General features: G+C 42.0%; 1 protein-coding gene across 1 annotated transcript; it reads right to left on the bottom strand.

Moving 5' to 3' along the window:
• Positions 1-14,271: 14,271 nt before the first annotated feature.
• On the bottom strand, positions 14,272-114,315 carry SH3RF3 (SH3 domain containing ring finger 3). Its single transcript, XM_033146392.1, has 10 exons — positions 114,262-114,315; positions 77,306-77,581; positions 69,793-69,888; positions 53,807-54,160; positions 44,173-44,273; positions 38,926-39,096; positions 36,361-36,608; positions 33,651-33,985; positions 19,107-19,444; positions 14,272-14,826 (listed from the first exon to the last, which is right to left on the bottom strand). The coding sequence occupies exons 1-10, from the start codon at positions 114,313-114,315 to the stop codon at positions 14,658-14,660; spliced, it is 2,142 nt and encodes a 713-aa protein (XP_033002283.1). The 3' UTR covers positions 14,272-14,657.
• Between the last annotated feature and the right edge of the window lie 11,096 nt (positions 114,316-125,411).

Below are 125,411 nucleotides of genomic sequence, written 5' to 3'. Positions count from 1 at the left end.
TTTAAACAGGTGAAATAAGCCAAAATATCCATAATTTTCTAAAGGCAGCTGTCTTGAGGGGTTCATTTATCAAATGGAGGAGATTATAAAATATATGTGGTTTTTGCATATTCATTAAAGCCTCTGCTTTAGAAAGCCTGATAAGACTAATGGCAAAATAAATCACTTTGTATCCATTTAGTGATGGCACTTTATGACTAATGAACAATTGGGGAGTGGGGTGAGGGGGGGATGACCTTTGCTGAGATGTTGTAGGCTTTGCTGTAGCAATGGTTCGCAAACACCACGGTTGTGCCTGAGTACATCATAATGGAAGGAAATCCATGACAGGATGCCAATTATGAAATATACATCCCCTCAATTTACACCCACCCCCAGAGGAATGCATGTGAATGGACAACTAGATCCTTCTGTTATTTTGTGCAAAAGAGCCAACTATATGTTGCGACTCAACATTCTGTACTAGGTAATGTTTTTCTCCGTGGAGGAAAATGCCCAGATTGCTTACTGTGCAGATACTGATCATGTGCGCCACAATCTGGCTGCAATCTCGTATGGCCTCTCTCTGAAGGCAAAGATTGTTGTGATATTATTACAAGCCGAGCTGCAAAAGCCTCAGCAGCGAGGTTCACATGACTGTGTCTGTTTTTATCCTGTGGGAAAGCTACCAGTCCTACCAGCTTTCTCACACATGTGATGTTTTTGTACTGTACTGTTGTACTTTACTTTCAGTTCTGGTTCAAGAGATGCTGGACGTATTATGCTCAGCTCTGACTATCTGAGCTGGCACGCAGAGAGAAACTCTGCACTTTATCTACAATAAAGTAGCTTTTAGCCTTAACGGCTTGTGTGTGTTGTTCTTCACGCTGGAGAGCAATCGCATATTATCAATGTGCCCCTGGACTCGAGTAGCCAGGAGGGCACGCAGGCTTCATCCCTACCTGGGGGTCAGTCTCACAACTTGCCCCCGTGGGACGCATCACAACGTTGGTAGCAGAGGATTGTTTCCAGAGATGTCGGACCTCTGCCTGATTCTGTCTGCCGGCAAGAAAGCAGCCTAAAACAGCGTTCCTGAGTTCTCTGCCCAATCCAGTTGCCTGCCATGCTCGCCCAGCGCAAAAAAGGTTTCGAATTCCTTTGCCAGTTAAAACTGGTTATAAGTGAGCTGTTACATAAATAAAAAGGAGCTTTTCGTGTTAACTGTAAACTCAAAAGAACAACGGGTTGGCGGGCTCACCTTAGCAGAAGCGCTGTTCCATATTATCTGTGGGCAAGTGTGTTGGAGAGTGGCACCTTTGTTTACGCGGTTATTTTTAGATGTTCTTGCTGCTGCCTTGAAAAAAAAGAATGTAATAAATACTATAGGGCTTTCCCCATGGAGGCAGTATTATTTATTTATTTATTTATTTATTTATTTATTTATTTATTTATTTATTTATTTATTTATTTAAAAAAACCCTGCCAGAGTGATAGCCCAGGAGTCAGTATTTGTAATAGACACAGACAACCCTGCACCAACGTTAATTTGGAAATAAATAAAAATAAATAAAATTTGTCCAGTAGCAAAAATTGTCCAGTAGCACTACCGGTAATTTTGTTCTGGGTATAAGCTTTCGTGTGCATGCACACTTCTTCAAATACACTGAAACAGAAGTGACCAGACTCTTATATATAAGTGAGAGGGTGGGATGGGGTTTTTACTTAGGAGGGTAGTAGGAGATGGGTGATTGACTCAATGGGTACGGTAAACCTGTTAATTTGGGAAGGGTGGGTCGTTTTCTCTGCCTGCCTACCATTTCACGACACCTTGAGCATTCACTTACTTGTTTCTGCTGAACCAAAAGAAAAAAAAGGAGGGACAGTTTGTAGCCACTATAATTTTTAGAAATGTCCGTGTTTGTTATTTACAATCTCTGCACCACTCTGTAAAGGTGAATGGGGTGAGAGGAAGGATGAAATTGTTTCCTTGGAGATTTCTTATGGGTTCGCTCAGGGCAAAACAAGAGTCTGTGCTGACTGGGATTTCAAATTGCGTTGTCTGTCTGGGTTCATGGTTCAGTAATGAGGCGAAGAAACTCATGACATGCACCTGTCCTTAACTTCCAGAGGGAGGAACACCCTCTCTTTTGCACCGCAGCAAAATTTTGGTTGTAGGTTTACATAGAGGTGCAGAGCTGTCTCCTTGCTAATTCAGTTTTTTTTTTTTTAAAAAAAAATCACCTGATTTGGGGCTCATTCAGACTTGTGCTTGTCTCATGCATAGAATGCATGGGTCCAAGCAGTTTTCCTCTTGTCCCAGGCTTCCCGGGAATGGATCTGAGTAGTTTTGCCCTTTCTTTGCCACTTTCCGCAGGGAAAACTTGCTCTTCGGTGCTAAATTGGAGCAAGCGTCAGTCTGGATAAAATCCGATTGACGTTTGCTCTGATTCAGTGGTGAAGAGCAGGTTTTTCCTGGGGGAAAGGGTAAGTCTTGTTGAGCCCTTAAAGAACAACCGCTAGCCCTGGGATCAGGAAGTATGTGCAAATAGGAAATGCTCAAACAGCAGTAGAGGCCAATGAGGACAAACCAAACATAAAGGAAACAGACAGATGACCAATGGTTAAAAGACTCCCAAAGAAAAGAAGGATAGACAGAAAGCAATGCACATTTTATCAAAATACTTGGTGAGTCCTAGGCTTCATCCTAGGCTTCTGATGGCATGCTATTTTATCAAAATACTTGGTGAGTCCTAGGCTTCATCCTAGGCTTCTGATGGCATGCTTTACTTTTTAAAAATTGTTTTTATTCGAGATTTTCATGGATTACAAAAGTACATACATTATCTCTGTTTTCAGACTATAAAGTCCTTTCTACAGATCAGTTATATTTGATGTGAGACATTGTTGCCAGCATAAGGTTAGGAGAGAAGAGAGGTGGACTTTCATTCTTTTACAGAGTGCAGGTGCAAGGTTTTTGCGTCAGTGTCACGTGGGTAGGTTCTCTTTCTATTCACTTATTTGTTTTCATTGGCGGTGAGAGAGATTGGGGGGCCCAGGGGCCTGGCTGGTTGCCTTCAGTTGACTGCAGTGAATTTTGTTTGCGTGTGAGAGAGGGGGGAGAGGTTGTTGGGTCATGTTAGCCATATTGATTTGTATGCTGTTGGTGGGTTCCTGTTGTTGTCTTGTTGGGCTGTTGTGTAATAAAGGGGAGCCACACCAGGGTGAAGGCGTCCTCTTTTATTTGTTCCTGTGCCAGTTTCAGTTTGTTGGTTAGCTTTTCTAGTAAGGCCGTTTCCCATACAGTTTGGTACTAGTGGTCCATGTTCACTGCTGAAAGATCCCTCCAGCATCTAGCTAGGGTGCTCTTGGCTGCTGAGAATAGGTGTCTTATGAGCTCTTTGTAGTGTGAGGGCACATGGCAATGGCATGTTTTAAAGGTAAAGGGACCCCTGACCATTAGGTCCAGTCGTGTCCGCTCATCTCATGTTACTGGCCGAGGGAGCCGGCGTACAGCTTCCAGGTCATGTGGCCAGCATGTCAAATCTGCTTCTGGCGAACCAGAGCGGTGCACAGAAACGCTATTTACCTTCCCGCCGGAGCGGTACCTATTTATCTACTTGCACTTTGACGTGCTTTCGAACTGCTAGGTTGGCAGGAGCTGGGACCGAGCATCGTGGGGATTCAAACCGCCGACCTTCTGATCAGCAAGCCCTAGGCTCTGTGGTTTAACCCACAGCACCACCTGCTTTACTTAGGGCCAAATTCCAGTATTTTGGGGTGTGTGTGTGTGTGTGTGTTTTAATAAAGAAATACAAACAGCAGTGAAAGAGGGGCGATGCTAGAGTTTGGTATCACAGCAGGTAGGGATTATGAATATAAACAGAGCCTTTTTATAAAAAATATATATTTATTCATTTAATAAGATAAACAGAGTCTTCTTGCTGTGGTCGTGATGAAGAAGACTCCACTGTACCTGCCATTTGCATTTAGAAGAAAGCAAACTTATTTGCTTGTATACTAGGGATGCACACATGTGCCTAAATCCATTCTGACATTCGTTCTCATCAGGTATTTTCCCTTCTGCCACACGTTTTGTTGTCCAGTGATGTGGAAGTACACTTTTTTTTTACATAGCTCACAATGGGTGTGTGTATCTCTGCCATCAACAAATGTTTACAAATGAATTACCCCCCCCCCCCATAGTTAATGTGTTAACAGAGGGGTAGCCCTGTTAGTCTTTTTCAGCAAAAGGAATAGAGAGTCCTATGACACCTTAAAGATGAAGTTAACACGAAAAAAGTGTAGAAAATAACTCTGTTCTTATTCTATGTGTGATGGGGTGAGATCCTACCTTAGGACTGATACTAAGCTGGTAGCTGCAAGTGACCCTGTTATCGCTATAGAGGCAAGTCAAAATGTGTTTCTGCAAATTGATTTGACCGTGTCTATGAAAATACACACCTGCTAATCTGAGAAGCCGAGTATGTCATAAGCACAGGATTTCTCTGTGCTCCTTGTGTACAGAAAGCAGATATGACAGACCAGGATTTAGAAATAACAGGATTAAAGAGATGGGTACATTGTAATTTCCCAGGATTACCTTTCAAGTATGCATATTGTTGGAATATGGGTAAAATTCCTCAACGCTGGGCCTTGTTTTGCTTCTTAAATGATGTGTAATAGAAAATGAAAGCGGAATAATTTAGTTCGGTTCGTTTAAAATAATACAGAAAGGCTGACCTCTGTCATTGAACTGCTATGCACATTGATGATTTTTATGAACTGGAAGCCAATTCCACGTTCCCACATTATCAAATAACCTCATCAAAAGTTAAAATACCCTCCTCCCAACCCCACCTAAATTTGCATTTAGATTGTTTGGTGCCAACATTCTCAATAAGATACTTTTCAGCTCTGTCAAACAAAACCTGATTGTCATTTAGCACAGTGGCAGTCAATTTACATTTCCATTAACGTAGATCCCAGACAATTATCGGAGGAAATAAAAAAAAAGAAAAAGAAACTTATAAAAACCAGCTTTCTGCCTGCAGTTTTTATGGAGCCCGGGAGTCGATAAAGGGTCGCTCTTATCACCGTCGGCCCCAGGAATGGCCGTCACAAAGACGAGGCCCCTCTGAATGAAAGGAGTTTGTAGAGGAGACACTGGGGATGATGCACAGCAAGGAGAGCTGAGCTGGATGTCAGTCTGCAGGAGAACTGGGTAGGCAAACAGGGACAGGCTGAGAGAGGTTGTTGTTGTTGTTGTTCAGTCGTTCAGTCGTGTCCGACTCTTTGTGACCCCATGGACCAGAGCACGCCAGGCCCGTCTATCCTTCACTGCCTCTCTCAGTTTTGTCAGACTCATGTTAGTAGCTTCGAGAACACTGTCCAACCATCTCATCCTCTGTCGTCCCCTTCTCCTTGTGCCCTCCATCTTTCCCAACATCAGGGTCTTTTCCAGGGAGTCTTCTCTTCTCATGAGGTGGCCAAAGTACTGGAGCCTCAACTTCAGGATCTGTCCTTCTAGTGAGCACTCAGGGCTGATTTCTTTGAGAATGGATAGGTTTGATCTTCTTGCAGTCCATGGGACTCTCAAGAGTCTCCTCCAGCACCATAATTCAAAAGCATCAATTCTTCGGCGATCAGCCTTCTTGATGGTCCAGCTCTCACTTCCGTACATTACTACTGGGAAAACCATAGCTTTAACTATACGGACCTTTGTCGGCAAGGTGATGTCTTTGCTTTTTAAGATGCTGTCTAGGTTTGTCATTGCTTTTCTCCCAAGAAGCAGGCGTCTTCTAATTTCGTGACTGCTGTCACCATCTGCAGTGATCATGGAGCCCAAGAGAAGTTAGTCTAGGTCAAAGGGTGAGAAGAGACTCAGATTCAAGACTGGGTTCACAGTGAGCAGGAGGCAAGGGTGATAAGACCTTATACCGTATTGGCCCGAATAAAAGCCGCACCCGAATATAAGCCACACCTTTAAAATTCAAGGGGGAAACAAGAAAAAAAGACAATACCCGAATATAAGCCGCTCCCTTAAAATTCCACAGGCACTCACACCTGTTCTGTTTTACCGTATATCTGTTTCAGCAGCGATACCGTAAAAGCCAATTTTTGTAAGGTCGTGGATTTAAGCTACAGTTTTAACTTCTCACGGTCGGAATTTGTGGGGGGGAGGAGTGAGGCTTATATTCAGGCCAATACGGAAAGTGTCATGAACACACATTTTCTGCCCTGGGAAATTATTTATTGATTTAATTGCCTGCCCTTCACCAGCTGGCCTCAGGGTGGGATACCACAATTTAACATTCAGAATTAAAAAAGCAAACAAAACCCACACAGTTAAAACATATTGCGTTTGCGACAATAAGGTAGGTCTTGAAAACACACCATGGAATAAATACCATGGAATGCACTGGTGTATGTGTTCAAATCACCTCCCTCACACTTCAGATGGTTTGTTTCCCCCCAGGCAGGATCTGCAAATTGACCTGTAAATATTCTGAAAATAATTTAAGGATCTAGATAGATGTCTGCAATGTGAGGAATGGGGGTTTCCCCTCAAAGTGTTATCATGCAGTGGCTTTCTTGCTAGTGTACAGATCATATATTTGACTTGGCACGGAGTAACCCAGCATTACCTCTGCCAGTTTTGCCATGTTGTAAAGAGCTGCTGAGGTCAGGAAGGGCTCATGGAACTGTGAAAAAACCACAAATGCTGGATCTTTTTTCCAGGAAAGTTTAGAAATAGGCATAGAGTACTTTTTGAAAACAAACTGGAATGTTCCGAGAAAAAAAGAAAAAGAAGACATCAAGGCTCTCCAGTCCCTGGAAGCAAAGCTCTGCAAAATAACTGCACCCAGCTTCAGTTTTCTTGTTGCGGTCTGTGTGTGTAGTCTCTACACCATAGAGCCTCTTACTTTTCATATTGCTGTGTGACCTAGTTTCTCTCTCCAATCCATAGCATTCCCAAGACATTTTCTAGAATAGACCCCCTAGGTCCAGACATGTGAAATTGCTGGTGTCTTGTAGCGAATCCTATGAAGTTGACAGTATCCCTTCACAGAGGCTGCTCCCGCAAATCGCACCAAGGAGAATTTTCCCGGTGTAAACGCCTTCCCGAGCTTTCCTATGGATGCTAAATGGAGCATTGATGGTGGCCCCGGGATGTCAGTCTAATCCTCGGGAACAATTTTAACAGGCTGATACTGACGGGGCTCAGGCCAGATGTGCAGAGAAATGATTAGAATTTAAAAGGTAGGCATTCATAAATATGCCTTCTGTGCACCATTCAAATAAATCTGGAAAGAAATTGGGGAGGAAAGAGAGCTCGGCGGTAGAGCCACATGATTTACATGCAGAAGGTACTAGGTTCAGTCCCTAGCATCTCCAGTTCCAAGGATCAGGCAGCAGGTGATGGTTGCATTTGTGTAGATTAAGAGCTGGACTGATCAATGCCATGATTTGAACAAGTAAACTTCAAGAGCAACGAATCCCAAGTATTACAAAATGCAACCCTTTGCAAGAAAATTTGGATTATTTTTTTTTTGCAGCTTACCTTTGGACTAACTGGATCAAGTTCACATATAACACCAAGCCATGATTTGGTGCTACAAGGACAAGTTCATGCCTCCTCTCATTACCGTACATCTTCAAAGGCTGTCTGGACTGGTAGTTGAATCTTACTTCAACACTGTAACAGGGCAGCATGTCACTGCATCTGAGGGCAGCTGGCTAGCTTAAGAAGCACAGGGCAGACCAGGCAGCACACTCGGCTTGTCTCCTCCTCTCTCGTTAGCCTCTATCACCTGAGGTGGTGGCTTCATTCTGCCTAATGGTAGAGCTGGTCCTGAAACTATGACTTGGGTTTACCCTGAAAACAAAGATCAAACCAGGTTTTGATTTGGATTTACAACCTTGGTTTGATTATGCAAACCACAATTTGCTGGTTCTGATGTAAGGGCAAACAATGGTTTGCCACAAATCAGGAATGCAACCGAGGAGCATGTGAGCAAAAATCCTGGCCCCGTATCATTATACTGTAAAATGATTTGGTGTTTCATGCACAACAGGCTGACCTACCGTATTGGGCCTTTGACTCTTATTTTTTCAATCTATTGCTCTCCATTCAATTAAAAAAAGAACCACACATATTCATTTGGGTTACAATAATGGTTATTTTATTTAAAGGATGAGAAACACAGTAATTGCAGTTCATTTGTACTCATAATAACCATTGATGGTTTTTTTTTTTAAATTATATGTTAACATCCATGTGTAACAAAAACCTTTTTTTCCCCAGAACTGTGCAAAGTACAAAGGGTTTGTTCAGTTAGCAGAAACCTTCTCCAGTACAACAAACCTGGCATTTTACAAAACAAGGCTGCCAGGACAATTCTGTTCATTTTCTGTCTTAGGAAACACACACATGTGTGTGCAAACACTCCCCCCTCCCTCCCCATGCTTCCTGTCCTTTGAATGCCGTTTATCAACATGGACCACTGGAAGAGCTAATACTTTCCACACAGAGGTCACTATCCAGAATCCCTGCCTTGTCTTTTGCATTCTGTGTTTGTGCTACATACGTGAAACTGATCCACTACTACAGGAGACTTCTCCAAGCTACCATGATAGATGAGAACTAAGATCTGTTGTTCAAATGTTGTTGGAGCTTCAAACAGTCAAAGAAACTCTTAATCCTCAGATGAAATGCGAGTGATGGGTTTTTAAGCCTCAAATGCTTAGGTCATGGTGAATGTGGTGGCACCAGTGGCAGAGCTTCATGCTCTGGCACCGGGGGGGCGGAGAACAGGCATGGGTGTGGCTGCTGTGCATCCTGGGAACGTGGCACATGTCCTGGGGGCATGGCACCCAGTGCGGGTGGGAGGGCAGCTGCGATGTCACCCCACTGGGATCGCGCTGCTTGGGGTGGTGTGCTCCCCCCGCCCCCTCTTCCTCCGTCAGTGGGTGGCACAACCTTTAAAAATACTGAATTCAGAAAAGATGTGTTTGCAAATTGTTGCGTTTTTGTCCTAGTGGAGTTTCTGGATTATGGATTAACACCTTCATACAGAGATGTGCAAAAGCTTTTTGGCAAAACAACAGTGCCTATAATATCCCTGCCAAAGGGTGATGATCCCTTGGTGCTACTGTTGCGTGAATGGCTGGCTGAATGCACTATGCAAGAGATCTTTCACTGCTCTATATTCTGAGCACAGCAAAGAAACCAATTCTAGATAAGGAGTGGCCTTGTTTATCAAAGAACAAGCAACTTTAGGTGCATGCATGGACATCTGTGTGCCTAGGAAGATTTGCGCCTTTTTTCTTTGAACAGCAACCTTACCCCAATAAATTGCTTTTGATGCTCCCCTCGGTTTCAAAAGTGGTTTACCAGACAGCACTGGGCAGGGGGTTTGTTCAGGAAACATCTCTGAAGCTTCCTTAGATGCGTGGAACTAGTTGTGTGGTTATTTGAATCCTGGCCTCCCGTCTACAACTGAAGTAGACAATGCTCACATCTGACTTACTCATGCAAAACTCTTTTGACCCTATGTAAGAGAGGCTGTCACAACTTAGCAAACAGCCACCATTTTTGGTCCACTGTAGAGAGCCTTCAGTATTAAGCATATAATTATGTGCACTGTCCTGAACTGTTTGAGATTTAATTTATTATTATTATTTTTAAAAAGTATCATAGGAAGTGGGAGAATGCACTGTCTTTAATCTCTGTTTACTTGTGAGAGGATTGTTTCCTTGCTTAAACTACAGAAGCACCAACATGGATTTGGTCCAAACAATTGGTCGCAATAATTCCAAAGCAAATCAGATTGGAAACCATCTTCCTCTGCCCATTCCCTTCCATCTTTTCTCAGTTCTGAATACAGATGCTGGTGAAGAAAAGACTCCATCATCTCAGGTTTCCAGCTGGAGGAAGTTCTGAATTTCCACCACCCTTTTACCTCCCCCAGGGGGAAAATGACACTTTATATTGCCAGCCATAGATATTCTCACACTTGAAGTCACAATTGACCAGGGCATGCTACATCTATATTTAAGGGTAGCAGACACATTACACGCTAACACATGTAAAAGTACTGTAGTTCATTTTTTTAAAAAACCAGCAAAGCCACTTCTGAGATGTGGGGATTTCGAGCAATGAAGTGGCAGAGAAGGGAGCACCCATCCCATCTTTATGCTTTCCACTGTATTCCCTCTCCAAATCACATTCCCAAGCAGCTCTTCCCTGAATGTGTCAAAGATGCATGCAAAAACATGGTTGGAATCCTGTATTGGGTAGGGAGCCTTTGGGAACAAAACTATACAGGGGAACTATACAGGCAGGGGAAGGGTTAAGTTGCCCACCCCACCTATTTCCTCCCTCTAACTGCCCCTCCTGAAACAGCTAGTTTTGCCTTTTCATTTTTTTAAAAATAAACAAATGGCACCATGGCACTCTTACATGTTTTAGTGTGCAATACGCAGTTTGCCCCCCACTGAGTATTTAGAAGTTTAACATGGAACTTAAGCACGTACCCAAACATCTTCTAAGGAAAACAAAATTTAAAAGTGTTAAGCTTTGCCTTGATTGTGTCATTTGTTTTTTTAAATGCTGAGAAGAGGTAGATGGGAAGGAGGGAGCATCACTCTGTGCCCAGAATGGGCTGGCCAAAGTGTGCGCTTCAGGACAATTTATGAGAAGGCTGACTCTGGCCAGACCAGTGCCTAAATCACTCCCCTCCACAGGAGAAGACAGTAAGGGCAGATACTGGTGTGTGTGTGTGTGTGTGTGTGTGTGTGTGTGTGTGTGTGTGTGTTGGGGTAATAATCGAAACAGGCTTGAGAGACATGAGTGATAGCTGGAAATAAGGGCATGCCAATATCCTCGGGTAAACTCCCCTTTGGGGAAGGCACAGGTGAGCCTTAGCCTCCTGTAGAACTGGGGTGGGTAATGCCCAGTCTGGGGCCTCACCTGGCCCACCCTCAAGCCCCTCCAAGTTTGGTAGCAGTGGCAAAAGAAACAACCATAAAAGTTGACACAGCCCTGGGCAGGGTTGGAGAGATTTAGTAAGGCATGTGGCCCAGCGAATCTGACAGGGACGCAAATTGGCTCCCTGTCCAGTCATCAGAAGGATGATTTGATGAGCAGGAAGGTGGTAATATATCCCTCGTCAGCTGATCTATAGAGATCTGCTGTGGGAGGGGGCAGTGTGCCTGTGTGAGAGTGTGGGGTGGCCACACCACTGACCTGTGGGTGCCACAGGGCTGGCTGAGGGCGATTACAATCTTTGAGCCAAATAGGTTTAGGCATGTCTGCTGTAGGATAGTGCTAGCTAAAGCTAGATGTTTTACCTAGAGGATCCCACAGAAGATGGAAAGTAACCTGAGTAACAGCTGAAATGTTTTTGAACTCACTTTTACTACTTCCACATATCCTCTTTTTATTCTTTGTATGCCGCAGACTCCCTGGCGAATGAAATACATGTTGTTTGTATTGTTGTACCAGCTTTTCTATATATAAGAGATTATCTGAATATTTCCATCACTGAATATGGCTTCCTAGAATATAGCTAGCACCCCATAATTATTTGTACATGAGTATCTACCTCCAGAGCTGGTGTCATCAGAAATGGGTCTCATCTATCCAAGTACCTGATGATTGTTTCAGCAAGTTTTAGGATCGGGCTGTTAGTCTGGCATGTTAAAATTGAGAGTAAAAAACATTACCCTACATTTTGAAGGAGCGATGGGCTATGTCTCTTGATTTCTGCCCGTATCTTAGAATGAGAAGAGCGTAGCTTATGCAGGACAAAGTAATACATTACAACAATGGGAAGATTTTGGGTGGTGTTTCCAGTATACACTGCCTGAATTAAACCGAGCAAAAGACATTGCTAAAAATATCCTTCTGTCTCTTTCACATTTTTTTTTAAACAGTTGTCACCAGCTGACTTAAGACAGGTTTACTTTCTTGCTTCCTATTTATTGCACCTTTAAGTTCTTGGTTGCTGGAAGCTTCTATTGCCTGAATATTTTATTATTATTATTGTTATGTAGCTTGACCCAGGTTAGAAAACCAAACACTGTTCAGAACTATACATTTCTACAGAAACAAATCACATTTTGATAGTGGTAATTACAGCCATCTTCTCTCTGATGTTAAGAGACAGAGAGAAATGAAAATTCCAACGTTCTGTGCTTGCGGGAACCTGCAGTGTTCTTTTTATTGCCATGTAGAAGTCAATTAAGCCGAATCCTCCTGGAAAAGCTCCCAAATCTCCAGTAATTATCGCTGTCTAGACAGCGTACTATGCTTTGAAGAGGCTTCCGACACAATGTATTTGTGTGTAAGGAACAGGCCACTGTATATTTAGTGATTCTTAAGATTCCGACTCCCCCCTTCCCCTTTGGTTGCATGGAGCAAGCAATAGGAAGGTTTTGATCTTTAGGAGCCTGACATTAGCGACAATAAAGGATACAAAAATACACACAGTAGTATCTTCTAATACAACAGATGATAAATGAATGTGTAAGGTATCTGAGCTAACCAATGGAATTTCATTCGGTAAATGAATAATGGGTTGAATCCAAAGGTGCCCTTCTGCGTGTGGAGGGGGGGGCTGCTTCCTCTTATGCAGTAGCCTTGCATAAATCCACAGATGTTCTCCTGCAGTTGAAAGCATGAGTACTGCTGTGGAGCATACCTATTATAGCACTGTGTGATCTCTTTCGTAAGGGTTTGCTGAATGCCACTAGCAAGCTGTTTTCCTTCCACTCATGCGTCTTTGGATCGAATTCAATCGCTTTGCCTATTTGCCATCTCTTTACTTTTTTTTGTCACACACTATAGCAGTTGCTGACCAGAACCCAGAGGTTTGCCTTCCACAAGCAGATCAAGGTAATATTCCTTGTGAAACCAGCTCACACAAGGTGCATTCAGAGAACACCTTCCCCACGTGGAAGCGTGTTTCACGAAGCTACTTGTACGCGTAGCTTGTGCAAGGCCTTGCACATACAGCAGGGGTTCCCAAATGTCCCCCCATGGACCAGCTGAAATTGCTGAGGGCCACTTGACGATTTCTCTGCCTGTTGTAGCAATTGCAGTGTGTTGTATTAGATGCTGTATGGTTTTTAATTGCATTGTTATTGCTTCTTTTATTTTGTATTACAATTTGAGTTCCATAGAATTTAAGACATAAAAGCAATAAAATACAATTAAAAATAAATATGTCTATTTAATGCAATGGATATGGGATCTCCCATCTTCATCCATAGACATGTGCTGGACCAACTGAATGAAACTCATGGACCACTGGTAGTATACAGACCAGTTTGGGAACTCCTGATGCAGAGAGTTTCACAAGGATTTCTCCTGCTTGTGGTCCTATCTGTATCCTGGCCCCAGTTGCTTCAATGTCCATAGCAAGTGTGGCAACTGTAAGATCTTTTGCACACTTGAGAGCAATATTTTTTTAAATCCGATATGCCAAATCAAGTATTTCTTAATTGGGTTTTTAAATGAAAAGTAGCGCCGTATGTATGCGAAGTAGGACTTTCCTTATCTATATGGAGTTTGCAATGTATAACATTTCTTGCATTAGAAAAGTATATTGTATAAAAGCTCTCTTATCTGAAATACATTAAAGCAACAATCAAAATTAAAATGCTGCAAAGAAAAGAAAAGAAAAAGTAATGGCTAACCAAAACGTCATGTAGTTGATGATAGTCAGTCCAGCATATCAGATTGTTGGCTCTTCATATGAAATCTTTGATGCGCTATTAAGCTAACTACTGGAGATGCCGTGACAAGAGAAAAAGTCTCAATGTGGTGTCCACATTGCTCGACGTGACTTGGTCATGCAGTCCGTTGTCACACATAGGATTTGGCTTTCAGAATGGGTTGTGGGAAAATGCACTTTTCCAGTGTTGACTCGCCTGACACTGGGAACACTACTCTCAATATTTTTCTCGGGGTGCACGGTGTATGAAAAGGCCCTGACTAGTATTCTTAAGCAGAATATTTTGAGGTATCTATTAGAAAGGAATGCTGGAAATGTTTTGGACTCCCAAATTCCGCCTAGCCCGAACAATGTGCAGATTTCAGTGGGTTCCGTTTCATCCATGAGCTTCCTTTACCCCCCACCTGGGAAAACAGACAAGTTCAAGAGTCCCCTTGCACTCCTCTTGAAACTCAGTCCCTCTTGCATAGGCCAGTAATAAGAACACTGCAGCTCAGACAAATAAATTACAGCAATATAACAAGTTTCTTAATTTTTTTCTTTTTCTTTTTTTAAAACATACTTTATCATTTACACAAGGTGTGGCGGCTGGATTTTAGCTTAAGATACAACCCGAATGTGTGTCCTCTCAGTCTTCGATTCTGAGTGGAAGGCACGACTACAGCAATACTGCTTGTATGTACCGTACGTGGGTTTGAAAGCACAGCAAGAGACCTCATCTCCTGGGCTGAATATCAAAGAGCCTGCGGAGTCTTTGGAAATAATAATTACAGTTCTTATTATGGCAGTGGATATTAGGAAAGTTTCCCTTCGCTCTTTCTTTCTTTCTTTCTTTCTTTCTTTCTTTCTTTCTTTCTTTCTTTCTTTCTCTCTTTCTTTTGTGCTATGGAATTTCCTGTGAAAGGTCCTTCGAGTCCAAAAAGTGTGGAGCTCAAGCCCTCAGAAGCTCTCCACAAAGCTCCCAGGGAAGAGGCCTGACCTGCCGTTCCTCTGCAATGTCCCTTTGTACCAGCCGTCCTCCCTTTTCTTGTGGACAAACACGATGTCGCCTTCTTTCAGTTCAATCTCGGCTTCGCTTTGTGGGGGATAGGGGACCACAACACGATACCTTTAAGAGACAGAAGGGTAGACCTTATTTCAGAAGGTGGTTCATATGCTCTACTTATACTCCCTGGAAGGGTCAGAGATCTACATCTGGAACCAGCAACCGCACAGGTTGGTTGGGAATGATGATGTGGGAAGTTCCCACGCCAGAAACTCTTACACAATGCATATATTTATGTCAGTTTTATCAATAAGCCGTCAAAAGTTACTAGGCTGCAGAATGCTTCACCAGCCTCTGGGGTGGTAGCAGAAAAGGGACAGGGAGGCATGTCCCTCCTTCAGCAGCCTGTTGCATCTTACTTATTTAGCATTTACATTTATTATTGCCCCATAACATAGTTATCTGGATGCAGCTGAGAGACCATCTTCTCTCCAGCAGCCTGCTTGGTTTCTTGCTCACAAGCCTGCATAGAATTCCTGGTCATCTGTAGCTGCCAGGCAATTACGCAGGCTGATTTATTGAGAGAGAGAGTATCTCTGCACCTTGCTTTTCAGCTAAGAGGATATATTTAAAAAGTCACTGGCTTCTTTTGTTTATTATACTTGTATTTCGCTGGATCAGATGCAAAACACTTCACTAACAGTGTAACATCATTGGTTAAGCATAGGATGGGTCACTATAACACTGTTGAGCATCATATTGTATCTGAAATGCCTGGAGGAAAGCTGTGTATTTTGACATGATTGCACAGCTGTGTAGAATATAGCGCTCATGAGTCGGGATATAAGGAGGCAGTTGTCTTGTATTTGTTGCAAGCAGCCCTGTTTCTGTTCTGCTGCAGTTCACTTTCTGCTGAAAATGTTATTTGTCATGCTGTCCGCTGTGGTGAAATTATGTAATTTGTGCAATTAATGAAACAAATTACATTGTCATTAAATTATTCTACCCCATTCATTTCATTGTGAAGGAAACTATGCAAATGGGGAATACACACCCTCCCACCCACACAATTACATATAATTTGCAGATAACAACAGTGAATACCAGTTGTATTCACTGGATTGATTTCTGTTCTGGACATGGGAGAAATAAGCAAACACTGGCAACTGCTGCTCCCGTTTCCATTTTTGAAAGAATTCTCCAACATTCCTGCTCATGAGGGATCCAAAATAAGCTGGTCATCTTTCGCCCTCACCAGTAAATCAGGCTGTCACTTCTTCCCAGTATGCCAATGCAAGTAATAGGGTTTGAAATGTGGATTACTGGCTAGCTATGGAGAAAGTCTATCATACTGCCATGGGCAGATCTGCTACACTTTGCAAAGCATTGCCAATCTCAGCCATTATGCAAATGAATGCTCACATTATTTTAGACATGCTGCTTCAGTGCTGACTAATTACATTATTCAATTAGAGTAATTTTAGCTAAAATGATCCCAGGTTTCAAATCTTGCAACTGTGTATGGATGTTCATAATGGAATATGCAAAATAGGGTAGAGTTTATTGGACCCCATCTTCCTGGTGAATGGAAATGCAACCTTTTATTTTACTTTGAACTGTTCAAATTTACCGGTAGGTACCTTGTAGTGGCAGAAGCATTCCACATTGCTCAAACTGTCCAATTGCAATTCAAAGCAGATGTGGAAAACCAGAGCTCATAACACAATAAATTGGTGTCTCCCTCACCCCGATTTACAAATGGCAAAACTCTAATGTGTACATAGGCACATAGGGATTTGCTATCTGCCCAAACGTTTTCACGTATTTGAATTTTTTGCAAAATATAACACGAATGGTGGGTCTTAGGTCTCCTGCTCCATTGATCAGCCAGGCCAGGCAAATTCAGCGTTATAAGGACCAGGAATATTAAGCACATAACAGCACTTCCTAGGCATTTCCTGACAGCTCTCGCAGTGATGAAACTGGATTATCTCAGTTGTGCTGATTACAGCGGTTATATGTTTAGGCAAATACCACTGGAAGGAAGCAGGTGTTAAGAAAACAGAACGGGAATAAATGCAGGCTAGAATGCGCTACAAGGAAGGAAAATCCGAGCCCCCCCCCCCCCCCCCGGATTCATTATCCGATTAGTTTCATACACAATACCTTACAAAATGCACAGTCAACTCTGAATTTCACTCCAAGCTGAAAACAATTAATCAGTGTGATTAATTCCTCTACCTTTTATTGCAATTAAAATTTAGCCCATTAATAGGTAGGAATGACAACAAGCAACGACCCCCAAGGGTTGGGAAGCCCCACAAAATGCACTGCAGTAATTAACAATTGTTTTCCTTCTTGCAATGAGTATTAGGTAGCTTCTTGCAATGGCTAGGTCATGCATAGAGAAACTTGGCCATCCAGATGGTTTGAGACTACAGCTCCCATCATCCCTGACCACTGGTCCTGTTAGCTATGGATGATGGGAGTTGTAGTCCCAAAACATCTGGAGGGCTGAGTTTGCCTATGCCTAGGCTAGGTGGTGGGGGGTACTCAGATGGAAGGGTACAAAATCCGGGGCTCAGGGTACAAAACAAGTTTTAAAAAATTAGCATCAGTTTGGAGGGGATTCCAATTTTGGAGGTTTGCATTTAATAAAGCTGTGCCTGCTGTGTGTTATTAGAGTTGCCTAACTCTCCTGTATTTTATATATTTGTGGGTGTCAAGCCACAAGTGCTGCATAAAATACGAATCTGTTCATCTGATCCCACCCATGCACTTTACTTCATCTATAGAATTGAACAAATTATGTATACAGTAAAATACAAACAAGCAAACATGTTGAGTGTGGAGATGAAAAAGTCACTGTGCTGCCAGATGTGGAATGCAGCTTCACACATGTATTTTATTTTTAAAATTGTACTACTGAGCACTTGGGTGACTTAATGAGCACAAATGGATGTGGAATGAACTTCTAGACAAGTGTTTAATATAGCTGCTCAAATGATCCAGAGCTAGGCATTATCCTGCCTAGTGTGCAAAGGTAATTAATATTCCTCATTTATAGGCATAAAGAACCATATGATCAGTTAAGGGGTGCAGATAAACCAGTGATATGGAAGTTAATTCATAAATCAATTAGAAAACCTTGCCTGCTGAGTATAATTAAGCTTATTTCAATTAGAGGTTATTCTCGGATTTAAGACTCTGGGAATCAAAATGCCTGAAAATCAGGATCTGAATTCTCAGCTACTACAAAGTGCAATTAGCACTATCTGTAATGTTTTAAGAGGCCCATCTGTATAACTCCATTTGCAGCTTATTGTGCAAACAATGAGAACACAGGCTGGCCTTCTGGCTCTGCATTTTCCATTCCACAGCTTCACAATCCTGCCCTTCCTTAACTTCCATTCTTGGGGCTAAGAACGTAGCAGTATTTTTATCATGCCTGGTTAGAAGAAAAAATGTAAATTAATAGTAAGGCTAAATTTTCTGGGTTTTGGTGGAAATACAACAGTTGGCGTCACGGAGCAGCCTTCAATGCTTTCAAGTCTGGGAATGTTCCTATTGACTTGTCCTAACAGTAGCCAAATAAAGCAGTCTTGCTACTAAATGGGCTAGCCCTCGTGCTGTGAATTGTGACACAGAAAGAACCATTTTTTGTAATATGGAAACAGTTCTTATTTCCCACATATGCTTGGTTATTCAGAAGTCTGCTATAGGGTGGGTCGGTGGGTCCCCCCCCCCCCATGATTTTTGAGGGTTAAAAACTGAGTCTTGGCATTTTTAAAAACCATGCACATTATTAAGTGCAAATAGCAGCCTTGGGAGTGGGGAGGGGCTGATTTGAATCACAGCAGGCAGGGAGTTAATGAAGTTAAAACAAGGGGCTGTGCCCCTGCTCTCTTCACTTGCTGACTCTGCCTGCCCGCAACCCATCCCTCACCAAAGTCACCCCACTTTGAAACGCCACCTGTCAGCAGCCATGTGAACTGCAGCCTGATGACATTATTCCATTTTTATTTTATATATGAGAACATAATCAAAGTGGGGGAGAAATCCAGTCATTGGTGCTGCTCAAATGTACTGGAAAACAAAAAAAATATATTTGCCTGGCCCCAAAACAATGATGAAAGTTGGTGCTAGGTAGACCTCAACGGGGAGAGCATTCCATTAGGGGTTTTTAAGCAGAGGCTGGATAGCCAACTCAGGGATGCTGTTGCAGCAGGGGTCCTGTGTTGAAAGGTGGTTTGAGGTCTCTGCCAACTCCATGATATAGTTAGCTGATCTTCCCAGTTAATAGGAACGTTGCAATGAAATGAAAATGTTTCTGTACAAAATACTCTGCATAGGATGGCAGCTAACCCAAAATACAAGTAAATACACTGAATTGGATGACATACCTTTCTCGAGACAATGGCTTAGGTTCTGGACGGATGGCTGCCATTGAAGGCGGAAGCTGCCTTATGGGAGAAGGAATAGGAAAATTCAAATCCAAAGAGCCTGTCTTTCTGTGCAGAGGCTCCATCTCCATTGCTCCTTGCATTTCACTCTCAATTGGGCATGAGCCTGCCCTGCCATGGCTAGAGAGAGAGCATAGTTCAGGTCCCATAGCACCCTGCAGCATCCCTTCCATCACTGCCAGAGGGTCATGTGTTGGGGACATTGACGGAGGAGAGCGGGACTTCTTCTTTGTGGATGCTCCTGCTAGAAGCTTCAGCAGCCCACTTTTCTTTTCTTTCTGCATAGAAATCAAACAGAACATTACAAGTGAGATGTTTCAATTACAGGTTTTTAGATGAATGCCAACCATTTCGTACGCACAGGGAAGTGAGCGTTGTTTACAACTTACCTTTACTAAGAGAAGTTTTGTGTTGTAAAAGGTGAGGCACAGTGGAAGTTATATTAAACTTCTATTGTGGCAAACATGATTACTCATCCAGTAAGGGAAAAGTCAACCTCTAAACAGCTGGAATTTGAAAAGGCAGTGTTATCTGATTCTACTCCTGGAGGAAACAGAGCAGTGTTTTGTCATTTCACGCTGGCATATAAATCCTCGAGGACCTCAGTATAACAATAAATTGCTTCCTTCCTTTTGGCTGATTTGATTAAATCCCAGTGTTGGAGACCTTTGTGTTATCAGGACAAGAAATCGACATGGGCTGCGCACATGCCTTTACATTTAAAGCACGAGACTTTCACCAAAGAGTTCTGGGAACTGCGGTTTGTTAAAGGTGCCAGACTTGATGCTCTCTGAGGAATGACCTGCAGTTCCCAGGATTCTTTGGAGGAAGTCATGTTCTTTAATGTATGGTGTGCACATAGTCATGTTCTTGTAAGGCATAATGCTCTCTCGTCAGATTCTCCAAGCTGCAGCTAGGCTGAATTTTACATAGATGTTTATTTCATGTCTTCTCGCCCTTCCTCCAAGAGTTCAGGCTGTGCATATTCTTCTTCCACTCCCCTCTGTTTTATCCTCAAATCAACCATATGAGGTCCTTCAGGTGTACCCATGCCCTTATGTTAGATTGCAGAGTCATGAGGACAGCTCTGCCCTATCCCATGTACTGCTACTGTCCCAAACCTTTCGGTCAGGGCAGCCATTCAGTCTCTGAATGGCCTTTCTTTCATTTGCCATAACTAAAACCAGCGGCACCAGCGGCCACTTGTGGTTTTGCAACTAAAGCTTTTCTGTAGGATCAATATTTCTGCAAGCAGAATGTTGCTGCATGTGCAAAGTCGTTAGGCACTGAGCAGGTTAATGATATAAATAGATAAATGAATGAATGTAACTTTCGCTGGGGAGGAGGGGGAAATACAGCAGCATCTTAATACTCCGACAAAAGCAGCTGCCACGTAACTGAACAGAGTTGTTGGGTTTTTTTTGGGGGGGGGGGATCCATTCAAATGGTAAATTGCTCCCCTTGGGGTTTGGTGCACAACAGCGTTTGGAAAAAGAACACTGTTTGTACAATGCTTGTAATACCATTTTTGATGTGCATGTCTAAATCCATGCTCTTGGTTGATCACAGGAAAACGATAACATAGAGTTGACCTTTATTCTTTCATTAATCGCATTTAGGTTTTAAAGCAAATTTTACAGGCATACGTGAAGGAATAGGTGTCGTATTAGTACATACAGGTAATGCCCATTCCTCCCATCCTAACTCAGATTACCATTTAAATCAGGCTTCCTCAAACTCAGCCCTCCAATTCCCATCACCCCTGACCACTGGTCCTGCTAGCTAGGGATCATGGGAGTTGTAGGCCAAAAACATCTGGAGGGCCTGATTTAAATCAACCCCAAAAAGGGAAAAGAAAGGTGAAAAAGAGAGAGAGGTGGGGCAGTTAAGGGCAATTCTGGGGACAGAGGAAGAGAAGTGATGGGAAGAAACATAGGAGACCATCTAGCTTAGCATTGTCTGCATTGGTGTTCTTCAGCCTTGGGGACTTCAGACACTGTTGGACTGCAACGCCCATCATCCCTGACAATTGGCTAAGCTGGCTGTAGATAATGGGAGCTGTAGTCCCATAGCATCTGGGGACTGCATGTTGATGAACACTGGTCTGCATTAACTGGCAGCTGCTCTCCAGAGTTTCAGAGATGAGTAATTGAACCTGGGATATTTTGCAACCATAGCATCTGCTGCTGAGCACGGCACTTCAGCTCCACCCCCCCCCCAAATTGGGGTCCCTTAGAGCCTAATCTGCAATGATGCAATGCCATGCTGCTGGCTGCTGACAAAATATCCCCTCTCCCAGCACAAACACCATTACTTGAGGCCAAGAAAGCACCTGGCTTTGCTGAAGTGTTCTGGAAATGTTGCAATAGGTGTACAAGCTGATCCAGCAGTTCCCAGCTAGAATCTGAAGTACCATGTATTGAACAGTCAGGGGACCACCATATCCACAACCTCTCACCACTGGGTGATTTTGAACTTCTCCAGGGGTCAAAATATCCTTACAAATATGCTCCCACATGCCATGGAGCACTTCCAGATTACTATTTTTGGGTGGGATAAATGCAGATCCTTGCAAATTCAGGCTGTGCAATGTATGGTAATTTGGAACTCTTGTGAAACAAACCCGTTGAACCAAAATATTGGACTTTTGGTGATGGGGGAAATGCACTAGAAACTGTGGGATAACATTGGCTTGATTTAGCATCCTCTAATAACCGCACAGACAAATCAGAATGAATGCTCATGAAATGTTTGATGTGATCTAATCTCTCCGCAAGCAAGTCAGGATGAATGCCCATTAAACAGGTTGCCTGGAAGTGACCCAAGTTTATATTAGGAACAAGGATAAAGAACCTACTCTTTCCATTACTATCACACCTAAGGCATGTTCTCAATGAATGCTTACTATAGAACAGGGGTCAGCAAACTTTTTCAGCAGGGGGCCAGTGCACTGCCTCAGACCTTGTGGCGAGCCGGACTATATTTTGAAGGGGAAAAATGAACGAATTCCTATGCCCCACAAATAACCCAGAGATGCATTTTAAATAAAAGCACACCTTCTACTCATGTAAAAACACCAGACAGGCCCCACAAATAACCCAGAGATGCATTTTAAATAGAAGGACACATTCTACTCATGTAAAAACACGCTGATTCTCAGCCCATCCGCAGGCCGGATTTAGAAGGTGATTGGGCTGGATCCGGCCCCCTGGGCCTTAGGTTGCCTACCCATGTTATAGAAGAATAACAAGGCAGCATGCCAACCTGGTGATTTCCCCCTTTCATAAATGATTTTGCGACGCCATCTTGAGAAAATGGTGTGGCCCATATGCACTTCCACTTTATAAATGCCATCAGAACATTTGCAGTAAAAAAGGGCATTGCTGAAGTTGTGAAGATGTTGAAAGAGATTTTTTAAACAGAAAGATGATGCAGATAAATTTAGTGTGATAAGGCTTCCAGCCTTTTAAAAGTACACCCCTACAGATAGCTTTCATCCCACGCATGGTTTTCATTCAAGCAGGCACAAGGACGTGTTTTCAAAGGAGTTCGCGCAACCATGTAATCAATTTTTACATTAATTAGGAAGTCTGTGTGAAACGCTGCCACCGTTTTTAAAGGCTGGGTGATATATTCAACACTGAAGACATTCTGAGGTGTTTCCAGGCTAACTTGAAATTTCTTGAGAAACTAATGAAACTTTAGAAGGCAGTCAATAAAACAGGGAAAGAAAGAATGTGTTTTAAGCAAGCAGGAAAATACTATCACAAGTGGGCTACAACCCTGCTTCAGTAAATAAGGTTTTCTAGCTAACTTGTATGAAATGAACACCAGGTTAGAATATTGACTAGTACTCTCAAGTTCTCATGTTTTCTTTATGGAGGAAAACAGCCGCTGGGATTTAAACACCCACACACACAGAAAGGAATTTATTTTATTTTTTTGCTAATGTGCTGCATATTCTGGAAATCTAATGAAATATTAAATGACAAAATGAAGCTTGCAGCTTGATAATACTTTTAGTTTACACTTACATTACCTCAACTTCCTGGCTTTTACCAGAGGCAGATTTTCTTTTTTTAAAAAACAAAACAGATAAACCCACGCAGCTTTACATTCTTTAATCTCCTTAAGTGACAGAAACTTGATACGTGTAATTCTATAGAAAAAAAAGAAACACCTGAGATCTAGATTTTTGTAGGTGGTCTTCATTTTATTTTATTTCGCTTGGCTAATGCAACAGCAGCAAGTATTTTCTCCCCCTCAAGCTCCTCACATAACCAACTCTCACAAATTCACAAGGCAGGCTACACTCTTCTTGGATAGTCAGCACCAAAATTCCCTTTAACCATCACCCTCAACTATATTATAGTGAGCATGGAGCGTGTCTGGCTTTGCTGAAAAAATAAATGCAACAAGGTTTTCTGAGCTACTCCAGAGAGATTTATAAGTAAGCTAACTGCTCGAAGATCACCGAAAAGCCAGACAATTTGTCACTAGTGCCACCATTTTTCAAACCAGTATATAACAGAAATATTTGAGCTATTCTTTCCGTTGCACAACAAAAGCGGGCTCTGTCCACTCGAGAGGGCGCTTCAACCAATCCTGGCTCTCAGATGAAAATACACATCTTTTCAAACCCATTTGTCACGTTGCTTTTCAGTGTAATGTGTGAATGCAATCGGGAGTAAACAGAGAACTGTGAGCCCTACCACAATTTCGACTTAGAGTTTTCAAATTAATGCATCTTGCTAGATCCGCTAGCTGGGTGAGAAAGGATGAGCTCCTATGCTACTTGGCACATGCCAAGATCTGCCTCTCCAGATTTGTCTTTTCTCATTGAGCTCTGATTCATTGTTTTTGGTTTTTTTTAATGGATGAACCAGACTTTATTTGAACACTTGAAAAAATTATGAACAATACAAAAGGCGTATCAAAACATACCCATGTCTGAAGAGGCACAACTTTCTGCAGTAGAAAAAGAGGCTCTGATTCATTTGTGAAACAGAGGCCTTCTCCAGCCCAGTCCCTGTTTCTTGATAGGAATACAACAACATGACTACCTTTGAATGTGACTTGGAAACTATAATAAATCCAGAACACAGCTACTAAACAGGTGACTGGGAGTGGCCTCCAGGACCACATAACATTGGTTCAAAAAGATCGACATTGGCTCCTGAGCACAATTCAAAGTGCTGGTGTTGACCCTTAAAGCCATTGGCCCTGTGTACCTGAAGGAGCGTCTCTGCCACCATTGTTCAGCCCAGGCACTGATTCCCGGCTCCAATTCTGGCAGTTCCCTCACTGTGAGAAGTGAAATTACAGGGAACCAGACAGAAGGCATTTTCGGCAGTCGTCCTGCAGAATGCCTTCCCAGCAGATGTCAAAGAGTTAAACAGCTGTATATTTTTTTTGTAGACACCTGAAGGCAGCTTTTGTTTCGAGAAACTTTTAATGTTTGATGCTGTATTTGTGCTGGAAACCGCCCAGAGTGGCTGAGGTAATCCAATCAGATGGGCGGGGGTATAAGAAATAAATTATTATTATTATTATTATTATTATTATTATTATTATTATTATTTATTATTATTATTATATTTATTATGGTGATAATACTATGGGGCTCTCATTTTGATATCAAGGTGCTGAGTGGTGTGGCAAATGACCTGGGGCTTAAATGCTTGATGGGAGCACCTCTCTCACAGTCTGCACAGGCCCTATGATCTGCAGAAGGAGCCTCATTATGTGGTGGGTTGGAACAGGGTCTTCTTTGTGGTAGTTGCAGAGTTGTTACGAGGATAAAATGTAAAGTGGGGAACCATGTAGGCCACCTTGAGTCTCCTGGAGGAAAGGTGAGCTATAAATGTAATAATAAATTAAAAAGAGAAAAATGATGTTTGTCTTACAGCAAGGCCAACAGGCTTGATAAAATAATTAATACCCGTATGTGTTATACATAAATTTCAGGGATCAGCACTCCTTGCTCTAACCCAGGAGGCAAGTCTGTGATCTAAGTTCATCACTAATCTAGACCACATTTCTGTACTGATGTTGATGATGTTGATGGTAAGTATTCAGTTCTTTAATTAGAAATTTGAACACATTTTGGAGAATATTTGGCTAAGTTGTAAAATGAAGTTGCATTCACCTTTGAAAAAGCTAATGTGATCATTGCATATATACATGTGCTTTGATACATGTGCTAGGAAGCAGCAGCAACAGAGAAGAAGAAGAAGAGTTTGGATTTGATATCCCGCTTTATCACTACCCGAAGGAGTCTGAAAGCGGCTAACATTCTCCTTTCCCTTCCTCTCCCGCAACAAACACTCTGTGAGGTGAATGGGGCTGAGAGACTTCAAAGAAGTGTGACTAGCCCAAGGTCACCCAGCAGCTGCATGTGGAGGAGTGGAGACCCGAACCCAGTTCTCCAGATTACGAGTCTACCACTCTTAACCACTACACCACGCTGGCTCATCTTTTGGCTCGTGTGTACAACAGCCACAATGGAAGGTTAATTTAAGTTCACTGAAATCAATAGGCTTAGTCCCTAGTTACTGTTGTTGCAGTGATATCCCATCTTTCCTGCAAGGGGCTTGAAGTGGCATACATCGTCACAACGACCCTGTGAGGGTTAGGCTAAGAGACAGTGACTGGCCCAACCAATGAGTTTTGAAGCTAAGTGGGGATTTGAACCCTGGTCTCCCTACTTCTAACCCAACACTCTATAACCACTGTATCAGACCGGCTCACACCGATTTAAGCATGCCCATACAGACTGTGGCCCAAATGTACATGCAGTGAAATAGATGTGTGTACATAATTGTTACACAGAATAATCTATATTCAGATCACATGCTTCTTCTGACCTAGAAGTGCTTTCTACGTAGGAATTATGTAACAGCAAACTCAACCCCCAAATATTTTTGCTTCACATTTTGTAAGCTTCGTTTTTTTAATGTGCTGGACTACTTTGGGTGGAAACTGGGAAAATTTCAGTGTGATCACTTAGGAGGAACCTTCTGAACATTTACTTTCTGAGAGTTGCTTGGCAGTTGATTCAAAGTGGCATGTGGCTTCCCAGTCTTTAAAAACACCGCTGAACAACATAAATGTTCAAGAGAAGTCCTTTTTTTTTTAAACAATGCCATATTGCATTTCTAAAAGAGCTGAAACCAACAAAGGGAAGAAATCTGCTTTATTATAGAATCTGAAGCAAACTATGCTTTGACAGCTGGGGTTAATGCATTTGGCTGGGTTAATTGCCAGCCTGAGAAATATTCATTAGCTGAGTGCCAGCTTTCTGTCCTTATGCTCTAATGCAGAATAAGGAAAGGGTGGGGAAGATGCTAAATATGAGTTTCCTACTCTAAGTGTTTTATTATCAGATACCTCCATGAGGGACACGGATGGCGCTGTGGGTTAAACCACAGAGCCTAGGGCTTGTTGATCAGAAGGTTGGTGGTTCGAATCCCTGCGACAGGGTGAGCTCCCATTGCTCAGTCCCAGCTCCTGCCCACCTAGCAGTTCGAAAGCATGTCAAAGTGCAAGTAGATAAATAGGTACTGCTCTGGCGGGAAGGTAAACGCCGTTTCTGTGTGCTGCTCTGGTTCGCCAGAAGTGGCTTTGTCATGCTGGCCACATGACCCGGAAGCTGTACGTCGCCTCCCTTGGCCAGTAACGCAAGATGAGTGCCGCAACCCCAGAGTCGGTCACGACTGGACCTAATGGTCAGGGGTCCCTTTACCTTTAAGGCTTCATACAATGTTCACTTCCCCATTTATTGGGAAAAGATGTACTTTCAGGAAGCCTTGGCTGTCTTTTCAACAAAGGCCGATCCAGAAGAACATAATCAGATAAATATATATATAGTGGGGTGCAATCAAACATGGCTTGATATTGCTAACAGGTTCTCTTTTACTTATCAGATTTCCCACAGAAACTGTAAATCTGGATTAAATGAGGAAATTAGGAACTCTGCTAAAAACTTGCATGCATGAGAAGCATTGGTCAACAACTCTTTGGAAGTATCTTTGGGAACCAAAGAGCAAATAAAAGAAAGAGAGAGGATTTTCCAGATACCTGCCAGGCTTATGGCAGACCACATGATCATTTCACAGCCGAGATGGAGTGGGGGAGGCTGTGGATCAGACAACATCCTATGTGTTCGGAAAGGAAATCGAACTTTAGCAGTACGTAAGTTATACTTGAGCCTTTACCATTGCAATTCAAAACTTGGCAGCGTTGCATTTCTATAGTTAGAACAAATTAGAAATGAGAAGAGCCAGTGAGTGCAGCTGCATACTGTTTTGTTGTGCTTATTTTAAAATCTTTTGGATTTAAAATCCATATTGTGACTTCCTACATGTACTAGTTCCAAAAAAGGGAAGAATTTTAATCAATGTGCTATCCAGCTTGAAACAATTCAAGGTTGTGCATGCTATGTACTCATTTTTGTTTTAACCCCTACCAATGTTTACTGAATGACAGCTCAATAGGAAGTTTGCAGTGTACTACTGAAGGTACTTGTAGTATGCTTACAATTCACAATTAATGTGCTTTTCTGTTTAATATGCTGTATGGGAGTGGGAATTTGAACATACTCTAATCACGTTACATAAAAGAGTTAGCCATTGCCAAATATTTCAGAAATAGAAATTTCTCCCTCCCTAGCAGTTATGTAGAGATAAAAGCACTTCCCTTCTTTCTGAACAAGCTTAGACAAGAGATAGTTGAAAAACAGATGTTAACACTTAATCAACTGTGTCTTCAGAATGATTTGATCTTCTAATGCACAGACTATGGGTTACTCCATGATCATAGAAGTCTGTTGATTGAGTGAGCAATTCACATGACTTTAAAATAAAATGTTTTGTGATGAAAGAAATAGTTCAAAATAATTCACCTTTTGCTTCGGCATAAAGGTTCAAGACAAGTGTCTAATCAAATTGTATGTTTCCACTGATTTCATTGTAGCGAATGAAAATAATGCAAAACTGGTTGAGCATACTACTGCTTATTATGAAATAACTTTCTATAGACAACCCTGTTACAGCTTTGAGCATTGAGTAAGGAATACTCAGATAGCTGACAACATTCCATTTCATACTGGAACAGGACAGCTAAATTTAAATGTATGGCAGCAGGCACTGCCATATGACTTTTATGCTCTCTGGGGCTGCAGTTTATTTTCTGTATGATTTTTTGAAGCCTTGTAAATAAGTCCAGAAAAATGACTAGACCACAAGTTGGTTGGGTTTTGTTTTTTTTACCAGCTTGCAAATAAGCTAGTAGCCTGTGTTTTCCATGCTTGCTTCAGCAGAGGGGAAGCTTCCTCCTCCAGAGCCAGCGTAGAAATGAAGGATGCTTTCATTTTAGCAGTCCTGCCCCCACTCTGTATAATTGTCTTCTATCTAGTAGGCTGGAGAAGTGGAGCAGCCAGTGCAGAAACAAAGCGGGGTGTCAGAGGGGGAGTGGAGAGATCCATCTATCAGCCCACTCACTTGCCTGCATGGTTGCTCTCTGGGTGAATCTGCATGTTTAAGTTTCTTTCCATTTCTCAGTTTCCCACATCAGTTTGTTACTTAAAAAAAAAAATCATCATCAGAATTTTAGTGCAAATTTCTACAAATATAGATATCTTTATTTAACATACCACACCCCCTTAAAATAATGCATTTTGGGATATTCTCATCAACATATGTACTCTCTTGTTCGAAAGCACGTCAAAGTACAAGTAGATAAATAGGTACCGCTCCGGCGGGAAGGTAAACGGCATTTCCGTGCACTGCTCTGGTTCACCAGAAGCGGCTTTGTCATGCTGGCCACATGACCCGGAAGCTGTACGCCGGCTCCCTCGGCCAGTAACGCGAGATGAGCGCCGCAACCCCAGAGTCGGACACGACTGGACCTAATGGTCAGGGGTCCCTTTACCTTTATACTACTTCACAGTACAGTTGCATTACGAAATTCAGAGAAGTGTGCATTTTAAAGGCTGCCTGTTTTCTGGTTCACAGATTTTTTTTCGGGAAGTGCAAATTAAGTAAGTTCAAATGGAATTAAGTAAATGCAAACTGAACTGAATTCCCTCCCAGTCCCTACCTATGACTCCTAGGCTAAAAGTTAAAGCTTTATATGGCTCAGGAACTCAATACCTAAGGACTGCCTCTCCCATATGAACTGACCCAGACCCTGTTGTTGTCATCCAAGACCTTTATGTCCTGCCTCCCCAATAACTTTATTTTATAGCTATACAAATGAATAAATATTGTATGGGTGGTGCGAGTTGAACTCCTTCCCTGAATCCTGGGGAAAACAACAACCAGTGCACCCATTCTCAAAACATTCTTGTCATCTATACCTTCTTTTCCACACACCGGGCAAAAGTGGTTCAACATGTATTTAATATGATCCACTGGAATAGGGAAATCTTCCCTTCAGCAACTAAACATGTGACATGCATTTCAGGTCATTTTTAGGGGGTTACACAATATAGGCCCCTGTACTTCTCCTAGCCAGTAACAAGGAGGGTCACTACAGAAGTTATGACCCTGGCCGAGAGACAGAAAAGCTTGCATCAGAAGAGTGACCGAGAGCCAGACGCAGCCTCAGCCTCACATGAATCAATACATCTTTAAGCCCATATGGTAATTTGGCTCTACGTTAAACTTTTTGGACAGATTTCACTGTTAATGTAGAACAAATGATAGTTTCAGATAGTTGGTTTTCAAATAGTTTGGGATACATTCCAGGCATCAAAAAGCAATAAAGATGCACCGTGGCTGATGATAAATTAACAAACTGTTCCCAGAAGCAACAACTTATCTATCATTTTAGGAGCCACTGTGTTTCGAGAAGTTTAATCAAAATTCTCATCACAAACCAAATGAGGGGGATCTTCAGAAAGAACAACCACCCAGTGTGATTTACTTCATCAGATTAAGCGACTGAGGCCACATCAGTTCATTCATGTAAGTAGTTTTATATGAGATGGCAAAAAGTAACCAAATTATTTACAAGGGAAAGTGGCATAAGAGTAATCAACTCATAAGAAATCAGAGTATTTTGTAATTATCTTATCAGGCAATATTTAAGCGAGCTGGAAGAGGAAATTCTATCCAGAGGCTTTTAACAAATAATACATGTTGGCTCAGATTGAGTTTATATGTCATGGGCTGCAGTTCCATAGACATACAGTACTAAACTCTACTAAAGCAAGCCTTTCCCAACTTGACACCTGCCAGATGTTTCAGGCTGTAATTTGGATGGATGGAGGGTTAATCCATTAACATCTGGAGGGCCGCAGGTTTCTCACCCCATGAGCTAGATAAGAAGAGCATTACAGTACCTGAAATCAAAGATTTGACAATAAATGAGAAGTTTCAAGAGGGAGCAATGAGACATGAAGAAACTGGGGAGAATTTGGAGGAAACAATGGCAGAAAAGAATAAATATAGGGATGGCTTAGGAATGGATAAAAGCATGCAACAAGGGCATTTTAGAATGAAAATTGCACCCACCTCCCTCCCAGTGCAGCCTTCCCCAACTGGGTGCCATCTTGATCCTTTGAACTACAACTCCCATCATCCCTGACGGCTGGGGCTGATGGGAGTTGGAGTCCAACATTACCAGGAGGGTCATTCGCAACTCCTTTCTTCTGTCTTTGAGGGTATTCCTTTACTGGTTTACAAAACCCAACCCACCTCTAGCTTGGCCAGGCCCAGTTTCCCAGGTAGCAATGGTGCAGAGTCTCGGAATTGGGAGGGTCAGAAAGAAATTTAGGAAAGCTGAGGCAATATACCAGTAGTGGGGAGGACAAGAGGCAAAAGTGGCTGGAGCAATGAATGTACACTTCACCAATGCTCACACACACATCTTCCATCCAGGGAAACAAGAGGCATTATCAGAGTTCAAGGACATATTCCACTGAGGCACACACATTCAAGGAGAGTGCAAAACAGGGCAATCAGGTTTTGTACTAGAGGCTTAGAGGGCCACATTTTAGCCCGGCCTCAGGCTAAATTTTATTTGCAAGCTGGTTCTTCACTCCTGGTATATGGCAAAGAATATTTGCTTAGTGCAACTCCTACTAAAAAACCCCACAAAACACCGGATAGTGATAGTGAAGCCAAATCCTGTTCATAGGTCATATAACTCAAAGGCATACTATGTGCATGTGAGCAGTGAAACTTTAGCCAACTTGGAGAAACTCTCCACTTAAAATCAGGCTAGGGCTACATTATGGTCAAGATCTTTTAAAAATGAGTGAAATGAAGAAAGTTATTTTTCTTTTCAAAGGCAAAGTCTGATGTTTCAAGTAGCATGTTGGTGTACCCCGCTACAAGCAAGGTAAATCAAAACTTTCTTCTGTTATAGGCCTTTTGGGCTATCGTGCTGTCACAGCTAATCGAAAAATGGAACAGACGAACAGATTTTTAGAAACGCATGGCAGAATTATATACATATATCGGTCTCATGGAATTAGCAGGACATCATTGCTGCGTCTCTTTAACTATTGAGCGTGATGTATCTGAAATATGGTCTGAAGCTCAACATCAAAAAAGGCTAAGGTCATGACCACTGGTCCCATCACCTCCTGGCAAATAGAAGGGGAAGAAATGGAGGCAGTGAGATATTTTACTTTCTTGGGATCCATGATCACTGCAGGTGCTGACAGCAGTCACGAAATTAAAAGATGCCTAGACAGCATCTTAAAAAGCAGAAACATCACCTTGCCAACAAAGGTCCGTATAGTTAAAGCTATGGTTTTCCCATTAGTGATGTATGGATGTGAGAGCTAGACCATAAAGAAGGCTCATTGCCGAAGAATTGATGCTTTTGAATTATGGAGACTCTTGAGAGTCCTGTGGACTGCAAGAAGATCAAACCTATCCATTCTGAAGGAAATCAGGCCTGAGTGCTCACTAGAAGGACAGATCCTGAAGCTGAGGCTCCAATACTTTGGCCACCTCATGAGAAGAGAAAACTCCCCGGAAAAGACTCTGTTGGGAAAGATGGAGGGCACAAGGAGAAGGGGACGACAGAGAACAAGATGGTTGGACAGTGTTCTCGAAGCTACCAAAGCGAAGGGCTTTTAAGTGTTCAGTTCTCAAGTTCAGTTACCAAGGACTTTCTCAACATCTCATTTGACTATACGCAGCCCTGTTCAGGGAGCAAATTTGCCCAGGTTGTGTGTTGCATGGAAAGGCCACAGAAGTTCAAGACATGAGAAAAAAGCGTGCAGTCTTTAGCTTTAGCAACCAACTATGGAACTCACCAATCAATAGGTGTCTTTCAGCACACTCAACACACACACCAATAAGATCCACAAATCAGGAGAAGAGGCTAGGTCTCATCCTCTTGGTCTGTAAAAGATCTGTAGTAGGTGGTATACTTCTAGGTAGAGTGTAATCAGTTGGCTCTGCAACTGGCTTCGAGTGGGCAGACTTCATCACTGATATTTGAGTATTATTAGCAATGCATAAATTCTGAATGAAAGCAAAACTCTGCATTTGTTAAGGGCTTAACAGGCTGAGCCTGTTTAAAGCGGCTTGGCACTAGCTTTCATTAGCAACACATTTAAATGTGTTGACATGGGACGATTGCTCCCAGGGCTGAATCCTAAAAACCTGCACCTACAATGTATCAGTCGCAGATTGCACCTAGTCATATTTAATCCCATCCCCTCTCCTGGCTTCACTGAAGCATGGCAAGGCAATTTTCTGAAAGAAATGGAGATGTTTACAGTGTGGTTAAAAAACAGCCTCAGCCATTTACAAGTCAGTGTTTTATTGTGCCTCTGACTCCAAGCCCCCAAGGCCTGAACCTTCATATATAAACATCTTCTATGTAACTAGGCAAGCAGTTTCCTGAAAACTTGGCCATACGGTGATGGAACCTGTGGCACTTCTCTGGTCTCTTTCTGTGCTGTTTCAGATGTGGAGGATTTAGACAAAAGAGCATGCCAACTGCCAGAAGAAATGCAGCAGATGGGGACCTCACACGCAGCTGGGCACTTAATCCACCGCCAGCTCCGAAAGTGAATCAATGAAACAAGTGTGCTATAGGTGCTTAGCATTAAGAACTGCTTATACTTATTCAAACATGACCCTGCAGACTGGAAGGGCTCTCCCTTTTCAACCACTGAAAAAAGGTCAAGAAGACTTTTGGGTGGGCTGCCATTTTCTCCACAGAGATGCTGGCAAGGGAAGCTTATTACCCTGAAATAGTCTGAAAGTTAACAGAAGAAAGATAATACAATCCTATGTGTAAGGAAAGGTACCATTTTGACAAGCGTGACAAAGGACAAGAGGATAGATTTAATTGATGATAGCTCCCTCGCTACTGACATCTTATTTTTAGATTGGTGTCCCATCCTGGTTATCAATCATATCTATAAGCATAAGCAAATCTGGATCATACGGTGGGCCCTGTGTTTACAATTGTTAAGAAGGGCATCTACCCTGCAACACCAGAGCTGTCTGTTACCTTTTCGTTTTTCCTTTCTTCTGCTTTGCAGGCTGCGTTGGTTGGGCTGCAAGTTGCCAGGCTACTGATGGGCCCGTTTCCTGCTTCTCCATTCAGGTTGACTGCAGTGACGTTGGGAGGAGTAATCGCTGCCGCCGCCGACGTGAGGGGAATCATGGGCCTGGCACACTGTGCTCCGGGGATGATGTGCACAGGGGAGTGGTGGATGTGTTGCGGAGAAACCACAGAGTGTGGCCTGACCACAGTGCTTGGGAGGCGGGATGGGGAGTTCTGGGTTCTTAGTGGTGAGACTGTAGCAGTGGGCCGGTCCTGTGCCTGCACAGAAGGGTGAACAACTGGAAAGAAAAAGAGAGAAGGGAACAGTAAGGAAATAACTTGAATGGCACTAAACAAGGTCAAAAATAGGAAGGGCCATATAGTACAGTCATACCTTGGAAGTCCGTTCAACTTCCAAAACATTCGCAAACCAAAGCACGCCTTCTGATTGGCTGCAGGAAGCTCTTGCAGCCAATCAGAAGCCGCGGAAGCCCCGTCGGATGTTCGGGTTCCAGAGAACGTTCGCAACACTCACTTCCAGGTTTGTGGCGTTCGGGAGCCAAAGTATGACTGTAGTCACTTTTAAAGGTTGTAAAGTGGTCTGGATCATGCCAACATTCTAGACCTGTCCAGTGTGTGGATTGACACGTATTAAAGCACTGGAAGAAATTGTACTGAAAATAATTCCTAATGTGGTGCATATATTATTTTTTTAAAAACTGTTGCAAGGCCACCGACTCATCTCAGAAATACATTTTATTCCGGACAAATACTTTTAGGATCAGGTTGGCATTAGTTTCAACAAGACTTGCCTACTACAAAAGCAAAAAAAGAAGAAGGATATCACATTTAAAATCATGCAGATTTACTTGCATTTGAACATAGGAAGCTACCTAATTATTAAGGTCAGATTATTCATCCACCTACCTGTGTATTTTCTGCACTTATTGGCCACAGGTCTCCGAGTCTTTCCATTACTTGCTATTATATTATTATACTATACTATAATCTGAACCTTTTAACTGGAGATGCCAGGGATTGAACTTGGGAAATTCTGCATGAAAAACAGCTGCTCTTCCACTGAGCTGTGGTCCCTAGCATTATATCTTTGCCATTATACATATTATTGGGCAGAGGAGGCTTTTAGGGTAGCGCGAATGGTTCTAATCGCACCAGGCTCCGGCCCTACAGGGGGCGACAAAGCAATGCAAGAAGGGGGCGTCTAGAGTCTCACAAGGCACTGCTGAAATTTGAGGGGCCAAAGTCTGCCACTGTATTGGTTTTAAAAACCATACTGAAGATTCTTCTCCCAGTAACTTAACTTCATACAAACAGAACAAGTTGTTTATCGCAAGGGAGTAACAAGCTATCTCAGAATAACAAGGATAAAGGGGTTATATACCCAGTTGAGGAATCAACATCAAACTCCTATATTCAAGCTCAAACGCTGTCCAAGCAATACCGCTTCTTATATTCAACAGTGCAATCATATGTTTGTGTAGCTACTCAGAAACAAGCCCCACTATGTTCCATGGTTGCTCAGGTAACTGTGCATAACCAGGAAGCCACTATGGTGCCCTCCAGATGTTATGGACTCCAACTCCCAAAGGTCAATGATAATGAGAATGTCTGGAAGGCGCTACATTAGCTATCCCTTGTGCAGAAGATGGGAACCAAACAGCAACATCAAAATATGATGTGGCACCTTGTCCTTACTTTTCTAGGCAATTAAGTTATTTTCTCACTATTCTGCTTTTCTGAGAAATAGCACAGATTATATAAATTTTTTATTTGTTCTGCTCAGAACAAGATCTCTGTAGTCTACTAATTTCCCTGAAAATTCAGAGATAGCACAAGCTGCTCGACCTGGCATTAAGGCGGTCATTTAACCTCCCAAATCTACACTGTGGCACCATTGCCAGGTGTTGAGTGTTGCTGTTTTTTAATAAAAAAATTCTCGGGACAAATTAGATAGCTCTGCAGGATGAGAAAGCAATCTGTCAGCCTCAGGAAGTATTTCTGAAATGGCTCTGAATTGCCACAGGGATACATAATTAACTTTTTTTTAAAAATAATTTACTATGCATTATAGTCAATGTTTAAAAAAAGCAGAATGAATCTGTACGCAGGTAATTATTATTTGAATCAAGAAAGCCATCTGGGAAAAGGTGCATTGCAGAATGCATGTATTCTGTTTACATTTTATTTTCAATAAAAGGTAGCTGTATTCCAAGACCTCAGATTTATCGCTCGTGTTTGCCTTGCATAATAAAGACATTTCATCTTTCAGAGCCTAATAAAATGTTTTTAAAATGTTAAGTCATGCACTGCTTGTCAAGTGGATTTAGAAGCATTAACCTTCTCAGCATGCAGCGTGTTTTATGCTCCAAAATGTATTTGTGTAAATATTTGTAAGCACCGTAATTGATTTCAGCTGTGGCAAGTGGACAACCTGATAAACAAAATGCAGTTCCCAGCAATCAATAAATACTACCCTAAACACTACAGGGCACATAAAAACCTTTCCTTATTGCATGCTGGGCTTCAAATAGAGCGAAATATTTTCAGAGGAAACCTACAGAGACAAAAGGCTTCCAGGGGCTTGTGCATCTGAGACAGAATATCAGATTTGGGGAATATGGATTGTTCGGACACATGAAGGACCCATACGTACCCATTTGTACAGAACTGCGGGGCTGGATGCCTGTCTGCTGAGAGGAATACCTTGAGCAATTATTCATCTGCGGAGATGCTGTTGGCAGCTGGGGCTGAGTGGGCGGAGCAGTGATTGGAACAGCTGGCCTCACAACGGCAGCGGTGTTTGTAAGAGCTGGGCTACCTGGGTGGACAGCTCCAGGAGAGCCTTTGGCTGTGGGAGACCCTCCTGCCAAATTCCTCGGCTGACCAGCTCCGGCAGGAACCCTAGAGAGAGAAAGAGAGATAGATAGAGAGAGGAAAGCAAATGCTCTGTACAGGCACCCAAGAAGACATCAAAGGCACATTCTTACCATGGTTTCCTGAGAGATAGCCTTGTTAGCCTGCTTTGCAGCAAAGGCACTCAGTTGCCTCTCAATAGGTTTCCCTGGCACATTGCTAGGTTTATCTGGTGAAATCAGAGTTCATGCACCTATGCAAAGTCTGCAGGTTGTTGCAGATTAATAATAATAATAATAATAATAATAATAATAATAATAATAATGTGATGCAGCCGCAAAACACAACAATGTAATGGAATAATAATAATAATAATAATAATAATAATAATGTGATGCAAGATTGATGCAAGAATATTTGGAGAGACAAGAGTTAACTTCAGGCCATTTGGTCTACGGAATTTTTCATCCCAGAAGCTAAAGCAGTATTTGGATCATTAATTTTAATTGACTAGCCAGTCACCTGAGTACCTCTGGGTAGGGCATGCCTCTTTGCTTGACTACGTTTGTCACCAAGGACCGCAAAGAAGTCTGAATGACTGCATGCTACAGAAATCATGATGGAATGAAGGTCGTTGGGTCTCTAAATTTTACAGGGTAAGCGCACTGAGAGACTGCAGCTTCGGGAGCAAAATGTAATGCAAAATGCACAACATGTGAAAAACCACCAGCAGCTAACAAATTGAATCCAATGAGTGTTAAGGCACACCTAACTCTGCACTGCATTGCAACCTTATAGTCTTCCAGTAATTTATCTTGCTTAGGGTCTTTATAGATGCAACAGAAAGATCCAAACAGAAATCCTTAATCTCAAAATTGCTCCCTTAAGCAGAAATAATTTTTGCAGTGCGAAAGGAATGCTGTCTTTATGACCATCGGTCTTAGATTATTCTCCTGGGTAACATAAGGTCCCTGCTTAATTGCAAATAGATACATTTTAATTGTTATAACAACTAATATGCATGCTTTGTAAATATATGAATTAGAAAGTTGGAAACTTAGGCCAGAGATTTAATTCAATCCCCTTTTTTTGGTAGCTTAATTTATCATGATTTAAATATCAGAATCTTCTTTACCTGGCTGCTCAAAACCAGCCAGGTGAGGAAGAAAAAGGGGGAGAAAAAATTAACTCCAGCACCTTAGCTTAAACAGTATCATGGAGATAAATATTACAAAGATATATTACACTGCCTTGTTGAGATATAATTGTTTGCAATTCTGGTTTCTAGAGAGTGCTTAAAGTATAAGTTTCCAGTTCAGATGTCACTGGAAACTGATTTAACTAAGCAGGAAGTATCTCTGAAGATACACCTGGCTTGCCAGTAGTACATGTGAAAAGGACCTAGGGGTCTTAGTAGGCCACAAGTTTAACATGAGTCAACAGTGTGATGAAGCAGCAAAAGAAGCTAATGCTATTCTAGGCTACATCAACAGAAGTATAGTGTCCACGTCAAGGGAAGTAATAGTACCACTCTACTGTGCCTTGGTCAAACCACACATGGAATCCTGTGGCGAGTTCTGGGTGCCACAATTTAAGGAGGACATTGGCAAGCTGGATTGTGTGCAGAGGAGGGCAACCAAGATGATCAAGGGTCTGGAAACTAAGCCTTATGGGGAATGGTTGAGGGAGTTGGGTATGTTTAGCCTGGGAAAGAGGAGACTGTTAAGAGATATGAGAGCCATCTTCAAATATCTAAAGGGCTGTCACATGGAAGATGGAGCAAGCTTGTTTTCTCTTACCCCGGGGGGGGGGGGGATATCCAAGTTACAAGAAAGGAGATTCTGACTAAACATCGGGAAGAACTCTCAGGGACTTAAGAGCTGTTAGACAGTGGAACAGACTCCCTTGGCAGGTGATGAACTCCCATGGAAGTTTTTAAGCAGAGTTGGATGGCCATCTGCCATGGATGCTTTAGTTGAGATTCTTGCACCCTCAGGCTCCTTTCCAACTCTACAGTTCTAGAATTCTATGGGCAGAGATACAGAAAAGGAAGCACCTGAGCTCATTCCCACTTGAATAAAGCATACCTTATTAGACCAGGAATGTTACCTCTAAACTGGGTCACTGAGTAAGACCAATAAACCCTTTAGTCAAGTGCTATCTATCCTGAGTGTAGCCAACAATCTAGAGTCTCTGACACATAAAGTATGACCGATAGCAGAGTGATATACTTCTCTCTCTCTCTCTCTCTCTCTCTCTCTATTTTAGGGAAACCCAGTGCAACCTGAAAAGAAATATATTCGTATGCTAACATTGCTCAGGATATGTATGATTGCTCAGTGCCGATCTTTCCACTGTTCCTCACCTCGAAACAGGAGTTACGTAGTTGCCTGGAAAGACTCCAGACATGCCGTTTCTCAAAGACGTCCCTTTGAACCAGCCATCCTGACACTTCTCAATAACGCGATACATTTCACCCTTGCGTAGTTCCAGTTCATCCGTCTTCTGGGGCTTGTATGCATATAATGCCAAGTAGCTGCAAGAAAGGAATGACATAAAAAGGGAAGGTATGGAGTTGAAACACACACACGTGACCTGATTCAGGCTGCATCTCAGTTCTCCCCAATCAGAAAGCTCTGTTTGTCATAGACGTTGCTTCCTAAATACATAGGTAAGAGGGAGTTATTGAAAGTGTAAAGAATGGCAAATTATTCCAACTAAAAAGCAAGAGTACTAAATGGCTCCATCCTGGTAAAGTTAGGCCTCACTAATAATAATTGGACTTAACATCAGATGTAAATAACTTCCTCCACTGGTGTCAAAAGGACAGTCTCAATCTTAGCTGGATGTGACAGACTGAGATGAAAAGGAACAATGAATCTGAATTCATTGCAGGGGGCTGGACTAGATGACCATTGGGTCCCTATGATTAAAATGATGCAATAATCCAGAAATGCTACAAAACAATTACCATAAATAATTAATAAAGAAAACAATTCCCAATTCCCCCTGTTTATAAGCTATGAAAATGCTCCTTAAAATGTTCTGAACATTTGTTGCATTGCACAAAACTGCCCTTTTCTACTAAAACCCGTGTGGATTTTTCTAGCAATAGGAGTAACAGGAGTAGGAGGAGTTCAGTCCCAGAACAGATGAAAAAAGAAAACACTGAACTACTTGTGACTATAGACTGCAGCCAATAAATATGATGCATGGCTTTTAAAACTTCTGTTTTCCAGGAAATGTAATTTGAAAAATAAATCCTGCTTTCTTTCTTTATCCTTTTCCTTTACGGTGCCACGAATTCTTTTGCACTGTTTTGCAGTCAGGAAATAAAAATGGCAGTAATTATTAGGACACTTACATTTTTCTAACAAGTCATCTAGGTGCACTTTGGGGCTCAATTTACCATGTGCTTGCAGTATGGAATGTTCTTTTATGTGTTTATTTGATGGTAAACATGCGAAAGCACTGCAGCCGTCCTCACTAGCCATACATGTGCAATGGACCACTCTAACATGGGCCATGCTGTTTGCCACTCCTGGGCGACATGCACACACCAGACACAGATATTAACACTATCTGCAACTGACCAGTGGCACTAGAAAGGGGCAAACTGGGAATTTGCCTTAACCTTTACGCAGGCAAACCAGCAGTTGCAGCTACTAAGTCGACACTGAGGGAAAGACCAAATGTGACACAGGAAGGCTGTTTAAAGGGCTTCTTTGAGCAGGTCGAGAGGTTGGAAGAAGGTACAGAAGGGGTACCAAGCTGCCCAATGGAACTTGCACTGAAACCAGAAGAGCAAATGTACAATCCCTAGCCATGGTCCTAGCACCATGCTGTGGTGGTTAGGCACTATGATATTATCTCTGCACTATAGAAGAACCAAGTGGCTTTAGTCTTCCACAGGATGACAATTTAACTGTTTTTGCCTGAGCAAAGACTTGCAATGCCATATATAATAAACCTTGAATTAGATGAGGCTGCAAGTTAACCTGATAAATGTTGCTGATTGACCAGTTTCAACTGCTTTTCTTTCAGCACCTTCAATAAGACTTGCTATTGGGTTCATATCTGTACCCAGTCTTGTCTGTCTATTGAGCATCAGTGTGACTGACACTTTTAATCATCGGTAGGGAAACTGTGGCTGCCCAGATGTTGCAAGGCACTAACTCCCATCAGCCCTAGTCACCATGGCCTATGATATTATGGGATTGTGGGATTTGTCGTCTAACAATATCTGGAAGGTTGCAGGTCCCCCATCCCTGTTTTTAGCAAAGATGGCTGTATGCCAACATTTCTAAAAACCACCTTTGCAAAAGTTGACCCAACTCTTATGCGTGGATATGTTTGCTGGATGGAGGTGGAAGGGAGCCCTGCTTGACACCTGTTGTGAAAAAGCATGGGAAAGCCATTCTTGTGCAGAAATGACCTAGATAAGGGGGGAAAATGTATTTATATTTCCTTGGAGCGTGCTCTTGGCATGGTATTGAGATTAACAGCATTATCCAGCTACGAAGTCTCTGGACATGACTGTTTTTCATCACCCACTAGTATACACTTTGAGGCTGAGATAAACTATAAAAAAGAGAGAGAGAGAGAAGAGAGAGGGGAAAATCACCCTAGCACCTTCAAAGCGGCAATAAGATGACATTTCACAGTACGATGGGCTGGATCTAGTTAACTGACACAGTTTTAATCTACAATATTCAGCACTAAAAGTTGCCTGCCAGAATTTCCAGATTTAACTTTGGGCCTGAGGGACTCAACTGTGACTGAATTTATAATGTTGAATTCATGGTGCTATGGTTAATGTCATCTCTGTAGGTCTATTATCAGTTTGAGACACAATTGCTTTGAAGTGAAGCCTGGCTCCCGGCCACAAAGAGCACGAAGGTGCTTATTTTTCTTTCCCCTCTCTATATAAAATATTCTATAACTTGGTCAAGTGAAACACCGTAGGCAACTGGCTGCTAAAATGAAGAGAGGACCTGCCATATATATATATATATATATATATATATATATATATATATATATATATATATTAGCGATAAAGGATGGGGAATTAACTGCTTATCCTGCAAACTGAAACACACCTACAATTCTATGATTTGTACAATTTTACTGTTACCTGTACAACTGTTACTATCCAATTATCTTATCTGGCGTGATGTTTCCTTGCCCATCGATGCAGTTTCACCACCACAGCGAATTACTAAGAAAGCTGAAGTGCTAGAACATCTGCTTTGCAGGCAAAAGGTCCCAGGTTCAATCCTTGGTCGTGGGTGGATCCCTCATCTGAAACCCTGGTAAGCCACTGCCAGTCCGTGCGGGCAATAGGATGAACCAATTGCCTGACTATAAGGCAGATTTCTATGTTTCAGCAGATAGACGTAGTTCTCTTCTTATACAAATATGTTCAGGCTGCATTGAGAAGTCATGCTAAAACACAGCTTTGTGCAATATTCATCATGAGCCATGGTTTTATCAAACAGCCTTTGTAAGGTCCGTAGGGTGGCTGCTCGCGAGTAACCAGGCAAGATTCCAAACTGTCTTAAGGGTTTATTGTGCATGCTATTTACAGTGCAGAGCTACAAGTTCATGTCTGTATCAGTCACTCGCAGAATCCAGGAGTGGCCCCTTCTGGCTGTGACCCCAATGTAAGAGTTTCAGTATCCGAAATCCCTGCCTCCCTTCCTTGCGTTTCACCCCTCTGCGCACTTGGGGCGCTGGAAATGGAGTGTCTCTCTCCTCACCCACTCAGCAAGGGGAGTGCAGGGTCTCTCCAACATCCCCAGAGCCTCTGCTCTCAAGACCCGGGGCTGCCTGCCCCTCCCCACTGGAGACCTCACTGCTTCCTCCGCTGGAAGAGGAGGTGCTGCTGGTCAGGTGGGGCCGGGGCTCTCTGTAGCATTGCGAGAGCCCTTCCACCCCCCTGCACTGAGCCAGGGACAGTTCCCTGACAGCCTTGTTTCAAACAAACCAGTTAGTTTATCATAGTTTGCTGGCTCAGATGAAATGATCTAACCTCTGCTAAGCCAAACTGGGTGCAAAAGCAATTGCATGGGAGGAGGAGAGCAGAGTGCACTAATCAAAGGTTCATTGCAACTCATTCACAGTGGGATAAGCAATAACAGTTAAATGTGACACCTGAAGATGGCCTATGTCTGAATGCATCTCCAGGTAGGGCTGGAGGACAGAGACCCCTGTTTGAAATTCTTACGCTGCCGGTCAGTGTGGATCAGTGTTCCCCAAACATGGATCTCCAGCTGTTTTTGGATGACAATTCCCATCATCCCTGACCACTGGTCTTGCTAGCTGGAGATGATGGGAGTTGTTGTCTAAACACAGCTGGAGACCCAAGTTTGGGAAACACTGGTGTAGCACAATTCAAAGTGTAGGTGCTGACCTTTAAAGCCCTAAATGGCATCGGCCCAGTACACCTGAAGGAGCATCTCCACCTCCATCGTTCAGCCTGGACACTGAGGTCCAGCTCCGAGGGCTTTCTGGCGGTTCACTCACTGCGAGAAGTGAGGTTACAGGGAACCAGGCAGAGGGCCTTCTCAGTAGTGGTGCCCGTCCTGTGGAACGCGCTCCCATCAGATGTCAAGGAAATAAACAACTATCTGACTTTTAGAAGACACCTGAAGGCAGTCCTGTTTAGGAAAGTTTTTAATGTTTGACGTTTTATCGTGTTTTTAATATTCTATTGGGAACCACCCAGAGTGGCTGGGGAAACCCAGCCAGATGGGCAAGAAATAAACAAAACAAAACAAAACAAAACAAAACAAAACAAAAAACAACGCTCAGCTAGATGGGCCAATGGCTTGGCTCAGCATAAGACAGCTTCCTATGTTCCTGATTATGGACATTCTAAAGACGTTGTGCCCTCATTGAAAAGGGAAGTTAAAAGCAGGGTAATTTAGTTTCCTGAATTTCTCCTTTGGGCAAAGCAGATTATTAAATTCAGATTTATTTTTGGAAATATACATCAGGCCCACACTTGGGTTTCTGTTTCAGCAGTATAACTTATGTGAAATACACACAAATTTAAAACACATCCATTATGAGATTTATTTAAAGACTTTAAAGTCTTATCCCTGTTAAAGTCAACCTCTTCTTCTTCTAAGTAATAGTTAATCAACCTGAATCATCTTTTGCCTAAGCTGAAGTTTTTTGCACATATGATGTTAGTGCTATGTCTTCGTTTTTCTTTTTCTACAGTGCACAACTGGGTGGTTTTTTCCCCTTGTAAACTGTGCGTCCTAACAAAGATGGTCTCAGGTGTTCAATTGTACAGGAATGTAATGGTTTAATTTGCAGGAGCAGATTTCTGCAGCTGATAGCCACTCGGCCTGCTATGCAATGATTCATATATCTGTAATAAATATCTTGGAAGCTAAAAATGGGCTATATAAAGAAGGTGACCTGGCCTTTCACTGTTCATTTCTCAGCTCTGGCAGAAGGCTGGGTTATGTTCAAGACAATGATAACTACATGAGAAGTGTTCCCCGTCGCAGAGCTATTATTTCAGACGGCAAACAATGAGAGACAAAATGTGTTGCGTATCTTTTAAAACAATGTTCAGTGCAAAATGGAGGCTTACATGTTGAGGGGCAGTTGGACCTTTGATGGTGTTCCCTGATCTCCAATGATTGCACTTGTTCTGGGTCCAGTCATGGTTGCAGTTCCAGCGAAAGTAGAATCCTAGAAACGAAAGAAAAATAGAAAGAAATGAAAACAAATAATTTCACTACATACTTAAGATTTGTTTGGGAGTTAGAGTTGCGTTCTCTCTCTCTCTCTCTCTCTCTCTCCCCCAAATCCCAAAGACTTTCATTGGCATGGCTGCCCTAACCATTGACATCCTTGCAATGTTAGCTTAATGTTATGGGCCAATATCAATAAAGAGCTCTTTATACAAGGCTTCCAGATAAATAGATTTCAGATTATTCGTGCTTCGAATCACTCACAGACTGGTGACTCACATACTAAATGTTTGACTTGAAAGGCAGAGCTACTATTGTTCCAAAGGCAGTGAAAGTACCTCCAATCCTATTACAATTAAGTACTTTTTTAAGGCCTCTCTGGTTGATCCCTGCCATTCCTGTTCCTAGCGACCCCTTGGCACTTGTGTACCAAGCTTCTGGTAGCTGTTTTCTTAGTGGCTTGTGGAGAGTAACAATGATCTGCTCACCTAGGGCTCTGGGGGAGCGGCCATGGCTGGTCCAAGGAGGCCGCCATCTTCCTGCATGGCTGGGGGAGGGGAGGATCACCTGGCACCACCCTCCTCTGGCCGTGTTGGACCTACATTCAGGATGACATCCCTGCTGACAGTTGCAGGATTTACTACCAACCCAGTCTGTTAGGTGTCTGCTCAGTGTAGAAGCGGGCAAGTTGGCATATGGACCTTGCCATGGTTTACTCAGTCGCCATATCTGGAATTTTCTCCTGCAAGCAAATTGGCCAGCTTGCAAGCTTTCACCTACCTCATAGCAACCGTCACAACTTTGACGGATAAGACATTGGGATCCTTAAGGAGGGGTGACTCTGTCCAGGAGTCCACATGGGGACCGATGGGCCAAAACACCTCTCCCAATGGCACCCTGTGTGGGGTCGTGGCACGTGGTCCACATCGTGGGCAACTCCCCAACACAGGGTCGACCCAACTGGGTTTCTCTCAGACACGATGCAGGTTGCCTGATGTTGGATACATGCCCAGTGCCTTAGCCAAACCTACTCTTACCTGTAATCAATAAAATTGTGGCCTAATTCAACCCAGTACCAATCTGTGTTTATTTCCTCGGTCTTCCCTGCACCGGCTGTGGACATCATGAGTCTGTGGTGGCAAAGGAGTGCTCATGGAACCCCTGTGAACATGCAACAGCCAAGGGACCTCCTAAACATTGATGTGCTGGTGCATCTTGCCTTGTGGCTGATGTATATTCAACTCAACAATACTGTACATATTTTGCTTTACAGGAACTTTTTTTAAAAAAAAAAATTACCTTAAGGCATGTTTGTTTAGCTTTACACATTCTAAGAATATATTTCTGGCACAAGGAACACTTGATTGTTCACAACAACGATTATAGCTCAGCTGCAACGTGCCCAGCAATCTTGGCAGACTTGGAACTTGGAAATCAAATCTTTGTGTCTGCTTTAAAGGACTTGCTCAATATCTCTATCACAGGAGCCGCATTTAATTTGAGAAGTGGCATCGTTTTCCTGCTAAATCGTTTTCTTATTAGCTCTGTGTGATAATAATATTTTACATGTTTGTTGAAAAATAGATTATTGTCATTTACTCTGGTGTGGCTTTGTTCTGAGTATTACTTTTTTTTTAATAACTGTGACTGCTCATCTCTTTAGTGAAAAGGGATGAAACACAGAGCAATGAAAAAATAATTATGGTCATTATAATACAGTTTGTATTGAAGTTTGTATTGCTTTCCATTCCAATCATATAAAGCATTTTCATAAGAGAAACCAGATAGAATTTACAACTGGGTACAAATATATAGTTTTCTATGGATTCCAGTGGTATGAGGCTACCCAAAGGGCACAGGGTAATTTTTGTTGTTATTGCAACAAGAAAGGAGGTCTGACTATAGCAGAAGGAAAAAATTTGGAAGTACTTAAAACCCTGGAAGTACTTAAAAGTAAACCCTGTGCTCCATTCATCAGAATTCAATCTATCATCTGAGGTTGAATTTGGCCCTATGGTATTAAAAGTTTCCAAGGTCTTGTATCTACTTGAAAGTGGCGGGTTCACTTATTCAGCTATTAAAGAGACCTTGGATGGAATATATTTATAAATCTTCCCTGTTCTTTATGAAGTCTTGTGGGATTTTTCAAATCCACGAGTTGGAGGCGCATTTCATAAGCTGTGAAGTGTGACAAACTTTTAATGCTTCTTTCCAGCTCACCGTCTAATAATCTTAAAACTCCTATCAGTCATTTACTTAGCTGGTGCCAGCACCAGGAACTGGCGCAAGGGCAACGATGCAGAAGCATCTCTTTGATGCTGAGCCTCGGACTTCTCATTCCGTATGCATTGTTCTCCTAAGATCAGAGGCACGTGGGCATTGCATAAGAGCAGAGAACTGTGCAGAGAGGATTCAGGAGGGAGGGATACACTGGGCCTAAGGGGCAACCTTATCCTAAAAAACAAGCAAGCAAACAAAAACCATAAAAAGGTAACCTGAAACAGCAACAGTCTTCATGCGCTGGAGGCAGGTGTGTGCTCTTCACCTACCCTTATATGTAATGTAAAGTGAGACATGTTTGCTTCATGCATAAGCCTACATGCATCACCGTGGAACTGTTCCCTCTGGGGAGGGGGGAAGTGGAGAAAGATTGTACCAATCAGACTTTCCCATGTGTGGATCTTTGTGGTGTTCCCACAACAGGAAGGCAAATATGTTCTGCCCTTCAACACACGGAAGACAACAGCCTGCACAAGTGCCTGAACTGAGCCTATGTCAAGGGAACCTTGGGTGCCCCTAACAGGATGCTTGTGCCACAGAATAAAAAACCTTGAGAGCACGGGCCATTTCAGTGGCAAATGCAGTGTGCTTGATTTACAGGCTGGAGGTGCTACCTGACCTGCTTGCCATTTATTCACACTTCTCTTCCTACCTGATGCCAAGCGCTCAAGGTGAGTCACGTTAGCCTTGTTTGCATGTAATACTAAGGCAAACCATGGCTTTGGCATGAAGAAGAAAACATGCAAGTTTCTGGACTTAAGATTGCAGCTGCAGTGTTGGGCTGCTTGGGGCTAAGACATATTTTGGCTTAGTGTTTTGTCTGAGCCAGAGCTCAGACACATTTTACTTCCAGCCTGAATTTTGCTTTTTTGAATTGTCTTCTGCAGTTTGGGGGAGCGGGAATCGCTAAAAAAGCAAGTTTTTTTGTTGACACATGGGAGCTGAGCACAGTAAGAAAAATACCAGTATAGGTCAATGTTTTTGCAAGTGGGAGGGGGAGGGGGGAAATGCTATTGTTGGTGCTATTAGTGAAGATACCATCCAAGGAGAAGGGGACGACAGAGGATGAGATGGTTGGACAGTGTTCTCGAAGCGACTTGCATGAGTTTGGCCAAACTGTGGGAGGCAGTGGAGGATAGGGGTGCCTGGCGTGCTCTGGTCCATGGGGTCATGAAAAGTCAGACACAACCGAATGACTGAACAACAACAACAACAACAACAACAACAACAACAACAACAACAACCCAACAACTCCTATTCTGATTTCAAAACAAATTCAACAGAATTTCACAGCAAGGAACTCCTCATATTCGTTAATGAAAGTGTCTTTCAATGTATGGATTGTACAGTTATATCTTATCTTTAAGAAGAGAGAGAGAGAGATGCACTCTGATACACACATACAGGTTAATAATATGCCATCATCTGGGAATAGCTGAACTAGAAAACAGGCTAATGGTCCTTGAGATTCATGCTACTCATTTCTGTCAAATCCATTGACTATAAAACAATGGGTCATGCAATCACTCCAGGCCTTAATGTTCTTGGAAATAACGTGAAAGCTCTTAATTCATAGTTGTGTTACCAAGTATTGGCAAGAAAGAACTACAGTCAAGATCAAGTATTCTCATCAAATGTTAATTACCAAAGTGGGAGGTAAAACATCCAACAGCTCCAGAATACAGCTTTCCATTTAATGGTGCCATATATTTTAAAAACACCCCTATACATACAGATAAACATAATTACAGCTGCAGATGGGCACACACCATCTACTTGTCTGCTGCGGAAGGTGATGAACATCAATCTCTCCTATGGATTTATTTAGCCTATAAATTATTGAGCCATCTGTGGCACTTCTAACCCTCCCCTGCACCAGCAGGCAGCACAAGAGGTTGGAGAATAAGCTGCATTTTCTTGTAGCTGGACAGGAACATCACAGTGGCTCAGCAATACCCAGGAACACTAGTTCCATGAAATAAGAGTCCCACATGGCTACAGGGCCTCGCAAAGGACTGAAGCAATTGCTACCGTCCATGTAAGTTTCCACCTTCTTGTAAATTCCTCCCTTTAATTTGGATGTTTCCTACTTTCCTGGTTGTATGCTACGCTGCCCGGATAGGAAATCATTAGGCTGTCATTTCAGTGATCCATTGAAAGTAGCGATGGTTCTATGCTCCTATGAGCGATTTCCATTGTGCCCACCTTCTGTATAAAGAATGCCACTACATCCTTCAATTTAATTTGCTTGGCAGAGGGCTGTACGACTATTTGACGGATTTATTTGTTCACTTCCAGATTGGTGCCTCAAGTTATCATGTTGACAATTGGCAACATTAGGGCTGATTCAGACATTAAAAAAAAAAAAAAAATCATCCCTGTGACACTCCCGCCCCCATCTGTCCTAAGGGATGCATTCATAAGAAGAACGAACGTGTGACCTGGCCAATCCAAGTACTCAGAACTAATTCTTATGAATGTGGCAGTTGGAACATGTGCTGAAACAACAGTGGAAACTATGAACTGCAGCTGTTTCCTTGGCTGGCTGGCCGGCAGGCAATACGGTACATTCTCCATGTGAATGTCTACCTGGGGGGCAGCATGGATGCATTGCATGCTCCCAACAATGGCATATCCAAGTTATTTTAATACCATGGTTGTCCTAAAAAACTGTACTCCATACTGGTGATGTGAAACTTGGTGGACTAATGCAATAGGTAAGGTGATAATATGACAAGCTAAACACCAACCCTCACATTAGACTGTCCCCACCCCCCAACTCAGATATGAATTTAAGGTGTTTAAAATTCCTAAAATTCCAATTTGACATCTTTTGTGGGTTACACTCGCAATGCAGAGCAAATTCAGATTAAAAGCCCAGTTCAAGTAAGACTTGGGACTCGGCTACATTAGTTAAGAAACAGTGTTTTGAATGCGTGATAAACATGACACACCAGATGGCGCCAGAGAGCAAAAGAAAATTCTAAGCGATGTTCCATAGCTTTTTTTTTTTTTAATAAATGATTTAATTTCTGACTTATAGCATTCCCCCCCCCCCCGTGTGTAAATCCACCCCAAGTAGTTGGATTCAAGAAGGCATGCAGAATAATTCTAAAAGCATTTACTTGGAAGTAAATCACATTATTTAAAATGTAACCGAAGCCTGATTTAGTCGGTATCCTGTACATGCCAATAATGTTTTTATTCTGGTGTCTTCCTCACTAAACATATAGGCCAATGTTGGGAAATCTGCATTTTTTTTCAACTAGTTCTTTTCACTGGAATGTGTTTTAACCAAAATGAGCAGAACCGACCCTACTTTACTTGCACAACATGCCTTGGGTAAGGGGGCAGAAAGACGTTAACACAGCTTAGGCATATTACATGTGAATCCACCCCCTATTTTCTAATAAATGTGCTTGTAATCCTAGTGTTTTGTCTCCAGGAAGCTACAACAGCTCAAACTAAAGTATTGGGCCAAGGAATAAGCCTGATTTTATGCAAAAAAATAAAAAATAGAAATAGAAATCAAATCAAACTCATGAGCTAATGTGATATGTTTTGAGTACAACTATCATTATCCATAAAAGTAATATTTCTTTGGAGCAAAACAAAGAATGGTTCGTGCGCAGGGTATAAACTCTGTCCAAATCCGAAACCAGAAGGGATTTGATTTGTTTCCTTCCCAGTCTCCCATGCACAGATGTAGAGTTAAACCTTTTCCCATTGGCTCCTCTCCATTTTAAATATAACCCGTCTGCTTCTTATCTCAAGCCTCCCAATGCGATACTATAGTTTGAAACTTTATATTTCTTCCACTCTTCTCTTGACTGCAAATCAGACCTCCCTGCCCCATTTCCCTTTATATTAGGAAAACCACTCTGCTGAGCTCAGTTTGCTTGTGTTGCTATCTTAATGGAACAGATGACCCTGCATACAGGGTGTTTGTTGTCCTATTCAAAACGCGTGTGCCCTTCAGCTGGGAATCATGTGCCGGTTCTTATTGTGCACCGGTTGACTCTCTATTCAAGACTCGGATTTGTTTGCAAGCAAAGCTTTTGCCTTCTTTCTTCTCTGCTTGGATTGTTACACTGGGGGTGCAGCCAGCCATACTTCATTATTTATGAGATGTATCTCTGGTCAGAAAAACCAGGGGATTTGGAGCAGGGTGACCTGTGACCTCTCTAAATAGCAAGGAAGAATAATTCATAAGGGGTGCAAATGGAGGGAAGATGAGCCATCTGAGGCCTAGACAAGATTAGTGAGCCAAGTGGGACCAACTCAGCTGCACAGGGCACTTTGCTTGTGGACAGCACCCCTGCTAACCTAACAACTAACCTCACTCCTGCTTAGTTTTATCATTGGCTCGCAGCTGTACTACATTCTCTCAGTGCCAATCAACTTAACTAGCCTGTAAGAACCCTCTGTGTGACAGACACAATAATTTAGGAGGCCATTATTTATGTTTAATGTGTTGCACTCAACGTGCCAGCATCAAATATGCTAGATGCATAGTCTATTGAAAGGGAACACAATAGCGATGGAGTCAATACTTGCTTAGACTCTCTCCCCTCCCCCAACCTTTTGCTTCCCAGCCTTCACTATTCCTCTGAAAGTTATGAGTGTGATAGATTTTTCTGGTTGTTTTGGTCAGAACCCAATGCTTTATTTATTACTTCCAAGCTTTAAAAACAATGAAAACTTCTTTTTCTTTTTAAGACGACCACTTATTTTCAAATGCATTCAAAGCGTTGTAAGACTTCTACATGCTTATCGTTAATGAGCAGGAAACAGCTAAGGTGGTACCATTTGCAAAAAAAAGAATAGAATGGCAAAATAAATCTTGGATCATTAGCACAACAGTATCTTCAATTTAAGTTTCTGTGGGGGATTTTATGCTATACTGTGGTGATTTGATTTCATTGCTGAACATATTCTATAAGTTCATTTTATAGGAGTGTATTGGTTTGAATGTGGGGCGAAGGAATTTTTAAGTATGCAGCAAGTAACCTTAACGCTATGGATTAATTTTTTTATTTTAATGTGCAGTAATGTTTATGACCTGATGAAAACATCTTTTACAGAATAATATTTATTTAAATGGCTTTGCAATGCTGTCGTCAAATGTGCCGTGCCTTAATTAATAAATATGAATTTCTTGGGATTTTGTATACACATAAGAAGACAAGGATACTGATGAGACACATAGTTTAGTAACTGATAGATTATTGTACAGATAGAGATGACTGTATGCATTTTAGCACAGACAAAACTCCTGCATTTTTCTTTACAGATTGAGAAAATGAAGAAACTATTTTCGGATGAAGAGTCTGAGGGTAAGAGATATATAACTGATACAGCTTTGTGTATTAGAGAAAAAGTGATTTTCTCTACTTGGAACATATTCATTCTATCACTGAATACAATTTCCCACTGTTTTGATATTTTTACATAGTGGTCTGGTTTGCACATAACACGAAACCAAGCCATGGCTAAACGTGAACAAGGAAGTATATGGGTACTCACCAGGAAAAACAATGGCTGCCTTCACACCTCCCCAAGTCCAGTTGCTGCTGCTCTACCTAGAGCTAAGTCATCGTTTGGCTTAGCACTACATCTGAACCCAGATTCATGGTTTGCCCTAAGAGATGTAGCCAAGGTTTGCTCTTGGCTGACTGCCTTCAACAAGTCACTCAAGTCCTACTGACTCCCATCACTGTAAGTTCACTCACTATTCCTCCCACATATGCTCTTAGTAATTAAGACTGCTTTCATGTACCGTATTTTTCGCTCCATAGGGTACACCGGACCATAGGGCGCACCTCGTTTTTAGAGGAGGAAACAAGAAAAAAAATTTTTTTTCTGGTTTTCCTTCTCTAAAAGCCCTGTTTTTTGAGGATCAGCTAAAAGTTTTGCAGCTTTTTTTGCAAAGGGAAAAGCCCTGGTTTTTTGAGGACCAGTTAAAAGTTTTGCAGCTTTTTTTTGCAAAGGGAAAAACCCTGTTTTTTTAGGATCAGCTAAAAGTTTTGCAGTTTTTTTGCAAAAGGGGAAAAGCAAAGCTCCTTTTGCAAAGGGGGAAAAGCAAAGAGGAAAAGCTCTGTTTTTATGGGGTTCAACTCACATTTCTGTAGCTTCTAAAGGAAAGGGAGCCTTTTCTACAGTTTTCAGACTGATAATCTAATCAGCCAGTCACATGTAGCTGGGGAAACAAACAACCTCCCTCTGCAGCACATTCAACAAAGGAGGGCGGGGCTGAAAGGGAGCCGGGGACTCTTATCTTTCCCAATCTCTTGCTGATCAGCTGCTGAGCAGGGTCCTTTCAACACCCCCTTTTCTCTTTGTAAAATAAAAAGCATGATCCTCTTTTGGCCCCTGGGCAATTCAGCTCCAGGGACCACCATTCGCTCCATAAGACGCACAGATATTTCCACTTACTTTATCCACCTATTTATCTACTTGCAATGGTGTGCTTTTGAACTGCTACGTTGGCAGAAGCTGGGCAGAGCAACTGGAGCTCAACCCGCTGCGTGGATTTGAACCGCCAACCTTCCAATTGGCAAGCCCAAGGGGCTCAGTGGTTTAGACTTACTGTAAAATGTAATATCATATGGTGCACCATGACTCTGAACTGAAGATCTCACCACACACGTATGTACATGTTTTTTCACCTACCAAACATATATACCACCCTGCACTCAAAGGTCCCATGGGGTAAATACACAAAACTTAAAAGCAATAATATAAAAAACAGAACAATATAAATTTCATACAAATAAAATAGCAGCAGCAACAAAAACCCAACCCAATGTACCGGTACCTCTCTTCCTTACCCAAAAGTCTGAGCAAAGAGGTGCACCTTCACAATGCAATGGCAATGATGTTATGGTGAGATGCACGCCAGAGGGAAGGTTATTCCACAGGCATGGGGCCACTACTAAGAAGGCCTGGCCACAAGTCCCATTGGGGTGTGGCACCAAAAACAGGGCTTCCCCACAAATTATCACACATGGGCAGGAAAATGTGAGAGGGATGTGGTTCTTTCAGATATTCATTTATTTACCATTAATTTGCATGAGGGTGAGCACCCATCGACAGAATTTTGCCTCCTTGGCTCCATCTGATGGATGCTTAGGCAGCGACTATCTCTTGGGAACTTGTTTCGCAACCCACCATTTGGCTAGAAGGCCAAATCAAAGGAAGGTGCTAAGGGGATCTGGCTGAGCATTGTGGTTTAATTCATCCATAGTTTACCTGGACTGGAGCGCTGGATGAGAGATGAGTCACATCTCCAATTCTGGCAGCAGCACGGGGGTCACTTGAGCTGATGAGGACAGGGGCACTAATTTCCATGGAATGCCTGTTATTCATGGCCTGAGAAGATTTGTGTGTCATACTGAGAGCAGTGAAGGAGTGGCGCTTCTTGGCATTCTTCTTGCCATCAATGTGCCTCTGAATGGCACTGACTGCTCCGGCACTGTTCAATGTACAGCACTGGACCGTGTTTACTGCCAGGTTAGTGTCAGCTGGCAAAGGGACATCACTGCCAGATGCGGAAGTTAGATTGGTCTTGTCCATCTCAATAAGGTGTTTAGCTGAGTCGTTGAGCTAAAAATGAAGAAATGAAGGGGAAAAAAGAAGGGAAAAAGTGGGCATTACAGAACTGCTTTGCCTGTATAGTTCCAGAGTTCAAATTCTGCACTCAAGATGACGGTTGTTCCATTCTTCGCTTTTACAAGCCCCCAAAATAAACAGAACCACATGCTAAGTAGGCATTCAGTGAAATCCAGTGCAGCCATCCTGCTTGTGGAGTGGATTATGATCCAGTGGAGATGCCTGCTAGTGTGAGATGGGGAGGCAATGTTCTCTGGTTTCACCTTTGCCCTGCACCCCCTCCCTACTTCACACAACTTTCCACACTGTTCTTATATTAGCAGATGCTTCTATGGACTCAAAAGCCGCTCCACAAATGGAATGTCAACATTGCATTTCACCTTCTTTTTAAAATAAGCAGGCGAAAACACAGGAGTGGGCAGTAGTGGTATAACAGAATGAAATGCCTTTTTTTTTCTTTTACAGATACAGCTGCAACAAGTCCCTCCCATGGGCAAACTACACGAGAACAATGCATGAAGCTAGTCTACTGATGGCTCTGTGAAATGCAAGAGTGTGGGATCCCAATGACAATTCAGAGATCTGCTGAGGAGCCAAGTCACATGCATTATTTATTCGTTCATAGAAGGGCATTACAACATTGTAACCTTGTACATTTCAGATTCTACGTTTTGCAAATTATATCTTCTTTAATAACAAACAGTAGAAGACTACCTTTACTTTAAAATAAAATAAAAAAGACTCCAGTAGACTGCAACACTGGCAGGGTCTGTCAATGCATTACCCATAGGTGACAGCGCACCCACCAGTGCCTCCTATGGCACCTACAAAAGGTACCAGTAAATATTCCCTCAAAAATCCACAATGCACAATGCTCTTCTTGCCCAGTTCCTGCTTGTGGTGGCCTGGCATCTACTACATGGAACACATTGCTTAAACATGCCCACATTTCACTGAATGCCAGGACTAGACACCTAGATGATCTTCCATTCAGAATGGAGGAGAGGTACAAAGAGTTTCTCGGTGTGAGTGAGCATAGCAGTGGTTGATTTAAGTGCCTTTCCCCCCTATTGTCAAGGGCAGGGGCAGGGCATGCCTACACTATTCTGTGGTCCTGCCTCTGTTCTAATTTGCAGATATGGCAGCCATTTTGTGACTGGTGCCCACGGCACTTACTGAAAATTCCAGATGTGCCCACTGGTCCATAAAAGTTGGCAACCTCAGTACTTCTGAATTAAACTGGGAGAGTGATATTTGGCAGACACAGGGCGAGCTTATCAAGTGACTTCCATGCGTGAATGTGTGCCACCAGCTCACTGGATGCTCTCTTGAATGGTGCAAGGGTGAGGAACCTGCTGGAGTAACATAACTCCAGCGTGTATTATTTATTCTCCGAAGGCTGCATGTTGACTCGGGGTGACACACAAATCTGCGTTCTTCCAAGCCTAAGAATGTGTATAGAAATGCTGAGCACTTCACTGTTTCCTCATTCCCTGCTGTGGTGCGAGACTGACAGGTGAAAATGAACTGAACTCTCTTGGTTTCCAGATGTGGCCATGGGGGCACCCTTAGGAAAAACATACCTGCATCTCTTGGAGGGTATTTCACACCTTCTTGGAAATGTGCTATAGCATAACAGTTATGGGCAGCGCTCTTTTTTCAGAGGGTGCTCAAGTGTATGCAGTATGGGCACCTCTTTTTGTTGTTGTTAAAAAGTGCGGCACTTACTGTAACAACTTCATGGTGAGTACTGGCACCTATTTTTCTAGGGGGGGGGGAGCACTGGGCACGGAGCACTGCAAGGTGCTTTCAGGCTATGCTGTATGGTTGTGTGTGCCCTAGTACAAATGTCAAATCAGATGTAAGGTCCTGCACAGCCCGAGCTGTGAATAGGCTGCACGACAGATGCATACATTGACCTGTGCTGTGTACTCTGCAAATGGGTGCAGTGTGGCGTCACATTACTGCAAAAGGTAAATGAGCACAGCACCATAGATATTCCTCTATGAAATGTTAGTTTTTTGTTTTCGGAGATCTGTTAGGTGGCAATACACTCAAAGGGTTTTTCAACCTACCTGCAGTGTAACCCCTTTCTGCCACTTAAACTTTTCATGTTGGTGACATACTTTTTAGACATGCATCACTTCGTGACACAGTAATTCAGTGTTACTAGCAAAAGGTAAAGGTAAAGGTAAAGGGACCCCTGACCATTAGGTCCAGTCGCGGACAACTCTGGGGTTGTGGCGCTCATCTCGCTTTACTGGCTGGCGTACAGCTTCCGGGACATGTGGCCAGCATGACTAAGCCGCTTCTGGCGAACCAGAGCAGCACACGGAAACGCCATTGACCTTCCCGCTGGAGCAGTACCTATTTATCTACTTACACTTTGATGTGCTTTCGAACTGCTAGGTTGGCAGGAGCAGGGACCGAACAATGGGAGCTCACCCTGTCGTAGGGATTCGAACTGCTGACCTTCTGATTGGCAAGCTCTAGGCTCTGTGGTTTAGACCACAGTGCCACCCGCGTCCCTTGTTACTAGCAAACCGGAGGTTAAACCAGCCTCTTTCCAGCCCCCGGAGAAGCGTGACACACGTAGACACTGAAGCCGACACTGAATTTTTTGAAAAATTCCTTCCAGTAGCACCTTAGAGACCAACCAAGTTTGTTGTTGGTATGAGCTTTTGTGTGCATGCACACTTCTTTTTTAAATCTTTGTACTTCTTTCCAGCTGTCCCCAAGGTTGCTACCCCAACTAAACTACTTCTCCTTCCTCATAGAAGCTGGGCTTCAAACTGTTTTTGTTCCCTAAGAAACTAAACACTCGGCGCGATCAGATCTGCTCTACCAATGAGTAGCAGAGGCTTTATTTTGATAGGCACAATACAGTAACAATATAGAAGCTGTTTATATAACTATAGAACAGATTTGTACAATTTGTAACTCACCAAGCTAAACACAGCCCACGTCTGCCAGACAACCCTTCTGTTTTTTGTAAAAACCTCGTGGGCCACTACACAGTTCTGAGAACAGGCATCCTCTGAAAATAATTTCATATTTCCCCTCTCCCTTACAAGTGTATTAAAAGTGCAGGATGGGTTCTGTATAAGGATACTCGAACAACCGTCTCTAAGGCTGAAATCCTAAAGCAATGCTTACTTAGGAGTAAGCTCCATTGAACTAAATGTGAATTGCTACTTACAGAACATGCATAGAATTGCAGGGTATACTACAGTAGAAAACTGAATCTATTATGTGGCTGCTGTCCAATAGAAAAGGCAAAAGTATCTAGGGAGAGAGTAGGTTCTGCTTTAGGCTGAGGTTCATACTTGCATGAGCCCTACATCTCATCTGCAAATACTTTCAAGGGGCTCACAATTGGCCCCCCCCACTTGCCACTTTCTTCTGCTTGCTGCTGCTATCTTTCCTTCTGCAGATAACATAATGGGTAGGAGCAGCTCCCAAATCAATACTCTTCTCCTTGAAGCCCCTATTTCCTCTCTCTCCTGGTGCAATCCCATTAGAGTTCTAAGAAAGTTATTTTCCTGGACCAAAAACAATCAATGATGCCAGAACAGAGAGGAGACAGTAGGAGGAGTCGCTGAAGAGAAGCCCTGCTCTCTTTCCATTTGCATGGAGCCCCACAAGTTCTGTGCCTGTCTTTAGCTGGAGCTCTGTCTTTTGTTCCTTACCCTCCCACACAAAAGTAGTGAGGAGAGGAGAAGAGCTTGTAGGCGTAGCTTCTCTGAAGCCACGGAGTGGCTTTGAATGGGAACCAGTTCTCATTTTTCCCAGCGAATGCTTGTGTATTCTTATAGAAGCCTGTCTTCGACTTTGGGTACTTTTGAGATTATCTTTTTTTAAAAATAAAAAATAAAATAAAACATTAGAGAAGCAGATAAGCACACTGCAGCCAAGTTCCTACTACACCCAGCTTCATAGGTTTTAAATACATGAAGCCCACTCGATGCAACTGATGAAACCCCATTGCCAATCGGAAGGAAAAAAAGATAAGCAACTCAAAACCAAGCAGGGAAAATGTCTACATCTGCAGTTCTGAAGTACAATAAGTGTTTTGCTTTTTTTTAAACCAATAAAATACACAGCATGTTTAGGTATCTATGATGCTGTTTGCCAGTGATGGGTAGTCTGTAGCCTAAGGCCCTCTCCCTAATTTCATGTGGATGGGGGGGAGGTGGTAGAGAAGGGGAGAGAGTTGGGGAAAACATGTATGTGGGGGAAGGGGGCAGAGAAGCTGGAAGGAGAGGGGTAAAGTCCTCTGCAACTGATCCGCACGCAGACCACTTAAGAGTGCACTTGAACATCAGCATGGCTTCAGAGGATTGGCAGGTGAATGCCCTGGACCACCTGTCAAAGTGGCTCTGAGGGACAGGGAAGTTTTTTTAGTTAGTTTCAGTGCAATCCTATACATGTCTACTCAAAGGCAAATCCCATCGAGTTCAGTGGCGATTGCTGTCAGGGAAGAGGATATAGGGTTGCCGTCTTAATGATTCTGCTGGGAAGTGTTGCTAATCTTTCTTTGACAATAGGGGGGTTACCACATTCACCAAAACCTTTTTACTTCGAGGTGTGACCAAGCTTGGGGGTGGAGTCTGGTTCGAGGAGGAAATGGAAATGACAAGCATCCACACTGCTAAGGGGCCTGCTGAAACCAGAGGTCAGACATGGAAGTGAGACTTTACTTCATAGCAGGAGGAAGAAATGGGGAGCCCAGTGGTGGTAGCATCTCCTGCTACATAAACTGTGTTGAAGGCATTTTATTTATTTTTTTAATGTGAGGTATTTTTCTTTTAGATCTTAATCTAGGTTAAGCTTGGTAAAGATGTTTAAGATGTATGCTGGTTTAGTCTGAATTTCTGTAGAGTTCACTCCTCAGCTTACAAATCAACACATATTTGAATAAAGACTATTATGAAATTGATGGAAAGTTATGCAAGATCATCAAGAAAACAGTCTTTGTGTTTCATGTTATTTTTGCCGTTTCTGTAGCAACAGCAGCAAATGATGGAAATGTAAGAGACGGTCATAATTAATTTGATGTAGGCATAAAACAAAATATGTTTCTTTAAGGCCTCTTAAGGATAGGGATGAGGAAGAATAGCAATTAATGAAAATTAATCTGGGGGGGGGGGAGAGCAAGCAACACTGTATTTGAACATTTCGGTGTCTGTACGTCCAAGAGTTCAAAACAGTACTGAAGCAGCTAAGAATAAAGAGGTTTTCCTAATGCCCCTATGAGAGAAATAATAATATCTGCAAACAATTTGGAAACTGGAATGTAAAGCTGCCCACAATGTTCTGTCCTCTGTGTTTTTAAGTAAAACTGTAATGCTCATGACTAAGTTTATAACAGTAATAATTTCTTTGGTACATTTCTATCACTTTCTTCCTCCAAGCAACTCAGCACAGTCTACAAAGGATTTGATCATCACAACAACCCTGTGACTACGTCCAGATGAATAAGCAACCTTCGTAGCTAGAGATTTGAACCAGAGCCTCTCTACCCAAGTCCTACACCCTAACACAAAAACAATTAGCGATATATAGTGCTTCTTAGATTCTACCCTGTTGATTGTTCTCAGACATAACAAGTTCTACTCAGTAGGGATCATATATTCATACTTCAACAATGCAATTGGACTCTGAAAGCAGACAATATTGTTTGTGTACCCACTGACATATGGGGCGTGGGTGGCGCTGTGGGTTAAACCACTGAGCCTAGGGCTTGCTGATCAGAAGGTCGGCGGTTCGAATCCCCGCGATGGGGTGGGCTCCCGTTGCTCGGTCCCAGCTCCTGCCCACCTAGCAGTTCGAAAGCATGCCAGTGCAAGTAGATAAATAGGTACCACTCCGGCAGGAAGGTAAACGGCGTTTCCGTGCACTGCTCTGGTTCGCCTGAAGTGGCTTTGTCATGCTGGCCACATGACCTGGAAGCTGTATGCCAGCTCCCGCGGCCAGTAACACGAGATGAGCACCGCAACCCCAGAGTTGGACATGACTGGACCTAATGGTCAGGGGTCCCTTTACTTTTACCTTTACCCACTGACATATTGTTACAGATGCTGGGAGAAACACTTTGTTAGGCTGAAGGTTTGCTACCTCCAGGGTTTTTGCACTTCGGTAAGTAAGCGCATGGGTAGATTTGCTACCTGCCACAGAAGTGTTTGTTTACTCCAACAAGCTCTAAATGTTACAAAGACACCACAAGTCTCCACTGTACCGTATCATCCAAAGGAAATGAAATGCAGAAATGCTATCCTTCAATTCCCCCCCCCCCCGCTCGCACAAGTGGGAGGTGTGTAACATTTCACAGTCCTTTTTTACACCTCCATAATCAACTTTTACTAACAACCAATTAGGAAAACATTACCCCAAGTTGAGTATTTCTTTCACCTCACTATTTATGAGCGTGACAAGATGCATACTGAAAAGGCAGAAGTCCATATAGCTAGTCATAGGAATCCTAAATAAATATAATAAGTAAATAAAAATAAGAAACCAGAAATATTTTTCAAAGAAGTGTAGGGCAAAAGAACATGAAACTAGGCTTACTTCCAAACTAAAGCATTTTAGTGCTGTTGAGGCTCTGCTTTTCTGCAAATAAGTGAAAACAGAGATTCTACACAGCACTAATTAAAGTGTTTTGTTATCCAGCACTGCTCTACCTAATGGCTACACTCCTATGTTTACACATTTGTTCGGCAAAGATCCCCTGCAATGTGAAGTAGAAGCATCCTGTTTATAGGTTCTACCTGATTTATTGCTTCCTGTTCAACACAACAGAGGGATCATTGATGAATGGTCTATTAGTAAGCCAGCTTTGGCTCCCCAGAGAGGTTGGGGGTAAGACTTTAATTATTGCTTTCCATGAACTGGTTTTCCTTTCCTTTCCATTATAGCAAAACAGGGCTATTTCACTGTAAAAGAAAGAAAATACGAACACATTCGTGGTTTAAAACTCAAGGAAGTTGCGTTCCAAGTCTCATGGGCACATTGCTGAACACACCAGAGAGGGAGTAGCCATATATTCACTTGATACACGTTGCCTGTTTGGTTCTGCCATACCAACAACCCCCAGCTCCTATTCATGTCGCCTACGTTATCACCTGTGCACATGCAGTGTCTGTTTCTTTTGCATGCATCTCAGCTTAACTGTGGTGTGAATGTGCCTTATGTTTTCAAATGAGAAGGAAGCTGGTTTGAGGGAAACACATCAAACAACAGTCTTTCTCAAGCAACTACCCAATAGAGATGGATTGTGGCCAATGTCATGGGTATATAGCTTCAAAGACCAGCGGTGAGAGCACAGTCGAGCCAGAGTAAACAGCAATGTGTACATAGCCTGCTGTGCATAGATATAGATATAGATATAGATATAGATATAGATATAGATAGGAGAATATCTAGTTTGGGGCAAGTACTCTGGTGAGATTTAAAACCACAAAATAATGCATGGGAAATACAGGCTGTTACACCTTTAAAATATGCCCTTGTGAGTTCCAAATCTCCCCTCTTCCCCCAGCATAGGAAAAGACCACATGTTTGTAAGTAAACCGTTTTTTAAAACTTACCAAACTCTTCAAAGGTCAGTTTCATGTGATCATATGATTTTCCATATATCAGTCAGAAAAGCTGCACAGGCAGCAAAACTTGACTTAGTTACAGTGGTAGAAGTTCCTAAATTATTGGTATAGGAACTCAAGAGTGGCTTGTTGGACCCATGCAGCTAAGCTGAGGCAACCAGCTTAGCCTCTTCACACACTGAGCTTCTCAGGTAGACTGGGGGAACAAAAGCTTAAGCATGTGGATTATATAAGGCTGATTAACTCACACAGCCAAGGCTAACACTTTAAGTCCCAACATTTGTTTTGTTCTATAGAGCCCAATCACACTCCTTTAGTGAAACTGATGAGGCAAGAGGAAGTATAGTGGTTGTGGAAGTGGGGAAATCTTTATTACGGTATTATTATTATTATTATTATTATTATTAAAGTTGCTGGTAGAAAATGAAAGATCCTAGCTATTAGAAACAGCACTTGCGTGCTTTAACAGATAATGCACAGAGCTAATGCAATTTTGAAAAAGTACGACTCTTGTATGTGTAAGATTAAAACAAAAAAGATTTTGTAAACAGATACAGTGTATGAATTGTGCTTATTCTCCTTTATAAACTATTTCATAGATGAAGCATTCTTTTTGTACAAGAAACCCTGCATCTCGTGTGCCAACAGCTTAAATGCTTTTTATTAAATCTATAAATTATTCTGGACTTGTCCAGTGATTTTTTTTTAAGAAGTAATGTCCACTGGAGCACTGATGCATACACAAGAGCTCTCCCAGCAGCAACAGCCTCCCTAATAATTTCAATAGAGGAAGAAAATGCAATCCACATTCCTTCACAAATATGGTTCTGCTCCCTTAATGAAACGAGAAGCCAAGCTATGCTGATCTCTGCATCGGGAAGAATATTTAGAATGTATCCCCACTACCAGGTGACTGATTAAACAAAACTCCAGATTCACTGTGTATCCACTTCACAGTATCCCTAAGAGACTACTGCATCTGTTTTATTTGCATATATATAATCCTGAACTTTTTTTTTTTAAAAAAAATGGCCTCTCCTCTTCTTGCCAGGTATTTGGACAAATGAGACTCCCATGGAGGTTCTACGAACAGCAAAAAAAAAAATTGTTCTGAAATATTAAGTGCTACACAATAGCTCTCAACATTGATCACTGTATTGTTGTGCAGTTGCTAATTTATGTCTGGGCAGGGACCGGCAAACGCAGAACATATTTTTCTAGAAATGGTTCATCCACCTTCATCTCCCACACTCCCTGCTGTGATTTCAAAGAAGACTCACCCTATGTAGACTTCTAAGTAGTGGCTGTTCACACAAGCATAGAGGTTGCATTCAGCATAGAGTCAAGTGTAAATCAATGGGCTTAAGTGTGCCTTAATTTCTTGCAGCAACAGATTAAAACAGACTTCTTTTTTTGCTAACCCGAAGCATGAATGTTTAGGCCTATCCACTCCATACTTAAGGTGCATATTTTCCCTTCTGCTATAACAGCATGCTAAAATATACCAAAGCTCATAAAGAGGGAGATAAGTTTGTAAATATGTAACAATTCAGATGTTAGGGGGCAGTCCTTTAGCAAGTTTAGGATGCAGTAGATCTCTGGCTGAGCCAGCATTACGTCTCCAATTCCGGCTCAGCTGAAGACGTAACTTACTTATCATGGCTTAGCCAAAGATACACCAGTGTAATTTGCTCATGCTGGCTAAGCTGGGGCTCAGTTAACTGTGCTGAGGATGGCGTAAGTACCCCCCCCCAAAAAAGGGGTGTTCTGGGGAGGTGGCAGGGGTGGGATTGGTCAAGTGGACTTAAGCTGGATCCTAACTCTGTTCAGCCAAAAAAAAAAAAGGGTGTTCTGGGGAGGTGGCAGGGGTGGGATTGGTCAAGTGGATTTAAGCTGGATCCTAACTCTGTTCAGCCAAAAAAAGGGTGTTCTGGGGGGGTGGCAGGGGTGGGATTGGTCAAGTGGACTTAAGCTGGATCCTAACTCTGTTCAGCTCAGTCATGTGACCTGGAAAAAACCCAGTGTAAGTCCAGCTCTATTATAAACCCATGTTTTCCCTTTGCTCCTGAATGGGGTTTGGATCTGGCATAACTTTACGCTTGCCTTCCACCAATTTCTTGTGTAGAGGATTGCTCCCTAAGTCTTCTTGCACTCCATCACAACCCTTCTCCGTCTTGACAGTGATTAATGCACCCTTGAATATTTGTAGAGATTCTAACTGAACCATTATTCCCCCCTTTCCAGTATTTCTTCTTCTATTTTCTTGCAACATTCAAGGAACACTTATTTACCAGCAGAGTTTAAACAGTATCTTTATTACTCGCCAGCAAGCGTTATTTGTTTCCAATATTTGCGAAGGTTAAAAGGAATGCTGTGTATTAGAATAGGGTGTGCTTAGAACAGCATGTCATCGTGAGCTTGCAAAATGAAAACAAATGATGCATGCAGTAACAATAAGTATTAATCTCTGGCTAGTGGATTGGGAATTCTTCTCTCCCCAGCAACTAGAGTATTTGGATATAAAATGTTAACACTTGTATTGTATCTGAGCCAAAAAATCCTTGCGGGTGGGAGGGAATCTTCCATGTTCATAACCGTTATCAGGAATGCTACATGCTCTGAATGCAGAGTATTAAAAAGACACATTTAATTCCAAATTTGACAGTTTGGAGTCATGGTAGGGCTGGAATCTTTGCGTAGACGTTTTAATCCCTTCACCTCATAACTCCACATCAAACCACATCCTGTCTCTTCCTCGGCTGTGAGTTGCTGACAAGGAACACAATCTAGTTCTGTTAAAGGCTCCCTAACAGAGCCCAATGATACATGTTCTACTTTTTTATTTATAGAGTTATTCTGTCAGAATTTCAGTTGTGGGTTCCAAGCTCTACAGCAGTCAGAATGCCATTCGCCCCATTTATTGGGAGGCAAATTTGCCACATCCCTCCTCCCCTGGAAGAAGAGGGGAGGTGGTATCTCCCTAGGGAAAGACATTATGACCTGAGGGTGATTTCACCCAATGGGAAGAGATGGTTACAGACTATTTAAACTTGTTCCGCCCCCACATGCTTTCCTCTTCTTTATTTAGCACCCACCCTTTCGTAGTGTGGGCCTACAGGCTAGTTGTCTGTTTTCCAGGAGCTGAGTGGGATTTTTTTTTTTGGGGGGGAGACCCTAACTGGCTCCAGGTCTTCTCTTTTTTGCCTACTCCACACTGTTGGGCAATGTTTGTTGGAGTGCTGTTACTCTAATTTGGCTAGCTGGTATGTAGTCTGGGCAGGTGGGAAGATTTCAGAAAGAAGGGAATGCTTTTACCTGAGGGTTGTGGGCACCCCCTAGTCATTGTTGTCAGGCATGGCCTGCGGGTGCTGGGAGGTGCCATTTGGCCTGGCAGACACATTGGGGTGAACGCTGGCCAATGGGGCCACAGTGTGCCTGTTGGGGTCTTACACCCAAGGTCCATGCAGCAGGGATGGAGGAATCTTAGGAAACTTTGCTGTGTGCACAATGTGTGGTTGTTAACCTGCCCAGGTGATGGGGGTAGAAATTACCCCCCCATCTATTAATGAACACCTGCCCAGACTTTATCTGATTTGGTTACAAATCTGACTAATTTGTTTTGCATATCCTCAAGTTGTTAAATTTAATAACCATACAACCTACTTATCCACATTTGGTTGTCTTCTTCCTGGTATGCTGGCAATTGACAATCTAGGAATTTTAACTTTGAGTCTGCATTTCCTTAGTTGCATGGTGGTTGTGATCACAATGGAGCTAAAGGGAAGGAGAAGCAGCAGCAGCAGCAGTGGTGGGGAAAAGCAGGAGTGACTTTCATTAGTTCTGCCGCCAGCATAGGGAAAATGTGGGAGCCAACTGTTGCTTTCTGAGGTGTGATGAGTTACTGCCCATTAATTAATGCCAGCCATGACAGAACAAATCATAATACAAGCACACACTGAAGAAGATGGAAAAGCAGAAGCGACTGGGCCAATTGGGAATCCTAGCTCTGTAAATCACTGTGGTGAGCAGGTACCTGCACCAATTTAGATAATGAGATTAATGTAACAGCACACCACATTGCAAGGCAGGTGGGTAGAGGGAGGATTTGAAACTGACTAATGGAGAATTGGCAGTCTTGTGAAGTCCCATTCCCTTGCAGCCCTATTGAATGTCAGGTGTGACAAAACGCTGTTTCTTCCCACAGGTAATTGGATAAATATTCTTGTCCATTTGCAAACTTTGGGTTTGTGGACTCTGCCTACTCAGGAGCTAATCTGCATGAAAACAGATTCAAAGCTTAGTTTCAGTGAGATCATTCTTCCCAGAGTACCTCTTCAAATGCAAACACATTGGCCGTTATCCTTCCAAAGGCTACCTGACTACTCATGTCTAGGAAGCCCTTACAAAGGATTGCTTTTGGTTGAGGATCACAGGTTCCGCACCCCTACATTAATGCCCCATATTTCTTGTTGTTCTACCTTGTTACAAAGTCCAGAAGAGCTCAGCTATACCTCACCTGTTGGAGAGGTGCAACATTAATATTTTGAATGTTGGGGACATTCAAAATATTAAGTTATAGATTTCAGTGATGCAGAGAAGTAGGAAATCTAAGATATTCCTTTTTTCCCTTCTCCTTCCTCATTGTATGACATCCAAATCTTTCAGTAGGTGTTAGGACACAGAACAAATTGGTTATTGCCACAAAAACGGGGGTTAGAGAGCAACTACGTGGTGAGGAGCCTCTTGGACTTGCAGGTGTTCCCTGCACAGTTCAGAAACTAAAAATAAAAATAAAAGTGCAGAGCCTTCATGTGTGGAAAATTATCCCTCTCTAACTCCTGGAGCTGTTCTCTAACTCCTGGAGAACAATGAGGAAAGCAATGAAGAGGAAGAATTAGGGCTTATATAGACTTACCTTTTGCCCTGCTCTTTCCAGGCACAGACCCGTACTTAAAAGCTCTGCGCCTGAGTGGTTTGGGGCTCCCTTTTGCCCTGCAAAAAACTGCTCTTTAATGCTCAATCAGAGCAAACATCAATCCAGGTTTTCCATGGATTGTCCCTGTCCGTGTGGGTCCCCTCATGAGATCACAGCATGCAGATTAAGAACCAGGAGCAGCTGGCATAGTGAGATGGCACTGCACTTAACAGGGCATTGTGGGAGTGGGTGGTGGCAAAGGTGCAAGCACAGGAAATTTGATGCTCCTCTGCAGCCCTGATCTCGCTGCTGCCTGCAGTGGTACAATGGGTGTGTGTGTGGCTCTGTGCCCCCGACCAGCAGTTCCTACTGCTCCTTTTAAGGGTGCTTTACTGTCTTAGATCTGTGTCTCCCTGATTCACACTTGTCTGCCCTACAACCCTGTGGATAAGTACAGCGTGAGACTCTTAGTCTCAGGGCTGTGGGTTCAAGTCCCACAATTAGGTAAAAGATTCCTGCATTGCAGGGGGTTGGACTAGATAATCCTTGTGGTCCCTTCCAACTCTACAATTCTATAAGAAAGTGTCAAACTTACCATTATCTTTTCTTCTTTGTCTCGGGATTATCTCTTCAGAAGAGAGAGACTGGCAGTACAGGAGGACTGAAGGTAAGCGTCTGGAGAAAAATGCGCCCTGAAAAAAAATCTCTCTATTTCCCAGATGTGAGTTTGTACACATCTTGCTTCGAAATGTGAAAAGTACCACTAAAGACAGAGGCCTTATGATCATGATTGCATTAGTCAGTGTCAAAATGAGTTAAGATGGGTAGCAGACCTCATGCCTTCAGTTCCCAGAATGTTTTTGACTGCAAATTCCTCTCAAGATTGCTTTACACTAGTAATAAGTTTAGTCCTGGTGCACTGACTGAATATAAATGCAGCAGCTAAGGGAATCCCACTGTGTATCATTTAATCAGATAATCTGCCTGCATCTAACATCATGAGACGAGAACATCACCAGCCATTTAGCTTCCGTAAGCAGTCCATGTTTCAACAACAGTTACTAAATCCTTATTTTAAAATTATACCTCTTGTCAGTTGAGGAATTTATATCCGCAGTGCTTTATTTAAGATTGGCTACTCCTGCAGTTAATAATCATACAGCTGGTAAACTACTTTTTTTCTCTCCTTCCTGGCTTTTTGGAGAGGGCTGTGACACTGGAAAAGCCTTATTTCTGAGGTTACTGTCAGGTTACTTTGGCTCATTATGGATGGACACGACCCTCATTTTGGTACAACCAGCATAAATCAGAAATGGTAGTAGTGGTTCAAGTCAGAAACATGCCCATAACAGAGTGGTCATAGAATCTTTCTGTACTGAAATGTGCTTTTTCATAGAATTGTAGAGTTGGAAGGTATTCCAAGGGTCGACTAGTCCAAACTCCTGCAATGCAGTAATCTTTCACCCAACATGGGGATTGAAGCCACGGCCCTGAGATTAAGAGTCTCATGCTCTACTGACTGAGCTATGTTGCAGCTTCAGCTCCCGTCAGCCCCAGCCAGGCCAAGGGTCAAGGATGATGGGATATGTAGTCCATCGACATCTGGAGGCCCACACGCTCCTTACCGATGCTTTGAACGGACGTGTGCGCTCATGCATACTTCCTCCAGGAAAGCTGTATAAACAAGCTGTCCATACCACTGGTTTTACACTTAATATTTCACAAAATGAATTCCCTTGCATCCTTGTTTTGGGGGGTGGGTGGGAGCCACCACAGAAAACTGAAAGATGCGAGGCATTAAACATTCCGCACTGAAATACCATTAAGCTATAATAATTTCTGCACTGTTGCAAGCCTACAGTGAAGGGTTGAAGAGTAAAGGCAGAGAGCTGCAAGGAGCCTCAAAGGTCATCAATCCAAGTCCCTGTAGAATTTACTTGATTAAAGCCACACCCACCAGATGCTCATTTAGGCTCCATGCCTGCGTGATCTTGGCAACATCAAGCATCCAATCCATATGGTCAGGACTGCATGCTACAGCAGTAATGTCTGCAAGCTAGAATAACATGGTTTGGATGAATTGTGTGGATAGTTCCCATAACCAACACTGCATTTCAATTATTTCATTGTAATATATACTATAGATAACACCTCCAGTTATTTTATGAGACTGATAATACGTAATATGGATGCATGCAGGATGTTTGGTTTTTTTTTGTAGCATCCATATGATGTGTTGACATTCCTACTCTCTCTTAATATGGAATTACCATTCAGAAAAAAAGGAAAAATCTGGCAAGTTAAAGAAAATTGTTGCCAATGACTTGTTTGCAATATCATATTACCGGTATAATATGAAACCCCCATCTAGAAGCCTAATTTGTTATAGTCAATATTCTTTACACATTATAGGAATGCATCCTTCTGGGAATCAATCACTTAACTTGGCCAAACCATGTCATCACTACTTGCATACATCACCAATGCAGGAAGAAGCCCCTGTTGTGTGCCTTGGGTCACCACAGGCTACTGCACCATCCAGAAACTGCAACTGGGCCATGCCTTCCACTTGTGTTCCTGGCTATGTAAGCAAACAGATCCTAGGTAACAGCATTTCTAACCCATAAAATTAGAGGACTAGCTTGGCTAGCAAGAATTCCGGTATTACACAGAAGCCACCAGTTGGGTCAGGAGATGATCAAACAGTATGTGAGAGACTTGTGCAAATGGAATACAATGGGGATTTTTTTTTGGGGGGGGGGCAACATGCATTTCCATTCTACAGTGGCTGCAAATCAAACGAAGTTTTTGCTGTGATTGTAGTCTCCCATTTCCCACATGTATCAACTGAGATTAAGCTATAAATACTATAAACAGAAAAGCCTCTGACAATTTTCATGAGCATACTGGCTGCATGGATTTCAGTTACACTGAGCAATATTTTCTTTTTTCAGCAGAGGATCGATATCAGAGCTTCATTATAATTCTATGCTTCCTCCCCCCCCAAAAAAAACCCCATCCAAAGGGCTTTGCATCTCACTTTTCCCCCTTTTTATTACAGTAAACAGCTTTGTTTCTCAGTAACCAACCACATGACAATCTGATCTTACCTCTACATAGAGGATAGGAAATATTCCAATCTTATCTCCCAGCATTCCTTCCGCCCAATTATCATCTACTCTCCTGATGACAGTCAAAATTTCATCCTAAAAAAAAAGACAGAGATCAATCACATCATAATATACAAATAGGCAGATTTTCACACTTTGTTTCCATGGGGGGGGGGATGTGCCCTATAAATCACCCACAAAGCAAAACAAAAGAAAGCTCTCCAAGTAGCAACCAGGTCTTCCATAAAGGGAAGACACGGTTAGTTATACTTTTCAACCTACTTTTCCAACTGTTAATCCAATGGGAAGACCATAGACTAATTATTAGCATTATTTAGCCATTGTAAAATAGGAACAGGAATTTCTGTAAGATACACAATATTAGTCACCTTAACGTTTGTTTTTTTAACACAATTTATATACCACTCAAAGAGGTTTGCAACAATGTATTTGTAGTGTTTTCTAGCAGAGATAGAGATACCTCCGGGTATAGGGCGGTATATAAATTCAATCAATCAATCAAATTACCAAACACCATGAACATCAGCCAATATGGCCATTAGCCAAGGATAATGGGAGGGTGTGGTCCAACTGCAACTGGAGGGTCATAGGTTCTCCCTCCTTGCCATTTATTTTATTGAATGTTGGTGATGTGTCTCACTTGATAGAAAAAGAATGGATCACCCATGTACACCAACCAAGGGGTTAATGTAGTGGTGGGGAACCTGTGACTCTCTAGACCAGGGGTGTCAAACTCAAATTCATTGGGGGCCGCATCAGCAGTTTGGTCACCCTCAAAGGGCCGGTTGTATCTGTAGGACTATGTGTCCACTCTTTATTATCATAAATTATTGTCACTGCATTCAATTATTACTCTTTTTTGTAATAATGTAAGTAATAATGTCGCGCGTGTGCACTCCGTCGCTGGGCTCCCGCTGCTGCTGCCGCTTCCGCAGCGACTTTGTGAGCCCTCTGAGTGAAAATGCGGCTTGGGGGCAGCTGCCGATCGCACGCGGCAGCCCCCCCCAAGCCGCTTTTTCATTCAGAGGGCTCGCAACACGGGCCACATGACGAGGTCTGGCGGGCCGGATTCGGCCCGCGGACCTTGTGTTTGACACCCGTGCTCTAGACATTCATTCATTCATTCACTGCCCTTCATTTGAGGCTCATAGGACGCTTTACAATATAAAAACACAAAAAATGCATAACATAGTAACAAACAAACACCACAGTTTAAAAGGCCATGTATTGTTTAAACAAAATAAAAAATTCTTTCCAGTAGCACCTTAGAGACCAACTAAGTTTGTTCTTGGTATGAGCTTTCGTACCAAGAACAAACTTATGAGCTCATACCAAGAACAAACTTAGTTGGTCTCTAAGGTGCTACTGGAAAGAATTTTTTATTTTGTTTTGACTATGGCAGACCAACACGGCTATCCACCTGTAACTGGATGTATTGTTTAATTAGCCAAAGGCCTGGGAGAAGAGGAATGCTTTTTCCTGGCACCTAAAGATGTATAATGAAGGTGCCAGGCGAGCCTCCCTGGGGAGAGCATTCCACAAACGGGGAGTCATTGCAGAAAAGGGAGGGAAGGAGGGAGGAAAGCACAAACTTGCAGAAATTATTGGCCCCCCCCAAAGGGACCAGGGCCCCATAGAGTTGGCACCTATGAAAGGAACCATGTGCCAGGTTATATATGAAGCAAGCGCACTGTAACTTGATCCTGCACCAATACTACAATTTCTAGTATGAACAAAGACTTTCCATTGACTTGAAAGTGTAAAAGAATTACATTGTATAAGTAATCTATATCTAAATATCCCTATTATTACTTGTTTCCCAAGATAAAAATGAATTTCTGGTTGCATACACTCCACACATTTAAATAACATAGCTCCCCCCGCCAAGAATCCTGGGAACTGTAGTTTAGCCCTCATAAAGCTATGATTTCCATCACCCTTAACAGACTGGATCACAGGATTCCTTGCGGGAAAGTCATGTGCTTTAAACGCATCATGTGTATGCAGCCTGCAGCTCAGGAAATAGAAAATCTATAAGAATATATTGGTTCAAAGTGTTGACCCAAAATCTCTTTCCACTTGTTACATTTGTTTAGTTCATGCAGTCTTTCAGAAGACTGTACTCCGATAACTGAATATATTGGAAAAGGGAGACGCATTTCCCGGTTTATTCCCCCCCGCCCCTTCAAAGGCCACCGACTAAGCTGTACCTGCCCAAATCCTACTTGCACTGCAGCTGCAGAATTTGCATATATGCCTGGAGAGAAGTCAGTGGGATGACACTCACTGGAGAAAAGCACAGCTGTTGCCAGGGTTGTAAGACTGATTTGAGCATCACATTGAAAAATTCTATGGATCACTCCATGTCCTTTTCTGACTGAGAGCAGATTTGAATGTCACATTATATGTGCAAACAGCAGATGTGAGAACATTTGTCTCTGTACTTCCCCACTAATAACGTAACATGCAAATTATTGATTTATGGGTCTTGGAGCTATGTGCAATTCACACTAACAGAAACTAAAAATCTGCATCTGTCAATCCATATTTGATACTGTGGAGCATTCCAAAGAAAAGCACAGGTTTTTACCAAACTCCTTCCTGGAAAATTCTGCACAATCCTGACCCCTCCCCACCCCTTTAATTTTGCAACATTCCCTTCTTTTGCAAATGTGATGATTTGGCACAATCTGTTCTGGTTCTGCTACTCATGGACAGGGACATGGAGCACTGAATGTAGGGCAGTGAAGTACCACCCAAACCACTGGGAATCTTTCTCAGCCTTCTGTCTAGCTTCTGAGATCACAGCAGGGGTTGCCCACAAAATTTCAAGCACATATTTACAGCTGTTCCAAGTGCTAGAAACGTCAAACTAACAAAGAAAGATGAAGATTCTTGGGAAGCCAGAATGCTTGCCCAATGCCACATTTTGTGTTTGTTGTGGAATTACAGCACACACCCAGCCCATCCCTGACTGTGATCAATTTCCACAGGTTCCCAGAGTTTATCTCAAGCCATGGGTTGATTTCTGTGCATCCTGACTGGCTCTTTATGTTCATTTTTTTAAAAAAAGATTAGACAAATTCATGAAGAATATGTCTATTTGTTAGCATGCGTCCTCGGTCACATATACACACAAAAAAGTATAGATGTGTATCCAATCAACGCACCTTATAATATCTTCAGCTCAGAGTCATGGCACACCGGAGGAAGAGTTACACTGATATGAGACGGAATTACAATCAGGTGACAAACAAAAGTTTGCATGAAAACAACAAATTACCACAAAATATGGAAGCCTAACAATGATGCACGGTCAGTAGAAGGAAATATCAGTACTGTGCAAGCAGAGGGTAGCTTGGACCAATAGCTGTTTTAGTAGTTATACAGAGAGGGAGAGAGACAAGGGAATTACTGTAAGAAGTAAGAAGAGAGAAGGGCACTGGGGATCTGGCAAGCTGCATGACAGACCTCGATGTAACAGGGTGAACTTGTGCTGAGATATAGGTGACATGGGATTTGGGCAATGTGAGTGGCAGGATAGAGAGTTCGGAGAGGCTACTAGGGAAGTTACAGAGGAAGACTGAAGCACATATCTTTACCAGTTTCAGAGAGAAGGGAACCTGTGGGAGCTGCGCCTCAGTGGGTGGCTTCCATTCCCATGCAACAGTGAGGAAGCAATGCGGGCAAGTCTTTTAGGATCTCTTGAATCCTAGATGGTGCAGGCTCCAAAGAAACACAAACTTGCCTTCTCCCCGAACCCTGCTAATTGGTGAACAAAAGAGATGTCTTGAAGGAAAAGCACAGGTTCCCAACTAAACCGAGAAACAAAACAACGAAGGGTTGGGAACACTGGGGGAGAAAGAGAGTCCCTATTTGCATGTAGTCTGCCTAGTGGAGTGAGTATGAGATACAACCCACCCAAGGACCTCATCCACCCACTACAGGAAAATCCACATGTTTACCTGTGTTTAGTCTACAGACCTAACGAAGTGCAACTCCACCTATTCTTCACTACTTGCTAACCCACACAGCATATTGATTTCCATACAGCAAAAGATGGGAAACTTGTTATTTCAAATGCACCTTCCATTGTTTTGCAGGGAAACTTTATGTTCTTTCTTCTGTTTATTGCAGCCAAAAGGCTTCAGAATTAGTCACTGCCTGACAGTCTCCTCCCAAAGGTATTGTTAAGATGAGCAATTCCGTTTTATAACTACTGCCAGAAGCTATGCTGAAGATCCATAATTTCAATTAAGATTGATTTACAAAAGAAAAGGTGGGATCAGCTCTTTGTTGCGGGGGGGGGGGGGGATACATGAAATTATGTCTCAAACCCAGATATACCACATGACATGGCATGAAATAAGGTCACTTTATGGAAATATTTGAATTATGGCAGAATGGCATCATAGCATGCAGTGTTCTGCTGTCACTATTGTCAATATTTGCCAGCTGGTAATAAATGCTTGCGCCCATTTATAGCCATACAGAAAGAAAACACTCTTTTCAGGATAGATTGCTAAGGATATGATGCTGGTATTCTCGTCGTGCACAGTTATTACCAATAGAAAAATAATTCTAGCTTGATAAAGTGGGGGTGCAGGGTGGCATTCAGCATAATTACAGTTGAATACTATGCACGGTCATTCCCTCCCCCCCTTTCTGTCAGCTCTAAAATTGATCACTTGCAGAACAGGCCTATATTATATTATATTATATTATATTATATTATATTATATTATATTATATGAGTTAGTTCTAGCTTTAATTGTTGAGTAATGCTCTGAACTGTGAATGAGAAATCAGTGTTAGGAGTGCATGCCTGGCCATGCCATTTGTTACCAGCCAAAAGCTCAGAAAGGCCTGGGAAGTATCTCTTTATGGGAATCAATGTATAGGAAAGGAACGGGGTACCCGTGGCATTCCAGATATCGTATGACAGCCCTAGGCAGCAGAGTCAACAGCTAGGGATGGTCAGACAACATATGGAGAGTCACGTGAGAGGTGCATTTTGCATGGTGCTTAATTCTTGTTTTTACAATATTTCCCCAATTGCTGCTATACAGACAAACCAGCTATGCCACAGAAGAATACAAGCTCCTGCTCTTCAGTTGAGTAATTGCCTGCTATCATGTCCAGGACTATGGAAGGTGATATGATCTGAAGGTGCAGGATTTTTGAAAACAAAAGCTGATAACGAGAGCTAGGAAGCATTTTTTTAATTCAAAGGGCAACAGATTTCTATTTGCTTAATTACTGGAAGAAGAATGTGGGGGGGGGGACAACATAGAAACATGGCAAATGGGGATGGGAAAGGAAATCTGGAGCTGCCTGATCAGGAATGCGGTGGCTAGGAGGCGGATTCTGAGTTTCTGGATTGAAAGGGCTGGCCTGTATCCTACTGTAAAAGAAATAGTTGCAACGACACACCGCATTATTTTATAGTAATATGTTTCGCTAGTGAATTTGAAAGATTGGATCCTGGAATGCGTTCATTAATGTAGTCACTTCCAAATATCCCACATAACGCTTTAAGTGAATCAGATTGTGATTTAACAGAAGGCCAAACACTTCTCATACTGTTCTTATCTATGCAGGGTTTGACACATGCAACTCTACAGACTTCACTGCAGAGTCATTAATGGAAATGAGATTGAAATCCAGCCCAGGGTCTCCAGGATGCATATAAGGCCCCCTCTCTTTCCCAGCCACATCAAAATGAAAATGTGAAGCCTAAAATTCCTCTGACTGACAGAACCATATCAGTAACAACACAGAGCTTGTGCCATTCATGGTGGAGCTGAGCTAACTCACTGACTCCAGCAGTGTGTGGGATCTGGAATCCATCTAAACAGGAAGAGCTTCATCAGCAAGGTGACAGCTACAATTAGCATAGAAAAGCCTGATGAAATAAAGACAGAGTGAAGTCCCGAGATGAGAAATAGATTATCCGGCTGTCAGAGAAGACAGGAGACAAAAACACAGTTACTAGGGTGACAGGGTGCATAGTAGGAAAGAAGCTGTAGGAATAATAATAAAAGAAATGCTGTGGAGAAGCAATCAAAGTCCCCGAGGCAAAACAAAGCAGCAACTGGTAAAGGAGGATGGCAAACACGACCAAAGATGGATGAGGAAGCAGTTACAAATGCTTACTTGGAGGGGGAAAACCTTGTATTTGAAAATGACACCACATATACACAAAGGAGTAGGACAGCTGTAACGCACTGGTGGAAACAGCAGCAAGTCGTTCGTCAACTAATGTCAAAAAGTTACTCCAGGAAAGTAAAATGCAGGAATGTGTTTATGAAAATACGCCATCTCCATTATGGCTACCATAGAGAAGCAACAATATGCATAAGTGATTGGTTATTATTTAGAGAGCTGCAGCCTCCAGATACAGTGAAGCTACTGCCACCCCTCTAAATAGTTGTAGCACAGAGGGATTAGGATTAAAAGTGCCAAGGTTCCTTTAGTCACAGTGATATTCACAGACCTTTGATGAATCCTACAAATGCATCATCATATGATTATATCAGTATTTAACCATATCATGAGGAAATGTTAATTTCCCAGTGCTTTCCTCTCATGAGGGCTCTGTTCACCCAACCCCAAACTTCAGCTGTGTCATATAGCATTAAGAGTGCTGAAGTAAAGAGCTAGGCGAACATGAATCCATTCATACAGTTCCTAACAGCAGCGCTATTTTTCTAGAAAAAAAGGTGCCGGAACGCACAATGAATGCCCCTTCATTCTCTTAGAGAGGTGCCAGAACCCACCTGAGAGGTGCCAGAACTGAGTTCTGGTGAGTTCTGGCTGAGAAAAAGCCCTGCCTAACACACCTCTAACTTGCTGTTCTTACATACAGTAACTAAGATGGTGTCAGTTGTTTCCATAACTATGTTTTCTAGGCTTTGCCCTGTGGACAGTAAGGGCTAATGCAACAGCCACTCTTATTACCAATCCATTTTCAGTTTCATGAAGTAACCTATATTCAATAAAAGCTGAAGGTTAAGCTCTGAATTGAGAAGGAATTTCCTGTTTGCTGGTGAAGAACCTTTTTTCCCAGTGCACATCCTCCGTGGCCTGGATGCAGAAGTTGCTCTCTGAGGGGCTACAGACTGACAGAGCTGCCTTATAGCCAGGAGTTCAGCTTGATGGGCCTTTACTCCCTCTTCTGGGATTCTAAATTAATCCCATCCTGTCTTACGAACATAGAGTTTAAGCACCTTAACTCTCATGCATGAGAATCTGACAGGCCTAAAACCAGCTTGGACATGTCACAGAATTTCAGAGGATCCAACAATAATAATAATAATATAATATAGGAAGTATTTTTCCTTCTTCACCGTAAACACTGAGATGTACTGCTATAATAAATGAAACAAGCATGGCTGAAGGTTTTGACTCTTTTCCCGTGGTTTCCTTTGGAACAAACACATTCTGAGTCACAGAGATACTCATTAAGAGGGGAAGCAACATTTCACACTACCTTGGTGAAGGTCAAACAGTCCTTGTCTTGATCCTTGTCCTTTATTTCAAAGTCATAAAGTGCTTTGCCCTGAGGTGGAGCTGGTGGGAGGGGCTTGACACACTGGATATAGCTTGCTGGGAAAAAGCCATGATTTCCATTCAGTTCCCCGTGATACCAATTCTCGTCTACTTTTCGTCGCAGTATAATAATGTCTCCTTTGTTAAACTTGAGGTCACCAGGTTCTTTGCCTTCATAAGCGTAGAGAGCTTTTCCGTAGGGAAGCTGAGAGGAGTTCTGCAGCAACAACAAAAGGAGGATATGATGCAATGTGATTAAATCAATTATAATACTAGCATATACCCTTTTACGTTTTTATTATTATAACTTGATTTATACACTAAGCATATTTCAGCATTATTAGTTTCAAGTTTTGCTTCTTTTGGGTGGTCATACATGGCTGATCTGCTCACTGCCAGACCCAAAGCACATAGGGTTGTATTCAACTAACTTTCACTCAGGAAAGACTTATTGAAATGAATGAACCTAACTGAATCATGACCACTAATTTCAGTGGGTGTACTCTGAGTATAAGTTAGTTGACCCATGGGAAGAAAAAACTCTCACAAAAGAAGACTGACCTTTCCATCAGCAGTAGTTACTTTTATTGGCTGCTTAGTGTTACTAAAATATTTAAACATAATGCTATTTAGTTTACAATTCTATCTCCTAGTTTTTTTAACTTTTGATCTCCAAGTACACGCTTTCCCTTTCTCTTCATAATATTGCTCAATAAATGATTTACTCATGTAAATGGCACACAAACGTTCCCAAATGTTGTTACTACCCTGACTCATCCTCATGTCACAGGTTAATATACACTTCTCATGTGAAATAACATATTGGCCGCCTTGCAGATTTCTGAGGGTGGGGAATCATGCTATAGAGACACAACATAGGTACCTGGACTTCGTTTAAACTAATCCTCATTGATTAAAAAGTCAACAGTTAACAATGTTTTGCTTTGGTCTGCATGACTTTTCAGCTTGCACCCCTTTTCAATCACAGAATTAGCCTAATAAAAATTATCATCTTTAGCTCACTCGTTTTTCTATGACTAACAGAGATACAGAATTGTTTTTTTAAAACAATATGAAGGATTTCAGTTAGGACCACTACCTATATAGCAAGTTCACAATCTGGAAAATGACTGCATGGATAGTTTCAGTGACAACCAAAGAAATGCAGACACTTGTTTCATATCCTTTTATTTTCCTCCCTAATCTGTTCCTGATTTGTTTCATCCAACAAGCGTTCAGATAATGAAGACCAGATAAGCTGGCCTTGGGACTTTGGAATAGTTTATTGGTTTCAACATGAGCCTTGAAAGATTTTTATTCGGTTTGTCCTGGTACAAATAATTTTATTAAATCTTTTTTTCATGAAACAGACCACAACTGCACATCACAGTAAACCATAAACCATGGCTTACAGCCCACCTTGCTCCCACTCCTCGCTGGGAGGAAAGAAAATATAATAACTGTCTTAGAATTACGTTCAAACCTGGGGCTGTGGATTACTTCATTTCAAAAAAGCCATGAAATGAAGCCAGGGTTTGCTCTTGGTGTACCAGTCATGGTTTGTTTGAGCAAACACTGGTTCCGATGTAACTCTAAGCCAGGGGTGGTGTTTATTTCCTCCATGAACTAGTGGGAAGGAAAAATGTGGGTAAGATTTCCTTGTGGGAAATGGTCTATGGTTTAGTATAATGTGCAAATGAGTGTCATAACCAGGACTTGTATAAAGTCAATTATTAAAGTCTGTTTCAGCACACCGAAATTCTCTGTGTACCGTATTCAATATTAATTTATCAATTATCCATAAAGTGCATTCATCGCTTTTCTGCCTAGAAAGCGATCCAAGGCAATGTAAAATTCATTACAGATAAAATTAAAAACAACAACACTGAAAACTTGTAACGATAAAACAAGATGCAATAATGTTCACATGGATTGTCCCTAAGAGTCAGAGGAATACTCACTAAAAAGCAAGCAAAACCAAAACATAAAACACCCCCCTTTCAGCCAAATCCAGCTCCACTTTTATGTTGTAGCCAGTCTCTTTATCTACCGTAATTCTTACATTTCCTCAACAATGGAATACATCAACAAAAGGGGAACTATTCATTGCAGGATTGATGTGCTGGAATAGAAATGCTTGCCAGGATAGTGAAAAGAGACAAATAATCTTTGCTCATAGCTGATGTCCATTTCACATGTTACATTTTAGGTGCACATCTTAAACGTATACCTACGAATGTGTATGTATGTACATGTAATGAACAGGTGTTCGCAATCGGGCAGGTACTCTTGTCTGCATCTCAAGTGTAAACCGTGGCAAACTCTGGTATATGATGTAGAATCACAGAATCATAGAATTGTAGAGTTGGAAAGGACCCCAAGAGTCATCTAGTCCAACCCCCTGCAATGCAGGAATCTCAGCTAAAGCATCCATGACAGATGGCCATCCAACCTCTGCTTAAAAACCTCCAAGGAAGGAGAGTCCAATGTGTGAAAGGATCCTGAATAGAGGAAGCAGCAGAATCCCTACACTTCCATTACTAAACTAGCATCATGGCAGCTCATGTCACCACTGCCTCTCTCAGATGAGCAGAGCCTCTTCTCATTTATTTCCTGTAGCTGCCCTGATTTTTTTTAAAGTTTTCCAGAAAATGTAGCTTCACAATAAAGCAACTCCTCTACCCAGAAAGGGGGGGGGGAGAGTACAAGGGGAATTGATTAGTCATATTGATTCCCCCATGCATTTCTTACATTAACAAGAAATAAAACAAGAATGCCCATCTGCTATGGATTTAAGTCTGTCACAAAAATGGCAAGAGTTGGAGGGCAAGGGAGCACAGAAAAGTCACTACTCCATGTATGTCAATGTTTTCCAGCACAGTGCTGGATTCTGCAAAAGGTTTCTTTACTGTTTCAATCAATCAGTGCTGACAATAAAGCCCGAAGCATTAATAGAGAAAGAGAAAGAGAGAAGTATTTTAGCGAGGTCCTAATGATATGCTGGAAACTCAATCATTCTGCATTTATGTTTCAGCCAAATCAAACAGTAGCACTTAAGAAACTACCTGCTGGCAAATTGACAAACAACAATCACAAGGCAATTAAATGGTAACCAGAAGCCTGCAACCAGTGAATTGGGTGGTTAGTTTAAATCAATATATGAAATTTCACTCTCCACTATCTGCTGTCCTCTGCTTCTTTGGCAGCCTAGTCCACACTGGTCAGACCTCAAAAACTCTCTTGCTTATCCATCTTCTATTGTGCAACAGTGCCCAATTCCTCTTGCTCCTGACCTGATGTCAGTGCTACTTTCTCCTTGGCTTCTCTTTCTCCCACAACTCCATGTCTCCATTACCTAAAGTTACTTCTTCTGCCAGCCTCCCCTTTTGTCCCAATTCCTTTGGCCCTGTTGTTTTGGCCACCATCCTGAAGCATTCCTGTTTCTATTTTTGATTCAGTATACAGCAACTTCTGCCTTTAAATGCTAACCTGGTTTGCATGCCAGGTTTAGCACAACTGCACAAGCTGGTATTATGGGCTTCAGACAAGGAGATTGCAGCTGCTTTGCTCTGCTGCACTAAGCGATGGGTTGGTTTGGCTAACTGTCTGGGCTTGCATGCACCAGACCAACCATGAACTATAACCACGGCTTGTTCTATGGTTTATTATGGCTTGCAGTTTGCCCAGGAGAGCTAAACCACAAGTCTGTGTTTGAATACTAAGACTTAACTCAGCAAAACACAGCAGCAGAAGACCAAAACAATCTTTGCTATGGTTTATGCTAAGCCACAGTCTACTGTGAGGCAGGTGCATTGGCTCCTGGGGGCTGAGACCTTTTGGGGGGGCCCAAGGGCTACAGTCCGCTGCCCCCCATGTCCATAAAGCACAGATGCTTCTGCTGTATAGGGGAAGGAGGATCAAAGCAGCCTCCCGACTGTGGCGGCACCAAGAGGAGGCAAAGGACGAGCCACCAGCCATTGAGCCATACGGCTGCCACATTCAGCTCTGCCCCCAGCTCCTCCCAACATCCTGACACCGTGTGTGAGATGTCAGCCCCCCAATGGCCCTCACAAGCTCTGCTGCAAGATTTTGTATTGACTTTTTCTTGACTCTGTTCTAAGTTTCTTCAGCATTCATCTTTCTTTTCTTTCACTCAACCTTCCCTCTTCCTGTTAACAGTCCATTACATATGCTGCAGCTTTTCTTTAGTCAACCACCTGGTCTCTGAGCTCCTGGCTTCTTAGCTTCTCTACATTCCGGTACCTCTTTCCAGTCCTCAACCTTCATTTTTTAGCAACTGCATGAGCTTCCTTTCCTTTCACAGAAACTCCACTGCAAACCACTTTCTTTCCTGAGTAGTTGGAATGATCACGAACCAAGCAGAACCAGAGGCTTCACTTTACCAATACATATAGATACTGCAGGATCTTTCCTTGCAGAGATTAGAGAACAATACAAGGGGAAAGTTGTCAATACAGTGGTACCTTGGTTCTCAAATTTAATCTGTTCCAGGAGTCTGTTCAACTCCCAAAAGCGTTCAAAAACCAAGGAGTAGCTTCTGATTGGCTGCAGGAGCTTCCTGCATTCATTTGGAAGCTGCAGAAGCCGCGTCAGATGTTCAGCTTCCGAAAAACGTTCGCAAACCAGAACACTTACTTTCGGGTTTGCGGCGTTTGGGAGCCGATTTGTTCGACAACTAAGCTGTTCAGGAACCAAGGTCCCACTGTAATTATCCTACAGGAAGATTTTGTCCTATAATTACCATACTTTAAAATGAATATTTTCTTGAGTACTAGTATAAAGTTATTTTGTGAATTAGCTTCAAAGTTGAAATAGTGAAAGGATGTCAAAGGTTACCTTAGCTCCAGCAAGCAATGAAGATGATCTCTACCGAAAACCCCCCCAAGATCTATTCAGCACATTTCTTAATATTTCAATGCAAGTGCTTACAAAAGGTGACCTTATTGCCTTAAAAAATCAACACCAGTCAGGAATTTGAAGCAAATATTTTACGACACAGTGCAAACAATTAAGGCCGAGACACAAAGGACCATGCAAACAGTTCTAGCCACCCAAGGGGAGGCTGGGTGTGTGTGTTTGGACATTGACAGTTCCCCACCCCACATCACATGGCAAACCGCTTTGAAACTGAAGGGACTTTTGAAAGAAAAGAATCTATTCAAAGGGGATGCAGAGAGGTCATCAAACAAAATACTGAGCATGAACCATACTCTAGGGGCATACTTAACTTTTCTCTTTGAATTCTAGCCTTAGGAAATGTCAGCATTACAAATGTACACAGGTTCAAAGTATCTCCCTAACCCAGAACACTGGGAATTGTGGTTTTGAAAGGAAAGGAAGGATTCTGAACAGAGTGTCCTCACAGAACTAAGATTCCAGGAGTTCTTTCCAGTAATAAAGAGGTTTAAGCCTGAGTTAGAGCATTTACAGACACATACCACTTTTTGCTTTGACAGCTTCTGTAAAGTCATTAAAAACTTACATTGGCTGGATTCTAGTTGCTAGAAAGTGCATTAGATTTTCTTTCTTTTTTTAAGTCTCTTTCTCCTTTGGATCCAATATTAACAACCTTCACACATGACTTGAATAGTACAAAAGCAGGGCAAACACTCTTTTTACTGCAGCTTTGCATTTAACAAGGAATTCTATGCAGGTTGGTGAATAAAGGACTGATCTTCCTGTCTACTTTCTGCCCATCTGCTTGGTGTCTATGCTAGGTTGGAGGGAAGCCAATCTGTCAGATCCATCACTTCTCACTAATCTATTTGGCAGAAGGTGCCTCTCCTCCTCTTTTTTTTTGCTAGGCTACTAAAAGGCTAGTATTCTGAGTTTCCATTAGGGATGCCTCCTTCAGTATACCTGAAGGAGCATCTCCACCTGTATCATTCTGCCCGGACACTGAGGTCCAGCTCCGAAAGCCTTCTGGGAGTTCCCTCACTGCGAGAAGTGAGGTTACAGGGGACCAGGCAGAGGGCCTTCTCAGTAGTGGCGCCCTACCTGTGGAATGCCCTCCCATCAGTTGTCAAGGAAATAAACAACTATCTGACTTTTAGAAGACATCTGAAGGCAGCCCTTTTTAGGGAAGTTTTTTTTTTAAGGTTTGATGTTTTATTCTATTTTTAATCTGTTGGGAGCTGCCCAGAGTGGCTGGGGAAACCCAGCCAGATGGGCGGGGTATAAATAATAAATTATTATTATAAATTATTAATAGGAGGGTACTTCTCCTCCTCCATGGCTGGCACCGAAATGCCAAATACTAGCCTCTTGGCAGGCTAGGCCTTAAACAGTCTTATTTACAAGATCACTATTTTAAGTGCGCACATCTGCACCATTCGCAGCTCTGGAAAGGAACAAGAGGGAAGAAGAGTATTTCAAACTACTCTAGCAGAGCCAAACCACACTTCATGGGAAAGACAAAAATTAATCTACAGTGCTCCTAAACATCTCCACTGTTACTTTCTTACACAATTATGTTCTGGTATGCAAGATTGTTGTGGACAGTACTTGTGTTTCTTGGGACACATCACAGGCAGTTCTTTTGCTGTTACTTTCTACGACACCCCTGGACAATAGCAGGCATTGTTTATAGTTGTGAAATGTGAGCTTTCTCACAAGTCCCTTCTTGCAAGCTACATCCAGGAAATCAGTCCACTATTTTTCCATCCTGTGTGGTGGGACAGAGCCACCCTCCCTGCCACCAGCATCCAATGCAGACTGGTCCATTAGGGAACCTCAGTCAGCCCCCCGCCCTGCCATTGGTCAACTGGCAGGCAGGCTGCAATCCACTTCCCAGGCCTGCGTGAAGCGGGAGATGGTTCATGCAGCCCTGGAAAGACCTCTCGCCTCCAGCATGCTTGCCAGATCCTGGGCTGGCGCTGTCCCACAAAGGTGTCATTCTCTATGAGCTCAGAATCAAATTTTATTATCTTACAAGTTCCAGACCTTTTATTTTATGCATTTATTTTCACCCTGCTGTCCTCAAGGAAGACCAGGGCAGCATAGTTAAACACACTGTGCTTCTCCCTCCATTATTATCCTCACAACAACTACACTGAGAAGGAGGGAACAGGTTCTGGAGCTAACATACCACAGGTTCTGCGGCCCAGAATTAAGCTCCATTGAAACAACCACCAGCAGCCAGTTTAGAAAAATATAGAGGTGAGACAAAAAAGAAGGAAGGATGGGAAAAAGAAACCCACACGAGGGCCATCCGGCATTGAAACAACAAATGGCCAGTACAAGACATTAATAACAATTAAAACCCATAATGCTAATTTTGCGGCTCATTACTCTGAGAGCATCGCACCGATTTCTCACTCTGTGCAAGACGTGTGGCAGAACTCAGAGGAGCTTCCCCAAGTGCTGATGGATGCTCCACGCAGGCAGCCAGGACAAGGATTCAGCATATGGTTTCTGTCACGCATAACAGCTTATGGGAAATCGCATCAGCTGTATCCAGAAGGGAGAGGAGCTTTCTCACTGAAATATATATATTAAAATAATTCCAACAGGCGGAAGTCGGGGTGGGGTGGAGAGGGAAGCAGCAGGGAAGAGAAACTTGATGAATTGGAGCATTCACACCATGATATGTAGCCTTTCACGCCCGGAGCAATGATTTGAAGCAGTTCGACTGTAACTAAAAGGCACAATCATGTGATAACTGTTCAGTTACTTATGAGAAGAAGAAAAAGATGAAGAAACCGCACTAGGAATTCCAAAAGATGGAAGGAACTGATAAACGCCTCCACAGATGAAGCAGATCTCAATCGACAAATTAAGTTACATGCCCACTTGTTCAGCAGAACAATGTGCAACTTTGTTCGGCAACTTGATGGAAAGGTCAAGAAATAATGCGGTGTAGTGATTTGGTATAGATGTTGGCACTCTTGTGCCAGAACTTGCTTTGGTTCAGCTCCGTTAAGAGAAACATGGGAAGCCTGTGGTTTGACCAGTAGGATTTAAGATTCTGGGGGTTTCAGTTAAAAAGGGATCTAAATAAATACTGGAAATGCTATGTCAAATCCTATGAACTGTCAGAGCACATTTACAAAAGAATCACGTTGGTGCTCCGGTGTCTACAGTATAGAATATCTAACATGGGTATATACTGGAAAATGTTCAATGTCATGTTTTCTTGATCCTTTTTACACCACTGTATAGCCCCCGCCCCCACCCAAACATACTCTGTACCCATTTACCTACCTGCCAACTGCAGTGATCACTTCCTGAACTTGCCAAACTGGCATACAGAAGTCGATTTCACAGTAACATTCATACATCACAATTCCTTGCATGTCTATTCATTGAGTAAAATGAGGGGATTAGGGCAATGCACGTGTGTGTAGAATTGCAACCTTAGTTCTTAAAGTGCCACAGAACATTACTGTTTGTGTAACACAATGCACATTTCTTTCATGAAATTTTAATTTTGGTTCCTTTCAGCGGCATCAAAACATCTTAAAACTTTGTGCAACTTAATATCCTTTCAACATACCTATTGGCATTTATACATTCAAGGCTACTCCTGAGCCAATGTTGCATTTTTTCAGGCTCAAATGTTCTCAAATGTTATATGCATGTTATTTAAAAACACGTGCTTCCTTTCTCCTTCAGTTTTGGCTACTTTTCTAACCATGAATTTACAAGGATCTCTTCCCATAGAAAATATGTAATACAATACACCTGGTTAAACAGAGGGGTGGGCACATAGGATAAATATAACTCTCCCTGTCCCCCACCCCACCAAACTACTTTGTTGGAGTCCACAAGCTTTTATAAACTGAAAATGTCCATTACAGATACAACAGAAGAAAAATAAATTTCCTAGGTGTGGTGGCTAGAGAAATAACTTTGAGATACCCTAAAGAACTAGTGTCAAGCAATCCATACAGCTCAAAAAATATGAAAGGCGTATGACACTTCCACTTATGGCTGATTTCTCACATGCCCTTAATGGATGAAGAAATCACCATGTTCTAGACCAGAGTTTCCCAAACTTGGGTCTCCAGCTGTTTTTGGACTACAATTCCCACCATCCCTGACCACTGGTCCTGCTAGCTAGGGACGATGGGAGTTGTAGTCCAGATACAGCTGGATACCCAAGTTTGAGAAACACTGCTCTAGACTGACTCAAGGCAGAGAATTGCTGTCTTCCATCTTCAACTGCCCATCTTCCATCTGTTTAATATGTGATATAAACGCTGTGGACATTTGGAGTCAAATGAGCTTTTTGGTTTTTCAGAAACTATTGAGCATTATCTTCAGAACAACTGCATATTTGTGCAGTGATATAGCTGGAGCTTGGCTCTGTGTTTCCCGCTGGGAGATAGCTGACACTCTTAACCCAGTGCTATTACTGTTTTTTTACGCTAACAGTTCCAAGAAAAGAATGGGATGGATAAAGACTGCTATCAAAGCAGTTAACTTATTTATTAAACCGGGGAACTGTGCTGCAATGATTCTAGTGTTAGTTCAGAGGAAAATGGTGGCAGAATTGACGAGGACCACCTTTATCCATACAACTTGCAATGCACAAAGATGCAAAAATCGGGGTGGGGTGGTGTTGCCAACAACCTGGCCCATAACAAATAGCTGGTGTGCTGCACTTGTCTCCATGGACCACATGTTGTGTAGGACTACATCATCTTGCTAAAAACAGAGCTGCTTTTTATTTTATTTTAATGTTCTCTGAAACACCCTATAGTGAAGAGAAGCAGCTTTCCCGCACGTTTGGATGAACAGCTCCAGCTTGATTAGGTGGATTCTGAATGTTTACCAAGGGAGAAGTGATTGCAGAAGGCATCAAATCCACTCAAAGCTGCTTCATGTTTGGCTGATATTGCAGATATGTGAAAGTACTACAGGTCCACCCTGCCATATGTGTGCAAACAGATATTCTGCAGTACCAACACAAGTACCCTTAGGGCTCCATAAAACTGCAACAAACAACAGAATTAAACTCTGTTATGGAGGTGCTCAAGTAGCAAAATGTTTAGAGTTGCTGTGTGTTTTGCTCTCAAAGTGGAGTATTAATTCCTTCAACACACATAAAATCTCTCATTAATAATTCCTCAAATGGCAGTATTCCACCCAGATCTACAAATGTTGCACTTTTGGGGGTTCATTTCATTTTCATCTGGCGAGCATTAGCAGCACAGCTAAATAAAATGAAAACTCCCCCCTCCCCCGATTTATTTTTGACAGTGTTTTCCCTCCCTAGACTATTTCATGGCAATATTATAGACTCGGGATTTTATGCATCATATTATGCTGCAGGGCAAAACAAAACAGAGTATCTTGGGAAGCTCTTTTTTAATTCCAAAAATGGCCCATAAGTTTTCGCTTTGTTATCAAAACTACTTATGTAACAGCAAAATGTTTTGCACATTGTTATGGAACCTGAGGAAGAACTGGATTTCCTCCCTTTAGCCCAAGTCTTTTGCTTTTGTACATGTGCTATGAATGTGCATAGCACTTTTATTTCTACTACTTCCTGAATCATCCCCTAATATGTTTTCAGAAAGTGGAGGTGATGATGGCTGGATCACTGACAGAGCATTATGTGCTACACATACATAATGAATGGCATTATTTAACTACGTGCTTCTGCTTGTCCTACATAATCAAGGGTCAGAGATGGTTGAAGTTAGTCCTCTTTAGAAAGGGGAATGGATATGTAATTTAGGTATATATAACTGTGATTTTCAGGGTTGGAGCTTTATGTAAAGGTTATTGGATGGTGAATTAACATTCAAGGCCAAAAGTGAACTGATAGTTCTGCTCATCTGATAATGTTCAATTGACAATTGTCAAGAAAGTTTGTGTTAAGAGATGCTAGACATTATATATTCATGTTTGAACAGTGATAAAAGGTAAAGACTTGAACAAATAAATATATCTAGAACTTACTGATTGTGACTCCTTGCTTGTGTCCAAACTCTTATTAAATTGTTTTTTTAAAATAAAAACAACACACAATTTAGTAAGAACAAGTGTCTCCCTTGGGAGGTTGTGGACTCTCCTTCCTTGGATGTTTTTAAGTAGAGGTTGGATGGCCATCTGTCATGGATGCATTAGACCAGATGAACCTTAGGTCTCTTCCAGTTCTAAGATCTATGAGCATAGAAAAAGCCCTGCTGAATCTGCCCAGTGGTCCTTCTCCTTTACATCTAGTCTTCTTGTCAAGGGAATTTTACTCTGTGATGACATTCAGTCACATGAGTGTCATCTACAACCTGAATTTATCAGTCCTGATACAAGTTTACCATCTCAGTAAGTAGTACGCCGCAGACGCATTGCCATTTGAACAAGTTTCTGTTACATATCAAGTGCAAAGGCTATACCAATATAATGGCCCCCACCATAATCCAAAAGCATCCTAGTTATTATAAAAATCAAGTATTGTGAGTCCTGATTCCATATAACCATTTCCATACCTCTTCTTCAGCCAGGTGGCAGCACTCAACAGTGCGGTTGCCAAGGACAATTGTCTACTCTGACATCATATTTACTGCCATGATGTCACAGGATACATTGCACTAGTAGTGCTCTATTCACCATGCCCCATCTAAATACAAAACTGCCAGAGTGGAAGCAGAAAAAGGATCAGGGTATTTGCACTTCCCCACAATCACCTGTCATGCAGCATTACAAAATAATAGACTGTAGGGCAAAATACGAAGCATTATAGAGTTCAGTCAGTCAGGCTGGTAAGCCAAGTGTTCAAATTCTGTAATTTGGCACACTGTGGGATTCTTGTGATTTTATTAGAGTGTTTTATCTCGTGCTTTGAAATAAATTATTATGGTTCCCAGGAGGTGACTTTTTTATTACCTTCACAGCTCATGATCAGGAAACAAATCCAGCTTCGCACTCATATGCACCATTGTCTTCTTGCCCAGAAATTCATGAGGCACCTTCCTAAAGTACCCTCTGGGCATTCTATAAAGCAGTATTAATGGTTTCCTTGAGATCAGATTAGCAAAAAAGAGCACTAGCTAAAGCTGCCAGAATGTCTGATAGCCTCAGTGAAGAGGCTGGTTTCTATTGTAGAGCCAATTTTTTTATTTACTTCGGGGTTTTGTTACAAAGCTCCACTAAGGGTATAAATTCCTGTGCCACTGAGTTAATATTTACAACTGGGTTGAACTTAGCAGTCAAAGGAATAGTCTACTCAAATTCAGAATGGGGAAGGGGGGGAGCAACACCTCTCTTTTTACAGGACTAACCATTAATGTCTTCTAATGCAATTCTGGCTCTCCAGTAAAAGGATTCTTGGCTCGGTCAATGAGACAATACTTTATTCATTCACATCACAGAAAATGTAATGGTGTGGAACATAAGGATTCCTTTGCTTGATCGGAGAAAGCCCTATCTAGCCTAGCAGTCTGTTTACAGTGGGGGCAAGCCAGATGCCTAGAAGCTCACCAACAGGGCAAGGAGTTGGTAATCTCCACCTGCTGTTGTCCATTCCCAGTGAAGAAAGCAGAAGGAGGAGAAAAATGTGCCTTACTTCAGCACGAAGGGGACAGTTTATATCTCACCCAAGGCCTTTCTGTCCCTGAGAGCCACCTGTCCCACAATGTCAGGTGACTTTGCTGATTTCCTTACTAACCATCCTGCCATGGCTTCTGCCACTTGCACAAGGAATGCACCCAACCTCAGGTGGAAATCTGTAGTCTGGACCTCTTGACCAAGCTGGTCCTTCACTAACTCTGCTCTCTTGCTGGTCTCCACTCTCCACCAACCAGCTGGTTAGCCTTATCTTCTCACTCCTTCCTTCCATCAAATGGTACCCACCTACAGTTTCTGAGCTGAAGATTTTCCATTTAGTAACTATGATGACTAGATGTTGACAGATCAGCATGCTTATTGTACAAAGTGGGACTTGATTCTGATTAAACCTGATTTGAGTTAAAAGATGCTCCTTTTAAAGGTGCAGCAAAAACATTTCTTGCATTATTTGCCAAAATCTAAAAAGAAAAGGGCATTACAAATTCAGCACAGCATCTATATTTCTTAGCTGGCACAAATGCTCTTTTTATTATTAAAATGTTTCTAGTCATAACAATTCAAATGCTAAATATATAAGGGCCAAGTCCAATGGACTTTAATGATGTTTAAATTACAGGATCAACAATATTTCCTTACAAGCGGCATATCACTTTTATGTTCTGGATGTGTCTGGATTGGGCCCCTCACCCTCCCTGAAGTGGCATTTCCAGCGCTTCAGAGTTTTTATCCTTTCACCCAGATCCATTGCATGTAGCGACTCATTAAACGCAATTCATTGGCACACACTCTTCATAAAGACGATTAAGAGCCTCTTGAAAGTCTAAATCCTGCTGACAGTACAGATTGGCACATTCTCATACACCCACGGTAGTCTGCCTGCTGCCAGAGGGTCTTTAATCAGCTCAGCCTTTGATAAGTGTTGAGTAGGTCGAGGAGACAGCTTGCTACAACATTGACCTATGCCTTCAACAAGCTCTGAATACTGAAAAAGTCAAGCACTCTCACATTTGAAATTGTCTTCTTCTTTAAAAGATGAGAGCTCTTTGCAGATAAAGGCTCCCATTAACATCTATTCTGCTTTCTTGATACTTCAGTGAGAATAAACCCCACCATCATTATATTTTCTGATCGTATAAAGCAACAGTACTTAAGAGTACCGGCTGGTAAAAAGCACTAGGGAGATGCATACACTCAGAATGCAAACGAGCCTTTCATGTCACTCGGCAGCATCTCTTTACGACAGATAAAAGTTGATTATCTATAATTTGTGGCTCAAAGCTATACCTTAAACTCATCTGTTTAATTCCAGCTAACATATTCCAGGGGCCTTTGCTGCAAATTACAGTGTGATCATGCCACCTATCTGCAAGAGCAATAATATAAAACACCTTACATGTTATTAACCAATTCTTTATCATGAGATGGTGTCTGCTACCTCAGTGCGAACAATTTTAACAATTTTAAGGAAAAACTGAAAGTGACTTCTGTCTCAGAAGGATATAAAGGTAAAGGGACCCCTGACCATTAGGTCCAGTCGCGGACGACTCTGAGGTCGCGGTGCTCATTTCGCTTTATTGACCGATGGAGCAGGCGTACAGCTTCTGGGTCATGACTAAGCCGCTTCTGGCAAACCAGAGCAGCACATGGAAACCATTTACCTTCCCGCTGGAGCAGTACCGCTTACCTTCCCGCTGGAGCGGTACCTACTTGCACTTTGACGCGCTTTCGAACTGCTAGGTTGGCAGGAGCAGCGGCCTAGCAACAGGAGCTCAGCCTGTCGTGGGGATTCGAACCGCCAACCTTCTGATCAGCAAGCCCTAGGTTTAACCCACAGCACCACCCGTGTCCCTCAGAAGCATATAGCTCAGAGTAAAAATGGCTAACAATCTTTTGCTTTGTTATACACTTTGATTATTATTTATATACCCAATTCAACTGGTTTCTGATCATGACTGGTGCCTTTTATAGAATCAAAGAATCATAGCATTGGAAGGGACCTTGGGGTTCATCTAGCACAACCCCCTGCAATGCAGGAATCTAAACCAGATCATATATGACAGATGGCCATCAAACCTCTGCTTGAAAACCGCCAAGGAAGAAGAGCTCACCATCTCCTAAGGGAGTCTGTTCCGCTGTCAGACAGCTCTTACCATCAAAAAGTTCTTCCTGATGTTTAATTGGAACCTCTTTTCTTATAACTTGATTCCACTGGTTCGGGTCCTAGCCTCCAGAGCAGGAGAAAACAAGCTTGCTCTATCATCCATGTGACAGCTCTTTAGATATTTGAAGATGGCTATCATATCTCCTCACAGTCTCCTCTTTACTAGGCTAAACATACCCAACTCGTTCCTCATAAGACATGGTTTCTAGACCGTTTATCATCTTGGTTGTTCTCCTCTGCACACATTCAAGCTTGTCAATACCCCCACAGTTTAAAAGACCGTAGATTGGCTAATTACCCAAAGGCCTGGAAGAAGAGGAATATTTCGCCTGGCACCTAAATATATTAAATAAAGGCGTAAGGTGAGCCTCCTTGGAGAGAGCATTTCACAAGTGGGGAGCCACCACAGAAAAGGCCCGTTCTTGCGTTGCCATCCTCTGGATCTCTCTTGGAGGGGGCACACGAAGAAGGGCTTAAGATGACGATTGCAGGGTGTGGGTCAGTTCATATGGGGAGAGGCAGTCCTTGAGGTATTGAACTACAACATACTGCCTATCAAAACACACCAAACTGCTTAATGCTTTAGGCATCTCTTCTAAGTCTCAACCTGCTCAATCAGAATATGTGAAGTAAGCTGTGAAACACCTAATTATCAGAGTTCCTAGTGTGCCAGGAATGGAAGCGAAGACAGCTCTGGGCCTGAAAAGAAACCTAGTTTGATGTGGCATCAGCTGACAGATTTATGAAACTTGGCTCCATGCACTACAGAGATTTGTGCTGCTAAGGTGCTGAATCATAAAGGGAGGGCAAAAAAGAGAATGTAATCACCACATCACACTAGTTTTTTCTTTCCAGTTTCACTATCTTGCTTTGACACATAATAATAAAAGAAAACTGAAAAACAGCATTTAAGGTGCATATAAAGCAGTGGGGGGGAAACCCTCACATTATAGAAAAATGTAGCTTCATGGCTTTGGAAGTAGTAAGTCCCACTAAGAGGACTTCGGCTGTAATAAGGCCAACTATCCATCTGTTCTAGCATTCTGTTTCCCACAGAGGCCAATCAGATGCCTCCAGGAAGTCCACCAGAAGGGCATTTGAAGACAATAGTCCTCTCTTGTTATTGCTCCCTGGAAACTGGTATTCAATGGCAAACTGGCTCTGAATAACAATTCCATTTAGTTATCATATCTAATAACCATTGATATACTTATTATCCATGAATTTGTTTAATGTAGGAAGTCACCTAAGGTTAGTGGCCATCACTAGTGCATGGTGGAACTTAACATTGGGTATTATGGTTTGGCAATAGCTCAAGAGCAGGAACGGATGAATCTGTCCATTTGAATTTCTCATTTTTTTCATTGTTAAGTTCAGTTCTCCACATTTCTCCTTCAGTTGATTTTTGCAATTTTCAGTGCACACAAAAATTAACCAGCATTTTTAGTGCAAATGTGTGGGTGGGTGTGTAAGCAATTTCCCCTAAAATAATGCATTTTGGTGTTTTATTTCCACTAATTTATACACTAATTTATGAACACTTTCTCCCAATACTGTATACACATTTTGGGGCAACCGTTCCACAAAATTCAGAGAAGGGTGTATTTGGAAAGATAGCTCTTTTGGTTCATGTATTTTTTTTTTCGGAAACTGTGAATTAGTTAGTTTCATATTAAAACACAAACCCAAAAAAAATTCTCCCCCAGCCATACTCAAGAGCAGTAAAGGTAAAAAGGTAAAGGACCCATCGACAGTTAAGTCCAGTCCAAGGGGTGTGGTGGTCATCTCGCTTCAGGCCTCGGGAGCTGGCGTTTGTCCACAACATTATAAGCGTGTCCAAAAATATCAAAGTACCGCAGATTGAGTATGAACAAACTCAGAATAAGCTATTAGGCAGGGCTTTTTTTCAGCCGGAACATGCCGGAACAGTGTTCTGGAACCTCTCAAGTGGGCCCTGGAAGTGGAGGGAGAGACCTGACCAGCCTCAGCAAACCCTTCTACACCTTTGGCTCATGAGGAGACCCTCCTCAAAGCCTAAAGGGTACATCCTCTATGGGCTCCGGAGAGGGTCTCCTTGCGAACTGGAGGTACAGCAGGGCTTTGCTGAGGCTGTTCAGCCTCCTAGCCAACAGCTGATGCATGGGGAAAGCCATGCTTCAGCTAAGCAAGCCCAAACACCGGAGAGGCATGGAGGGAGGGCTCATTAAGCTGCTCAGCTGAGGTGAGGAAGGCTCCCCTTGCCTCAGCTGAGCAGCCTCAACAAGTCTTTGGCTGGTGAGGAGACACCCCCCCAAGTCCAAATAGATCTTCTTTGGGCTCTGGGGTGGGTCTGCTGAGGGAAGTGTGTTCCAGTATCTTTTTATCAAGGATAAAAAGCACTGCTATTAGGTAACCCAGTCCCCAAACCTGTACACAGTACACAAAACAATGCATTGCTATCATTCTAGTTATAATCAAAGCAACTGTAGCATATAAACTGGATTTATATTGTATGACATTACTAGGTTAGACACCACAGTACGCAAATATAAACCACAGAAAAACAAGGCACCAGAGGCTGCAAATGTGATAGTTTTTGGGGGGCATCAGCAGTGGCTTGTGGAAACGCAGCAGGGCATTTTAATCTCCCCCCCCATTCCACCAAGGAGCGCCATTCATCACAAGTCACATTTAATACCTGCTCTCCAAGTCTCAAACACAGCTTATCAAATAGTGCCAGAAGCTGCTGCCAAGGGAATAAACGGGGTAGGAAGAGATTAAGAAGCCCCACTGCATTTGTGGAGCTTGCTATTTCCTTGTCTGGATCACAGCCAGAGAGTTTGCAAAGATTCAGAATTCATTTCAATTAAACCTGAGATGTGCTGACTACAAAGGAATGTTCGTGTGGACTGCTCAGAAAACAATTGAGTTTAATGATGTCCAGAGGAAATGGAACAATGCTGCTTAAAAAGAGATCAAACAAAGTTATTTTTGAAGATTTGCTACATGAAAAAGCTATAGCAGGGGGATATTCTATTCATTTTGCCAGGAACAGACATTTAACAGAAGCTGGATTGGGGCTGGGGTCATGCTATCATGCTAACAGCTCCTTTTCTGTTAGCTATAGATTCAGTTCTATTCAACATAATAATGGATTATAACATGACCTATTAACAAACGTCCACTTTGTACATTAAAAGTTACTTCTCTTTGTAGTAATCAGCAGTTTTGGAGGTTACACTAGGACAATCTCAAAGATAGCTTAAAGGAAAGGAAACATTTATATCTTTTACGTATGCTAATTATGTTGACAATAAACCAGCTTAATTGCACATTTATCTTAGGAAAGTGGAAGAAAGCAACACAGAACCACAAAATGGCATGGAACCTTTTCCTGTAGCAGAGATGCCACACCTGTTGGGTCCTTCAAAGGGTGTATCCCAGAAAACACAAGCTTCTTAGAATATCGTCACCAAACAATTTTCCAGATCAGATCAATATCTGTGCAAAATAAGAGGCCCTGGTCTCCCTTTCATCAGTCTCCAAAGCACCCACCTCATCCTTCTCCTTACATACAGTTGGGCGGTGGAGATAACAGAAAGAAGGAAGTTTACTTCTTCTATCTCCTCTCTCATTGTCATCCTGACAAAAGAGCAGTTGGTTTTAAGAGTTGGACTTTTCCCAATGGTTACTGCAACTGCACCTTTAAGGGGAAGCTTTACTTTTACTGGGTACCATTTAAAAAGCACTCTCTATGGGGCTACCTTTGAAGGTGACTTGGAAACTGCAACTAATCCAGAATATGACTGCCAGATTGGTGACTGGGAGCGGACACGAGAACAATATAACACCGGTCCTAATATATCAACATTGGGTTCCAGTATGTTTCTGAGCCTCCTTCATGGATCACTGCCTTGTCGTGGCGAAGGGGCTTGAATAACTCAGGGGAGCTATGAGCTATGCCACGCAGGGCCACACAAGATGGACAGGTCATAGTAGAGAGTTTAGACTAAATGTGATCCACCTGAAGAAGGAACTGGCAAGCCACTCCAGTATCCCTGCCAAGAAAACTCCATGGAAAAAGACATGGAGAAGAATTGATGCTTTTGAATTATGGTGCAGGAGGAGACTCTTGAGAGTCCCATGGACTGCAAAAAGATCAAACGTATCCATCCTTAAAGAAATCAGCCCTGAGTGCTCACTGGAAGGACAGATCCTGAAGTTGAGGCTCCAGTACTTTGGCCACCTCATGAGAAGAGAAGACTCCCTGGAAAAGACCCTGATGTTGGGAAAGATGGAGGGCACAAGGAGAAGGGGACGACAGAGGATGAGATGGTTGGACAGTGTTCTCGAAGCTACTAACATGAGTTTGGCCAAACTGCGGGAGGCAGTGGAGGATAGGGGTGCCTGGCGTGCTCTGATCCATGGGGTCACAAAGAGTCGGACACGACTGAACGACTGAACAACAACAACATTTCTGAGCACAATTCAAAGTGTTAGTGCTGACCTTCAAAACCCTAAATGGCTTTGGCCCTGTATACTTGAAGGAGTGTCTCCACACCCATCGTTCTGCCTGGACACTGAGGTCCAGCTCTGAGGGCCTTCTGGTGGTTCTGTCCCTGCAAAAAGTAAGGTTACAGGGAACCAGGCAGAGGACCTTCTTGGTAGTCACGCCCGCCCCGTGGAATGCCCTTCCATTAGATGTCAAGGACATAAAGAACTATATGACTTTTAGAAGACATCTGAAGGCAGCCCTGTATAGGGACATTTTTAATATTTGATGTTTTATTGTGTTTTTATATGGTATGTTGGAAGCCACCCAGAGTGGCTGGGGCAACCCAGTCAGATGGGCGGCAGGGTGCAAATAATAAAGTTGTTGTTGTTTTCAGATAGTTGTTATTCTGCCTCAGATCCCAGCATCTCACCTCTTCTTCGCTCTTAAAAAGCACAGCCACAATTTTCAGCTAAGAAACTATCATTCTTATGGAGCAGTCATTTCCAAACTGTTTGTCAGCACATTAGCGTGACTTGAGAGAATCACTAGGGGTGTGTGAGGAATGAATGAGATAATTAAAGACTCCTGTGAGGCTCCTTCCAAGCAGCCTCTTTCTAGGGCAGATAATTCTGCTCTGTCTGCCTTGGTGTAATCAAGCCTTCTGCAACATCATGTCCTGGCTGGGGTTGATAGGAATTGCAGTCCAAAACATCTGGAGGGCAAGCTGGTGTAATCAAATGTTCCAATCACACCCACTGCATAAAACTAACTTTCCTCAGGCAAATGCCTTTTGGGACACAAGAGTGAAGCATGCCTTGAAATACAGCATTAGCTTTCAGAAATTTCAGACACATTGCCTCAGACCCAAATCTGGATGCTGGCTTTTGCTCACATAGGTCAGCCCTGCAGGACTGTGGTCCAAGTATCCAGGTTTTGGCCAGGACTACAGACCATGGAGAAATGCAATTCAGTTCACATATAGAGCCAAATTCTCACTTTCTAAAACAATATGAGAACCAAACCATAGCCATCGTTTAAAATCCACACTTATATGAATTTTACAGTGCGGTTTTACGCACAACCAGTGCTTGCAAAAACGCGTACAGCAGTTAACAGTGTGCATCAAAATGAATATATTGGCGAAAATAACATACTAAAATGCTTTCTATTGGAAGAAATGGTTTGCATTCGTCTGTGTAGTCAAAACCGCATACGAAAATGTGTTTCTTAGGAGGAAAATGGCACTAAAATGCAGCTTTAAAAAATAAATAAATTTACAAATTGCTTCAGAAGTGTGCAGAAGAGAACCAAAACTGACAGCTCCTTCCATCCCTAGCATGGCCTGAAATCTATAGTCTGGTAACAGCTAACTTGGATGCTAGAAGCCAAAGCTGAACAGAAGCAAAAGCACCTATTCTGTGCCCACTTGACTGTGAAGACTACACTGATTGTGTCTTGGGGCAAATAATTTCTCTGCTAACTGCGGCTTCCCAACCATTTCTCCTCAGCCACTAAATATGCAAATGAGCAGGTTTTTCACAAAGATTGCAGATTCCTGTGGCCTTTCCTCTTTCAAAATACTGGGTTTGAGGAGAGCTGTGTGACATTCTGTTCCATGGAGGAGGAGGAGAAAGCAGCAGAAAAATAATGTCGTAAGCAAAACACACCACGCACTGTTACGTGTGCAGTCCCCTATTTTCCACAAAGGGGACCCAAATATCTCGAGGAAAACTCACAAATCTCCTGGACTGACGTGCAATTTCAAAGAAAATGAGCAAGATGGAAATAAAGGCTTATAAATTGACCACAAAGATCAAAAGCAGCAGTTCTCTTCTCTCAGAGGGAAGGAAATCAATAAAAATGAAAGACCCCAATTACAAAGCAACCACAATAGCTTAGCGTAAACTCTTATTTATTTTTTAAAAAAAACATACTAAAAAATCCCCTTTTTATTTTCATGCTTATTCTCACCAAAAGCTTAGTTTAATATTACCGAGTGCAATCAACTTTCTATAATAGCAATGATTTTCTAACAGTTCACTTGCCATAATTCAGCTGGTATGTGGTATATGTGATTGTGCCCTTTTTGACTACAGCAGCATAAAGTATAAATTTAATGCAACGGCCATTTATTACTGGATATCTGGAGTAAGTTCCTGGGTATATAACAAGAGATAATGAACCTGGCGCTTCAAACTCCAGGGGATCTGACTAACAGGCACATATTTGGGCCAGATAATGTGCTATGTGCTAGAAGGAAAGTCCATATCCTGTTGTGCATCATGCTAATTCAAAGTGTTCATGCATGTATCCCTACAATATTTAAAATATGTAAAAGGATCAACTTGGTTTCTTTTATGTTGCGTTAGTAAGAAAGAAAAGTAAGCAAACTACTTTCAAATACTCTTAGGTGGCCTGTTTCCAGCAGATAAATTTGAAAACATTAACTTAAAGTACAGACACATTTGTTTTAATAGAGTTACTGTGCCACTTACAAGCTCCCAGTGAAAACCAAACACAGTATTATTGGTCCATGCTAAATTCCCACAAGTTAAGCGAGGTTAACAAAACTAGTGCAATTCCATCTGTGCGCACACAACTGTCCCCAGTAAATATTTCAAGCAGGGGTGCCAACTTGAAGAAAATATTGTGGGGGTGCAGGTAAGTCCTGCCCTGCATAAGCAATCACACAACACTGTGCACACACACCATTTAAATGGGAATGCTACCAACTTTGTGAGGGCCTGGCCCCCTCAGATATTTTATTGTAGGGCCAGAGCCCCCATGGCTCCATGGAGTTTGCGCCTATGATTTCAAAGGTAATAGTTCTAATCCATGCATTTGTACTGGAGAGAGAACATGGAGCAGGGCTTCCACAGATGGCCAAGATGAGGTTAAAAACATCTGCCTTCTGTACCGAATTGTTGTTAAGGATTAAGAAGGAAAAACCATGTTAAGTACACTCACTGTACTACTCTTGTTTTTGGTGGGGGGTTTTTGTTTCTTTTTAAAGTATTTGATCAATTGAGAAAATATTTTTAAAAGAAACAATTGTGAAGTTCTTGCTTATCCAGGTAAATGGGATCTGTTGCTGACAATGTTCTTTTGTCTTAGGTTAAAATCTGTAAGAACTTTACTCTGTTGTGTATCGCCTTGCCTTTGGATAGGGTAGTGAACTAAGACTGCTTGCAGGGTTGTTGGCAATCGATTACAACAGGCTGCCAAAGCCCAGAGCCTTTGAAAATTCATTCACCTCCAACTTAAAACCAGAGGATCTTTGATAAGTAGTAAAAGAGATAAATGTATAGCGCTTTCCAAACTTGGCCTAGAAATTGCATTGATATGTTGCTATTGTTGATGTTTGTCTTGTTAAATTGCTTTGGGATGTTTCATGGGGGATGATTCATAAAAGAAATGGAAAACATATTCTGTCTAGGAATCCCTGAACATTTGTCACAAACTCCCATGTATTGCAGATTATTCTGGGCATGTTTTAGGGCACAAACACAATGCACCCCTAGAACACCCTTCCAATCAACTCTTCACTGTATCTGCATGTTGAAAGGGAAGATCAATAGTAGTAAGTAAGTAGCTGTTCAAGATAGCTTGTCTGCCATTACTGATATTTTTGTTGAGAAACCTCCAAGGAACCCACAGTTTACCAGGTTAAAAAAAATAATACCAACAAGAACTGTTTACATAAAGGTAAAACAGTGTTCATTGATCCAGAAGTGGCTTGCTAGATGGAGCAAAGACACTACTATAGTTTTGTTGTTGTTTACCAGGCTGGGGAGGAGGCAAGGAGTGTAAACACACCAGTAGGAGCAATGGGTTGGCTACATTGGTGTGTCAGCTCCAAATCTGCTCCAAGCCAACCTTCCTACTACCTTCACACTCTGTTAAGCAACTGCAAGCAACCTGCTGGAAAGCTAGATTGGAGGGGTATATACAATAGAATTATCATCATCATCATCATCATCATATTATTATTATTATTGTTATTGTTATTATTATTATTATTATTATTATTATTATTATTATTATTATTATTGTAGCAGCTCCTCTCCACCTCGTTGAGCCACTTCTGCACTAATCCCACCCCCCAAGAAAGGAGTGATGGGGTTCTGGTGCCCACAATATGGAACAAATAGTCAAAGGTGTCTTAATACTAGATCCCATTCTAGGTTCAACTTCTGTTTCTTCTGTTTATAAGTTGCAACCAATCACCTGCAAAAATAGTTCCTGGCCAAGGTAAACAAATTTGCAATTGGTTGATATGCTCCAATGTTCAGTATCCTAATGCTAAAATAAATACAGTATGAGATATTGGGGTTTGTGTTAAGGGAATAAGATGAACGTGTGTTACAGGGATAAGGGAGAGGTCTGATGAAATCAGTGATTTAAACACAAACCTAAGTTGCACTTCCCAAAACAACATGCAAACCAAAACACAACGATCATTCAAAATCTGTACTTCCCTGAATTTGACAATGCAAGTCTACAGCCAAATAACATGCACAATCATGTGTGTATTAGGTAAAAGTCTATGGAAAAGACGTGAAAATACAAAAATGTATTTTTTGGGGGGGATTACTTGCAAAAACTGTGAATATCAAGAGAAACATGCAGTAACATGTTTATGGATTTTCATGAGGACTTAAAAAAAAAAAAGATCGAAAACTGGCATGGAGATGCAAAGAACTGAAGACTGTAAAAATGAGAAACTGAGTGAAATAAAAATTGACAGATTTTTCTGATCCCTCTGTGTATATCAAAAGCTCTCAGAATGTGGGTACACAGAGATGTATGACCAGATACATAGAGATTGTCAAAATATAGCATTTACTTTTATTTAGTTTTTCTTTTCCAGGAGCCGGATGCATGAACATTTGACAAAGAATTCAAGAAATCCACTTCTTAGTTTATGTCTGGCTCTTAGTTGTACTCTCTCTGTCTCTCTTCCACCGCCCCAAATCTAGCCTTTCTTTAAATCAAACTCAGCTTCAGTTCTGATAATGTTCTTTGAAAATGTGTGAATCAGTCTGCTCATATATTTCCTCAGTGGGAAAGTCATGCCAGAACTAACTTCATTAAATCCACCATAAATCTTACACACAGCAAAGAAATCCAGTTGAAGCGCCAGAGGAAGTTGCCTCACAGGTCACATGCAGACAATGGAGGGGAATGAATGATTATAGACATGTGATTGAAGAATTTAAAACAAGAGTGACAGAGCTAACCTGATTTATTGCTGATTATAATAAAACTATCAGCAACACATCCCCCTTTCAATAAAGCTGTACTGACTCTTGTTTCAAAAATAAATCACATTCAGATTTATAGCTACAGTTTCCAAAAAAGGAGGAACTTAAAAATAGCATATATGATCTCAGTAAGAAAAATATTTCGTACTATCTCTTGGAGTTCACCTCTAGTCTTTGTTTTAATCAGGCCACATATCTAGTCTAATTTAGATTATTTTTACGTTTAGAAAAATCAAACACAAAATGAGATAAAACTTTGTGATCTCTTTTAGAATTAGTTCCCAAGGAAACAGAATGTGTCCATGGCCAATGAATATACAGGACAATACTGAACAAGTTGTTCAGCACCAAGGATACACAGTATCATGCATTAAAGAATCACAGCTAATTGCCATACATGCAGTGCAATCCTATCCTTAAATTATGCCTACTTGGTGGGATAGAATTGGTATTAAATGACCTTGAACTAGTAGAATGTAATGGCACACTGGCATAGTAAATTTATTCCATTGTGGAAGTGTACCCACCAGACCTTATTCCAGTGAAGTCTCTGATGGCGCAGTGGGAAAACCAGGGTGAAGCTGGGTACATTGCAGACAGAAGCCCATTGAGACATGTTCACTAATCACTCTTCAGATTATGTTGCTTGTATCCATCTCAACCACAACCCCACAAGTTCAGTAGTTCAGACTAGGGATATGTCCAGAGTATCATCTAGTTTGGGATCATGGGATGAATTTCAGTTCTTGCAGACGGAGGATCTGCACACTGTGCTTGGAAGAGTGTGACCTACTACTAGGTGCTTGTTCAGCTCTTGCCTTTCCCAGTATGTTACATTTAGAAGGAGAGGTTCCAAAGAATGCCAGGTTCCAAAGAATGTTGGCCAAATATGTCCAGCTTCATGAAAGCTCTGTCAGGACCATGGAGAGTTCCTAGTGATGTCTGCTAGATCAGTGTTTTTCAACCTTTTTTGGGCAAAGGCACACTTGTTTCATGAAAAAAATCACGAGGCACACCACCATTAGAAAATGTTAAAAAAATTAACTCTGTGCCTATATTGACTATATATAAAGTAATTTTCCCACGGCACACCAGGCAACATCTCGCGGCACACTAGTGTGCCGCGGAACAGTGGTTGAAAAACACTGTGCTAGATACAGCTCTCTCCCTGTTGCAGGCAAAAGAGATGTGTTGTCTCAGCAAAGGACTAAACCAGGAATGGGGAACCTGTGACCCTTCTGGATCATGGGTAGGGAACCTCTCACCCACAGGCCAGTTTTGGTCTGCCAGGTGGTCCAATTTGGTAACTAGTGACACCAACTGATGGGCAGGGCCTCTTCCTTTAGGTGAGCAAGTAGGGGAGAGGACAAAGAAGCCTGTAGAATGGAGGCTTCTTTCTCTTCTCCCCTGCCCACTTAAAGGAAACATGTAGAGCTGCTTCAAAGAGAGCTTTTGCCAAGCACTTTAAGATAGTCTCAGTGCTTCTGACAGAGGGTCCTTTGATGCAATGTCCCCCTCCTTTTAACATCACCCATGCTGCTTCAAAGAGCACTTCTGTAGCCTCAGGCAAGAGCACAGGGAGCCTAGCAAAACTGCTGTTTGAAGCAGACTCCCCACCTTTAAACATAGCTCAAGCAATGTTCAAAGACAGCTTTTGCAAAGGGCTTTCAGGCAGACAACCCCAATCCTATTTGATGCTCTGGAGGCTCACAGAGGAGTGCTGGCACTATGATACACTGCCCTTTGTAAACAGTGAAAGGGTTTTGAAGCTATTGCAGCTTCCCAAGTGGCATGTGATTGACATGTGGGAGGCTCCACCCATCTGTCAAATTTGGACTATGAGTGGAATTTTGATAAGTATCTTGCCTGTGTAGACAAAAAGGTCCCCCCGCCCACCTGAAGGCTGTTCTCCAGTTTGCCCCACCTACCAGAGGAAATTGGCAGTGCTCCTTAGAGGGCACTTGTCTGGTTCTGTAGCCACTGCTTCTCTGAGGTGAAAGAGATAGGAACGGCACTGGAGACATGCCCTCACAGCAAAGGAAGGTGGAAAGGCTATGTCCTTCGCCTGGGAGAACACAGGAGTTGCCAAGAAATTAATCTAAGTATTGTCTCCTGTTTCTAATGGTATTCATTGCTTTTTGCTTTGCTTCTGAGACAGCATAGAATTTCAACTATGCCATGCAAGTGCTAGCCCTAAGAGAGAAGCCTTTGGTATGCTTAGCAAAATCACAAGATCAGTAAGTCTGCTATATACAGCAGTTCATCATGTAAAAAAATAAATAAATGAGCAGAGCAAACCCCAAACTTCACTTGGTGGAAATATTGCCATTATTGTGCAATTTTAATTCAGAAAATGTTCTAATCTGAAAGTTTTCATAATTTTAATTTGTGAATTAATAAAGCACTTGAAGTTTTTTTTCCAGATAAACAGCATCTAAATAGTGTCTGTTATTGTGAAAGGGCTGAGTAACACTGTTAACAGTTTCTTTTCCTTAGGTTATATAAAGAGAAGGTAGATGTAATCATGCTTCAGGAAACACATCAAAAAACAAATTGAACATTTGTTAAAGGGCAATAGACTAGGAACAGCTTTAATATCAACTGGGACTCTTAAATCAAAGGCCACAGCTTTATACAGAGAAAAATAAGATGCAAATAATAAAGTAGCACGTGGATTAGCAGAGGGAAATAAGAAAGTTATTTTAAGTTTATTTTGACTACTTTGTGTATATACAATTGTTAATGTACTTAATTAATTTTTGACCAGGCAGACAATCATTGATGGAAATGTTTATATAGAATTGGCCAGGAAACTAAACATATACATAAAAGTTTAAATAGTTCAGTATAATTTGCATTCAGCTTTGCTCAGTCTTGCAAAAAAAGAAAGAAAAACAACTTGCACCCTATGCAGTGGTTGAGTTCCACTGTAGTTCTGCTGAGTCCCTAAGGCTGAATAGGTAACTCTTATAAAATGTCAACTGTCCATCAAGGACATGATGCTGCGAAATAATCAATGGAAAACTAGTTAGATAACGATGTCATAAAAGCTAGGCTCAACTCAACTGCAGTAGAAACAATTAATATCTAGTAGAAGTGAGAAATAAGGAGTTTTCGAAAATCATGTTGGCTAAAGAAAATCTTTACACACGCTATTTTCTCTTGTTTCAGTTTTACACGACAAAATAGTCACATCATTGTTACTTCTAAGCTTAAGAACTAAACAAATCTTCATATAAGCAAAACATACAAGAAGGTACATACATCACAGTTGTGGGTTTTTTTTGTTTTGTTTTTTGCTTCCAGGAAATCTCTGAATAAGAGAATAAAAATAAGAGACAGGGGAAGAATCATTTTGTTCTTGTCATTATTAAAACAAAACAAAATTGGGAGTCACGAAATCCTTGTTGATCTACTTCTAATCACTGAGTTATCTACCAATTGATTCTGATTTACCTTCTGCTTACTCCAGTGTAGGACACCCAAGCCATACTTACCCAGCCACTATTTCCAGCCCAGGCCTTTGCTCCTCAGACTACACTAGGCATCAGGGGTACCATCTCAACCTCAGGATTGTGGGTGCCCGCTGCCGCAATGCAGACATGCAACATCACATGCACACACCTGCATGTGCAGGCGTCTATATATGACATCGGACACCCATGTTGTGGCAGTGGCTCCTCTTCATCCTCCTCTCTGCAGAATGCCAGCAGAGTGCCCTCCCCCCGAAAAGGGTGCCTCACTGACTTTCTGTGGAGGATGGAGCTGAACTGCTTTTCTCTCAGAGGCAGTACTGCTGCTGCTTGCTGGCTTTTCTCATTGACTTTGTGGGTTCCCAGCTCCCACAATTATATTATTGTGGGTGCCCGGGCACCCAAAGCCCCCTGGAGTTGACTCCTACGCTAGGCATTGCACAAAACCTTATAAGTCTATATTCACCTCCATAAGGGCTAGAACATACACATACAAAAACACATGATGGTGAAGAGTCTTTGGTTGCTTAATTCTCAGTCCAACACCAAGCTCCATAATTGTGGAACTGGAGACTACACAGTTCTCAAGTCTAATAAAACAACACTGCCAGGAGAAATAAACCACTCACTTCTCAATTTATTCCTGCAACGTTAACTGAACTGTATTTCGCAGCGTGACCTTTGCATTTAAGTAAAGTTTTTCAAAAAATATTCTCTCCTCACAACTATCTCTCTCTCTCTCTCACACACACACAGTAAGATTCAGTGGCCACGATTGCCCCAGCACACGTCTATCATCCCGTTGAGAATTGCAGCTTGTATGTCAAGAACCCATTTTGCAGCAGTCTTGGGAAAATGTCAGGCTTTTTGACAACACAATTAGTCACCACACGGCATGATGTGAGGTGAATAGGGCAGGTTGCACTTTTTAAGGGCCAATTCACATTACTGGCTTTCCTTGACACCAAATAGATCCCTAGTTACTAGTAGCTGCAGGGTACAGTAGAAGGAAGGATATTCTCTCCCAAATCATTATTAGTACACACACACACACACACACACACACACACACACACGTATCTTTTCAAGTATCAGTAGTTTATTCCAGCAGCAACTTCAGCAGCAAACTACTACTATTCCTCTCTACAGTCTTTGCCCCGAGAAGAAAGCTTTAATGCCCAGCTACCGATGAACAGGTGCGAACCATGGTTCTGTCTACTGGGTATCACGGCTCTGTTTCTTCTTTTAAGTAATGATGTTTTAGGGTCTAATCCAAACCCCGGAACCGCCCAGTGGGGCATAACTGAGCAGTGGGGCTACTACCACAGCCACAGCCCTGCCATGCTGGCCGAAGCAAAAGGTTGGGGGCAGTGGGGGTGGCAAACTACTGCACTAGCCTGGAGTTGTTGCAGTGATCAGGCCAATGCCATCACATGACAGCTGTGGAGCTAGTTCAGGATCCAACAGATCCTAGGCTGCTTCAGCCTCAGTCCCCATTTTAGAGCTTTGCGTTGGCTGGATCATGTCCTTTACCGAGCACTTTACCAACATTAAGTATCCCCTAGTGTGGAAAAAAATATATCATTATGCTTCAGGAGTGTTAAGCAGCAGCTGTTTTACTGTTCCCCTGACGGATCATATAAGGCAATTTTCACACTGCTCCGATCAATTTCTCAATGTTTTTGATCAATTCACAAGTCAAGATACATGCTGGAAATAGCCTGGTGAAAAATAGGGTACTTACAAGGAAAGACTGTGAAGAAATTAAGAACAGAGTTGCAAACTGCTTTAATCTGGCTATGGGGATGACCGGATTTATATTCAATGGGGTTGGGAGCACAACCCCATGGCTTACTGTCCCCCTGAACATGTACATGGTACCACCTCTCTCCCTTCCACAAATCCCTCCTCAAAGCCCACCTTTTCCATGTGGCTTTTGGCCAATCCTCATTCCCAGCAGCAAGCAAGCCTTTCTCACATGTGACTCCATTGCCCATATTCTTCTCTATATGCACCCTTGTTTGTGCATCCTTCTCTCTGCCCCATATGAGCATTTGTTGCAAACAGAATTACATTATGGGAATTTATAATCTAGACTGAACCTTATAACGATTGGAAATGTTAAAAAGAAAAGTGCTTTTCATGTTTAATGCTGGCAGTCGACGCAGTCATTACGTGTTGAAACAATTATTCACCTAGGTAACTTTTTCCCTGTATGGTGGCTGTTATGTGTACAAGAGAAGAAGTGCTAACTCTACCAGGAAGCAATTTAAGAAGAGGTGACACATATTTGCAGCTCCTAAGTATAAACAGTTACAATGGAGGTGCAGGAGAGTAAAGAATGGTGACCTGTTTTCTTCATTCATGAGGGATGGACCAAGCCTATCTGTAGAAGCTTTTACATGCGGGGGAGTTCCCTATAAGCATTTGAGTCTCCACGCCTACAAGCAAATCATTCTGTCAGACCTATTACATGGGAGTAAGCTCTTCGAAAGCCACAAAATACATGAACAAAAGCATTTTAGCTGCTTCTGAATATACTTGATGAACGGGGGTTATGAAAGACATAAAGGAGACGAAGTCTCTACGGGTTGCAGGAATGATACCATGCTTTAGATGAAAACAGAGATCCTGATTGAAACTTTGAACTGGTGCATAAGACCCTTTGAAGCTGGTGCAGATTCTGAAACACTGTATGCATGGGTGGCCATACTTATTCAGAACGTGAGCAGATATATTCTGCACCGGTTGCAGCCCATAAGCAGTCTTCAAAGGTGGTCTCACCTCAAGCACATTGCACAAGTAGAGTCTAGAAGTTACAGCAATGGCAAATGAGGTTTTCCAGTCCAAATCAGAGAAAAGCCTTTTCCTTTAAGATGGAACTACCTCTACGAGGGCATAAAACACTTGGAATGGAGGGATGAAAATTCCAGGGAGGATTAGGATTCCTTGGAGACTCTCGTGTTTCCTAATTAAGGATGCACTTATCATTGTATTTCCATTCTATGTCAATTTTGCTTGTGTTTATTCATAAGTCCATTGCATCTCGTTTCTGCATTAATCGGTTATTTTAAAAAAGCCACATACAAATGGAAATTTTATTTGAATATGTATCGTATCACAGATATACACTATTTTACATTATATTATCCTAAAATATGCATTTGTAAGACATTTTAGCATGTTTCTGGAGCCAAATTTTGGGAAAGAAAATCCCAAGGGCAATTTACCATTCTGAACTGCGCATTAATCCACAAAGTGAGGATCAGGTCAATTTAGATCAGAATTCACAGAAACTAAATTTCTCAGGCTTTTTTTTTACTCCTAATACCTGCAAAATTCCCATACCTAAAACAATGGTTATCAAATCGTGGGGCAATCCATATACAGTAGGTGAGTGGAATGCTCTCTGTATAGAAGAACCCTTATTGCTTCACATTTGATTTGTAGAAGGAAATAGTAGTCTCATCATTCCAACCATTTTGGGGAGAGCCATTGCTTTGCTCTAATGGTGTTTCCCTGCATGTGTTTTTTTGGAGAGGTCAGCAATATTTTCTTCTATAGTAAAAGGTAGGTAAAGGACCCCTGGACGGTTAAGTCCAGTCAAAGGCGACTATGAGGTTGTGGTGCTCATCTCGCTTTTCAGGCCGAGGGAGCAGGTGTTTGTCCACAGACAGCTTTCTGGGTCATGTGGCCAGCATGACTTATCTGCTTCTGGCGCAAGGGGACACCGTGACGGAAAACAGAGTGAACGGAAACACCGTTTTCCTTCCCATCACAAGTGTTACCTATTTATCTACAGTGGTACCTTGGGTTACAGACGCTTCAGGTTACAGACTCCGTTAACCCAGAAATAGTACCTCGGGTTAAGAAATTTGCTTCAGGATGAGAACAGAAATCGCGCAGCGGCGACGTGAGGCCCCATTAGCTAAAGTGGTACCTCAGATTAAGAACAATTTCGGGTTCAGAACGGACCTCCGGAACGAATTAAGTTCTTAACCAGAGGTACTACTGTACTTGGCGTGCTTTCGAACTGCTAGGTTGGCAGAAGCTGGGACAGAGCAACGGGAGCTCATTCTAGTCCTAGTGATGAATTAGTGCCCCAATCAACAGATTTCTTACATATAGCAATGGGCTATATGAAAATTACTGCATGTAAGAATCCCTGGATTTTCTGCTTAGAAACAAATATTACCAGAATGAGGTTGAGGCTTCCAAAAGGTGAGTAAGTTTGGAGGGGGATGGGCAAGCTCCAAATACTCAGATGAAACCTTCCATCCCCAGAGTAACTCATCATTATTTTTTCCGAGAGAAAGGGTAACTCCTGTGCAAATACTTTCCGAGTGAATTAATGTGAATTAATTTTCCTTTATTTCTCTGATGCTGTACCAACTAAATTACTTTGAGGATAGGAGCATGGGTTTAAATTATAACATAGTAAGAAGATACCTGGGACAGATTTTAGAAATGTATTAGAAATTGTTATCTAAAAATAAAGCCTATTGTGGCATTGGCTGTATTTCCATCAGTCAACCAATATTGTGCTACAGTCGTGACATGTTCTACTTTTGCAAGTAAGGAACAGCTTGTTATGAAGGACTTCATACTCAGGGATCTTTGACCACAAAGACCCAGAAATTCAGTTTTGGTTGAGACTGCAACTGAAATAATTTGTGCTATCGAACTGGAAGCCAAGAAAATAATCTCTGCTCAAGTTCTAAAACAATTTCAACAAGGCAAGATGGAATAATATTTTAATTGGGTCACTTGGGAACCACCCAGATTTGAATTCCTGATTTATGCTAATGGCTGTTGAAAACTTTCTCTTCCCTCCTTATGCCAGCTTCATTTTGTGGAATAAGCAAGGAAATAATTAACATATATTAATACTTATGTGTTTTAGGATTCGAGGGGAAGGGAAAACACACACCCAAGATTATTCTTTCTCCCTCTGTAGTTCAGTAAAATTACTTCTGATTGGCAAGTATTGCCTATTTAAGTCTAATGAACACATTGTCCATATTCTGTTCCAGAAGTATGCTGTCATTTCTGGTGCTTCTTCCAGCACTTTCATGTATGTGGCTTTCATGTTTGAACTTTTCTTTTTACATGTAAGATGCAATTTAGACTTGAAAGTTCCCCAAGAATTCATAGGATTTATTTTTTAAAAATTGAGAGAGGAGATAGTACTCTGAAAACCTATTCTAGGTCTGCAAACTGTTTTCATTTATGCAACATTTTATGGAAAGGAATTTGGGCCAAGTACCTTATCAACCATCCCACCCTGAGAGGTTCTCCTCTTGTGTTCCTCGGTACCTTCTTTCTCCTTTAGAATGCCCCCCCCTCAATTATTGGGTTAAGTAAGTGGCAGGTGATCCAGGCCTCTGGCCTCTGGTGCTACTCTCTAGCAATGCCCATGGGTTTCAGCTTTTCCTATATTGGTTGCCCCCCAGGGATGGAGGAGAAATTCAGTTTGGTTTGCATTTTAATGTGAATCTACTTTACACTTCAAATGTGTGAACCAAAATGCAGCAATCCTCAGTGTCAAGGTCGCTGATCTTTTTCAGCAATGTGTGCCTGAGTAACAGTATTGGGTATAGTTTAGAGCAGAGTCAATTTTAGATTGGACTTCCATTCTCATCAGCCCTAGTGAGCATATCCAATAGTTATAGACATGGGAGCCTGAGTCCAACAATGTCTGGATGGCCAAAGGCTCCCCATTCTCGGGCACACTCTCAAAAGCATTGAGTTTGCCTTCAGCTGTGATTCTATCATTCTAACCCAAGCTGAATTATTTGCCTCCTAATCATACAGTTTTTCTATGCAGTGATGGGATGTTTTGGCCTCCAGTGACATTTTACTCAGAGCAGAACCAGTGAAATTAATGAACATGACTTGGGGAGAAATCGTGTAACAAGGTCTGTCAGGATGTGTGGGTTAGAATCTTGCAGATCTCCGGCTAAGCTGACAGGTTCCCGGTGCAGCAGCACTGTGCTAGCTTAACTCCCTCACCCTCAGCTCAAGTGGAAATATGCTGGTGTATCTCCCCCACCCTGTCTCAAATGGGACGCAGCTGGCCTGATGGATCTTAATCCTGCATAAGACCTGAAAAGGGGGTATTCTGGGGACAGGGGATAGGGGCTTAAGATGGATCCTATGTCGATTCAGCTTGGTCATGTCAACGGGCAACCCAGCATAAGTTAAGCCAGCGAAAAGAATGGTGCAACTCAAACAATATGTCAAAGTCTTGCTTTCCTCCTGCCAAACTTAGGCCAGCTCAACCAATGGTAGCCATGCTTCTGGAACAGAGTTTGGATTTGGTGTAACTTTACCTTGACTCAATTTACACCTACTTCCTTTGTGCCAGCTTCTTGTGTATAGAAGCGCTCCCTAAATTATCTCCATTGATTTAAATAGGCTCATTCACACTGAGTAAAACTTAGCTGAACACAACCCGTAATATTTTAGGCTTGTGACATTTTACACATCAACGGCTCTCAAAAACATTGCAGATGGTTCTCGGGCATGCTGCAGGGGACACACTCAAGTCCACACAGGTCACTGAGTCTCTCCATTGCCCTACATAAACTGAGAGTAAGGAAAGAATCAGGGCAAAACCTTGCAGATAATGAACATAGCCAACAGCTTGAACTGTTGGCCAAAAGAAAGGAAGGGAAATCTGGGAGTGGGATGTGGCGGAATAATGCCTGGTTCATCATGGGTTAACCTATCACTCCCTTGTTAGGTAGGTGTTCCCTGGGAGGCGGAGCTAGTTGGCATTCTAAAAGGAGGGGGAACAACCTTGAAAGGCAGTTGGGGGTTTGGCAGTTGGGGGTGGAGGATTAGAAAGAGAAACTGCGAGGTTAGGCTTTGGGGAATGGGAGGAAAGGTCATTACCATTGCTAAAGGGATGCAGGAAATATTATAACTAAGCTGAATTACATGAGAAGAAGATTTGTATAAGTAATAACCCGAGACACCCATGTTTTCCAGTTACCTAATAAAGTTAAAAGTGCTTAAACGTTCGCTGACTGTGGCAGTGGATCAGTACCTTAAGAGGTGGTGACTAAGAGGAGAGAACAAAGCTTTCCTGTGGAAGAGGAAACTGTTTGCTTATTCTCCTGTCATACAGAGGGCTGGACAGTGAAGCCCAAATGTGCCACGTAGGTGCCTAAAGGGAAGGCAAACTGCAGTAGTTGGGAACCCTGGGAGGGAGATCCCATAGGTGGCAAGAGGTTTTCAAACGTAAAGCCCTGAGGTACCCCAGAGACAACTCCCATATAAACACTGAAGGATTCATCCTAGTTGTCAGTGAAACTTAGGGAGGGTCACTGTTGGGGAAGTATCGGAAGGGGAGGGAATAGGATCCCTCACATGGGACATGGAAAGTCCTACTTGTGAGAATCCTCCAGAGGCATTTGGCTGAAAACCATCCTGGGTTCAACAAATTTTGGTCATATCCAGGAAGGTGATTCTCACATATACTGCTATGGATGAGGCAAAACTAAGTAAATTTTTGTAGGGATGCCTTTCCCATCTGCTAAAGAGCCATTTCCCCATAGCAGCCTCCCATGTTTCAAAATGGGCAGCTTAAACAGAATCCCTTCATTTATATTAACAGAGCTATCACGCAGACGGTTCTGCAAGCCTCCTCCCTTCAGAAGTTATTTATTGCTAATAATTCACTGCCTGCTGACAGAGAAGGGCATGATGGAGCTAATTTAACATTTCTTTGGTTGGATTCTATTCATATCAGAGCGAAGTATCAGTAAATAAAAGTGAAGTGCCATTTATTACATTGTTGGAATTGTCACAGGTTAGGTTATCATACACCTTGTGCTCTTGGCAGGAAAGATTAATTTCCAGTCCTGTTCACATGAAAGACATTCAGCCCAGATGACCTGCCCTCTCAGAAGCACTGTCCTCAAAATATATGGCTTTCCACCAAGAACATTTTGCTGAGAAAAGTGAGGCGACTTAAATTTGAACCATTAAATGTCACTTACGACGGAACACTGCATAAAATCTCTATCTTAATCAAAATCTCTATCTTAATGCAAACCATTCTTACTACTGCCTTTTAAGGGCAGCAGACACCACTCCATCATGTAAATACACATTTGCCACACTTTGGACCCACCCAGTCATCCCCACCTGACTGGCTTTCACCAGCCAGGATTGGCAGCAGTCAAGACAGCAAGAAGCCAGTTGCATCACTGCAGGAGTCCTGTCCACATCACCTAGTCTCATAAACTGAAATTAGAAGTTGGTCGACAGCAAAAAATAAGAGAACCTAATGAAGATTGCTTTGGGAAAGAATGGAAGCCTTTTTCGGAATATTTAAAGAAATATTATAGAAGATGAATTCGCGAGCAGGATTTGAACTATGAGCAACAGAAGGAATGAGAGATTATTGTATGGTGTTTATTATAGAAGAGAGAGAAAATAAGTTAGGGGGAGAAATTAAAAGGGGGAGAAATTAAAAACACCATGGAAAACGGGAGGGGAAGTTGGAGAAAAAACAAAGAGAAACATATGTTTTGGAGTGTATATATGAAATTTTGGAAATATAACCAGTGATTTTTTCCCCCTGGGGGTACACATACCTCATTGAGGGGCAGTATTTCAATATGTGTAGGAAAATGAGAGTACCCTTAAATATTTTTTTTAGAGAAAAAAGCACTGAAAATAAAAGAAGAAGAAGAAGAAGAAGAAGAAGAAGAAGAAGAAGAAGAAGAAGAAGAAATGGGTTCAAATGTTTGTTTGTGAAATGATAAACTTTTCTTGTGGGGCTATATTACCTACACAATGCATGTGGGGAATACCGTACTTTGTATTAAAACATTCCTATATCAAAACTGGCCTTGACATGTAAAGGTTTACATATCAGGGAGATTTGGTCACTGGGTTGCTTGCTATTAAGCAAGAGATGTAAAACATGGAGTTGAGGGTGGAAATAGAGCTTCCATCATTCAGGCTCTGATGCCTTACCTCATCCTGTACCACTAGTGACGTATAGACTGAAGTACCAGCCTGCCTGAGCATGGTCCACCAAACACTACAGAGTCCTGCCTTGGGAACTTCCTCTTCAGTCTGAGCAATTTACCCTGTCCCCTTTTCCCTAATTGGGTCTTTAGGTCATGGCACACATAAAGACCACCTGTGACTATGCACCTGCTTATAGTCCCTTGGATCCTCTAATACTGGGTTTTCATAAATTTTTTTAGTATGCACATGGTTTTCATCCCTTTGCATCCCCCCTTGGTCTCAGAACTTGATTGCCTAGCACCTGGATGATCTTGAGCACCCCCGACCCCTGCATGCCTTCTGAGGAGTCAGTCTGGCGAGAAAGCTGCATTACCCCTGAAACAGTGTGTTTGGTTTATTCGCATTTGAACATGAACCCAGATGTGTCAAACAGAGTACAATCACAGAGGTACTTATGCAATTAAGATTAGAAGGCATCTTTTAAATTCCTGTCTGCACATTGATCTATAACCAGCATGATAAAGGGCAAGAAGCATAATCGGCTTGTTATGTCTGAGGGTGGAAGATCAGCCCAAGTTATCTAACCTGAGAGCGAACATGATGTTGATTGTGGCAGCGTATTTTATTCTGATAAAATAACTTACCACTTAATGAAGACATTCTGGCCACTCAGTCAATCCTCATTATCCTGGAGTGGTTGACTGAGTAGTCTGTGTGCATTTATTACTGGCAAGTGCTTTTGTATGTCAAATTACAGCACGAACTCATATCTGATATTAATAACCACATCCATTTTTACTCTTAATGTAGATCAGCAGTCCCCAAGCAGGGACACTCCAGATGTTTTGGCCTGCAACTTCCATTAACCGCAGCTGTGCCGGATGAGGCTGATGTGAGTTGTAGGATACTGTATCTGGAGGGCACCAGGTTGGCTAATAGACTGGTCTTTAGCTGGTACTGGGTCTTAAAACTGCAAATGGTTGTGGTGCAACCAGGCTGCGATCACACCAGGACTATAACCACCATTAGAACATGAGAAAATCTTGCTGGATCAGGCCAATGACTCATCTAGTCCAGCATCCTGTTCTCACAGTGGCCAACCAGATGGCTATGTGAACCTCAAAAGCAGGACCTGAGTGTAATTCAGTTCTAGCACTGCTAAGAGTGTGAGGTGGGAACAGTCCAGTTTTGCAAAGTACTAGCAGAAGTTTAAAAATTGAAGATGAACGCAGCGCCAGGAAACACAGTCACGTTGTGTATCTGGAGCAATGACCAGTGGAGGAATGACCACTGCGAGAAGTGCAGTGAGAAGAAATGCTATGGTGCATCTGCAGCAGCACAACCAGACACCTTCACCTGCCCAAGCTGCAACAAAACATGTCTCTCCCGTATCAGGTCTCCACAGCCACAACAGGTGCTGCAACCCTCCAACAGTTCGACTTCACCCCCAAAGGTGCACTCCTCCATTGTCTCCTGACACAGATGGATGCCAACTAGATGTGAAATTGTGTAACTATATGTTACCATTTGTTAAAACGGGGGAATTAAAAACCATAATAATTTCTTGAACTTCCTTATATTTGCAAAGTTTCAAGGACCAGGTAGGCAACATAATTCAAATATCTATGAATGAACAATAACATGTTTTTTCCATACTTAAGAGGAGAATGAAGCTACCCTAGGCCAAGAACAGTTGATTTTAATAATTTTTTTCTTATTAAATCAAACAGTCCTAGATCCATAATTCATAACAACGCTCAAGACTTTGAAGCACAAATATTGAAAGGAAGAAAATGCATACTAGTGGGGAAAACTGAGGAGTGCACGTGTTAGCAAAGTACATGATGCTAAGGATATGATTTATTCTACAGCGTGCTCCATTCATTAGGAAGCCATAGTCCATCTGAAGTTAGTGCTATATTAAAAAATCAAGTCATGCAAAAAGGTGCAGGGGAGAATCACCCACTCTAATACAGCTCATCAATCAAAAGGGATGTTTGCATTGACTTAAATCTCTAATAAAGTAGAAAATCATTCTGCAGTCTTGCTACCAAGGGTCATTACTTTTAGGAAGTGCTGAATGTGAAACAAAAAAAATCTATTATAGCCATGTGGCAATTGAGTAAATGAGAGGGCACAGTACTCTCACCTTCTTAAACATTTTAGAAGATCGTAAGGGAGTGTTTCGAATGGTAGAAGATATTACAGTGTGGTGTAGTGGTTAAGAGCGGTAGACTCGTAATCTAGGGAACCGGGTTCGCGTCTCCGCTCCTCCACATGCAGCTGCTGGGTGACCTTGGGCTAGTCACACTTCTTTGAAGTCTCTCAGCCCCACTCACCTCACAGAGTGTTTGTTGTGGGGGAGGAAGGGAAAGGAGAATGTTAGCCGCTTTGAGACTCCTTCGGGTAGTGATAAAGCGGGATATCAAATCCAAACTCTTCTTCTTCTTCTACAGTTAATTGGGATAAAAAACAGTAAAGGGACCCCTGACCATTAGGTCCAGTTGTGTCCGACTCTGGGGTTGCGGTGCTCCTCTTGCTTTATTGGCCAAGGGAGCTGGCGTACAGCTTGCGGGTCATGTGGCCAGCATGACTAAGCCGCTTCTGGAGAACCAGAGCAGTGCACGGAAACGCCGTTTACCTTACCGCCGGAGCAGTACCTATTTATCTACTTGCACTTTGACATGCTTTCAAACTGCTAGGTGGGCAGGAGCAGGGACCGAGCAATGGGAGCTCACCCCATCGCAGGGATTCAAAATGCCGACCTTCTGATCAGCAAGCCCTAGGCTCTGTGGGGTACACCACGGCACGCACCAAGGAAGTCATGGCAGCCTTTTCTACAAGACAAATGGGTATTGCCCAACTACTAAACTACCGGTATGTAACAATTACAACCCCACCAATATAGCTTAGGGGCGTTACAACAGCTTAACCAACTCCATCCTATCTAGATTATGGGTAACTTGTGGGATATCCAGAAAGAGCAATCAAGTCCAGTATTTCCTGTTTGCTTGAAGGGGCACTCGGCGAAATGTGGGTCCAACAGGGAAGACTTCCTGTCAAACCTGCGGGAACCACTTCCCCCTGGGTGTGGCCAGGTAGAGATGGGCATAACTTATGTAAAAGGCTAGTAACATGGCCACCTCTCTCTCTCTCTCTCTCTCTCTCTCTCTCTCTCTCTCTCTCTCTCCACCTTGCTGCCACTACATCGCTACAGAGTCAAAAGACTCAGACTCCATTGTCTATGTGTGTGTGTGTACCTGTAACTGCAACCTAAGCCTGCCTCCAGATTGCTACTGAATGTGAACTGTGATAAACTCTTATTTTATTCTAAGAAGACTGTTTTTGCACTACTGTTGTTTTAAGTGGGATAAAAGGGGAGAATAACAAGAAGAATCCAGGCTGCACCAAGGCATTGCTTCATCAAAAAGGCTGTAACCAACTGAATCAACAGCTTCCTGCTTTGCTGCAAAGGGAAGTACTCTGCTGTACTCACAAACGTGAGTAAGTAAGGATAATATGTAACTAATATATCCTCTCCTAGTTTCCCTACACATCCCTACATAACTGCCGTCCCCATCCTGTCTTACCTTTGGATATGTGAGAATGCTCCCAGTGGGCATAATATCCTAGTCACCATGCAAGTCCAGTATAATGGCTGAATAATTATTACATCCATTCTTATTTTTATTCTTCAAGCACCTAATATTGCATTCTGAGCACTGATTTGCTGGTGCAATTACTTGCAGTCTCTTAAAGAAACCAGAAACTTTCAAATGTGCATCTGTGTAGAACTCAAATGCAAGTGAGATGTTCATGTTCAGAGCCATATTCTAATACTAAGTTCTCAAGGAATGATCTCATTCATTATTTGGGTCAATGGGAATACAGAACATTCCCTAAGCAAATAATAACAGACAAAACGAAGTGCACAAGTTCACTCTTCAAAAAATAAAATAAAAAAAAATCTCATTAAATTCTATGGGCTTTCTCTCCACAAAGCTATTTTTACACTGGGGGAAACACAGCTGATTGTTCAATTCATTTTATTGCAGTCCAACTATGCATTATATAGAGCCATGTGCATTTCTATCCTGGTGTTTCTTTTTAAAAAAATAAATAAAAGCAGCCTCTGGGGACTATGGGTTTCATTGGAATAACAGAAGGGAGGAAAAGTGGCTTAACCCTTTCCCTTCATATTTATGTTTTGCTCAAGTTTGACTGCCCTCCCTCCCATGCTTTTTGCCCAACATGGGGAAAAGATAAGGTGCTTGTATCTTTCCCCTGATGTGCAAAAAGCTGTTTAGAGTAGGAAAGGGTTAAACCGCCCCATCACCTGCTGCCACCATTCACCCCCCCAAAAAACGTGCAGCCTGCAAAGGCAGCTTTTTAAAAGGCTGCGCCTTATGCGCAGTTTGGACCCCTTAAAAAACATTCCCCCACTGTGCATATAATATCACGTTACAAAATTATCTTGTAATGACTCCTTTAAAATAATGTAATGCAGGTAATGAGCTGCATGAGATAAACATTATCTTAATCATCCTCTTTTCTGGCAAATACCTCTGTGGCTGATCATGTCTGTTAATTCATGAGAGAATGTGGGAAATTGCTTCGCAGAATCACCGTCAGCTGTGTGTGCATACGCTTAAAATGAAAGCCCGAAGGAAACCAGGTTGAGAATATAACTCTGTGCACCATTAATCCAGAAAGTGTATTTTTCTTCCCCACATATTTGTTTCAATTAGAGCTCACTGAATCATCTTCACAGCCCCAGAGAGAACCTCCAGCAAGCACTGCTCCTGCTAAAAGATAATTTAGGATGTTGCCTGGAATATTTGTTCTTTCTAATCATCTGTGACACTCTTGCTCTTTTAGTATGTTGCCACTCAAATACACGAGAACGGGAAAAGTGAATCAAAGTGAGCGAGCGCACGATGGAAATTTGACAACTCTGTGCATACAAATGAGTTCAACTAATAGGGAAGCCTAACCTTTCTTCAGGGAGTATTTCAAGCCCTCGTTTAGTCTTAGCCTCAAAGGAATGCAGTAGCACTATATTATTTGAAACTCCTCACTAAAGAAGAAGTGGGAGAAAGGGAGGGAGCGAGCGAGAGATTTACCTTGCCTCTGACATTTGAAATGTAGTCCTAACTATTAAGTCATCCATTCTTCTTCTCAGCTCTTCTTCACACACACACTCCCCCAAGTTCTTTACAGAGGATGCAAGTTAAAGGGTGCTTGCACATGTGTACAAAAAGGCACACCTTTATCGAAGAACATCTGCTAAACAAACAAATCCAAGTACTACGAACAGTAGTACCCACAGATCTGTTCTAAATCAAATTTACACAGATGAACAGCAAAATAATAATAGACTAAACAGCCAAACAAGTCCTTACTTAGCACTAGTAAAATGTGTACTTAAGCTCTTTATCTCAAGGTGATTAACTGCTGTGAAAATATTAGTGCATGGGTTGGAAGAGCTTTAGAGCCAGATCCTGATCTCAGCTGTGGTTGCAAATCCATTGTAAACTCCATAGGCTTTAAAAGAATTATTTTATGTTAACACTGGAAGTTAGCTCTGACCAGATGATCCAGGAACAATCAACGTTTGTTTGTTTTTTAAAAAAGCATCAAACTGTACAAAAGGCAAAAGACAGAAAAATGCAGCCTCTTTCTTAGAAAACATCTACACTCAGTCCTGTACTTGAACTCTTCAACTTTCAGCATTGTTGATGCATCTACCTGTGACAAAGCTTTAAGAGATGTTGAGGGAGAAAGACGAAACCAGAGTGATTTCAACAACACAGGTTAGGCCTCCCTGCCTCGGAACAGAAATGTGCAGCACAAAAATACCTTCAGAACACTGATTAAAAATCCATACATATAGCTTGCCATGGTGAATATATTGACAGTGATTCTTATCTGGGGAACTCTTATCTATTCCTGGCTTAAAGGCAGATAAATCCTAACAGTATTTTCCAGCCTTAATGCATATTATTGGGGGCTGGGAAGTGAATTCATACTTTTAAATGATAAGTGTGCCAAGGCACGATCCTCTGGGATTTCTTTGCAAAAAAAGAAAGAGCACAGCAAAAGGCACTGTTCTCAGATACACCATCTTGGTTGCAACAGTAGTCTCTAACTTTGGTCCAGCTAGCTCGCAAGTCATATACAGCAATCTAGTGGTCATTTCAGACACAAATAGTGTAATATGAGAACTGGTGTGGTGTAACGTAGTGACTGGAATACACATCTGGAAGCTCCCAGTTTGAATCTCCCCTCTGCTGTCAACTGGGTTAACTAGTTCACACAACATACCAACTCCATAGGCCAAACTTTCGCTTAGTGAGACCACACAAATGTGCAGGATTGGAGAGAAGCTCGCCCTTTTGTATTTTCTCCACCACAGAACTCAAGGGAATTGATGTCACACAGTGCCCTCTCTAGTAATCAGAAACTCTATGGGTTTTAACCCATTCATACCCTTATTTAGCAAAAGGAGAAAAAGTTATTTAGACTGCAAATTCCCACAACCTTTGCAAACCAATATCGGCATCTCCATTTACCTAGGTACTATACACCTAAGGTATATCTGCACTACAGACACAGCATAAAGAGAATTCTCAGCACCCTCACCAGACTACAGTTTTCTGGGTTTCCTGGATGAAATGATGGTGGATACAGTGGCATAAAACCACCAACATGTGCAATTATAGGAAATATATCGTTGTGAGAGGTACACAATTTGACTAACACTAACTGGTTCCCAAAGCATGACAATTAATGCAAATTAGTTCTTTAAGACTGAAACAAGAAGCATTTTTTTGTGGGTGGGAAGAGGATGCATCAAAATATAGATGACTCACATTTTAAAACAACAACAGCAGCAACATGGTAATAATGCTTGTGATGCTGATCTGAGTAAAGATATCATTGCAGCAGGCTGAATTTGAGCATCTGTGCCACACCGCTGCTGCCCATTTCTCACGCATGTTTCCACAGTGTAGTATAAAATGAAGCTTGGCTAGTCCCAAAATTCATTTTCAAGCTCATGAACAATCTACATTATATGTCAGAGTGATCACAGCTGATTAGGAACCAGCTGGTGTGCTTATTTATACAGCCAAAGTCATCTCTGCAAACAGGTGTGAGCTGTGTTTCCCTTCAGTCTCCCTAACCCCCCCCATAAGATTATGATGATGAACAACTGTACTATATTGTTTCAGGTCCATTGAGTTCCACTATGCCAAATTTACTGTACATGAGAATGTGGAGTAGGTTTACATACATATTGGCTCCAATCATTTTATTTTTGGAACAGGAACACAGTAACTCTTCTCATTGAAGAAATACTAGCTTAGTTTATTAGTTTATTTGTTTTTTTATTTTTCATTTTGAGCATATGGGTGGGGAAAATAAACCCAATGTTAAAACAAAGAAACAAACAAACCCTTTCCAGCCCTATAAAGCTTGTTGAGCTTTGCCTGATTTCTCCAGAGACAAAAATTGTGTATGTAAACCATAGATAATCTGGAAATGAAAGCATGAAAATAAGCAGCACAAACTAGCAAGGGGCCTGACAGCTTAGTGCAGGATCTTGTTGTGTGTGAATAATATTTGTGGGTGTGTCTGTAGGTATGGAGAACATGGTTCTCCATTATAGGCCTGCATGAAAAGTTCCCCCTTCAGGTGTAAGGAGAGAAGGAAAGCTTCCATTTTAGTGTTAGATTTCCTATTACATCTGAATTCATGGAGCTGTGGTTGGTTCAAACTGTGGCTATTTAACAAGCCAGGAATGAAGCGATGGCATAGTAGAAGGAATTGGTAGTTCTATTTAGCTGACTGCAGTCTCTGGCAGCTCATGAACAGGACTTGTAAACAGGGGCGTTTAGCAAGGGATTTATGGAAGAGACTGAAGAGAGTGAACTTGTGTCTTAAGGATTAAGACTGGGTCCTTGTAGGCTTGCCACACGTCAGGAAAATTCCTGACACATCCTGGTTTTTGGGTGTTAAAATGGCGCCGGGGGGAATGTTGCTGAATTGGCAAAATGTCAGGGAAAACCCGGATGTATGGCAACGTGATGGAAAAAGCACTGGAAACAGCGCCAAAAGCTTAAAATCACAATTTTGTGGTTAGGTTTCCCCAATTTGTGTTTGTTCCCAAAAAAAGCTTAACAGTTTGGGTGGTTTCCTATAAAAAGCACAACAATTTTGGTGGTTTCCTACTAAAAACAACTTTGTGGGTGTCAAGAATTTTACTTTTTGAAATATGGCAAAGACTCCCTTGGGAGGTTGTAGACTCTCTTTCCTTGGAGGTTTTTAAGCAAAGGTTCGATAGCCGTATATTATGGATGCTTCGAGATTCCTTCATTGCAGGGATTGGACCCTTCAGGGTGCCTTCCAATGCTACAGTTCTGTGAATTTCATCCTCTGCACTTTTCCTCATCCCTATAGGACAAACTGAACATGTTAAAAATCAGTCTTCTATGCAACAATTGAAGATACAGGAATGCCTTCCCTTGTACCTGGTCACCGTACATATTTCTGTCTCACTACACTCTCTATCCAGACAAGCTTTGCTGCTTTTTGAAACAATGCAAGAGTCTGCAAAACCCATTTGACCAGTGACCATAATGGGACAGGAAAAAAATGAATGCATGTGATAGTTTTTATGCTCTCCTAGCACCCAAATGGCACAAAAGCAGTCAAGATAGCCCCAGGTGGGTTCATCCACATTGATGAATGTTCTTGGGGGTTGTAGAATTGCCCATTAATCAGATGAATTCTTCACTGTTTGGTATCAACTGCTGGGCATCTTGAAAAGCTGCAGTTTCAGTAATTTTTGTAAGAACAATAAACAGCTGGTCTGTTTACAGTGCAGGATAAATACTAATAGAAATTAAATAGTGGTTCTAAAAGTAGCCTAAATACCACAAATGGATGCCATTAACAACACTAATGCTGTGATCCTAAATCTATTATTGCAAAGTAAACCCAATAGAGGCATAAATCCTTTTCCACCCACCCCCAGGCTCTTTAAACCCTCCCTGCCCCTCTGGGTTGGGAGCCCTTTTATAGAGGCACCCAATGTTGTGTGAGATGTTGTCATCAGAAGGAAATATTGCTCTCGTGTGTGTGTGTGTGTGTGTGTGTGTGTGTGTGCATGCATGGAAGAGTTTTACACTCTTTGCATTGCCTGTGTTTCCAAGCTGATGTTTCTTTCAGATGGCAATGCAAGGCCACTGTGTAACAGCAATCCACAACTGTGCAATGTTCTTCAGCCCATGTTCATCAAATAAATTATATTTAAGAAATTAGAGGATTTGAGAAAGAGCATATGGCAATTGGGCTAATTGCTTTTTTTAAAAAAAAATCAGTTTTATTCAAACAACACACATTAAATAATTTGGAAAGGATTTCAACCATGACAAATTGGATTTCTGACTAGAAATAAAACAGAAAGGAGTCTTATTACCTTACTCTATAACCTTCATGGATGGGTTTCAACTATCAAATTCAAGACAAGAAAAATGGTAACTGCTTGTTTAGAAGTTGGAACACTGGAAAAATTATCCTCATCCACCCCAAATAAAGGACATAGTGCTAGGCTTCTGTAATATTTCTGTGAAAGTTCCCCTCTTTGCTCCTAAGGAAAACACTTGCTGTGGATGTTAGGCTGTCTTAAAGAGACACAAACTGTTGTAACACACCTGTAGCTTCACCGAGAGCAGAAACCCTGTCTTAAATAACGGAGACCACTGTTGTTTAGGGGAACACCCAGCTATGTGATAATCTGCCTTAACACACCAGGTTTCATTCTAATCCTTGAGTTCTAATGGTTGTTTGAAATCTCTGGCAATGAATTCAGAACCTCAGTATGTATTTTCCTTTAAAATACGGTACATGCAAGCAGATGCCCAGTTCTTTTCTCATCACTGCTTAATGTGTAACTTTAAGAAAAGCAAGAAATGTGGACTACATGCCACACACAGAGTTGTATTATAGAGAGTACAAAAAACTATGAGTAAAAAACTTGTACGAAGAAGGCCCCTAATGTGTCATTAAAACAGAAATCGGGAAAGAAATCTTGTTTTTATATCAGATGTTTAAAAATATGTAAGGCAGGCACTGGCTATTAACACTTTATTTTAGCTATTTCCTGCAGGCTTCAATTTGCACATAGTAGCAAGCTGTGAAAAAGAGGGAAATGTTGCCACTTACATAGACATAAAGCTCACCCATAGCAGGAGAAGGGCACGTTTCTGTGGTCAGAATGGATAGCTTTATTGATTTTGCAAGACTTCACAGAAGCACCTCCTCTCCACTCACATCCTTTCATGTTACAGTGATGAATTACTTCTGTGCCCTGCTTTAATCTAGCTGCAATTATGAGATAAGAGGAATCTAACTGCATTTCTGGTGCCACCTGTTGCAGAGCTATTGACACAATGCATACTGAGAGCAGCAGATGTTTAATGAATTGTGCTTTATTTTCAAAGCCAGAAATTGCTTTATTGGTTTCAGAAATGGTGTGATTGGTACAATAGTAAACTAGCACTGGATTAAAAGGGAGGAAACACTGAAAAGGCTAAGCGTGTATGTGTGTGTGTACATATGTGTATATATATGAAAAAGGTATATGAGAAAGGTAGTGGAAACTGGCAAACCAACTAAAATTAACTCTGATGTCAAGACTAAGACCTAACCTTGTCCATACACACTGTCCAGGACTACTCAAATGACTAATAACAGTGTAACAGGCCTTGCTTATATTACCATAGCAACACAGGTCTTTCAATAAATCAATCACTGTCACTTAATTCACACTCTATTGAGCTGCCTGCATTGAAACAAATTCTGTCATGTGGATGCAGCATGCAATGAAGTAAAGTCCCGAAGCCAAGCTGTGTTCTAATAATCAATAATTTTGGACACTATCATAGGTTGTGTAAAATATATTATCAAATATATTATCTTTATAAACCCCAATATAGCTGTATTTATTGGATGAGAAGTACACCAGCAAGCAACCAAGAATGGCCCAAGATTTTATGCTTTCAAGAAACACTACTTTTGTGTTTCTGTGTGTGTGTGTGTGTGTGTGTGTGTGTAATCATATATATAATCACTTGGTTCTAATAAAAAAA

Source organism: Lacerta agilis, chromosome 4 (assembly GCF_009819535.1).
Source record: "Lacerta agilis isolate rLacAgi1 chromosome 4, rLacAgi1.pri, whole genome shotgun sequence".
Taxonomy (NCBI): domain Eukaryota; kingdom Metazoa; phylum Chordata; class Lepidosauria; order Squamata; family Lacertidae; genus Lacerta; species Lacerta agilis.
This window is presented reverse-complemented; position numbering and strand designations above follow the sequence as displayed.

Coding starts and splice junctions, on each gene's coding strand:
- SH3RF3 (XM_033146392.1), bottom strand. CDS start 114,315: ATGCTCAGGCAGGCTGGTACTTCAGTCTATACGTCACTAGTGGTACAG. Junction 77,582..114,261: donor CACTAGTGGTACAGGATGAG/GTAAGGCATCAG, acceptor TTGTTGCTGCAG/AACTCCTCTCAGCTTCCCTA. Junction 39,097..44,172: donor GTCCAACTGCCCCTCAACAT/GTAAGCCTCCAT, acceptor CCTTTCTTGCAG/CTACTTGGCATTATATGCAT.